Source organism: Lutra lutra, chromosome 16 (assembly GCF_902655055.1).
Source record: "Lutra lutra chromosome 16, mLutLut1.2, whole genome shotgun sequence".
Taxonomy (NCBI): Eukaryota; Metazoa; Chordata; class Mammalia; order Carnivora; family Mustelidae; genus Lutra; species Lutra lutra.
Window position 1 is genome coordinate 3,152,186 of NC_062293.1, and position 101,035 is coordinate 3,253,220.

General features: G+C 56.9%; 3 protein-coding genes and 1 long non-coding RNA gene across 9 annotated transcripts; 3 read left to right on the top strand and 1 right to left on the bottom strand.

Annotated features, from left to right (window-relative positions):
- The first annotated feature begins 519 nt into the window (after positions 1 to 519).
- On the top strand, positions 520 to 46,288 carry TIMP2 (TIMP metallopeptidase inhibitor 2). The gene is made up of 5 exons (XM_047707204.1): positions 520 to 946; positions 33,319 to 33,419; positions 35,260 to 35,368; positions 41,332 to 41,456; positions 43,380 to 46,288. The coding sequence occupies exons 1-5, from the start codon at positions 817 to 819 to the stop codon at positions 43,575 to 43,577; spliced, it is 663 nt and encodes a 220-aa protein (XP_047563160.1). The 5' UTR covers positions 520 to 816; the 3' UTR covers positions 43,578 to 46,288.
- Positions 11,593 to 33,294, top strand: CEP295NL (CEP295 N-terminal like). Of its 3 annotated transcripts, none has more exons than XM_047707200.1 (3): positions 11,593 to 12,674; positions 13,530 to 13,668; positions 21,009 to 33,294. In XM_047707200.1, exon 3 carries the CDS (start codon positions 21,176 to 21,178, stop codon positions 22,826 to 22,828), a length of 1,653 nt encoding a protein of 550 aa, XP_047563156.1. In that variant the 5' UTR covers positions 11,593 to 12,674; positions 13,530 to 13,668; positions 21,009 to 21,175; the 3' UTR covers positions 22,829 to 33,294. The 3 variants fall into 3 exon arrangements, with proteins under 3 accessions (XP_047563156.1, XP_047563159.1, XP_047563158.1); XM_047707203.1 differs by having other exon boundaries at positions 11,593 to 12,645; XM_047707202.1 differs by lacking the exon at positions 11,593 to 12,674 and adding an exon at positions 12,681 to 13,066.
- Positions 46,289 to 47,197: 909 nt separating the features above from the next.
- LOC125086897 (uncharacterized) lies at positions 47,198 to 55,366 on the bottom strand. The gene is made up of 3 exons (XR_007123292.1): positions 55,320 to 55,366; positions 48,263 to 48,427; positions 47,198 to 47,625 (listed from the first exon to the last, which is right to left on the bottom strand). It is a non-coding gene; the product is annotated as an uncharacterized LOC125086897 (long non-coding RNA).
- USP36 (ubiquitin specific peptidase 36) lies at positions 54,209 to 92,441 on the top strand. Of its 4 annotated transcripts, none has more exons than XM_047706490.1 (21): positions 54,209 to 54,471; positions 56,718 to 56,879; positions 59,361 to 59,622; positions 60,164 to 60,385; positions 66,833 to 66,943; positions 67,618 to 67,720; positions 72,811 to 72,878; positions 73,373 to 73,443; positions 73,895 to 73,977; positions 74,831 to 74,942; positions 77,955 to 78,095; positions 78,576 to 78,676; positions 79,387 to 79,525; positions 82,225 to 82,887; positions 83,541 to 83,668; positions 85,538 to 86,113; positions 86,503 to 86,714; positions 88,784 to 88,885; positions 89,503 to 89,618; positions 90,021 to 90,172; positions 90,504 to 92,441. In XM_047706490.1, the coding sequence occupies exons 3-20, from the start codon at positions 59,370 to 59,372 to the stop codon at positions 90,150 to 90,152; spliced, it is 3,333 nt and encodes a 1,110-aa protein (XP_047562446.1). In that variant the 5' UTR covers positions 54,209 to 54,471; positions 56,718 to 56,879; positions 59,361 to 59,369; the 3' UTR covers positions 90,153 to 90,172; positions 90,504 to 92,441. The 4 variants fall into 4 exon arrangements, with proteins under 4 accessions (XP_047562446.1, XP_047562448.1, XP_047562447.1 ...); XM_047706492.1 differs by having other exon boundaries at positions 90,021 to 90,168; XM_047706491.1 differs by having other exon boundaries at positions 54,209 to 54,376.
- The last annotated feature ends 8,594 nt before the right edge of the window (positions 92,442 to 101,035 follow it).

Genomic DNA, 101,035 nt, shown 5'->3' on the forward strand with positions numbered 1-101,035 from the left:
CCTACCACGGGGGTGGCGGGGGATGACCCCTGCCCCGCAGCGCGCCTCCCTTTTGCTCAATCCCTAGCTCAGGGACCCCAGGGGTGGACGGGAGTCGGGCAGTGTACACCTCCCGTGCCAAGCTGGAGAGGAAGGGGCGGGGGTGGGCGCATGGTGCCCTTGAGGGGTGGGCTTCGGGTCCCAAGTGCTGAGTCAGCCGACCCACCCCACCCCCGCTCCGCCGCGAGAGCCGCCCGCCCCGCAGCGGCCACCCCGACCTCCGCAGATCTCGGGTGGGGGGCGGGGCTGGGGAGCTGCGGGGCCTGAGGGGCGCGGCCCGGGGCCAGGTGCGCAGCTGCGGGCCCCAGACGTGCCTGCGGGTCCGGGCACAACAAAGCCGGGTTCGGGGGAGGGCGGGAGGCGCGGGAGGCGCGCGGGGAGGGGGCGGCCGGGAGCTCCCGGCGCCGCATTGGCCGCCCGCCACCGGGGGGCGGAGCCGGCACGCCTCGGAGCGCAATAAAAGGCCGGCTCGGCCCGCGCCCGCAGCGCACGCATCCACAGAAGGCCGTGGCAGCCGCCGGCGGCCGGTCGCGCGCTCCCTCGCTCCCTCGCCGCCCCCGCCCGCCGCCGCCGCGTCCCGCGCCCCCCTCTCCCGCCCGCGACCAAAGACCCGGGAAAGTTTGCGCGGGCGAGCGCGGGCCAGGTGCGGAGGGCGCGCCCGCGGAGCGCAGCGAGCCCCGCGCGGCCCCGGCGCGCCCCGAGGCCAGCGCCCGCACAGCCGAGGCGGCGGTGGAGCCCCGCGCCCTGCGCCCCCGCGTCCCCGCGCCCCCGCCCGCCATGGGCGCCGCGGCCCGCAGCCTGCGGCTGGCGCTCGGCCTCCTGCTGCTGGGGACGCTGCTGCGCCCGGCCGACGCCTGCAGCTGCTCCCCGGTGCACCCGCAACAGGCGTTTTGCAATGCGGACGTAGGTAAGCCGGCGACCCCGCCCCGGCCCGGTGCCCGCCTCCCCGAGGGTCCCCGGGCGCCCCGCCCGCCCCGCCCGCCCGCATCTTGACGAGGGGCCCACGCCCGGACGCCGGCCCTCGGGCCTGCTGGAATCCTGCAAGTGGACGCCGAAATCGCACTTTCTTTTTCCCCTTACGTCTCCCTTTCTCTGCCTCTCGGCCGAGATGCTTCTCAACCTCAAAATTCCGCCGAAATTCCTCCGCAGCTCCAGCCCCAGAAAAGGGAGCCAGGGAGCGGATGGGGTTTGGCAGGCGGAGGGCCCTGGGATGCCAGCGCGGGGGGCGGGGAGAGTGGGGGACACAGCGTGGGGTGGGGAGAGTTCCGGCCCCGGGGCTGGAGGGCTGGGGACCCCGGGAGAAACTTTCCCAGACAGACGAGATGGAGCTGGGCTTCTCAGGCCCGAGGCCGGGTGGGCAAGGGCTTCTCTGCCTGGCCCTCTCGCGCCAGCCGGGTTTGGGGGCTTACCGGATGAAGCGCAGAATGGAAGCTTCCCTCCTCGGGCCAGTTCCCCGGGCCCAGAGGGGCGGCCGGGAAAGGCAGGTAGAGCCCAAGGGGCCGCCCCTTGCTCTGTTCTGGGAGGCGTCGCACACAGGGCTGGACAGGGAGGACGGTCCTTGAATGCTTGGCCCCGGTTGCCTGCAGGACATCCACAAAGACTGGAGACTTTGGGGCAAGTGGGGTTGTGTGGCTGCTTAGAATTCTCAGAAAATATCTTTTCCCCTGCGCACTCCTTTCCCCTCAAAGGTGGGAGCGAGCAAAGGAGGGGGAGCAGCTCGGTATTTGTTCTGATCTACACAGGGTCGGAGACAAGCAGGGAGAACGCAGCAGAAACGGGAGGAACCAGCGGGGCCCCAGAGGTTTCCGTCAGGGCCTCCAGTTGCCCTGGTGAGGGTCACCCAGATTTCCTGGGCGGAGTTCTGTTTAGCCAGAAGGACCCATGTGTAGCAGGTGCAGGCCCCTGTCCTCCTCCCCTCCCCCCTTGGCTTCTCAACAGGTTCAGGTTCAGCTTCTAAGTCGCAGCCGGTGGAGCATCTGCTTGCCAGGCGAGGTGTGGTGAGGCTGGCTGCCCTCACCTGTGCACACCCGGGGCTGGGGTGTCTGGGTTTCTCCTGTTGCTAGCCTTGGCCTCCGATCTCCCCCACACCCCCAGGGCTCCTGGCTGCTCCCGGGTTGGGCCTGGGACCTGCCGCCTAGCCCGAGGGGTCCGCAGGCGCCCACCTGCAGGTATCACGTGGCTCGGCCACCTTGGTGTGGAGCGTGGTGTGTGCGCGCTTGCAATGTCATTTTACGTAAAGCCTGAGCCGGGGGGCGTAAGGCTGACCCCTGATTTGGCTTTGGTGCCCAGCGGGATCTGAGAGCAAGGCACGCTGGCCTTCCTCTGGGGAGTCCGCTGGGCTCCCAGGCCCCTTTGCTAAGAGTAAGGCCATGCTTCTGACCATCAGGCTGGCGGGCAGGATGGTCCCAAGGCCCAGAGGAACTGAGTCTTGTAAGGGCTTGGGCTTGGGCTTGGTTCACAGGAGCCGAGCAGGCAAGGGCTGGGCCTGGGGACCACCTCACTCTTCAGCTGCATGGGAAGAATTTCCAGCCACGTCCTGGCCTGCCCAGGAAGCCACGGCAGCAAAGGTTCAGGGTCAAGGAGCTTCAGCAAACCTCGAGGTTCTTTCTTGCTTTGTGTGCTCCTCCCTCCTCCACCTGGATCTCCTGGCATGTGTGTCCCGTTTCCTTGCATCAGAACCGTTCAAGGGCCTAAACTTCAACCCCGTCCCAGCCTGGAGGCCCTGCGGGGCTGCCGACAACTTGCACGGTAAAGCCCAGTCCGTGAGGTTCCTGGGGCCGCTGTGGAGAATCCTCCAGCTGGGAGGCTCCAAACAGCCTGAGTTGCTTCTGTCACAGTTTGGGAGCCTGAAGTCCAAAATCAAGGTGTGGCAGGGTTGGCTCCTCCTGGAGGGTCCAAGGGAGCATCTGCTCCGGGTCTCCTCTCCCAGCTGCTGCTGGCTGCCAGCGCTCCTTGGCGCCCCTGGGCTTGTGAACACATTGCTCTAGCTGCTGCTCTGTTTGTTTTTTTTTTTTTTTAGATTTTATTTATTTATTTGACAGAGATCACAAGTAGGCAGAGAGGCAGACAGAGAGAGAGGAGGAAGCAGGCTCCCCGCTGAGCAGAGAGCCCGATGCGGGGCTCGATCCCAGGACCCTGGGATCATGACCCGAGACGAAGGCAGAGGCTTTAACCCACTGAGCCACCCAGGCGCCCCTGCTGCTCTGTTTTTAAGCGGGTTTCTCTGTGCACGTCTGTCCAAATCCCTCTCTTGTTAGAAGGACCCTGGTCCCTGGGTTTAGGGCCCACCCTCATCTGGCATGACCTCATCGTCCCTTGATCACGTCTACAAAGACCCTCTTTCCAGGTACGGTTCCAGACGCAGGTTCTGGGTGGACATGATTTTCGGGGAGAGGTCTTCGAGCCGGGCCGCTGCTGCTGGCCCTTCTGTGCTTAGCCACCGTGGGATACAGAGCCGAGACACCCTCGGGGAGGCCCTGGCTGGCTGTGGAGTCCACCTCCCAGGGAAGACCGGGGCTTTTCTGTGTCTGCTTCTCCTTTAAGGGTGCTTATTCATGACTTTCTTGCAATGATCCCAGGCTCTGGCTGAGAACAGAATTGCCTGGGGCGCTGGTAACGATCACTCTAGTCTGGGTCGCTTTGCAAATACAGGGAGTCTGGCCCGGACCTCTGGGCCTCCGCTCCACCGGTGACCTTGGGCCCCCTGGGGCTGTGACTCAGGGGCCCGTGAAGGGTGACAGCTGCGAGCACGTTGGGAGCCTACAAGCTGCCCTTCACTGTGGTGTCCTGGCGCCTTTAATTGTTGGCCTGGTGCGGGCTTGTTACCTGGCCTAGTGTCTACAAGAGGCCGTTGACTTAAGAAACAGTTGGATTGGGCACCTCAGTGGCTCAGTGGGTTAAAGCCTCTGCCTTCGGCCCGGGTCATGATCCCAGGGTCCTGGGATCGAGCCCCACATCGGGCTGTCTGCTCCGCAGGGAGCCTGCTTCATCTTCTCTCTCTCTCTCTGCCTGCCTCTCTGCCTACTTGTGATCTCTGTCTGTCAAATAAATAAATAAAATTTAAAAAAAAAGAAAAAAGAAACAGTCGGATTTCTGTCTGCCTGTGTGGGGACTTCTGGGAGCCGGTAGGACTGGAAGTGTGGTAGGCAAAAGGAGTTCATGATGAGGTCACGAAATTTGGGATGAAGGGAGCGGTAGGTAGGTGAGAGGTGATTGGGTCTCTCCTGGAAGGCCCTGTTCCCCTGTTTTTCCAGGAAAGCAAGGACCGGCGGGACGTGTTTCCCGTCTCCGAGCGCTGTTCCCATGTGCTGCTGGCCTGACTCCGACTACCTCATGGAGTCCGTGGCCGTGGATGGCAGGCGTGGACGGCGCCCGGAACCCGGCCAGAGACCAGCTTTGGGTTCGCTCTTCAGGCGGTGCTGTCGTGGAGGCAGCCTGGAGGCAGTTAACCCCGCTGAGCGGCTTGGCAGATCTGGGCCGTATGGGCTAGTTTCTGGAGTCGGGTAAATCCAGGAGCTCTGTGGATGGGGGTGGGGGGGTGATAAGATCTCACTTCTGGGGGCGGAGCCCAGTTCTACTCCAAAGGAGTGCCCACTGTGGCATCTTTCTCTGGGGTTGGCGTCTCTGGACACGGCTGTCTGCAAACCCCCTGGTGATCTCCGACACCAGGTGGAGAAGGGCCCGCAGCCAAGGCCATGTGCTGGTTGCCAAGGCAAGGGGACCAGCCCCGTGCGTGCACTGATGGGGGTCCGACCGCGGGCACCAAGCATTCGGAAATTGTGTGTCTTCTGCAGACACGCGTGCTGGGGAGGAGCAGGGCGGTGAGGTTCCTGTGAGCTAAATGAGGCGTTGGGCGCTCGCAGGCCAGGTAGGGGTGGCGGTCGTTCCGCAGAGTGCCTGAGTGATCTGTGTTCCGACCGTCCTTGCTTTCCTCTCCGGCTGGGTTTCCGTAAATGGCTACGGAGTGGCCAGCTCTGCCCCATGGATTTTGAGGCCTGATCTCGTCTTCACAAGACACCAGTGCCAGGCTGTGTGGACGTGGGTTTAGAACTGTGTGTGGCAGGTGGGCACAGCCCTGCAGACCCCTTCCCCAACGGCCAGGCTGTGGTGTAAAGCCAGACAGGCACAAGTAATAAATGAAGTCACCATGTGAAAAGGGGGAATGCATTTTTGGGTCTGGAGGAAGAGGGTTTTGAAGGGAGGGAGCTGTGGGGGGAGTGCCTCGGACCTGGATTCGGACAGCGGCCCTGGAAGGCTGTGTTACTCCTGGGGGAGTGACTAGAAGGCTGCATTCTCCCAGGGGAGTGACTAGAACTGGAGTTGCTGGCAGTTCCTGGGGTTGGGAGACCGAGGGGGAGAGATGTGTCCCAGACTCGGGTGTGGACGCCGTGCTGGGGCGTGGCTGGTGGCTGGTGGGAGCTCTCCCCACACCGTGGTACCTGCCTGGGATCTGAGAGCAGGCTGCCAGCCTCCAGCGAGGACACACTCGGCCCTCGGGAACTGGCAGTTGTGGCCTGGGTTCCGTGAGCTACTGACGAGCGTGGCTACCTGCCTGTCCTCCCTGCTGCCTCAGGCGGTCGCCAGGCAGACACCCGCGCAGGCCGCATGGTCCAAATCGGTCAGCAGTATTTGAACCTGTTGAGAACGAGGATGTGGACAGCCCCCAGGCTTACGGGGTCGGGAGGGACATGCAGCTACCCCCTTCCAGGTGCAGAGCCACTGATCAGACACCCGAGGGGCTGCAGGTGTGGGCGAACCCCTTAGAGTCCATAATGGCTAAGAGATGTGTTTGGAAGAGCCTGGAAGAATGGAAAACACAGCAGGAGAAAGAAAACACCTGCAGGAGACAGGAGAAGGGAGGAGAGCGTACTGGGCAGCACTTCTCCCCTGCCTCGGATGCTCCCTGTCCCCTCGGCACACACGCACAAGGGATCCAGGTCAGCTGGACCTGTAGCTAGGGTGGTCTTCCTGGGAGGAGAAGAGCAGAGCTGGGACATCAGGGTTGGAGAGTGTGAACCCTCACTCCGAGGAGAGATTGGGGAACACACACCCGGGCACAGTTAAGTGCCTTGTCAGTGGTAGCCACGTGGGGATGTGCCCAGCAAAGGGACCATCTGTCCAGCCAAGTCCAGAGAGTGTTCTGGGCACAGATGAGGCCAGAGAGGAGGGCGAGGGGCCAAAGGACACCACTCTGACTTATCACATGCAGTCTTTGTCCCCACCTAAGGCCCCAAGGCGAGCCATCAAGAGTGTGCACCTGCGGATGATGGCAGGCGTGGCCCGGGGAGTTGGCTAAAAGGCAGGTGTCTGAATTGGCGTCCGGAGTTCCAGCCTCAGGGTCCAGGTCATGGGCACTGGTGTTTCTAAGACTGTCCAGGTGATTCTGATGCCCGCCAAGGTTTGTCTCCAACGCAGGCTACCCCGGACACTTTAGGTTCGAGAAAAGAATGTTCTAGGTTTTTAGCATAGACATCGATACCTGCACTTGTACAAAATTTTTTCTTTTTTTAATATTTTTATTTATTTATTTGAATCACAGAGATCACAAGTAGGCAGAGAGGCAGGCAGGGAGAGAGGAGGAAGCAGGCTCCCTGCTGAGCAGAGAGCCTGATGCGGGGCTCGATCCCAGGACCCTGAGATCATGACCTGAGCCGAAGGCAGAGGCTTAACCCACTGAGCCACCCAGGTGCCCCATGTACAAAATTTTAAATGGGCAAGTAAGTGTTGAGGCTGCTGGGCTAGGTTTCTGTCTTGGTGCTGGAGGGTCTGAGCACGTGTGGAGAGTAAGGACCAGGGGTAAGAGGGTCGACGAGATACCCCAGAATTTGGGAGGAGAGGTGGCTGAGGGCCGTGGTGGAGGAAATCTTCCAGACTAAGGGATGGTCAGGGTCAGTGTCTCAGAGGGCAAATGGGATGAAGCTGGCTCCCCCATTTGGAGCTGGGAGCTCCGGGGAGCCACTCCCCTGGGCCCCTGGGGCCCGAACTGGCTGGAAGGCTGGGATCTTTCCGTGACTCCATCATTGAGCTGGTCTGTGACTCCAGGGGGAGAATGCGCAGAGACCCAAGGAATCCTACTTTGTAGCTGACGAAACTGTACTGCCCCCTGGTCCGCTGAGTCAGAATACCTGGGTCAGGCTTCCCGGGGCCCCGGCGAGGCAGGCTGGACAGCTGTTCAGTCTAAAAAGCCAACAGGTGGGGTCTCTGGAAGGAAGAAACCCGAGTGGGGGTAGATAGAATCTGCCCAAAGCCACCCGGGGCGGGGGGGTGGGGAGGTGGGGGGTTGGGGGGTGGGGTGGCAGGGAGGCTCCATGGGCGGGCTGGTAGGTGTGGACGTGGGGCAGTGGACGTGAAGCTGCGGACAGGAGAGTGATTTTAAGGAGCTTGTGGTCCTCTGGGAGCCGGTGCGTGCATTGGGGGAAGGACTTGAGACATAAGGCAGATCTGGCAGCCGGGGGGTGGTGTGGGGGTGAAGGGCTCGTGGTGGGCTTGCCTCTGGGGTTTGGCCTCGGTGCCTGAGGCTCCATTCCCTGCTTATTTCTGCTGGGGTACAGTGACCCTGGGGTACGGCGACCCTGGGGTACAGTGACCCTGGGGTCTGCACGAGAAAGGCTCAGGCTGTGGCTCAGCAGACCGTGGAAAATGTGTGCAGGGACCCGGAGGGAAGGGGAAGTGGAACGTGGTGGGGAAGAAGGGTCAGCAGGAAGCGAGGAGACTGGCCTTTTCGAGCAAGGCCATGAGGGAGGCCGCTGTGGCGACCCCCAGCGGCGTCCAGGGGAGAGGTCCAGGCGAGTGCCCTCTGCCTCGTCTCTCCAGCTCCAAACAGGAGACGGTAATTTGCCCACCTCCGAGGGGTGCAGGCCGAGATCACAAGAACGAGTGGAGTCAGATGCTCAGGACAGTGCCCCCGGGGGGCTGTGGTGTGTGTGTGTGTGTGTGTGTGTGTGTGTGTGTGGAGGGTGGGGACGTGAGCTGTCTCTGTGCGCAAGACCCTGCACTGTGCTCGCCATCCTCACCGACCTGGAGGGCGGGCCATGCTGATTGACCACACAGGTTGGGGAGCTCAGGGAGACACGGGCCGGGTTTTGGTACCACCTGGAGGCAGCCAGGGAGCTGGGAGGAAAAGCATCCTCGTTTTGTGAAGGGAGGGTGATGGGGGCCTGTTAACATTGTCCTTAAGAAATGCTAAGGTTCCCAACGTTAGTTGGATTCCCAACGTTCCTTATGTCAGCCCGGCAGGTTCAGTCGTTATACCCATCTTATAGAAGATCAAACTGAGGCTCGGCGGAGGAAGTCCTTCAGCTAGCAAGCAGCTGAGACGGGGGCCGGGGGTGGGGGTGTTAATAGAGGAGACTGACCTTGGTGATCCTGAGCCTCCTGGGCTTGGCGGGGTGGGGCTGGCTGCTCCAGGCGGCGGGGGACGGTGGGGGTGTGGGGAGAGGAACCCCTTGCTCAGAGGTTAGCCTGTAGACTGCAGATGCGCCAAAGCAATAAAGCTGTATCCTGATGGCAGGGTTCCTTACGGATCTGCGTTTCTGACCTTGAAGGACGTTTGGAGGGTATTAATTTGACGAGCCCAGCTCACGTTTGGAACACGCGCTCTCCGGCTGGGGCAGAGTCTGGGGCCCACACACACATGTTTTGTTAAAACGCACACCCAAGCGCTCTCCATTTCTCAAGTTTCCAAGTGAGCATCCAGGTCAGGAAACAGAACATTGCTGGCCCCCCCCCGCCCCCCTCCCCACCCCAAACCCTCTGGTGATCCCTCCTGCCCCAAACTTCCCTTTTCCTTCGGGTCACCCCTGGCCTGGTTTTTGGTGGCAATTCCCTGGCTTTTTTTTATGCGGGTTTATTACTTTTCTGTGTATCTTTACGTCATGAAGAAGCATGTACACATTTAAATGCTCACGGAAAAGTCTGGAAGGGTGTCAGAATTCTAGGCGGCGGTGAGGTCCAGGGCGGGTTCTATTTCCTTTAGTTTATCTGCATTTTCTAAATTGTGTTTGATTAACGTGTCTTGGGTGGGTAATTTCTTCAAAGCCGAAAGGCATCAGGGATGGATGAGAAGGGCAGGGAGGTGAGGGTTTCCTCAGGAGGGGGCAGGCGGCCGGGAGGCCCCCCTGTGATTGGGTGAGGGCACTGAGCCTGGGGGGGCACACGGCACCCCAGGGCCGCCTGACGCTCCCTCCGGTCCCCTGAGAAGCAGTCGCGTGGAGGGTTTGTTGCTCTATGAGAAGCCTGTGGTCCTTCCTGGAACTCGGAGACTGGCCGCTCTGTGTCGGCTTCCCGGGGGTGTCATTTGCGTCCTACACACCTGTTCAAGGTGCACAATCTGGAGTCTTGAACTCATTCACGGGGCCTGGCTGAGGCTGAGGCTTTATCAGTCCCTTTCTGATCTGTTGTCTGGAGGCCTGAGCTGGGGGCACCATCACAGGCCCGGCGAGGCACGGGGTCCTGCCGCAGGCTCTGCTGACAGCCCCCACTTGTACTCGAGGGCCCCGGGTACGGACCCCCGGCCGCCGCTTTACCGACGGCAGAATGAGAAAATGGACTGGCATTTTAGCGGAAAAAGACAAACTGCAAAGCTTTGGGAGAAGAGCCAGAACTGGTTCTGAACCCCAACTCCGTGCTCGAGGCTCCTTTCCTTGTTCCAGGATGAAAGTCCTCGGGATCCTGGCCCAGCAGAGGCTGGGAAGTCTCTTCGGGGTGAGCCTAGTGCAGACGCCGGGGAGGGCCCACCGCCGTCAGCCTGGGATGCTTGGCGCCCCGCGCCGCAGCTCTGTGAGAGGAAAGCCGCAGGTGGCACGGGAGTGTACCGCCTCCCGCCCCAATTCCTGGCCAGCTCTCAGCACGAGCCCAGCCTGCCTGTCATGTCCCCATTGATCGTGTCACCTCCTTGCCCCCGGCTAGTGAGGAGTTCAGAGCACAGCGTTGGAGGAGGGCCATGGACTTCCTCACGACCACACGGGCTCATGGCCCCCCAGAAAGAAATGATATCCTTGGGGGTCTGTGGCCCCACCTCTGCCGCATCCCTCTGCCTGGTCACTCCGGCTGACCCTCCGCAGGCTACCATGTCCTCTCCTAGGTCCCATGACGTGCGAGAGGGTGGAAAACAAGGGCAGGAGGCTGAAGAGAGCCAGGAATGTGTTGGAGGCAGAGACGTGGAGCGATGAGCCTATTGGGCTGCGTGTCCCGTGTGCTCGCACGTACCCGGCGAGGTCTGCGCTCACGGTGACCTCACCAGCAGCGGCTCCAACACCAGGGGAGATTACCCGAGCCTTTGCCTGTGGTCCCAAGCCTACTGGGCATCCCTGCTGGAACCCGAGCTGGTCACCAGAACTTTAGGAGACAGCGTTCTTTCCATCACGAGTCGCGGGGAGAGGACGCCGGCCACCTGTGGGCTTCAGGTCCATGGGGGACCGTACTGTTCAGAGGACAGAACCCATTTCTGTGACAGTGGGGGCTGAGGGGGGCCCACACAAGGCACCCTGCTTTTTGGGCAAAGGGTTGTTGGTTGGACGTGTGCACATAGTTCTCTCCTGGGGCCTCTCGTCTAGCGTTGAACCTTCCATCCCTCGATGTCTGGGAGAGAAGGACCAGCCTGGCATTTCGGGAGGGAGCAGCCGTAGCACTGGGATGTGTGTCCCCCGTCCCGGGTTCTCGGTCACCACATCCTGTCCCTTCAGCCCAGGTGGCTCTAGGACGGAGAACGAAGGGACAAATCTGAGGTGGTCTTTGTCCTGCATGCGCGGTTCCGGGAGGCGGGGACTGAAAGCAGGAGACACATCCTCCCCTATCGGACATCTCTTAGAACAAGACCTCGCCTGTCTCCGCCTTTCCAGCGCAGAAGCCCTCGCCATCTCTCCCCTGACTTGCAGGCCTCGTTAAGGCAGGTGAGGCCTGTGTCCCCTCCCGTGTGGATGGGGAGTGGTTGGATGACTCGCACAAGGTCATGCAGCCAAGGGCTCCTGCCAGGAGTCGAAGGAGCCTGGTCCTGGCACGAGTGTCTGGAAGCGGGATTGGATGTCACAGCGCTGGACTTCCCATTGCTTGGTTCATCTGGCTCCGGGGCTTGTCCTTGGAAGGGCTTGAGGAGAGGGGTGTGCTGTCTCAGCCTGAGCGCTGGAGAGGGCTGGAGGGCTTTCAGCAAAGTCCCCCTCCGATCAGGCGGCTCTATATCCAGGCAGTCATTGAGGACACATGCTAGCATTTAGGCGAAAGGATATTCATCTCCGTCCTGTTTGTCTTTGGAAAACGTTGGAAACACCTACATGCACGGCAGCAGGGGGGGGCGGTTAAATCAATCACAGCTTTGGACGCTCCTTGGGACCAAATGGTGTTCGGGTTTTTTTACTGGAACGCGTTCGGATGGGGGGAGGGGGAGTCAGATGTCCTCTCCCGAGCGTGTGTTTTCTCAGGTTCCCACGGGGAGCGTGAGTGATACGTGTCACTGGGAAAGTTACAGCTCACCCAAGTGAGGGTCTAGTTGTGGAGCGCCGTCCAGGGTTGGGGGAGAGGGATGGGAGCTGAGGGAGTGTTAGGTGGGTGGGTGGGCGATATCCTCACTCCGGAAGCAGCATGGAGAGGATGGCCGTGGTGGCCATGCTGGAGCGTTCTGGAAGGCCGGCAGAGGCCCTCCGAGCTGGAACGTGTGGATGCCATGTCTGTCCACCACTCCACCCCGCCCCGATCTTGTCCCTTAAGGGAGTGGGTATACCAGCCACATGCAGAGCCCGAGGGCTTGACGGTGCTTGCTGTGGGGGAAAGTCTCCATCTACAGACTCAGAAGAGGGACCCCAACGAAAGTGGGTGGCGGGGGTGGGCTGCGGTTGAGCATTCCCTGCGGGAAGAAGGCTTCCCAGGGCCCTTCAGCCCCAGACAAAGGCTTTTGTCCCCGAGACTCCCACACTTCAGCCAAGTTCCCGTTAATAACTGTCTCCTCTCGAGAAACCAAACCCCGAGATCACTTGCTTTGACTTCTTAGGGCCAGAGTCCTGTTCCCCAAACTGAATTGGTGAGATTCATGGAGGGTGCCCCAGCCCTAGAAACGAGGTCAGATATGTCCGATTTCGTGCTTTGGGGGCGTGGGTGGCCCAAGGGTGCCTGGGCTGGGAGCCCTTCTTCCCCGGCCCCTGGCGAGTCCTGCACAGCAGTGACCCCCTGGAGCAGCAGGTGTCCCGCACCCAAGGGGAAGCAGATGCCCCCCCTGCGGGGGGAGGGGCGGCAGGCATCGCTCGGGGATCCTGGGACAGCTGGGAGAAGCCCCGCAGGGAGCACTGGCATGTGCTCCCAGGCTGGGGAGGAAAGGATCTTCTCGCTCAGAGCCCCTCCTTAAACACCGAAAGGGCACACGTGCCAGACCTTCGTGATGCCCCTGCGTCCGGGCCGTCCCCCTACTCGTCACCCCAGCTGTTTGGAGCCAAATCTTTGTGTTTGCTAGACCCACAGCAGGTGTCCTGCCAGGCGCTTGCCCTCCGCCCGGCTTGTCGGCTTGTCGCTATCCCTGACTTCACCCCTGCTCTGATGTCATAGGCCAGCAGCTCTGTCGTTCCCGTGGCAGCAGCCTGCCACAGTTCACCAGCTGGGGCAGACGCCGGGCCGCTGGTGGAGGTGGGGAGCTGCGATTCCAGCCTGCTTTGGTCAGTGGGCCCCGGAGACCCCAGCGCGGGCCGTCCGAAGTCCCGCGGTGCCCGCCCCTCATCTGTGGTGGGGTGGGTCTTGTGTGTGCCCCGTGTTTGGGGCCTTGGGAAGTGGACTGGTCGGGTGGCCAGGCCGCATGCCCAGAAGGCTAATTTGAAAGTCCTGTGCTGTGGGACTCTCCTTGTAGAGTTGTGGGGGGATGGGGGGCAGGACGGGGTTGGGGAGGAACTTGGTGGTTTGGGGGAGTGGGGAGAGGTTATCGTGTAGCAGGAACAGCTATTGGTCATGGCGACCCCTGACCTGCACTGTGTCCCTGGAGTCCGAGGTGGGGGGGGAACCCCATGACTGGCCTTGTCAGGGGACATCGAGTGAGCCACCGGCCAGGTCCGCGGTGAGTCTGGCCCTGTTCTGAGTCCGAAACTGGCCGAGGCAATAACGGAGACGTGGTGAGCCTGAGCTGCTCCCTCAGCGCCCGGCCGCCCGGCCATCTTGGCCTTCTAGAACCGTCCCGGGCAGGCTGGACGTCAGGGTGATTGACAGTTAAACGTACAGATCTAAAGCCCCCACTGCAGGATTCCGGTGCCAGAATCTGCTGTGGGGCCTGGCCAGGATTCCTGCCTACTGTGACCCCCCCCGTGCCCCCAGGGATTTTGATACAGGCGGTCCAAAACCCAGCTGGCTTTAGGAACCACTACTCTGGGACTTGGCTGAGTCAGGAAGTGGGCAAACCTCGAGGCTCTGGGTGACACAGACTGTGTCAGCGAGTGTATTTTTAGAGGCTGGAACTCAGAGAAATGGGAATTAAAAATGTTTCTGCCGTTTGTTTTATCCGGGCTTGGCTTGGATGCCTTCAGTGATGGGTGTCTCACTACCTACCAAGTCAGCCCAATGATTTCAAGACAATCCTGTAGGAAGTGCTTCTTTCCACCTGGCCGGTTTCTACCTCCCTGTAATGTGTTCTCGGTCTAGCTCTGTCATCTGGAGACGTGCACAGTAAGTACCATCCTCTTCCCCGAACAGCGTACTGAGCGTTTGGGTGTTCCTAATGGCGATCGGTGCCCTTATTACCGCCATTTCACAGAGGAGCAAACTGAGGCACCTGGAGTTAGGAAGCTTGCACCGGATCACACAGTTAATACTCTGCAGCAACACACTGTGCTGCTCTAGACTTTTCTGTCACCTGCGAGCTCCCCTGCAAACACGCTTGGTTCCTTAGGACTTTTCCTCGGACGGGTTTTTCACTCTCCTCCTGACCTCAGGCTACGGCCTCTTCCCCCCTCATTGAAGACTCTCTAGTTGTTCTGAATTCTTTCTGGGAAGTCCAGTCCTTCCGTTGTTCAGATTTTGTCTTTATTTAGTGAAGTTGTGCACTTGTCCCTGTCTGTTTCTTGTTTAGGTGAATTCCTGAGCATTTCAGTAGTACACTTCGATCATGAAACTGTCCCCCGACATTGGCAAAGTAGACGTTGTGAGCTCTCAACACCTCTTTATGGCTATTCAGACCCACGTCTGTGTGCTGCGTGCCTGGGGGTGCTGCATCCCCCGTCTTTACAGCTCTGTGGTGCTCAGACGTTCACGGAGCCTTCCTGTAAGCCGTGGGCTGTTTGCAGAGCCTCACGGGCCTCCCTGCTTGATCAGGACAGCCTGTGGTAGGGGAGCAGAACGGGCTTCTCCTGTGTCGGCCGGCGTCTGCCACGTGCCCTCTAGCTTGGCTCGCCAGGGCCCGGAATGCCCAACCAACTAGGATCTGAGCCGGGCATCACTGGGCTGGACCATTGCCCCGCTTGTTCTAGGTCCCTCTAGCCTCACAGGGAAAGGTCACACCGCCTCTCTTGGCCGTGCATCTCTGCTGACCTGTCCCCGCTCTACACTTGTGCGGTCAGATTTGGGGCCGATGTGTGAGTTATAAATATCTTCCTAGTACTTGGTTCCTCGTTGTGTAGGACCAGGCATTCAAGACCATTAACAATACTCTGGGCAGGGGCGCCTGGGTGGCTCAGTCAGTTAAGTGTCTGCCTTCAGCTCAGGTCATGATCCCAAGGGCCTGGGATCGAGCCCAATCCCTGTATCAGGCTCTGCTCAGCGGGGAGCCTGCTTCTATCTCTCCCTCTGCCTGCCGCTCTGCCTACTTGTGCTCTTTCTCTTTATTGAATAAATAAATAAAATCTTAAAAAAAAAAAAATCTTCTGAGCCAGAGGGGTCCCTGGCCAGTTTCTGCCTCCCTGAAGCATCTGACTCTTGATTTCAGCTCAGATCAGGATCTCAGGGTCGTGAGATCGAGCCCCTTGTCAGGCTCCACACTCAGCGTGGAGTCTGCTTGGGATTCTCTCTCTCTCTCCCTCTGCCCCTCCCCTGCTCTCTTGCTCCCTCTAAATAAATAAATAAAATCTTAAAAAAAAATCTTTTGAGCTTGAGGAGCGCCTTCCAACACCACAGCTGGTTCTCTGTGTCCCCGCGGGTCCTTGGGGGCTGGCTGTCCCCCGCTAGACTTGGTAGGTTTGGAGTCATACACCCGTGTACTTGACTCACAGAAGAGCCCATCCATGCCCCGTGCTGCTGACTCCGTTGATGCTCTAGACGCGGTTTTAGCAAGCTCCCTGCGTGCGTGCCAGGCTGTTGGGGGAAAGGAGGCTAGGGTGCTGTCCGTCTGTCTGTGCCTCACAGCCAGAGACGAGGACAGAGGAAGCTATGAAGAGTCGACCTGTAGAGCCCAGATTATATGCTGGGGTCATTTCGTGTAGAGGCACTGTGTCCTACATATGTATTTTTTTTCTTTCTTTTCTTTTTTTGGTCCTATGCATTTTAAAAGCCCTAAAGGGATTCCTTATGTTTTAGTCCAAAAGCTTATCTGCAGCCTGCCGGAAAAGGTCGCACTCGGTCTGTTCTGTGGCCTCTCAGAAGACAGAAATGATTAACTTGGCACATGAAAGAGTAAGCTTTCATTCTAGGGAAATGTTCTCTGGCCATGCCAGCTAATGGGGGCCTTTCTGTGTCTATTTTTATATGTTTCAAAGAAGTGCTAAAACGTGTCACCGAGGCGCCGAGCCTGTAGGCCTTTGGAGAAAGGCAGGAGCATTTCTCTCGTTGCTACAGAGGCCGGGAGACGTCCTTGGAGGAAGGAGGGACTGGACCAGGCGTGGGGAAACGTGTGTAGGGTGAGGAAGAGAAACCCACATGGGCAGCATTCTGGCCCTGGGCCTGGGTTGCAGGGGGAGAGGCATCAAGGAGCCCAGCTGGGGAGGGGAGCTGGGTCCTGAGCTCCAGCCCGTCCTGAGCTGCAGCCCGTCAAGGATCGTTGACCTTGTTAGGAATTGCCAGGGAGATGGTGAGCTGACCGGGGTCTGGGCCCCTCCCCGCAGACACAGAGCCTGGGAATCTGCATTTTAACTGGCGGCTCAGTGGACCGTGCTGCTGGTGGTCTGTGGACAGTGCTGGGACACCTGCTGGTGTGGGTGAAGATGCCATATGCTGAGTTAGGGCGGTGGCTACGGCCGAGCATAGAGGTGTTGGGGTAGGGCTCAGGGCAGGTGGGGAGGCAGAGAGGCTGGTCAGGAGTCTTGCAGGAGGGCTGCAGGTGGGGTAGGCGGCTGGGAGGAGGCCGCTACAGACATGGGTACCAGGTAGAGCCGTTTGCTAGGGCCGCCTTATTCAGAATGTGGTCCGTGGACCTGAGGATTGCATCCCCGGGGAGCGCCTCACAAGTCAGAATGTCAGCCTCACCACAGACCTGTCGGATCAAAATCCAGCTCCGAACAAGATTCGGGAGGCCCGGGGACGGCTCTGGCCTTTCCGTGTTTAAGGAAAATACCTGAATGGGAAAAGGGAGGGTGATGCGTTCGATGAACTGCGGTAAAAACACGCGGGAAACACTACGGCCCGGCCTGTCGCACCGAGGCCTCTCGCGATGGTGGGTGGTCAGGTGGTAGGTTCACCCCAGGACAGAGTCCTGGCTCCTAGCACTGAGGTTTCTCCACCGCAGGGAGGGCGACTCAGATCGGGGGTCAGCCTGCTCAGGCTTGAACCCTTGCTGTCCTGCTTTGAACTGTGTGGCCTTAGGCAAGTTACTTAACCTCTCTGAGTCTGTTTCCCCATCGGAAAGTGGGGATAGGGCTGGAGCTGCCCTGTCGTGGTGAGACCAGGCAAGAGCGATGGCCTGTGCCACGGAGGTCTGCCATCCATGAGGTTTACATGGTGGTCAGTGTCCTGTCCACACATCAAACTCCGTTTGACCGTTTTCTTTTTATTTTTTTTTAAAAGATTTTATTTATTTATTTGACAGATAGAGATCACAGGTAGGCAGAGAGGCAGGCAGAGAGAGAGAGGGGAGGAAGCAGGCTCCTCGCCGTGCAGAGAGCCCGACGTGGGGCTCAATCCCAGGACCCCGGGATCATGACCTGAGCCGAAGGCAGAGGCCTCAACCCACTGAGCCACCCAGGCGCCCCGTTTGACCGTTTTCTTCACACACGTGACCTCATTTGGTTAAATGTCTGTGAAATCGCGTGCAGTCCCGTGGGCCCAGGTGAGCCCTCAGATCATGTTGTGGGTTCCAGCCGAGAAGAAGGTGTGTGCAAGGTAGATGGATGCCCCACGTTCCCTGAGGGGTGCGATGTCCACATTCTGTCATTCTGATGACCACAGGCATCGTTCCAGGGGCCCGGGGCCCCGCTACCACCTACAGTGTCATCGCAACAGATGCCAGCACTTGGAGGGCTGCGGGGTCTGTCCTAGCCAACTGCCATGCATCAGCCACGTGACTGTCCACTGAGTGCAGGCTGGGCCCCCTGCAGGCTCTGAGGCCACCATGAGGACGGGTAGTGGGTGGGTCCTGGGCACATGCATGGCTTTGCCCGTGTCACCCCTCCATAGCCCTGTGCGGGCCGCCTTGTGCCTCTCGTATGCGGGAGGGAGGCACGGGACTGGAGACCCTGTGGTGGAATCTGTCCTGTCTGACGTTGGAGCCCCAGGTCTGTGTCCCCCCAGGCCTCTGATCGTGGCACTGTCGGCATTGCTGCTCATGGGCGTGAGGGGCCCTGGAGTCTGCTCTGGGCCTGGCGCCGGCCGGCCGCCCACAAGCAGGTCTCCGCAGAGGCCTGGCAAGGGCCCGTCTCTACTGGAGGGTGATTGGCGTGACTGGCTGGGGGTGGCCACCGCACCGGGGCCACGGGGTGTGAGAGAATGGGCCCAGTGTCTGCTTGGCACAGGAGGCCAGACGGTGTCCACCTCGCCGTCCGCCTGCTGCTCTGAGTGGGGCTGGTGTCGGGACGGGGCTGCGGTTTCCCCAAGGGGATGAAGGTAGCCGGCCTGGGGCAGGCAGCCGTCCAACTCTGGGGGAGCAGGAGTACAAGACCGGAGGGAGAACCCCAGGACGCTCAGAACACTCCAGTCTCACGTTCGCCCGCAGGGCCGGGCTGGAAGGTGGCAGCTTGGAGGAGCTGGGGGCGTGGGCGGAGGGCAAGCTGGCGTCTTCTGGGCGTCACGGGGTTTTCACTTCTGAACTGGGAGCTGACTGTAATTTCTGCACTTTGTCCTCAAGAAGTCTGTCCAGACATTTTCAGTTTCCATCCGTTCGCCCGTCTCACGGAAAGCCAACTCCGTGGTATTGGTTGGGGGGGCCCTCTCCGGGGGCCTGGGTCAAGGTGACCAAGTGGGAGAGGCATGTCCGGGTGTTACTAACCATCACCTGTTAACAGAAGGTGAGCCAGGGCACCACTGGACCCGGGGGTGTGCTTTCCCTTCTTGCTCCAGGTGTCTTCCAGAGTGGCCGAGGGGACAGTCCCTGCTCTCCCCTCCTGTCCGGACCCCATGGTGGCCGCAGGGCGGAAGGAGCCCAGGCACATTTGCGACTCAGACCCAAACTCCCATCTTCCCCGTGAGCCGGGAAGGTCGGCCAGTCTCCCTGTGCTCCCACGGCTTCGGTCTGGGCCCGCACTTGCCTTTCTCTGGGGCGCAGCCTCCGGCGTGCGGTTGCTGGGACATGTGGCAAATCTGCGTTTACCTTTTCAGAATCACCCAAACTGTTTTCCAAAACGGCTGCACCGTTTTGCATTCCGCCAGTGGTGTGGGAGGAAGCCGGCGGCTCGAAGTCCTCACCAGCACTTGTTAGGGTCCGTCTGTCTCGTCATTGCCGTCCGGGTGGGCGCGAATGGTCCCCCGTCGCTTCCGCGTGCTCCCCCCTCCCGCTGACGGGCAATGCTGGAGCCTCACGCTTTATGAGCCGTGTGCCTTCTCTTTAATCAACTGACTGTTTTGCCTTTTTTTGGCCCGTTTAAAGATCGGATTGTCTTACTGCATCTCGAGTGGTTTTCAGAGTCTGGATTCAAGCCTTCTGTTGCACATGTGATTCTCGGGTCCTTCCTGCCAGCCTGTGCCTTTTGTTCTCGCTTATGAATGATGTCCCTCGGCCTGCAAACGTGTTTAGTTTCGATCCCGCCATCCTCTTGGTTTCGTCTGTTTGTTGTGCGTTGGGGGTCGTATCCGAGGAATCCTTGCCTGACCCAAGGTCGTGAAGACACGTGTGTCTCGCGCTGAAGCTATAGCTTGAGACCTTGCGTCAAGGTCCGTGCTCTGTTTTGACTTCGTTTTCATACGTGGTGTGGTTTTGTACGGGGCTACGATCTGTCTCAAAAACACCCAAACTGTTCCTTCCCCCGTCGAGTCCCGGGGGCTCCTCTGCCAAATCCCAGGCACTCACGGCCCACACCCCTGCTCCCCACCCCCCGGCTCATCGCGGTGGTTGGCAGAGTAGCTGCGTGGAGTGCTAACCGCTGTTCTGAGGGTCTAACCGGATCAGATTTACCGAAAGCCGGTGGCCGTGTGAGCGGCCTCGGTTGGTCAAAGGCACCGGGGTGCACGAGAGCGGCACAGACCTGTCTCTGTCACTCGCCAGCTGTGTGATCCGGTGAAGTTTCTTAATCGGGCCCTGCCTCAGTTTCCCCACCTGTGAACCAGGGGTGCTGGTGGCTCCTTGCCTCACGGGGTTATTGCACAGAAGATGAGCAGATAGCTGTAACTGTTCTATGTTCCATGGATGCGGGGTCGTCTTCCGACTCCTGCCATGCCTCTGGGCCAGCCTGGCTCAGCCCAGCTGCACACAGACTAACGTGGAAGCAGGGAGGGGTGGTGGAGGGGCCCTTGGCACGGCCGGCCCCTGCCCGGGAAGGGGCTCCTTTAGCCCATCGGTCTGGCTGGTCTTGACATCAGCAGGGGGCCACAGGTGTGAGTCCACGCTTTGTTGGTGTAAATGCCCCTCCTGGTCTAGGAGGGCCTACGGACCACGGGTCCCTTCCTGATGCCAAAGTGTCCCTCTCCGATAACCCCACAGGAGAAGAGCTCTGGGTTCTGAGAAAAGAAGCTTAAGCCCCCCTGATGGGCGGATTCTAGTACCATGCGAACACACATGCACACGTGCACACACACGCACACGCACACGTGCGCACACACACACGGACACCCCCCCACAACCCTCACATGTGCACACACCCGCACCCGTGCGCACACACACGTACACACGTGCACGTACACACACTAATCCACACCCGCACACATGCACACGTGCACACACACGCACACGCGCACACACACACACGGACCCCCCCCCACAACCCTCACATGTGCACACACCTGCACCCGTGCGCACACACACGTACACACGTGCACGTACACACACTAATCCACACATGCACACGTGCACACACACGCACACGCGCACACACACACGGACACCCCCCCACAACCCTCACATGTGCACACACCCGCACCCGTGCGCACACACACGTGCACGTACACACACTAATCCACACCCGCACACATGCACACGTGCACACACATGAGCACACGCACACACGTGCACACACTCACACCCTAACCTAGAGGCTTCTTCTCCATCTTTTCCTCCCTCCCTGTGTGAGCAGCCCCCCCGCAGAGCCCACTCGCACCCTTCTACCCCCACCAGCGTCCCAACACCCCTCCTAAGGTGGGAGATCAGCTGGGGGTCTCAGCCTTGGCACTGCTGACAAGGGGGGCTGAGCCGCCGTCCACTGTGGGGACCGTCCCGGACAGCGCAGGATGTTGAGCAGCGTCCCTGGCCCGCATACGCCAGGTGCATCTCCTCCCCCCAGTTCTGACAAGAAAAAATGTCCCCAGACATGGCCGATGTCCCCTGGAGATCGAAACCGCACCCCGCTGAAAACAGCTGACCCCCAGGGTCCCGTTAAAGGTGTGCCAGACGGGGACCCGAGCCCATGCCCTTGCGGGTGGGTCTTGGCCTAAGTGACCGGGAGGGACGCGTTTTAGTTCTCGTTCTGCATTCAGAGCTGCGTGTGCCTTGTCCCCAGGGGCTCGCTCTTCTCAGAACGCTCCGGGCAGCAGAGTGTGCTGTGGTCGTGCGGGCTTCGCGTGGGGCGGCCGTGGCAACTGTGGCTCCCCGGCCCCTCGCGCCTTGACTCCCGCTCTTGGTTCCTGCCACCGTCGCTCTGAAGCCGCGTCCGCACAGGTCACCGACATGAAAAGAAATGCAGACAGAGCCGCTCAGCTGAGTCCCAGCCCCGAGCAGCAGGCCCCGCGCTTATGGCAGAAGCACAGGTTGCTACAGGTCCGTGAGAAGGGACCCCTGGCCCTGCAGAGACAAGACCTCCTGCAGCAGAAGAGCCCGCAGCCCCCGCGCCTGGCCGAGGAGCTGGAGGCCCCCAGCCAGCCCCAGCACGTCCGGGGCCTGGAGCACCTGTACTCAGCCCATCGTTCAGGTGCTGGGGGAGTACAGGCCAGGGAGCACCGGCCTGACTCGGAGGGGCTGGCCCAGAGAGGAGCAGCCCGGCTGCCCAGGGCCCGGGAAAAGCACACTGCAGCCGTCCAAGAAGAGAAGAATCGCAAAGAAGGGCTGGCTGGACGGCAGACCCGGCTTACCCAGCCCCAGAGGAAAGCCGCGGGCCCGGAGAAGCTGGGGGCTCCCAGAGCCACAGGCCTCACCCGTCGCCCCCTCTGCCCCCGCGAGCAGAATAAGAGCAAGCGACCGCCTTTGATGAAGGCCCGCGGTAGCCACCGTCCCGCTGAGCCCTGGAGGAGCAGAGGGGTGGACAGAGAAGAGTTTTTGGCTGTCCCGGGGGCATTCGGGCATCTGCGGAGAAGGGAGAAAGAAGGAGCCCGGGATAGGAGGAGGCGACCGGGAAAGGGGGCAACTCCTCCTGGTCAGGGCCCGACAAATAGCTCTCTGGATCAGAGCCCCGAGGGAAACACAGAGAACCCAGAACAGCCGTGGTCCATCGGCTGGACCCACAGAGGGGGTGCTGCGCCCCAGGTGTCTCTGTGCAGGTACGGGGACAAGAGCAGGTGGCAGAGGGAGCTGGAGTTTGCCTTCCAGGAGCTGTTCAACACAAACAGGGAGCTGAAGAAGCACTTGACCTTGCACCTTGCCCTGGGGCCCGCGGCGGATCAGAGCGCCAGGGACGAGCTCAGCCCCCGCGACGTGCGAGAACCGAGGGGTGAGTCCCAGCGTGACAAGCCAGCGGTGGGCCCGGAAGCGGACGTGGAGCCCAGCGCAGAGCCCACGGGGCCAGCACAAGCAAAGGCCCTCCAGACCGAGTCCCGAACCAGCTTGGAGGAGTTCTTGAGCAACCTCAAGAACCAGAAATATCTCAGGCCGGCGACGTTCCCGTCTAAGACCATGAGTGAACCGTTGTCTCCCAAGGCGGGGGTGTTTATCGGCACAGAGAACCGGCTCCTGGGTGGCCTGGGCTCCAGGGAGGTGCTGGCCAGACCCGACCCGCTGGCGGAGGGCCCCCGGCGCCGGTGCCTACAAGAACAGGCAGACGGAACCAGCCTCATGGCCTTGCGGCGGAGACCAGATGGGCCGCGGGAGCCGGTGCCCCGGACGGGGCCCCTGGGCCTGAGCCGGGAACCCCGCTCCCAGGCTGGGCGGGAAGGGCAGAGAGAACAGAGAAGGGCAGGCCCGGCCCACCTGACGTCTTACTCCTCCCTAGACCCCGAGGAGGAAGGGGCCGACACCACTTCCCCCTGGGCCTCCGGCTTCATCATCGACGATGACAGGCACAGTCAGATGATCCATGACCTTCAGCAGCAAATTGAAGAGCAAAACAAATTGCACAAGCAGTTTCTCGCGGAAGCCAGGAAACGCTTGCATGAGTTTCAGAGGATATGATAAGAGCAAGCGAGCGTCCCACCCATGATAAAAATACATCGCTGATAACGGGCATGATGCCGGAAATGGTACCCGCGCCCAGAGAGTCTGTGTGTGTGTCCCCCTCCCCGTTCAGACCCCGTGGGCCCCCTCCCGGCGGGCCGCCTGTCCCCGCCGCCCCCCACCCCCACAGGCCTTCTACCCAAGTCCCATCCGGGAAGGCTCCCTGGCACGACCCTGGGAACCTGTTGGGTAGGGCGCGGAGCGGGTCCGGAGGCTGAGGCCTCTGGCGCAGGCCGGGAGCTCAGCCAAGGGATGCAGGTGAGGGAAGGAGTCCAGACGTTTTCAGCAGATAAGCGCTGGACTTCAGGGGCGTCCAAGGTCAAGCGGGCAGAGTTTCAAAAGATACATCATTTGTTGCTTGGCAGTTGGCTGGGACACGCATGGGGAGACCGCGCTAACGTCTCTTTCGTCTTGCAAGTCACCAAAGCCAACCTCATTTCATGGGACTTGGCTTACGATATTCTTGTCACTTTAATGTTGGGAAGGGAGACAGGGAGAGAGGCAGAGGAGAGGCAGGAGGAAGGGGACAAAGAGAAGACAGAGCCCCAGAGAAGAAAGGGGAGGGGTCCGCAGTAACGCAGCTTGCCAGCTGCCTCTGCCTGGGGCAGGCAGGGGTGGGGCGCCTGGCTGGCTGGTCATGTCCCACCCCCGCTGCACCCCTGACCCCGCAGCCCTGGGGACCCTGCCTGGGTGGGATGGGGTCTTCCGCCAGTGGCAGATACTTAGAGACAGGAATAGGGACGGATAAACTTTTTCTGCAGAGAACCAGATAATAAACGTTCTAGGTTTGCCAGCCCACCGGTCTCTGTGGCCACGACCCACCCCTGCCACAGCACCTTGAATGCAGCCCTAGACAGCACGTAAGTGGATGGGCAGGGCCAGGTTCCCAGTAAGACTCTATTTACAAAAATGGGGAGGGGGGTACCTGGGTGCAGACCTCAAGCCATAGTTAGGTGACCCCTGGACTGGCGTAGGGAGGACGTGGCTGCCTCCCTCCCTTTCTCCCTCCCCAGGACCACAGAAGATCGTCTGTCTTGGGTCGTGGTGCATTTCTATCATTGGTCCATGAACGGCATTCTGTCCCTTAGTGGATACTTCCTGGATAGCATGACGAAGGACGTGAGCCTGCCATCCAAACCCAGGACCTAGACTGTTTCTCAGAAACAGCTTCTGCCTGTGTGCTGCTTCCCTGTTCTGTTCCTCCTTAGCTGCGTGCCAGCCAGACTTGGGGCTCGTCCCTCCGTTTGCGGGCTGCACAGGGAGATGTAGGGTGACCAGGCCCGTTAGAAACCCAAATGCTTCCCTGGAGTGCATCAGGCTCACGGAACCCCCACACAGGCCACTCAGACGGGGCGGGGATGGCACCCTATAAGTTTTGGGGATACTTTTCAAATCCCCAGCAGCCGGGGTGAGGGAGCTTTTACGATCTCTCGTTTTTAATCTCATCGAAAGCATCTCCCTGAGCTCCGTTGTCTTATCTGGCTTTTCCAGGTTAGGTAGAGAAAATGTTTGGTCCCAGCCCGTTTCCATTCTGTCCTCTGCTGCTGGAATGTCACGGGTCTGGGGCTGCAAAGCCAACTTGACCGTCTGATCTGAGCCCAACATGAGTGAGCATGAAGCCCTGGGGCCAGGAGGGTCTGAGACTCCCAAGCCAGATGAGGATTAGCTGAGGGGAAGCTGGGCTGTGATTGCAGGTTATGGGGTCACCTGGGGCTCCTGCCTGCTGCTAAAGAGTTACTTTGGTCCCAGAGGGCGCCGTGGGATCACGAGGTTTAAAGCCATGGCCGTGATGGGATCCGAAGCCTGAGCGCCTGGAGGCTGCGGTCCGATGAGTGGAGGAGCCTGCCTGCCGGGGGGTTATTTTCGTTTCTACTTCCCAAGGTAGTATTTGTGGCCTGAGTGTCCTAGGCGAGGAAGTGCCCCTTCTCGGCCACACTTGAGCTAAAAGTAGACATAGGAGATGGACAGGGAGACGAGGTAGAGGGTGAGTCACCGGTGCCCGACAGTCTCGCCTACCCTGTCCCCCGGCTGCAGGATGAGACACCCTGCCCTTTCCCACCAGGGCTGCAGAGGGCTGGGGGCCACGGGTGCTGCTTTGCTCCCTGCAGATTGCTCAGACGCACCTGGACAACGGTGCTAGAGGCCCTGGGACCCTGGGACAATGCCACCAGGAAGAGTGGGGGCTCCTGGCAGGTTCCCATGGGGCACGGCCAGGTGGCAGCAAGGATTCCTGACACGATGACTGTGTGCACCTTTGTCGTCCTGGCCCACTTCTTGCGTCTTCCCCTGGGGGTCCACCCTCTCCGAACACTGTATCTTCTAGAACTTTCCATGGGTTTCATGCTGCTGCTCAAACATTCGGGGGCAGCTTCCCTGTTTCCATATCATTCTGAATTTCCTAGAACATTTACTGTCCGGTCCGAGGGTCCTCATGCCTTTCTCCTCCGCCACCCAGCCAGGTGAGTGGTTATGGGGTACATGATGATACCTAGACCCTCAGAGATGTAAAATAAAGGGGAAATGAAGGTTTTTAAAATTGGGGCACAGGGCCCCCTCTCGGACCTGCAGCGGTTCTTCTGGTGAGCAGAGGACGGCCCCGACATGTGGATGGCCTCCCGCCCCCGCGTCCTCCCTCTGTGGCATGATGGGGGGTTGATGTGGACGCGTCGCCTGCCTCTACAGTTGCTGGAAGAGCCCCGGCCGGGCTGCAGGCTGGGGAGGGAGTGCGGGGTTGACCACGCCTCTCTACACTGCCAGCTTTGGTGGGTAGGGGGGCAGCCTTGCTTGCTCGGCTGAATTCTAGGGTGTAGGAGGAGTGGCGGGCACACGAGCCTCCCAGGTTCTCCCCGCGCTGGAAGCTGGAGCGTGGACCCTGGGATCCCAGCCTTTACATCCCTGTCTCTGCCTGAGTGGCCACGGCTTGGGGTCAGCCCACAAGACTGCAGGTCTCAGTCCTACACAAGGGGGAGGGTGGCTGCCCAGTCTGAGCCGTGGGCCCGGCCCTCCCGCTCTCACCCCTGCATGTGGGGCAGCCCGGAGAGGGGCACAGACTTCCCCCAGGGTCACGGCCTGTTAGAGGCAGTGTGGGGGCAGGCCCAGCCAGCCTCTCCATGCCCCTCTGCCAGCCGGTAGGCAGGCGAGGATTGCAGCGGGGTGGCCGGATGGTCCCTCTGCCCCCCGCCCTGCGCCATCCAGCTGCTGCCCCCGCTGCGGGCTCCGGGCTTGCGGCTCTGCAGGGCCGAGCTTGGCCGCTCCTCGGGGTCTTGGCGGGGAAAGTGCAGAGCAGGCCTTCCTTCCACAAAGCCGCACTGTTCTCAGCAAATCCTCCCAGGATCAGGGTGCATTTTTTTCAAGTGATTCAGCAGCACGTGAATGGGAAGGGCCTGAGCCCAAGGCTTCGGGAACCGTGACCGAGCCTCTGGCATGAGATCCCGTTGGGCTCCCAGGGAGAGGAGGGGTGTTGGGGCATGAGTCGGGGGCTGAACAGCGAGCCCCCTCCCCAGCTTCTCTCTGCACAGCTGAGGAGCTCTTAGGGATGGTTTCCTCGTGCTCCCCAGGGGGCCTGAGCCAGCGGACAGGAAGTGGAGGTGGGAACGCTGGTCTCCATGGAGACGGGGCATCCAGTGGACAGCAGCTCATGGGAATGTGCTAGAATCTCAGAAGCCCCAGGGCTGGGGCCACACTGCTGTTTGCTGTCCAGTCACCCTCCCCGCCCCACCCTCGGCCCCCACAGACACACGTGCTTCGAGAGGCGGGTGAGCGCAGGCATTCCCGCCACGGCCCGAGTCACACCGGCCAACCTTGCCCTCAGCCTGGACAGGCGCAGCCCTGCCCCAGAGCTGGGGATGGTGGTCATCTCCCCAGGTTGAGGAGGCTTTCAGGGACCCAAAGGTGGCACCGGGTCTGTCGGGGGTGCGGCTCAGACGGAGGGAGCCCCTGGTTGCCTCCTACCACCACAGGAAGATTTTAATTATGAAATGGTGCCTCCCCCCTCCTTTTTCTCAGTTCCCTAAAAGAAGTGAATTGGCGGAAGTCGACCCCACTGCTGACTGAAAGCAGCCAGGCCCTGAAACCAGGGAAGGCAGGGCCAGGTGTCCTGGGAAAGCCCCCCCCCCACCACCGAGGGGCACCTGCAAAGGTGGGGTGTGGCCAGACAGCGGGGGCAGGTGGGGCTGGACGCTCCCATGGACATCTGGGTGCCCAGCCAGCGCTGACGCCACGCATTCCTTGAGACATCTCCCAGGCTGTTGGACCGCACCCCGTTTCCATGTGCGGTTCTGTGGGGAGGGGTGTGGCCTTGAGACCCAGAGGGTCTGAGCGGGCCTGTGGTCCACGTGAGCTCGCTTCTCTTTCTCAATCCCCATGTGCCCCGTTCCCTGCCCTCCAGCTCGGGAGGTCACCCACCCTACTCACGAAGCAGATGCAGTCCCGTTGGAGAGGTTCAAAACCGCCCTTACGATGCCCCCCGAAGCAGGGATCGCACAGTGGTGGGGGGCAGGGCGCTGAAAACGTGCTTGACTCCTTACAGCTCTTATAGGGCAAAGCTGCAGCTGTTACTGATGGGTGTGTCTGGGTGTGGACGGGGCCGTGGGGCACCCCTCGCTTTCCCAAGTCTGGCCCCGAGGGCTAGCGTTTGGGTGGGATGGGGGCGCCCACGCTGCCCTCAGCCGGGCTTTGGACAAGCTCATCAAAACTCCCAGGGACCTCAGCCAGCTCGACCAGCCGTGCAGCGTCACTTGTCTGCCCAAAAGGGACAAGAAAATCCCATCCCAGATGCCAGCTGCCAGGTGCTTACAGTGTTACGGGGACGGTGGCTGCTCTGTGATTGGAGGGTGTAATGTCCAGATCCGGAGCGCCCTGTTCTCTGGAGAGTGTGGACAAAAGCAGGGAACCCTGCAGCTGTCCCCAAGCCCCCCAGCGGAGTGGAGACCCCTGGAGTAAGGGGCACCTGGGCTTCCTCTGAAGAGGCCGGCAGGAAGACAAGTGGACCGAGGGACCCACGGAAGGTGTTTGCAGCCCGGGCAGCGCAGTGGCCCCGTTTCCACCTAAGACGTGCCCTTCTGCACACTCACCACCCTGATGGCTCTCAGACCCCGGTGCCCATGGTGGGCTTGGCTCAGCTACATTCCCGTCACTGTGCAGGGTGACTCCCTCCCGATTGGGGACAGGACAGGAGGGTCTTTGGCAGATGTGCCGGGCCCCATCTCTCCCTCCCCCTACACGAGTGGCACGGGGAACGGGCCCCCAGCGGAGGGACCCCAGGGCCAGGGCGAGGACGGAAGAGCAGATCAGTGCTGTCCCCACAGGCAACGGTCTCGCTGTCGACCGTCCCGGGTTCCCGCTGGTGGCTGCGGTCCGCGGGCTGGGCTGAGAGGGGACGTGGCCTCCACGGACGTGAGCTAGCCCTGCCACTCTGAGTCAGGATGCTGGTGAGACTCAGATGATTTGGGCGGGATTTTGACCTTGTATTTAGAGACGAATGTTTTTTCCGAACCCCAGAGATTCCCACATCTCCTCTGGGCAAGGGCGTGATTTTTCCTGAAGCCAGAAGCTCGGCGTTGGCCAGCACCCCGGCCTGGGAACTTAGCGTTAGCCAAGTGCATCCAAACAAGCCCATGAAGGTCTAAAAGTCATGTTTTAACAGCCACAGCTTTACCTGGCTCTGGAATTGGGAGCGGCTGCCCAGCAGAGTGGCCCCTTAGGGAAGTGTCCCATTAGGAGATATTCGTGTATGTAGCTCTCACGTGGGAGAGCTGCCCGGCTCACGGCAAGATAGTGAAAACAACTCAGTGGGTGTGAAGTCAATGAACTCGTTAGAGAAGTTTCTTTTTCTGAGTCTGGCTGCCCACAGGTTATGGGGACGCCTCGTTCTTCTCCATTGCTTCCTCAGGAATGTCCATGGACACAGTAGGACTCAGAAGGTGTCGGTGAGGTGCCAGCTGTGAGTGGGCAGGGGGTGATTTGAATCTCTGCCCAGGCTGGTCAAGCGTGCACCGCCCCCCCCACCGCCCCCGTCCCGGGCCGGCCCAGGCCACGTTGTATGCTGAGGACACCCTAGGTTTCCCGAAAGCCCCTGCTGTTCTCACCCCACCCCCGCCCCAGGCAGCAAGAGGGACAGTCTGGCCTCCCGGGCCTTCCCTGAGCGGGCGTCCTCTCTCACAGTCTGAACGTAGCCTGTGTTCTTTGGATCATTGTCCCCGACCTTGACTCTCCACCCACCCAGCTCTTTTCCATCCCAAATCTGGCTGGCTGGACTAGGGATTGTTTTGTAGGCTGCTAACGGGGGAAGTGACATCATGTGATGTCCGTGGCCCAAGGGCTGGGGGCAGGGGCTCTGCGGTTGCGTGTGCTTTGAATTAAGTCGACGGTTGTGCATTCCAGTAGCCAACATCTGGTGGTGAATTCATCAGCCAGTGTATCACCCTTGATCTCAAACCCAGATGTTGTGTTAACGGCAGAAGGGGAAGAAAAAAAAATCAGAGCAGCTCGGGGAGAAGCCATCATTTTTTAGCACAAAGCAGTTAAAACAGGATCTTTATAAAGCCTCTTGCTCCTGCCACTGCCTCTGGTTCCTACAGCCAGGGGCAGGCCCATGGAGCAGAGCTGCTCACTGCTGGGGAGTGGACAGTTTGAGGGCTGGTCGCCCACCCGGGGCCAGGCACCCGGCCCAGCACATAGTAGGTGTTCGGCAAACGTGTGTCCTTGCCTGGATTTTAATTTCCTCTCAGACTCTTGGTGTCTCTTTGCCTTTCCCCAGTCCTGGCCTTTAAGTGGCCCGGGGCCGAGACGGGCCCATCTTTGACTTAGAGTGGCCTCCATCCCAGAGCTCTGGGATGCCTGTCCCCTGAGGTGTTGGAAATGCCTTTCTGGAGAGCTCTCTGACTCCTCCCTGCCCACTGCTTGGTTGGAAATGGCATGCTTCTCTATCCCCCCGTCCGCTGGTCTGACTTCCTATCTGGGTTGGATGCTCCTTGAAGGTCATCTCTGTTACCAAAGACCCTCCCTCACCTTACCCCTTTCTCCCATGGGCAGAAGGAGGCCCACGCTTTTAGGATTTTACCTGAAAGGCAACTCAACCCCGAGCTCTGAGTCTGGCTGCTAAGAAATCCCCACTCTGGCTTCATGCTGGGGGCAGAAGGCTAAGGGTCAGAATGTCCACAGCCAGAGCTGGCTGGGGTCCCCCATGCGGCGGCTCCAGCCCTCCGACCCTGTGGGGCCCCTCTGCCTGTTTCCCCCAGGTCTCCTGCCTTCAGCTTGCCGGTGGGTCCTCCGGCTTTGATGAATTCATTTGCAATACCTTTGCTTATACCCTTCCCCGCCCAGAGTGCTGAACCCGCAGCGTACCTGCTTCCCTGCACGGGCTGCGGCATCTCCGTTGACAGGTGTACCCCTGGCACCTCTCCTTCGCATCTGACGGTGTTGATGTTTTCAGAAGATTGCCATAGAGCTGGTCTTTCTTTGCCCCTCTTGATTCTCTTTCTTTCCTTCACGTTACCTCCCATTTCGCAAGGTGGAGAGGAGGTTCCCACGCCGCATTCAAAGACCCCGAGGAATCTTGAGTTCTTATTTGCGTGGACCAGCCCCGCTGCGGTTCCTCCTGGCCCCCACCCCCACGTCCCTGTAAGCCACAGGCAGCCTGGGAGCCGGTTCACAAGCTGGCCTTGACCCGCGAGTCTGCTCTGGATCCTGGATTCAACCAGTCCCTTCTTTCTGATAATTTAAAAAAGGAAAGCGTGTCATCTGTAGCCCTAAAGCGAAACCAGCAAGTTAGGAAGCGGTGTCCGACCTAGAGCCTGGGATTTGTGCTGACCTAGGAGTGCCATCCGGACCCGAGCGGCCGGCGCGATGTAGCTCTCCCAGCCTCCCACCTGCAGGAGTAGGAGAATGTGTGCCAGGCACGGTGTGTCCCACGATCCGGGTCCTCTACTCCCGGGGTAGCACAGGGGGCTGATGGTGGCGGTGGCTCGGTGTCCGCTGTGAGTGGCTGTGCTTCCGGGGGGAGCATCCATGACCCTACACGGCGGGCAGGGGCCGAGAGAAGGGTCTAGCCCGGTGCCGCCCCACTTGACTAAGGATTCGGACTGCCTGCGACCTTAGAGGCTTTTCTAGGAGAAAATGCCTGGACCTGAATGCGTGGAACAGGATGGAACCTGCTCACTGGGGTTTTCTCATTGCCGCGGGGGAGTTGATGCAAGACCGGTTATTCGTGGATGAGGTGTCATGTGGGGTAGCGGACCTCGGAAAAGTAGTTTGAAAAGGTGCGCCGAATTGGGTGTGTCCTAGTAAAACCCAGCAGCCGTGCTGCTCCCAGAACCGCTGTCTCCCTTGGATGTTCTGGTTCATCTGCTACCACCAGCCCGTGACAACGCTCACAGCCCAGAGATACCTGGGGCATTGATCTGGGGCATTCATCTGGGATCGTTCGTGATTTGCATCAAGGTTTTCCCGTGTGGCAGTGCATTATGGTGTGGGTGAGGCAGGCAGTGAGAGAGACCACAGACGGACTCACCTGGGCTGCCTGGATGTCTCCGGGACAGCCCGGTTCCATCTGACCTAGTGGGCCCCGACTATGGTGAGAACGTAGCCTCTGCCCGGTAGAAGCCCCCTGAGCCCACATTTACAGGTGCAGGCATTTATAGCAGGATGGAAGAGAGATGTGGACCGTGCCAAGGGCTGCAGGAGGACAGGATCTCCCAGAGCAAGACAGGAAAGGGTAATTTTATCTGGGTTTTGAAGGATGCATAGAAGTTCTCCTGGCAGGGAGGGCTAGATGGTCTTCAGGGCAGAAGAGACTTGTCTGTCCAGAGGTGGGGACACCCCTCGGCGTTTTTGGGTTCAAGGGACCCTTATGGACGGGCAGAACAGCAGGACGGGAGCAGCTGGGGTCATGGAGAGACCTGCTGGCTGGCACCAGGTTGTGGAGGGTGTCCTGTTTTAGATGAGGGCAGTGGGCGGCTGAGGAAGATGTTTGAGCCTGGAGGGATGCAGCTATAAAAAGTCTGCTGGCACTTGGGGTGGAGAAGGAGGAGCCACTGGACACAGGCTGACCCACTCCCAAGGGCAGAGCCTTCTGTTGAATGTGGCCCACTGGATGGCAATTCCTAGATGTGGCTTTGCAGGTTGGGGCCTGGCTTAGCCTGAGAAACAGGAACCTGCGCTTCGTGACTCAGCTCCAACAGAAGAAGTAATAAGAATGGGGTTTGGGTCTGGGTGGGATCGGAGAGGGATGGCGTGGGCTGACCTTTGGTGACAGGCTGGGGCCCAAGGGAGGGGCACAGACAGGATGCACGTGCCTCGGCTTCCCTGCTCCGTGGGCAAGACAGCCCTGGCCAGGGGGTTCCAAGACGCGAGCTGCCTGCCTGGGGCTGGAGGACGGAGGCGCCTCTGTGCCTGGCTCTGTCTCTTCCTTACTGCTCTGCTCTGCTTTTGTCCACATTAACCTAACTCTCTCCCAAGTGACCCTGCACAGCTGAGCTGTGGAGGGCAAAGCTTTTAAAGCCATTAAAGCAGGCGGTGTCACCAGCCGATAAGCTTCCAGATGAAACAGAGGAGGGCTGGGCCCCAGGGACACGTGAGCAGCCGACCCTCCCTGCCTCAGGGTGCAGGCTGGGGCCAGGTCCTGGCGTAATTGCTGGGAGGACGCCCTGTGGTGCATGGCCCACGAGCAGCCTCAAGGTCTGGCCAACATTCCAGAACCTTCCCAGCCGACCTCTTCCCCTGTCCTGCATCTTGTCATGGTCTGGGATCATTTTCTTTCCGTTTGGCCTCCCTCCCTGGCACCTGCCCCGTGGGTCTGCCGGTGGGGCCTGGGAATGTTTCCTTTGGGGAGAGGGGCGGCCAGAGCGCTCTGACCCTTCCTCTGTTGTGCCCTTGATAGGATGTGTTGTTGTTTTTATAAAGAATCACCCACAGGACATTCTTCAGGGTCACTTTAAGGACAGATGAGGCATAGCAGGCCAGAACCTTCAGATGTAAGACCCCCAAACCCAGATGCGATGGGGCCTCCCGTTAGCCCTCCACCCTCAGCCTGGAAAAGCCTTCGTGGAGCTGGCAGTGGCTGGAGGCTGGGCGGTGTCAGGACTCTCACCATCCTCCATTGCAGGGTGACAATCGTGCCCAGTTAATTCGCTTAACTGCTTCCCCAGCCGTCCAAGAATATTCACCGGAGAGAATTTTAAAAAGCCCCCAAGCCCTTGAGCGTAGCATCAAGGAAGAGTTTTATCAGCGACCGCCTCAGGAAGCCGGCTCGCCCTGCGAGACCAGGCTCCTGCTGCCCCTGACAGCGTCCTTGTCGAAGAATCCTGGGACCGGAGGGGTCTCAGAGCCCCACCTCTTGCCCCCGCCCCGCTCCACGGTGTGGGGAGCGACTCGCTTGCTCCTCCCACCCCTCCTTGGCCCCAGGACGGTGTTGCGGGGGCTCTGCTGACCTCTGTGTCTTTGTCTCACAGTGATCAGGGCGAAAGCGGTCAGTGCGAAGGAGGTGGATTCCGGGAATGACATCTACGGTAACCCCATCAAACGGATTCAGTACGAGATCAAGCAGATCAAGGTAACGGGGGCCGTTGTGGGGCTGTCCCGCTGGGCAGAGCTGTGAGAGGGTCGGGAGCCGGGGCGGGGGGGTCCCCTGGAGGCGGAGACCCTGGGGAGGTAGCCTGCCTTCTCCGGGGCAGATGCAAGTCACTTGGATTTTCCTTAATCTGTAAACGCCTGCAGAGTCGTGTGGACGCGCTTTGACTGCGCTGTGTCAGAAATGCGTCCTCTTCACTTTGGTGGACAGTAAGCGTGTGGCAGAGGCTCAGCGTCCTTGCGGAGCTGGCCAGGGCTGCTATGGAACGTTCCACGGGTGCCCGTCCATAGCGCGAGGTTCGCGAAGGCAAGAGAGCTTGGCCACTGCGTCTGCGACCCCTCACACCCCCAGACAGTGCTGGAGGCTTGAGTCTTACGTGGTCAGCTTCAGATCTTGAGAGGAAGGAGTCCTGTGGGCGGGTGTGGTGGGGGCCAGCTTCTCGAAAGAGGATGTGGGGGAAGACTTGGAGACCACAGCCTGGCCAGAGGTGGAGAGGGGGGGTCCAGCAGGTGAGAGAGGGACAGGAGGCGTGGAGGCTGCCGACTGAGGGGCAGGTGGTGGGTCCATTTTCTCAGAATGTTGTTCGTGTCAGGGCGTATGGCAAGGAGCCTGTGTTTGCGCGGAGATGGGATGGGAGAGGCCGGAAGGACGGGACCGGCCCTGGAGGAAAGTGATCGTTGTCAACAGTCACTAACTTGGTCTGAGGCAGAGAGGGAAGTTCTGGGTTCTGACTGGAGAGACAGCTCTGTCAACAGGAGTTGTCACTGTTTGTTTTTAATTTTGTCACAAAAGAAGCATCCGTGGGCAGTGAATGTCACCAGGTCAATGAGACACTTACTTGTTGGCGTCCGTGCCTTTAGAAGGGGTGACCTGCTCTCTCGGGGCCTGAGTCTCTGTGAAAGGGAGAGAGAGCATCTCTGTCCTCGTGACGTCATTTAGCAGAGCCCGTTGTCGTCACCAGCGGCCTCACCTTTCCTGGGGCGGGGTGGGTGGACTGAGCTCTTGCAAGGCTGCTTTATTGTGCCATTGAGATGACCCCGTTGCGTTGGGGTCTGCTTATTAACCCTTCCCCTCCAAAGCCCACGCTAGTGACCTTGGCTTAGGCGCGGCAAGGTTCCAGCGGACGAGTGAAGCCCGAGGGCACATGTGCCCTGCGTCCTCTGTTGTGTGGTCCCGGAGCATGTGTGTGCTTTCCCCTTTCCACCACCTCCCACCCCCGGCACCCCATAGCCGGGGTGGAGGGCCAGCCTCCGTGCACACTCACATCCCCCACCTGTCACTGTCCCCACCCGGTGGGGCAGCAGGAACCCCTGGCTGTGGTGGTCTCACTTCCTGCCAGGCTCTTGGAACAGTGCACCCACCTCCACAAGGCAGCAGGCTTGTCCCCAGTAGATCAGCAGCCAGGACATTAGGCCCCGTTGGCCCGCAGAGTCCTGTCCAAGGCCATGGAGGCGAGGGTGCCTCTCCCGTCAAGTAGCCAATGCTCGGTCAGAGTTGTGGGACTCCACAGAGGCGGTGGTCCTCCACGATGGGTCAGAGTCACCTGGACATACACCCTCGACCTCATCGGGGGTAGGGAGAGCCCATGTGTTGTCGGAGATGGGATCCTCCAGGAGACCCTGTTGTGCCCAGCCTGGTGACAGCTGCCACACTACGTGACAGGCGTCTCCAGAGCATCACTCTGCAGTGGGAGTGGCCGCCTTCTCGTCCAGCTCCTGCATTCCTTCTGTCCCCCTTTCCCACCCCGGGGGCCCCACAGGGGCAGGTCGGCGCGTCCGCGGTGCAGGCAGGCTCTGCTCACGTCTCACCTCGGTCCTCACAGATGTTCAAAGGCCCCGACAAGGACATCGAGTTCATCTACACGGCCCCTTCCTCCGCCGTGTGCGGGGTTTCGCTGGACGTCGGGGGGAAGAAGGAATATCTCATTGCAGGTGGGTATGTGGCGAGGCGTGGGGCACGTTCGCGGGGACGGCCCCCAGGGCTGCGGCGCGGGGGGGGGGCCCTGACCCCGTAAGGCTGTTCAGAAGCCTCCGGGCTCCCCTGCCTCTTCCCATCCGAGACGTCCTGGTACGTTCTCACCTGCCCGGGCCCCAACAGTGGGACTCGTGCGACTTGATGGGGAAACACAGTAAACCAGTATCCACGGGAGATAGGCGGCCGGGTGGACACCAAGAGGTGAGAATTTTCGCGTTTTATTCCTGGAAGGGAGTCCCGAGCCAGATGTGGAGATGCTCCCTAGGGAAGCAGGCTCCGGCTGACAACCTGTGTGGAGACAGGGGTGTGGAGGGGCAGCGCCCAGCATCTATCATTTTATTTTGTTATACAGTCCGAGTTTAATCATAAAAATACATTCTGAATCCGAGTCTCTGTGATTCGGGGGGTTTCTTCTGTTTGGATGATTTGTACTTCTCCCCCCATCCACTGAAAATACTTAAAAAATCAACACACAGGTCCCTGGGTGGCTTAGTTGGCTAAGCGGGGTCCTGGGATAGAGCCTACTTCAGGCTCCCTGCTTAGCAGAGAGCCTGCTTCTCCCTCTCCCTCTGCCTGCTGCTCTGCCTACTTGTGCTCTCTCTCTCTGTCAAATAAATAAATAAAGTCTTTAAAAATGGGGCGCCTGGGTGGCTCAGTGGGTTAAGCCTCTGCCTTCAGCTGAGGTCATGATCTCAGGTTCCTGGGATCGAGCCCCACATCGGGCTCTCTGCTCAGCAGGAAGCCTGCTTCTTCCTCTCTCTCTGCCTGCCTCTCTGCCTGCTTGTGATCTCTGTCTGTCAAATAAATAAGATCTTTTTAAAAATCTTAGAAAAAAAAAAACAAACACATTAGGCAGGTGCCTACTCGCCCTATGCCCTGTGTGACGGGAGTTCAGGAGGGGCTCTTCTGGAGGGAGGGAAGTGCACACAGGCTCCCACTGCGGGGGCAGGAGAAGAAACGAGAGAAAATAAGGCAGGGTTTTTGGGGGGAGGGGGTGCTGCGAGCAGTGAGCAAATGCTCAGGAGGAGGAGACCGTCTCGGGCAGCAGGTGCAAAGATCCAAGGATCCGGAGGATTTGGCACTGACCCCGGCTAGCTATGCTGCACGTGTGGGGGTCCCTGCCAGGGGGAGATGCAGTGGGGAGTGAGTGGGGCAGAGGACACGGCTGTCATCCCTCCTTGGGTAACACCCCCTCCCTCCCTTAAAATGCTCATGCCTGTCATCTGGGTGTCTGGTTCGTTGCTCCACTGAGACATCTGTCCCTCTCCTTGGGGAGGGTGGGAGATTCTTTTTTTCTTCTTTTATGAGCACTGTTGACTTTTCTAAATGTTTTCTTACGAGATTTTATTAACTGTAACTCACACAGTGTACCATTCGCCCCTTTAAAGGGCGTCTTTCAGTGGTTTGGGTAATCCGTGCAGCTTGCGACCATGGCCACCATTGGAGAACCCCGACTCTTCTGCTGTTCTGCCTCCCCAGCCCCCACTCCCCACCCACCAGCCCCCATTCCCCGCCCCCCAGCCCCAGCATGCTCCAGTCTCTTTCTTTTTTGGTTCCATGGGATTCCCTGTTTCAGAGTCCTGTGAATGGAAGCGTGGACTCTGTGGTCCTGTGTCTGGCGCCCCTCACTCAGCACTGTGTTCAGCGTGACATTATTTAAAGTTCATCCACGTTGTAACGTGAATCAGAACTTCTCTCCCTTTTATGCTCGAATACTATGTCTTTGAGCAGACCACAGTGTGTCCCCCTGTCTGTCATCTGATGGACACTGGGGTTGTTTCCGCCCTTGGGCTCACATGCACACCGCAGCTGTCAGCGCCCATCACCAAGTGTTCGCGTGGCTGTGTTTTCATCCCTCTCGGGCCGATGCGTAGGAGTAGAATTTCAGGGCATATGGTGACTATGTTTAATCATTTGAGGAGCTGCCAGACTGTTTTCCAAAGCAGCTGCACCATTTTACATGTGCGGTGTCTACTATTTTTACAGAAAGAAAAACAAAGTTGACCAGAGAGGCAGGTATGGGGACAGAATCACGAAGCAGGGACCTTCCTGACGGTGCTGTCACCGTGACACCGGGGAAGAGCGAGGCAGGCAGGTGCAGGGAACATGGGGCGCGCGGTGCAGGTGCCCGGGGAGGGCTATGAGAGGACCAGGTCCGCATGTGCCAGGAATGGGGGCTGCATCAGTTTTATCTCCTCTTGATACGTCCCTGTATTTGCAAAATCTTACAAATGACATCCGTTGCTTTTATGGTCAGAAAGATAAGCTGTGGAGAGAAAGGAAAGGAGACGAGACTTCCCATGGTTTGGGGAACTTGTTGCCTTCAGAAATCAAACGGCTTCCGGTTTTTAGCTCCAGGTTTTGTGCTGGTCTCTGGGGAATAACCCTTCAAAAGCGGCAGCTCGCGGGCCTTCTCCAGCTCCTCACACCGCCCTCTAGAGGCAGCCGAGCAGACTGCAGAGCTGTAGAAGCACGTGCCCAAGGCAGGCGGGCCGGCTGGGTCTTCTGGGTGGGCTCCTGGGAAGGGAAGGTGACCCAGGTCTGGGTTCATGCCACAGGCTTTGCCGTCTCCCTGTTAATAGAACTAGGATCGCCCTCTCCCTGGTCCTGATGGCCTCTGAAAGTTTCTCGTGTGGATTCCCTTTGATCCTTACGATCTCTTACAACCAAGGTAATGTTATGTGGTCCCCATTTTATAGATAAGGAAAACAGAGGAGTAGAGAGATGGACAATGTGCCCCAGGTCTGGTGGTGTGTGTCTGAACCCACTTTCTCACGCCAATTGTTAAAAATTCTGGTTGATGTCTCGTTGGTACTTTGAAATCAGGGTGCGAGCATCTGCCACACAGACTCTGGCAGGTGCTGGGCGCTGGAGCTCTTTCTCCTGGGAGGAGCCAGTGGCTAGGCATTTCTTGGCACTCTTGTGCCTGGGCCACACTGCCAGACGTGTCTTCCTGACTCCCAGGTTTGTGACATTCTGCTTCCCTGCTCATGAGATCTAGGTTTTAGCCGTCTTGCCTCCCCAGCATCTGAGCCAGCAGCCCTCTGCCTTCACGGCCTGTTGGAATTTCTCGGGGAGTCTGTTAGAAGTCCTAAACCTCAGGTGGCACCGTAGAGCAGTTCCAAGCAGGCCCTTCGGGGGGCGGCTTGGGCATCAGTGTTTCTGAAGCTGCCCAGGAGAGGCCGGGGGAAAGCCAGTGCTGGGAGCTGACATCCAACGAGAACCTTCCCTGCCCTGGGTCGGAGGCAGACCTTTCATCACAGAGGCGCCGAGTGGTGGGTCGGCACACACAAAGGAGGGCTGAGCCCCAGCAGGTGAGGTCAGTCCCCTTCCTTACGGAGGTACCTCTGGACATCGTGGTCATCTCCTGGGGCGTTTTCGTGGTCAGTCAGTCCTGCCTCTTGCCCAGAGATTCTGAGGACCTTGGCGTCGCCCTTTATTCCACGAGTTGGACCGTCTGGACTGCAGGGGGGGATGGCCAGGAAGCTGGGTTATGTCCAGCAGCCAGAAGCCCTGGCGTGCAGTCTGCTGTGTATGTGGCTCACGTCCGTCCCTGTCCCACTGACCACGAGGCACGTGAGGAAGCCGCGTGGCTGCTTAGAAAGTGTGGGTCCGGAACGAGAGCCGAGGGCAGAGGCTGCACATGGCAGCCTGGCAGCGACTCTCTTGCAAGGTTGCTTTGTGTTATTTCGGGGGACGTGGTAGGAGAGTCTTTTTATCTATTTTGCTCAGCCTCTTTTCTGGAAGGAAGAGGTTTCTGTGTCCAAATGAGGCGTCATGAGTCGAAAGCAGAGAACCTGATCATCTCAGTTACTCAGTTACTCTGCGAACGTCGACATTCTCATGTGGAATTTCACTCATTTATATCTGCCATCAGAGGTATGGCAGCGTCGCGTGACATGTACGTGTCCTGGGCTGTTCCTTCACACGGGTCCATTAAATTGTCCCCAGTCTGAACAAGAAGACAGTTCCAGTAACTGGAGCCCACCTCCCCTAGGCTTGCTACAACTGAAACCATCCAAACTGTGGCTCCACTTATAATAAAAATGAAAAAGATACATTTTATTTGAAGATACACCTGCTTATAACTGTGTGTCTCTCCACTTCTACTGTTTCACTTTTAATGCCGGGAGCAAGCAAGTGACCTGGGGCACATCTGGGTTTCCTAACTGGCCGTGGAACCTAAGATCCATAAAAGGCAAATCCAGCAGGGGCCAGCGTACCCGCTACAGGGGGACCTCGCTGAGCTGACTATTTTCCCCAGCTTGGTTGGATGGCTCTGGGTCAAATCTGGTGTTTACTTTCTGAGCACACGCTCTCCATCTTGTTGTCCTGGAGTCGGTATGGGCCACCCAGAAATCACGGGGCACAGTAAACCACTCAGCCCCGCTGGCAGCGGCCCCAGGAGTGACCGCATGGCCCGAGGCAGCCCACCTCTTCTTGGGCTGATGACTCAAGTTCACATGTTGAGCTGGGCACCAGGAGACGCTCTTGTTCAGGAACTGTAATTTTCTTCTGCAGTCCTCTTCTCCAAAGGAAAAAGAAACCTACAACCCTCAGTTACAAATTTTAATTAATTCCTGTTTTTCTCTCCAAGAAAGACTGTGTGTTTTTCCAAGGCAGACGTACGAGGATGTTGTAACAGATTTTCACATCGTGCATGCCCAACCAAGTCCTAATAACTGTACCTGTACGGAAAGGGTGTCCTTTGAGTATTCTGAGAGGCTCTGTCATTTATACGCGACATCCAGGGTCAGCAGGAGCCCTGCAGCCAGGCCCGTGGAAGATACCAGTTTGCACCGCATCTCCGTGTCCTTCCATGTTCTGCTCTCGGCGGGAGCTTGGACCGGTGGCAAAAAGGTCCACGGGGATTGGAATCAGGAGCCTGAGGTCAAAAAGACAAATGGTGCCACCTCCCCCTCCACCCCCCTACCATGAAGGGAATTCGGGGCCGATTTCTAATTTTATAGAATTCCATGTTTTTGCTTGGTGGAAAAACCCAGACAAGGTCAATGTCAAATGGAGGACATGTGAGTGAGAAATAAGACAGGAAACAGTGTGATCTACACGCAGTGTGATCTCTTTCGTGGGAACACACGCGTGTGAAAGAGTGTGGGAAGGAAACGCGTCTGAGTGTTCGCTGTAATGAAAACGGGAGGTTTTTTTCCTTTGTCCTTTCTTGGGTCTGCCGAGGGCTCTGGGTGTTAGTTTTGCTCCACACAGATGGTCCACAGTGTATCCATCAGCTCGCACCACGGGCTGGGGATCGATTCCCCCCAGCAGGCCCCGGGGCTGGGGGTCTGGCATCCGGCATGGGCAGTGCTGGTTCTCCCGAAGCCTTGCTTCTGGGCTCACAGACGGCCGTCTCCTCCCCGTGGCTGCAGGGCTTGTCCTTCTGTGCCTCTCTGGGTCCTGATCTCGTCTTATGAGGAGCCTTTTCTTTTTTTTTTTTTCTTTTTTTTTTTTTTAAAGATTTTATTTATTTATTTGACAGAGAGAGATCACAAGCAGGCAGAGAGGCAGGTAGAGAGAGAGGAGGAAGCAGGCTCCCTGCTGAGCAGAGAGCCCGATGTGGGACTCGATCCCAGGACCCTGAGATCATGACCTGAGCCGAAGGCAGCGGCTTAACCCACTGAGCCACCCAGGCGCCCCTGAGGAGCCTTTTCTTATCGGATGTGGTTCCCCCCCATGTGATCTCACTGAACTCACGAAAGACCCAGCTCCAAACACAGGCACGTCTCTGAGGTGCTGGGAGTTGGGCTCTCACACAGGGCTTTTGGGGCGGCTGCAGCTCAGCCCACAACACTCGGGACTGTGAGCAGCAAGGCTGCACGTGCCCAAGCCACACGTGGGTGCGAGGGGCGGCGGGAGGAGGGGGACTGGTAACCTGCCCTGACCTCGAGGACCTCTGTCTCCTCAGGAAAGGCCGAGGGGAACGGCAAGATGCATATCACCCTGTGTGACTTCATCGTGCCCTGGGACACCCTGAGCACCACCCAGAAGAAGAGCCTGAACCACAGGTACCAGATGGGCTGTGAGTGCAAGGTAAGCCGCTGCCGCCTCCTTCTGGGATTTCCGTCATCACCTCCATCTCCAGGGAGACCTCCAGGCTTTGATCCCTGGCTTGCCAGACCCTCTCCATCCATGGGGTCCTTAGAACAGGGCTCTGGGGAGGTGCGGCCTCTCCACCAGTGAGGCTGTCTGGCCAGGGACAGAGCCCCGAGGCATGCCCCCTGCAGAGGGATATCTGAAGTCCCTGCAATCTTGCCACGTGGCCTGTAGCTTCTGGGAAGGAGAAGCTCCCAGGGGGAGGAATTTTGTGGGGAGAACAGGATGCCATGAGTGCTTTCTGGGGACGTACCAGTGCAGAGGCTGGAGTGCCCTGGGAAAGAACATCCCAGCCGTTTCCATGCACTGGGGCCATGGAGAACCCTGACACCCAGTCCCCTTCTTAAAAGCAGCCCAGGGGGCGCCTGGGTATTTCAGTCGCTTGAGCATCTACCTTCAGCTCAGGTCATGATCTTGGGGTCCTGGGATCAAGGCCTTCATGGGGCTCCCTGCTTAGGAGGGAGTCTGTTTGTCCCTCTGCCCCCTGCCCGCCCCAAATAAATAAGTAAAATCTTAGAAAAAAGAAAAAGAAAAAAGACAGCCCAGAGTTGGGGCTAGACACAGCCGGAGCAGGGCTCACGTTAAGTGCTAAGTGCTGCTGTAGACCGTGCGATCTCCCCGGCCCCCGGCTTGGGTTCTCTCCCGCCCGCTGCCCTCCAGCCCCCTGCCTCTGCCTTCAGCCCCAGCACAGGAAGCCCCGCCAGGTGCCAGGGCCCCTCTGCCACCGGACGTGGGTCGGGCTGGAAGGCTGCCGGCCTTGCCTCTTGCCGGGAACGCTGTTGCTTGTGCTGCTGTGTTGTTGCCAGCCGGTGCCTTGGCTCCTCTGGAGTGGGACTTTGGACCTACAGCTTCGTGTCCAGGGGGCACACGGCTCCGTGGCCAGGGGGAACTCAACACTGAGTCCTTTAGCATCAAAACAAACGCAGCCTTGCCACTTGCTATGACGTGGATGGAACGCGAGGGTGTCCCGCCGAGCGAAGTAAGTCAGAGAAAGACAGTTTTCGATGATCTCACTCGTCTGTGGAACTTAGCAAACAAAACAGAGGAGCGTAGGAGAAGGGAGGGAAAAACAGAGCAAGATGAACCCGGAGAGGGAGACAAACCATCAGAGACTCCTAACCACAGGAAAGAGCCTGAGGGTAGCTAGAGGGGAGGGGTGCAGGGGAGGGGGCGAGTGGGTGCCAGGCCCTAAGGAGGGCCCGTGATGTAATGAGCACTGGGTGTTACATAAGACTGATGAATCACTGACCTCTGCCTCTGAGACTAAAAATATGCTATATGTTAATTAGTTTAATTTAAATTTAAAAATACGAAACAAAACTGAGTTCTTCCCTTTCCCTCTTGCGGACTGACGTTCCTCCACCACAGTCCTACTTGCCGATCCTCTCAAGGCCCATGCATGCTTCAGAGCAAGACGCTGTCCTTTTTATTTGACTGGAGCCTAGCTCCGGGAAATTTGGGACCCTCTGTGGTTGTCTTCTCCTCCCAGGAGGGTGGCGCTCCGCTGAGGCCTTTGTGGCATGCCCAGATTTGGTAGACAAGATGGCCCAAGGCAGAGGGGGCACCTACAGCTGCTGGGGGGTGTGGGGGCAGTGCCTGAGGGTTACCCCAGGCCCCTTCCCCCCGCCCAGGTGGGCTGCCTGCTGCTGTTTGGAGACTAGGGGAAGTCAGGAGAGGCTGCTGATGGAGCAGGTTCAACTAGAGCCCCCATTTCCTCCCCCGCCGCTGGGCTCATGTGGTCATTCATTCTTGACAAACTGCCCTTGAATGTCATTGCTGGGCTCGTGGCTGGGTTCTGGAGATGCTCCCTTGCGTGGCCTCGGTCCCTGACTGGATCTGCCTCCGTGTCCCTCTTCCTAGATCACGCGCTGCCCCATGATCCCGTGCTACATCTCGTCTCCGGACGAGTGCCTCTGGATGGACTGGGTCACGGAGAAGAACATCAACGGGCATCAGGCCAAGTTCTTCGCCTGCATCAAGAGAAGTGACGGCTCCTGTGCGTGGTACCGCGGGGCAGCGCCCCCCAAGCAGGAGTTTCTCGATATTGAGGACCCGTAAGCAGGCCGACAGCACCCCTCTGGCCAACGGAAAAGCCTCCAAGAGTTTAGACTGGTCCAGCTCTGACATCCCTTCCCGGAAACAGCATGAATAAAACAGTCATCCAAGTGGGTCTAAATTAGTGTGAGTCTCCTCCCACCCCATTTCCCTTTTAAAAGTGGTCGTGGTCCCACACCCCGTCCGCCAGCCTGGGCATCCTTGGGAGCAGGCAGGGCAGGACACACGGGCCCAGCCCCAGCCCTGGCACCGTCACAAACACTGAGTGGGGGTGTCCCGTACATAGGAGTCCCCCAGGCCTGGTCAGGGCAGAGCCTGGAAATGTGCATTTTGCAGAAACTTTTCGAGGGTCGTTGCGAGACTGTGTAGCAGGCCTACCAGGTCCCTTTCATCTCGAGAGGGGCATGTCCCTCGTTTCCTGCAGCTTCCACACCTCTGGCCCTAAGGCAGCAGTCCCCGCCCCTTGCAAGTGCCCCTGTCTCCTCTGTGCCCAATACGGGCTCCCAGTACCTGTGACTCCCGTAAATACAGAAGCCCTGGACCAGTGGCTCACTCCTGAAGAAGCCCCAGTTAACTCCATGAATCCACGGTGGAAGCCAGGCTCCAGGGCCTTGTACGATGCGGGCGACAAGCTTCCCCATCATCCAAGTCCTTTTCATTCCCCCCACCACACACCCCGACGCTGGGGGAGTCCATGGCATTCTGCCCTGAGGGCAGACGTTTGGGGCGGACACTTGGCTCCCCTTGCCATTTACTCCCGGGCTTCTGAAGTCAGTCTGGCTCCCTCCTCCTCCTCCTCCTGGCATCGGGCACCCAGCTGAGTCGCACACATTGGTTTTGCACAGGGTTGTGTGTAGCAGTAGCATGGGCTGGCTGTGCTCTGTTTGCACATCCTGAAGACATCGAAAACTGGGCTGTGCGGTGTCCCCCAACGCACCTGGTGCCACAGCCTTACCGTGACCACCCCCCCCCCCCCAAAGACGGATAGTCACTGTGCTGGGCGTGATTTCTGGGAGCTAAGGTCGCTGGGCATGTTGTGAAGTCTTACCCAGGAAGGGAGAAATTGGGGAGGTAGGGGGGTTCGGTGAATCTCTTTCCAGGCGTCTGGGATACTGTGGCCAACATCTCACTTTTCTAAAGATGACTTCTCAGATAATCTGTGAACCCAAATCCCAGCCGTACCAGCCTCCACTTAGGTTTTTGATATTCCATCTCTCGGTCCAAAAAAAAAAAAAGAAGCGTCCTAGGGGACTGGAGAAGCTGTTCCCCAAGCACAGCTTTCTGCTGCCGGTAAATTGGGGGTTAATGCAGGCAGAAATCGCTCAGCAAAAAGTCCTCTTTTCTTCCGACTTGTGTACGGTATAAACTGTTCTGAGTTTCTCATGCAAATTAGGCAAACACACGGACGCGAGCACGTGTGCGAGCACACGCACACGCGGAGACCCACGTGTGTCCGCCTGCGCACCCTCCTCCTGCAGAACACTTCGAGTCACCACGTTCTAAACATTGCTCTACTCTGCGGTGACCCCAAACCACCCGTAAGACCCCTGACCCCCACGTGGCGTGTAGCCCCCCATGCCTGCCGGGACCCGGTCAGCACAGATTTTTGATGACTTCCTTTCTAGGGCAGACTAGGGGGATAGCCAGGGATCAGCCCCTGAATCGAGGGTACTTTCATGCTGTACAGTGATAGAAAGTTTGTAAGATGTCATAATGGACCAGTCCATGTGATTTCAGTATATACAAGAACACCAGACCCCTCCAATCAATATAACACCCCCCGTTTGCTTCCTGTATGGTGTTATCATATGTAACATTTACTCCTGTTTCTGCTGATTTTTTAAATGTTTCGGTTTGTTTCTGACATCAGTTGTAATCATTCCTGTGCTGTGTCTTTTATTACCCTTGGTAGGTGTTAGCCTTGCACTTTTTTTTTTTAAGGTTTCTGCATCGTGGAAGCTTTTGACCCAGAATGGAAAGCATGGCGTGCTAGCTAGCCTATGGTGGTGGATGCCTTCGGCTCTTTTCTTTCCTTCTTTGAGTGTGGTTGCTTTCTTCCAGCCGCTGTCTTTTGTTCTCTGGTTCAAATTATTACAGAGTAAAGCATCTTTGAGTTGGTTGGTTCTAAAAGATGGCCGTTATACTCAGTCCACACACATTGGTCTTCTAGCCACGCTGAGCAGAAAACAAAAACAGAAACAAAAAATGCAAGAGGAAGCGCCCAGTGGCAGTTGAGAGACAAAGCCACTCAGATACCATCAGAGTCAACAATTACAGCGTGCGTGTAGTTGAAGAAGGCTCTCCATTCGGCATCCTATAATTTATGTTCTGTTCTCTGCACTCCTCGTTCCTCCTTCCATTCTTGTCTCCATGCAAGCAACTCAAAATATTGAAAGTGAAGTTTACATTGTAGTTATTTTCAAACCTTTGCTTGATAAGTATTAAGAAATACCGGACTTGCTGCCATAATTTAAAGCTTTGTTTGTGTTTGTTTTTGCTTGGGTTTGGTTTTGTTTCGTTTCGTTTTGGTTTTTTTTTTTTTTTTTAACTTTTGGGCAATGCGTTTTTGCTGGAATATGAAGTCTGAGACCTTCCTGTGCTGGGAACACGTGAGAGCTGTTGAACGTTGACAAGCAGACTGTGCATGTCTCTGATACTTTGTATCATTCTTGAGTGATCGCTCTGTCAATGGACAATAAACAGTATTATCAAGATCGTTGGCTCTGTCTCTGTAGCTCTGTCTGATGCTCGGAGCCGCTGCTTCCTAGCCTAGCAACCAAACACCTCTGAAGGAGCCTGTCCCGTGGAGGTGGACATGTGTCCCCAGGAGAAAGAGAGGCCCGTTGGTATCTAGTCAGTGTTCAGACATCTCCCATGGTCTCTTCAGTGCTTTTTTACTGGCTTGCATCAGGTCCACTGGCTTGCATCAGGATCCTAATGAGGGCCATGCATGGCAGTGACTCTGAAGGCTCTTTTTTCTGCAGTGTTTTCCTCCCCTCCCCATCTGCCTCTTAAGCTGGGAAAGATGGCCCCATCATAATTCAAACTTGAACGTGTCGTGCAAATGACCTTCCCCAACATTCGTGCCCCTCCGGACCTGCAGGTTCCTTGGGGTCCTAGCAGACAACCCACCAGACGGCGGCCACCCATGTACTTTCTTTTTCATATTTACAGATATATTTTGGGTACATATTTTTATATATTTACATATATAATTTAGGTCAAATGTGACTTCTGCGAAACACTTCTCATTATGGAAATTTTCAAACAAACCAAAAAAATGCAGAGAATGATCTGACAAACTCCACGCTCCCATGACCTGGTTATTATCTGCACTTTCTCCATCTTTGCAAACAATTTGAATCGGTTTGAGGACCCACATGCTGGGTGAGCAGACTGTTAGGGGGTCTCCAGACGCCATTCTAATCCCCCTCAGCCTCGCTCATCCTGTGGAAAGGAACGTGCATGAGGACTCGGGTCTGAACCTCCAACAGACACTCTAGGATCCAAAGTGGAGGGTCCCGGGGCCAGCCACCAGGCCTCGTTAAAACCTCTAGAAGTTTGAGCACCGCTAGCTTTCCCCTCATCCAACTCAACGACCAAACTGTGGGGCTACAGATGTTTTAGCAGGGTCAGTTTTTTTTGTGGACAGCCTGCTGTTACCACAGATTTGAAACTTTATGAACAGGTTCTATCTTTAGCCTCGGGTTCGAGCTCAGAACTGACCCACAGCTCGCCTTGCCCCGCTCGGTTGCTGTGAGTCCTTCGCCGTGAAAGGCAAGCCCTTTGATTTGGGGAAACCATCAGCTCTGCAGATCTTCTCCTTTGGGAAACAAACTGGGAGAGAAAAAAGACCTTCAGAAACACGACTGTATCCGTTTTTCATTCCATAATGATGGAGAGGAATATTCCTCTCTGATGAAGTGAAACAAAAAAGGGAGGCAAATCCCAATCTGAGTCAGCTAAATGGCGGGGTGCCCGGTGGGGGGCAATGCGGAGAATGATCGAGTGGGTTTGAGGATGGGATCCAAGATGGGATGCAGAGGCAATGCTGCATACGGGACCCAGAAGGAAAGCCAAAAGCTTGATGTTTATTTTTGTCCCACTCGGGATGTTTGGTTTTACCCCTTCAAGCGAAGTCTGTAGGGGGGCTGGGGGAAGGGAGCTCCAGGTGTAAGATTCCAGCCAGGGAGTCTCAACAGAGCCCTAGCCCCGGGGGTGTTTACTGGGTGCTGGTCATACGGGGATCCTCTGCCCAGTGTGTAGCAGAATTCCAGCCTCCCAGAAGGAAAGCAGGTGTTCACCATAAACGAACATTTGAGACACAGAATCCTTTTTTTGTTGTCTTGGTTTCTTAAGAAGGCTCCACACCCACCATGGGGTTCAAAATCACAACCCCGAGAACAAAAGTCACACGCTCCACCGACTGAACAGGGCAGGTTCCCCTGGATCCATTCTTACCAGAGAATGGGGGATCCCTCCCGACATCCGAGTTCCCAGACACTGACCCCGGACGCAGGCCTTCTGCAGGAGAGCGGCCCCAGGCCCCCTGTGGGACTCTGGCATACACGCCCTGCCCCTTTCCTGTTCGCGACCTCTCCCCAGGCTCGGGAGACGCTGATGCTGAACCGCCAGGGACGACTGCTTAGCAAATCATTCTAATGACAGTAACCCCAGTCAAAGCTCACGTTTAGTCCATGCCAGGACTGCCATCAAGGGCTTCAAATCCATTATCCTGGGTGACACTTGCCAACTCTGCGAAGTCTGTGTCCTCATCTCTCTTCATTGGTCGATAAAGAGTCTGAGGCCTCGAGAGGTCAGTTTCCCGGGCACCTGGCCAGTAAGCACTGGGGCTGGGATCGAACAGGGACACTTTAGAGAGAGAAGGAGGGTGCTTTCCAAGAGGGGGTCAATGGGTGTAAACCAGGACTGCCCTGAGAAAACCAGGGTGGCCCCTCTCATTGTAGGACACCTTCCCCAGGTACACCAGGTGCACTGATTCCCCCCTGCCCCCAGCAGATGCTAGGGCTTGGCACTAGATGCAGCAGCCCACAACGCCCAGGGCCCAAAAAGACTTCTGACTTCCTATGATCTGGGAGCAAAAGTATACCAGCCACAGAGATGCTGGGTGCCATAGCAAACCCAGCATCCCAGGGCATTTCTTGCCAAGACCAGTGGGGATGTCTTCTGGGTGACCTTCCACGGCCGATTCAGGGACCTGGGCTCTTGCCCTCTTGTCCCCACCACCTTCTGAAGCCTCAGGGTCCTTCCTTTTCAGCCAGAAAGAGGAGGGAGGGATGCCTGGCAGATTCTCAGCCTCTGGCTTAGGAGTGACACCGGGCACCTCCTCTTCCAGACTCTGGAGAGAATTAGTCACTATTGAACTCACTAAAGGCAGCTTCTGGCCTGGGTCCCCTGGGCCTGTACCCACCTCGTTCCCAGGCAGGCCCAGACACGGCAAGGGACAATCTAACAGAACCTGCTCTCTGAGCAACCCTGGGCGGCGGTGGAGATCAGAGGGTCCAAGGCGAGGTGGTACCGGGATTTAAAAGAGATCTTGTACACTCTTTTTTTTTTTTTTTTTAAGATTTTATTTATTTATTTGACACAGAGAGATCACAAGTAGGCAGAGAGGCAGGCAGAGAGAGAGGAAGGGAAGCAGGCTTCCCGCTGAGCAGTGAGCCCGACTCGGGACTTGATCCCAGGACCCCGGGATCATGACCCAAGCCGAAGGCAGCGGCTTAACCCACTGAGCCACCCAGGCGCCCCGGTCTTGTACACTCTTGAAAAATGTATAGAATCAGTCCAGAGCCAAACATGGATACATGCCTTGCTTCAAAAGAACAGTTACGGCGCTGTGCAAAGTAACATTGTGTTACAGAGAACAACGCCAGGGTCCTAAGGAAAGGAATGAAACAGGAAAGAATGAAGGGAGAGGCTGCGGGGTAGCGGGGAGAGCGGGTGAATTTTGGGGGAGGGAGGTAGGTTTGTGGTAAGGAGGGGGAGGCATCCTGAGGGCAGTTGGATACGAATGGGGACAGTGAAGATTCAAGCAGGGTTTCGGTGTCAGCAGTTGGGGACAGCTACTTCTATGCACACAGAAAATGCACACCTGTGTGTCCATGCTGACTTCATTTGTTTGTTTGTTTGTTTGTTTGTTTTTAAGAGAAAACTGCCTTGGGAGGGAAGGAGGAGGCAGGCCAGTGACCAGCACAGGAATTTAAGGTCTGTTGGCTACTTTTTGGCCAAACCACCAAACATATTCACGAAAAAGTAAGATCTTTATGGGCCAAATTCAACAGCAGGCCACCCATAGTCCAAGGAGAGAAGGTCTAAAAGGGCTCTGGGGATCTGCCGTGTGGCTTTTCCTTGGTGAATGCAGCCAGAGAAGGGTTTGGATCTTAATTTGGCAGTGTTTAGAAACAGGGAAATTGTTAGGGTTGTGTAGGCCCAGCCAGAACAACTCCTAGGAACCTGAACTCAACAACTGATGTAAAAGTCAGAATTATTAATTTACGGTGAGAGATGCGAGTTAGATCTCTCCAGAAATTAGCACATATCTTTGGCCAGCCACAAGTGAGTTCCGGATACTGTTAATCTGTTAATGTACATTATTTCTGTGGTTTTTTTTTTTTTAACTTAATTTAATTTTTTCAGTGTTCCAAGATTCATTGTTTAATTGTACATTATTTCTTTTTTTAAAATTTTTAAGTTTTTTTATTTGAGAGAGGGAGAGAGAGCCTGAGAGGGGAGAAGGTCAGAGGGAGAGGCAGACTCCCCACGGAGCTGGGAGCCCAGTGTGGGACTCGATCCCGGACCTCCAGGATCATGACCTGAGCTGAAGTCAGTGACTTAACTGACTGAGCCACCCTGGCGCCTAATTGTACATCATTTCTTTTCTTTCTTTTTTTTTTTTTTTTAAAGATTTTTTTTAAATTTATTTGACAGAGAGATCACACATAGGCAGAGAGGCAGGCAGAGAGAAAGGAGGAAGCAGGCTCCCCGCTGAGCAGAGAGCCCGATATGGGGCTTGATGTGGGGCTCGATCCCAGGACCCCAGGATCATGACCTGAGCCAAAGGCAGAGGCCTTAACCCACTGAGCCACCCAGGCGCCCCACATTATTTCTTAAAATAAATTCTCATTTGATTCATTTTGGTTATAGCTTTTTTGGTTTTGTTTTGTTTTGTTTTGAGTCTACTTTATCCTTTTACCTTCAGTGTTTCTCTACTTTTCTTCTTCTGGATTTAGAGATTATTCATTGTCTCATCTTGGGCATTTCGTTCTCTGTTTGGTTGGGTTTCACAGACATTTATGCACCGTGTACCTGCAAAACACTCAGATGAGGGAGACATCGTGAGAGCTTTACCAATCATCAATGGGAGGGAGAAGTCGAGAGAACATTCCAACTGAATCTGTAAATGGGATGTACAGCAGGACCCAGGGCAACACCTGCCCCCAATGGCAGGGATGGAGGAAATCCAGGAAGACTTCCTGGAAGAGGTAGTGCCTGAGGAGGCTGTAAAGGGCACAAGTGGGAAAGGGAATTTAGGCCAAAGATCAGCATGAGCCTGGAGCAGAGATAACCTGATTAGGGCCTAGGGGGCATTTGGATTTAGCTCTGCTAAAGGATCCGGGAGTGGTGGGGCTGTGGGGGGGATGAGGAAGAAAAAGCAGGCAAGGAGCCAGCCTCCAGGGGCTATTAGAGACCGGGTTAAGGAGAGCTTCACTTTCCCATCAGCTTCAGGGGATGGGGAAGGGTTCAGACAGGCGCACAGTGTTTTTGGGTAGGCCTTTTGAACATACATATATATATTTTTATTTTATTTATTTGACAGAGAGAGACATAGCAAGAGAGGGAACACAGGCAGGGGGAGGGGGAGAGGGAGAAGCAGGCTTCCTGCTGAGCAGCAAGGCTGATGTGGAGCTCGATCCCAGGACTCTGGGATCATGACCTGAGCCAAAGGCAGATGCTTAACCGACTGAGCCACCCAGGTGCCCCTGAACATGTTCTTCTATTGAGCAGTTCAAGTGATGGACTCGGCCATTCCAGTAATGCAGCTGAAGATGGAGAGGCGCTCTATCTGGGCAATTAGGTGGAGGGAAAAGAGTGGTTTGAGGACTATTTGAGAAGTAAAATTAGCACAATTTGTTGCTGGATGATTTACATGGGGTGAGGGAAAGAGAGGAGACCAGGATGCTCTTGGGTGGAAGGTGGGTGTTAGGGTCTGTATCAACCGGGGTCCAATCAGAACACCGAAACCACTCTGTACAGCCTTTAAAACAGAGGGAATTAATGCCAGGCTTGGTTACATGGTGATGGCAGCCCAACCAGAGGACAACCAGCAGCTGTTAGCACTTCCCGACCAGAGTCCAGGGAGGGGAGGGTTTGGAGAGGGCGGGAGGCTGGAACCACTGTGCACCTCTCTGGTTGGAGCAGAGAAGGAGGGAGAGGAAGGTCCTGCCTCTCTCGTCCTTTGCCCTCCAGTCTCCCAGTGACCCCCAGTGGCCAGATACTCCTGGACACCCGGGAGCCTGGAAAGCAGGAAAGGGCAAGGATCTGGTCTGAACTCTAGCACAGCAGCCCAAGGGGGCACAGGGCAGAAAAAGAGGGACAGCTTAGGGGAGGTGGGGGGATGGCCCCGTTTCTGGGCATGGTGAGTTTGAAACGCCTGTGAATCCTGCAGGGAGACGACCAGCAGGCCCTTCCTGGGCCCACCTTTCCAAAGATCGGTGGGGAGGCGAGGTCTGTATGTGCACATTCGGCATTTACTGGACTACAGGCCTAGTTAGAGTGGTGAGAGCCATAGCCATGGATGGGCTCGGGGGTGTTTGTTCCTTCCAGGAAACCTCTTACTTTTCCTTCCAAAATGCTTGCACCATTTATACTCCCAGCCGTCTTACAGAGTCTACTTTGCTTCACGTTCTCTCCAACATGTAGTCTTTTTAATTTTAGCTCTTCTAGTGGGTGTGAAATGGCCCTCGGTATGGTTTTAATTTGCATTTCTCTGGTAGCATTTGAGACTGAGCACTTTAGGAAAGGCCCACATGAACTGTACCTCAAGGAGGTAGAGATCTGAGGCTTCTTTGAGAGAATCCGAAGGGGGAGTTAGGGTGGGAATGTGGCTGGTCAAAGGCTCCTCCCAACATCTAGGTCTCAGGTTACACTCCCAGGCAGGTTGGAGGCCCATCTGTCATCTCATCAGAATTTGGGGGCTCCTCTGAGGGCTCAGCTACAGGTGTGAACTTGGACCCTGACAAACCCGGGTTGAAATCCTCACATCACTGCTTGGTGCACAGCGATGGTGCACACTCAGTTTTTTCATCTGTAAAATGGGAACAGTATCTTTCCGTAGGCTTGCCATGGGAATTGAAGCATATAACGTTGCCAAAGCAGCCAACTAGGTATGGGAGACGTAGTATCAGCTCAGCAACGGAAGCAATTGTCTTCAGTTTTCTCAAGACCTGCTGGGGATCGCCTTTACTCCACAGACGAGGAAAGGGAGGCCTAGGTTAGTTACCTCCAAAGCAACCTGCTCATCAGGGCAGCTTTGGGATAAACCCTGTCTCCTCAGCCCCTTCCAACTGCCCTCACACTATGTATCACTCACTGATACAGTGTCAGACGTGAGACCTGTCTTTGTTTGAATCATTGTTTCAACGATTTCAACGATTCACTGATTCAGTGATGGGGCACAGAACTCATCACCAGGAACACATCTCCATCTTAAACTTTTAAGGGTTCTCACAAGGCTCGGGCTCAGGCCCCTACAGCGTTGTTCCTGTTCGTTTGCTTTTGCAAGACACCAGCACCCGTGTCGTAAGTGCAGGCCGAATCCTGTCCCGGTTACACCTCGTGTCACCGTCCATCCCTAGCCCCAACTGCAGGGACTGGGGCGCGGGCTCCCCCAGCAACTCACTCCAGACCTCCCCGCCAGGAAAGACCGGGCTGACCACGTCGTGTGCAGGAGGTCGTCGTCTGGGGGTAGGGGGGTCGTTTATGCCCACCCTCGCCCCCGTGAGAGTGCCAGGGCCTGGGTCGGGCTCGGAGCGCGCCCCTCCCCCCACCCCAGCCCAGGAGGTCGGGAAGGAACGGTTTGGGTGAAAAGGAGCCTTAAAAACACTGCAGGAGCAGTGAGCATTTTCCAGCACTCCACCGGAAGCCTCAGGTAATCGTCACGGGGTCAGCAAGGGGGCTGGGCACTGCAAGCGCCCGCGCAGCCCGGACACTTCCGAAGTCAAAGGCCACACTCCCCCTACGCCCCCAACCTTCCAACAGCTCCTCTCGGCCTCCCCTGCTGCCCTCATCGCTCCGCGTCCGCGTCTAGGTCACTAAAGGGCTCCGGAGAGGGAGACCGAGGCCCCGGGACACCTGCTGAACGCGGCACGCGCAAGGAGCCCGCGCTCTGAGCCTGCGCCCGCCGCACACCCGCGGCACACCCGGAAGCGGCCGCCTCACGTGCTCTCCGGGAACGCGCGGGGCTCCGGCCCAGGGGGCGGGGTGACTCCGGCTCTGCGTGTTTGCGTCATCGCGTAGGCTGGAGGGGCCGCGGGGGGCAGGGTGACGTATAGGCCACGTAGAACGGCTGTGGGCGGGCCCAGGGAGCGGGGACGCAGCTAGCCCCGTCTCTTAAAGCCGCCACGACCTTCCGAGTCCCGCAGCGCGGGCCGCCAGTCGCGGCGCCTTTAAGCGTCGCCGTGACACGTGTGTGAGGCGCCCGAGGCCCGGATGGTGCGTGTGCGGGGCCCGGGCCGAGAAGACGCCAGCGCCGCGGGCCTGCAGCCGGGCCCGCCGAGGGCCGGGTAGGCTGTGGCCGGATCTCGGCGGCGCGCAGGCCGACGGGAGGCCGCGCGTCTGGCCGGGTGGAGGGCTTCGGCTGGGCCGGGGGCGCGGGAAGGTGCGGCCTGCAGGGGGGCGCACCGGGGCAGACACGGCCGCGCGGCCGCGAGGGGTTCGGGGGCCCGTGGGGAGGGCCCAGGGCTACTTCGTCAGCGAGCGGTTCGGGGCCGTGCTGTCCGGGAGAGGCTTAGGGGTCCGCGGGGAGGTCAGGGGCGCGCGGTCTGCGAAGGCTCCAGGGTCCGCGGGGAGGTCGGGGGCTTACGGTCCGTCCCGTGAGCGGTTCGGCGGTCCACGGGGAGGTCAGGGGCGCGCGGTCCGCAAGGACTCAGGATCCGCAGGGAAGGCCTAGGGCTGTGCGCCCGCGAGGGGCTGGGGGGTCCGCAGAGAGGGTCGGGGAGGCGCGCGCTTTGCTGTTCCCGGGGAACCCCGACCGGTGGTGGGGGAGAGAGCTGCCCCAGCCAGGAGCCCCGGGGAGTCGGGGAAGGCAGTGGTCTCTGTCGGTTTTGGGCACAGCCGTTTCCCAGGGAAGCATCACCAGGGCAGGACCCAGACTTCCCCTGGAATGCCTTAAGTCAAAATCTGGAGGAGCCTGTTCTGCTGGACAGCACGGCTGAAATTTCATTTCCCCCCCCTTTTAGTAAGAAATGTGGGAAAGACTTATCCCTGGAGACGGTAACCTTCTTCAGGGTCATGGTTATGGTGAATGTGGGTGGGTGGGACAAGCTGTGGGGTTGTAAAATACCCCGTGTTTTATTCGGGAGAGTTGAGCCTCCCCTGGGGTTCTAGGGGCGAGGCAGAGGAGCTTCTGAAACGGAGACAGATGAGAGAGGAAAGCATGGTGGCCAGCCTGGTTTCTGTAAGAGACGCCTAGAACCAGGCCTCCAAGGAGAGGTAGGCTCTGCTTACCCTTTCCCGGCTGGAGACCGGTGTTCTGCAGGCTCTGCGGGGACCGGAGGCCCCTGTGAAAGTGCCCCTGGGAGGCCCCAGGCTCTGTCCATCTGGGCTCCTCCCCCACCAGCACGTGGTTGACCCTGTGAGTCTTGGTTGCATTTCATCCCGGAAAAGTGCATTTAGAGGGAGGAGGGGGAGAGAATATGCTTGAAGGGTGTTCTGCGGATGCTGTTTTCCTTCTCCTGGACATAGAAAGGGGCCTGGAGGAGCCTGAGCGGTTCCTAGACGGTGGAGCGGAGGGAGCACCCTTGCGGGGTTTTGAAGCGCGTCCTGTCAAACGTGTACATCAGAGGGCCTGCTGATTACAAGGACATTTTTCTCTGGGTTCCTACACCTCAGAGAGAGCACATTTTTTGGGTTATTGTTGATGTTTTGGGTGGAACTGGTGACATAGAGGTCGATCTTTGTCAGAAATTGAAAATTGTTCAAAATCTCTGACTTCCACCGTGAGGAGTAGGCTGTAGGATAGATGTCCTTTAAATCTCTTCTCTTGAAATAAATTGGGTTATTATCTGCCGAGTTCTGTTTGTCGTCTTGCTGTTTGATTCCCGAACATTTGCCCTTGGGCCCATGTCCGTCTGTCCACGTGGAGGTACGAGTTTGGACTAAGACAGGGATATTATAAGGAGATTTTTGTGAGACTGGAAGCTTCACCTTAGCGATTAGCTTTTATTCTGAGATCATGTTCATCATGTCCCCATTTATTTTGGTGTTGGTATACTTTTATTTATGGCTGTGAGGCATGATGTATCTGAAATTTGCTGTCAGTAATGTGGGGACAGGAGAGGAATCCGGAGTGGCTTGCGCAGCAATGACTGGTGCTGAGTAAGGGAACGCGGTGGTCCCTGTGTTGTTCCCACCACCTTGTACATATGCTTGCACAGAAATACATTGTTAAGTATTTTAATTTAATGTAGTTACAGTGATTGTGGATGGTAGTTAAAGGAAAAATATCTGCCCTTAGCAAAGTGAAAATATGGTAATTCTTACTGTTCCTTCGATTCTTTTCCTTTCTTTTTTTTGGAAATTCTGGTTTATGAAATCTGGAAGTCGGACCTTTCACTCTTTGGAAAGTGATTTAGACTGGAGTTCACTGAAGATTTTTGTTCACTGGGCTTGTCACGGGCCTGAAGGTTAAGATACCAAGCCAAGGGCAGTGTTTTCCTATCACACACATTGTAGTAACTTGTAGCGAGTCTGTTCAGTTCTTCCCCAGACTCCCGAATCCTCCGTCCATACTCCTTCAAACAGACTCTTCCAGACAGATAGCCTGCCTTCCCGCCCTGGGTCGGTGCCGTGAGGCTGAGATGGTGGAAGAGAGCGGCCTCACGTGGTGCCCTGTTCACCCCACAGATTCTGACGCCCCTTTGGGACAACAGACTTGCAGCTTTGGTGATTTCATGGGGCGCAGCCAAGGAGCTCATGAACCGGAGGGTCCTGCCCTGCGCCTGCCCAGTCTGGCCGGAACCTGACCCCATGCTACAGCCCCAACACGCCCGAGGTCAGCCGTCCCAGGTGAGCCAGCACAGACTTCGGATTCCTTTTTCATTTCCCTACGTCGCTGGCTTGTAGCCCAGGAGCAGTGCTTCAGTGGGGGGAATACTTCGATAATTCCCCTTGGGAAAGGTTCTTTTATTTCCTCAAATCAAAGAACTTGTGCTTGCTTTTTTTTTTTTTTTAAGATTTTATTTATTTGACACAGACACACACAGAGAGAAAGGGCACACAAGTAGGGGGAGTGGGAGAGGGAGTACAGGGCTCCCACCGAGCAGGGAGCGGATGTGGGGCTCGATCCCAGAACTCTGGATCACGACCTGAGCCACAGGCAGACCCTTAACGACTGAGCCACCCAGGCGCCCCTTGTGCTTGCTTTTTTTGGGGGGGGGGGGAAAGAAGTCTCTTACATTTTTACTCATTGCAGATTTTTTTTATTTTTTTATTTATTTATTTTTTTAAAGATTTTATTTACTTATTTGACAGAGAGAGATCACAAGTAGACGGAGAGGCAGGCAGAGAGAGAGGGAGGGAAGCAGGCTCCCTGCTGAGCAGAGAGCCCGATGCGGGGCTCGATCCCAGGACCCTGAGATCATGACCTGAGCCGAAGGCAGCAGCTCAACCCACTGAGCCACCCAGGCGCCCCAACAGATTTTTTTTAAAAGGTTTTATTTTTAACTAATCTCTCCACCCAACATGGGGCTCAAACCTTCAGCCCCAAGATGAAGAGGCGCTCACTGTACAGACTCAGCCAGCCAGATGCCCCTGCAGAAATTTTTTTTTTTAAGATTTTATTTATTTATTTCGTAGAGACAGAGAGTATGCGCACAAACAGGGGGAGCCACAGGCAGAGGGAGAAGCAGGCTTCCTAACGAGCAGCAGCCTGATGTGGGACTCAATCCCAGGACCCTGGGATCACGACCTGAGCCAAAGGCAGACGCCCAACCAACTGAACCCCCAAACGTGCCTCCCCCTGCCCCCACAAGTTTTTTGTTTTTTTTTTTTAAAGAATTTATTTATTTATTTGACAGAAATCACAAGTAAGCAGAGGCAGGCAGAGAGAGGAGGGAAGCAGGCTCCCCACTGAGCAGAGAGCCCAATGTGGGGCTCCATCCCAGGACCCTGTGATCATGACCTGAGCTGAAGGCAGAGGCTTTAACCCACTGAGCCACCCAGGCGCCCCCACACAAGTTTTTATAGATAAAGAAATTTGGCCCGTGTGGGTGAGATGCTCCATAAGGATACGGCTTAGTAAGAGATGCTGTCACTAAGTTTCAGGCTCCTCCTGCCACGGTGGTCCCCTGTGGCTGGCTGGATGCCAGATACCTAACGGAGTCCTCCTTTTTCTGATGACAGTGAGCAGTTAACCAACTTATTTTTCTAACTGTGACTCAGATTGCCTTTGAGCTCTGGCTGGGATGGTTGAGTTGAAAGGTAGTGACCTGCAGTCAGAGGTGATTGTGGGGGGATTCCTGGTCAGTCGTGTTTCCAGCGCTGCAGCACGCTCTCACCGCGGTAACCTCAAATCCACCTTTGGTGCTGCTTTCAGCCCCCTGTTTTACACAGAATAGGGGAGCTGGGAGGTCACAGTGGTTGTCCCTGGAATTTAGGGCCGATAGGTGCGGGAATAAGCCAGGCCTGCCGCTCTCCACCCGGAGCCGTCATTTCCCTCTTGAGATTTGGGTGTCTTGTGTGTACTGTGCCGGTCTCACCACCGTCCCGTCTCCCCTCCCTCACTTTCAGAACAATCATCTGTACAAGTGCTGTCTGCTAACACAGGCCACACGTATAATTTAAAATTTTCCGGTAGCCACGTTAAATAATAAAAAGCAAGTGAAAGTGATTTTCATGTTCCTTAACCCAGTGTGTGTAAAATATTATCATTTCAGCCTGTAACCAGGCTCAGAATTACTGAGATGTTTTACATTCTTACACCAAGTCTTTGAGATCTGTTGCGTGTGTTGCACTTACAGTGTGTGTCGGTGTGGACGCGCAGCGTTTCGGTGATGACCCGTGCCCTCCGGCCTTCATTTGGAAGAGCTCGAGCCAGAGCACAGAGGCGTGCACCGCAACTCACCGCGCTTGTTCTGGAAGCGCGTGGGTCTGTGTGTGCAGCCGGAGCGTCCTCCGAGCACCAGGGTCCCCGTTGTTGAGCAGAGGTTAGGGCCACGTGGTCACCCCCAGAGGAGATTGCACCAGGCCGAGGCCGTAGTCGCTCAACAAGGACACGCCGCGGGCCCCTCCGGCTTCCCGGCGCCGCCCTCATCTCTTTAGTGCTGTTTGTGGAAGTGCCTTCCCTTCCTGACGGAGGCGTGGGCTCTGTCCCGGCGGTCGGTAGTGTGTCTCCGTGTCTCACGCCTCCTTCGTGGGGCTGGCAGCCAAGCCAGAGTAACCTTGGTGGTGCTCAGCGTCCGGAAAGACCAGAGGGGACTTTCAGAGAAGTGATGCTTTGTTCCTGGGACTTAGTTACTCGTCACTCTGTGCTTCTTCTTGTCCCTACAGTGATGCACCATGCCCATAGTCGATAAGCTGAAGGAAGCTCTGAAACCCGGCCGCAAGGACTCGGCCGACGATGGGGAGCTGGGGAAGCTTCTGGCCTCCTCTGCCAAGAAGGTCCTTTTACAGAAGATCGAGTTCGAGCCAGCCAGCAAGAGTTTCTCCTATCAGCTGGAGTCCTTAAAGAGCAAATATGTCTTGCTGAACCCTAAAACGGAGGGAGCGAGTCGCCACAGGAGTGCAGACGAGCCACAGGCCAGGAGACAGGGTACAGACGCCCCGGGGGTGGGCAGAAGGGGCCCCACCCTTGTGTGTTGGCTGTGCGGTGGACGGAGTGTTGACAGCTTAGGGGGGACAAGAGCAGAATGTGGTCGGAGTGGGGACACTTCTCTGGGGTCGGTGCTCGATAGTTAACAGAAGTAGTGACGCGGGGTTGCCTCACGATGGCATCTGTATCTTTAGGAACCCTTGGGACTGTGTGTGTTTGATAAGATCAAAAGCGGGGCTAGGAAGCGAGCGGGAGAAACGGGCTTCGGAGTGCCGAGGCCTGGCTCTAGCTCTTCGTTCCCTGGGTGTCGTCTCCTCCTCCACGGAGGGCTCCTGGAATTCCAGACCTGAGCAGTCCGCGGGAGCCACGGGATGACTGGGTTTTCGCCGGGGCTTTCTAATAACTTCCAGTGGATACCGGTTACCCTTCGACACCACGTCTTGTCAAGTGCACGCGGAGTGTGCCTGTCGGCGATTTCTTTTTCATGACTCCCCTGGGCGCAGACTTAAGCCCTGCTTTCCTCCCTGTCCCTTTCTCGCAGGCAGCGAGCACGCCTACGAGAGCAGCGGTGATGGCGTCCCCGCCCCGCAGAAAGTGCTCTTCCCCACGGAGCGGCTGTCGCTGAAGTGGGAGCGGGTTTACCGCGTGGGAGCGGGACTTCACAACCTCGGCAACACCTGCTTCCTGAACTCGACCCTCCAGTGCTTGACCTACACCCCGCCTCTGGCCAGCTACCTGCTCTCCAAGGAGCATACTCGCAACTGTGAGTGCCGCTGGTGGCTGCGGGTGGGCTGGGAGGCGGGGGACCGGCTGGTCTCCTGGGGAGACGGACCCATGCGGCCGTGGTGCTAGCAGCCCTTGGCCCGGGGCAGATTCAGGAGCGGAGCCGGCGACATAGTGGCTGACGAAAGCTCCATCTGCCGTGTGCCCGCTGTGGGCCAGGCCATGGGAGCCGGGCACTGGGGTAGAGTGTTGGTCCCAGCCTGTTCTGGGAATGAGTATCCAAGGGGAGAAAGGCTGTTTTTAAAAAACACGTACAAAACATGGACCTTCGATGACCCCACGTCCACGGGGGTACCCGTCTGTGCTGCGTCCCTTATGTGGTGCACCCCAGAGGAGAGACGTGAGAGGACAAAGCTGGGATAAAATGTCACAGAGCAAAACCGGAGCAAGCAGAAAGCCTGCTGACTATGCAAGAAATTGGGTTGGTGGTTAAAAATCTTCCCATGAAGAGAATACCAGGCTGAGATCGTTTCTGGGCGAGCTTTATGAAAACGTAGAGAAACAGATTCTGCCAGAGAATAGAGAGCCCTCAGCTCACTTTATTAGATTCTTGGGTAACAGAATTAAGCAGGTACAGGAGGAGAAAGCAACAGTACGGTCCCATTTACGAGTGAAGTTACAGAACTTCTAGACTGAATACTGCCGCAGGCAGTCATCTCTGCCACACCGCGAGCAGCTTGTGTTCGTCCTGGTGATGCAGGGCTGTCCTCAGAGTGTGACCATGGAGCACACACAGCACGGCAGGTGAACCCACTCCTCTGGAGGTGGGCCTGCTGGGCCCTGTCCTGGCTCTGCCCCCGAAGTGCTGTGATCCCTGGAATGTTACCTAACCTTCTAGAATCTCCCTGTTCCTCATCGGCCAAGTAAGAGTATCATCTCCCCAATAGAGCTCTTGGGAAGCTTGAACAACTGACGTAAAGTGCTCAGAATAGTACTTGGCGCACAGTAAGTGCTACCGAAGAGACTGCTAAGTTTGCTTCCTTAATTACTGTATCAACAGATTGAAAGAGAGAGAGGTTGCCTGAAAGTAGTGCCCCCAGAAGAAGTTTATGGTAAACTATTGAAGGAGCAACAAGGAGTTCCCTTACCTTGATAAAGGGCATCTACTAAGCATTACAAAAAAGCGTTCTAGATAGGAAAATATTGGAAGCACACCCTTCAAAATGCAGAGGGAAGCAAGAGCCTCTCGCCACTTGTGCCGAAGATGTGTCGGTGCTACCCCAGCCGTGACCTAGGAGGCAAAAGGAGGGAGCGCGCTTTTGTTCCCTGAAAATGACATTCCTGCATCGAAAAGCAAGAGAATCTAAGTAGAAATTTGGCAGTGTGACGAGATATGACATTAGTATAAAAAAAAAGTTAGTTGAATTTCTCTACACCAAATAAAGTTTTTAAAAAAATTTTGCCACCATAGGGGCGCCTGGGTGGTTCAGTGGGTTAAGCCTCTGCCTTCGGCTCAGGCCATGGTCTCAGGGTCCTGGGTTGGAGCCCCACGTCGGGCTCTCTGCTCAGCGGGGAGCCTGCCTCCCCCTCTCTCTGCCTGCCTCTCTGCCTACTTGTCTCTGTCAAATAAAATGTTAAAAAAAATTTTTTTTACCACTGTAAAATTTAGAATCACAACAAAAGTGATAGAGCATCTAGGTTTAAATTTACCAAGAAATCCTTCACTGGAAGACATGACACAGTCGTCTACATACCTGAAGAGAGCTGCCTTCAGAGGGAAGCCTCACTGTCACAAAATGTTGATTCTCCCTCAATTAACGTGACTCTACCTGATTCTAACATTTATATGGAAAAGCAGGGCAAAGGACCCCAAATCACCAAGACACCTCTGAAGGAGACTATGAGAAGAGAGGCACCTTAGCAACTATGAAGTCTTGTCAAGTTAGATTAAGACATCATAGTTTTGGGTCAGGGAGGGGACCTGCTCACCGAAGGAATGGAATAGAGCCCAGGGACCTGCGTACACCTGGAGGTGTTGGTTCTTCACGTGTCTCCCATTTGAAATAAATGGAACTTTACAGGAACTCGGGCTTACATATGGAAGAAGCGACTAGGATCCCCATTTCACGGCATACCTGTGCACAGAGAATGCGTTAAAAATTTAATATCAAAAGTAAATGTTAGGTTCTTACAGCAAACATTGGTAAGTCTCCTTCTGACCTCGGGACGGGAGATTTCTTAAGGCCCAGAAGGCACCAACTATAAAAGAAAAATGACACATTCAGCTGCATTGAAGTTAACATTTGTTCCCAGAAAACACTTAAAAGGCAAACGGAGCTACGAACTGGAGGCAAGACCCAGGACACACAACCCACAAAGGATCGCTACCAAGAATGTGGAAATAGTTCAGACCAACAAGGGAAAGAGCACTCATAAAAAAGCAACAGAAAATTATGAACCGGCATTTTACAGAAGAAGAAACTCGTGGTTTGAGTGTAGGGAGAGACAGGAACCAGGGACATGCTCTCGAAGTGACAGGTGCAGTGACACCTTTGCGATGGGTGTGCCGGCAGAGGCCGAGCGGTACTAAGTGTCAGCATGAGGATGAGGGAGAACCTTCTATGCTGGTCTGAACTGGCCTCAGCTTCCAGGCAACCTACCAGCCAGCGGGTCTCCACCTGCAGAAGAGCTCTGGCCTGTGCCTGCCAGGACACCTGTGTAAAATCGTCTGCAGGCAGCAAACTAAGCCGCTCAGGTGCCCGTCAGCAGGATGGATGCTTGAAACGTGGCGCGGGCCCCTGCGGGAGTAGCATCGAGGTGGGGGAAGGAGGACTGCTCCGTGCGCGCAGCCACCTAATACCCAGAAAAACCCCAAATGTTGCGTCCAGCCTGAATGGTTATTTATGGAGTTGGAAAGCAAGATGATGCAGTGTTTAGGTATCCACGTAGGGGATGAGACTTAAAAAATGATTTTTTTAAATTGGTGAACAGTGGGGCGCCTGGGTGGCTCAGTGGGTTAAGCCGCTGCCTTCGGCTCAGGTCATGATCCCAGGTCCTGGGATCGAGTCCCACATCGGGCTCTCTGCTCAGCAGGGAGCCTGCTTCCCTCTCTCTCTCTGCCTGCCTCTCTGTCTACTTGTGATCTCTGTCTGTCAAATAGATAAATAAAATCTTTAAAAAAAAAAATAAATAAATTGGTGAACAATGAAAATAAGTCAGGAAATCAGGATAGAGCCAGAGGCAGGGAGATGGGAGCAAGAGAGGGGCAGCGTTCAGATACGTGCTTGTGTGATGTGTTCCGGGAGGTTCATTATGTTGCTTCTTTTTAAACGAGTGAAAGGTGACATGCACTGGAAATGGCATTTTAAGCATCTTGTGATGGTGATGGCTCTGCGGTGGCTGGAGTTGACATACCGAGGCACCGGGCCCTGGCAGGTGAAGTCGGTCATAAATTTGTTTCGGTAGTGACCTTGGTGATGTCGTGGGCGTTCTGGGTAGACTTTTAGCAAGACTTGACTGGGCTGTCATTGTGGGGGTTTTTTGTTTTTTTGTCTTTTTAAGCCTTTTTTTTTTTTTTTTTTTAGAGGGAGGGAGTGCCCACTTGGTGGGGGGAGGGACAGAGTGGGGGAGAGAGAGAGACTCTCAAGCTGACTCAGAGGCCCAGTGCAGAGCCTGAGGTGGGGCTCCATCCCGTGACCTTGAGGTCATGACCTGAGCTCAGATCAAGAGTCAGACACTCAGCTGACTGAGCCCCCCAGCACCGTTCTTCTCTCGTGACTGTGGTGAGGAGACCCTGCTCTCCGGACTTGGGTCGCTCCATCCTTCTCTTGTTCACCCAGCTTCCTCGGCAGGACCTTCGTCAGCTCGGTTAGGGTTGGTGTAGCCAAAGTCGGTGACCCCGGAAATCCCCGTAACCCGCCACACATGCTCTGCAGCCAATGGGAGTGAGGGCGTGAGTGGAAGCAGCCGGGATTGGCCCCTCCTCGTGGTGGGCTCTCTCACCCTCCCTCAGGATGCCTGTGCTGTGAAGGCTCCAGGGTCCCAGGGTCCCCCTGCATCACTCTGAAACTCAGCAATTGTGAATGCTTGTGTTTAAGTTCTTTTAATAACATGTTTTAGTTTTTTGCCTAAATTTGAGCCCCTCAGGCATTATTATCATTTTAAAAATAATTAATGGTTAGAGTTAGAAGAATCCAAAAGCTCTGGAATGAGAAGTGAAAGTCTCCCCTTTTTGTAAAGGTGCTCATATAAACTTTTCTAAGAATCCTCCAGAGGAGTGTGTATATAGTAGCATTTTTAAAAAATTTTTTTAATTTGGGGGGGGGGTTAGCATTTTTTAAATTTTTATTTCATTTATTTTTTAAAAGATTTTATCTATTTATTTGACAGAGAGAGATAGATCACAAGTAGGCAGAGAGAGAGAGGAAAGCAGGCTCCCCACTGAGCAGAGAGCCTTACGTGGGGCTCGATCCCAGGACCCTGGGACCATGACCTGAGCTGAAGACAGAGGCTTAACCCACTGAGCCACCCAAGTGCCCCTAGCATTTTTTTTTAGATAAAACTTTGGTACTGCAGTAAATGCATATAATGTAAAATTTACCATTTTAAAAGTTTTTCTTTTAATTTTTTTCCCCCAAGTACTCTCTATGCCCAGCGTGGGGCTCAAACTCATGACCGTTGGGTTGAGTCGAATGCTCTACTGACCGAGCCAGCCGGGTGCCCCAGAATCGACCACTTCTGGGTGGTACAGTTCAGAGGCATTAAAAACATTTACGTTATGATGAAGCTATCCATCTCCAGAGCTCCTTCCTCTTCCCACACAGCAGCTCTACCCCTTCAACCCTGACTGCCCGTCCCCCTCCCCTAGACCCTGGCGCCCACCCTCCTCCCTTCTGTCTGTGAGCTGGGCGACTCCAGCCACTAGCGGAACCGGAACCCTACAGTATTGATCTTCCGGTACGTGGCCGGCTTCACGCGGCATCACGTCCTCAAGGTTCATCTGTGGTGGTGTGGCAAGTGTCAGATCTGCTTTTAAGGCTGAGTAATAGCCTGTTGTGCGCACATCCTGCATTTCTTACCCATTCATTTGTTGGTGGACACTTGGCTTCTGTTACGTCTTGCGAATAATGCTGGGAAGGCTGGTACACAGAACCTGTTCAAGCCCTGCTTTCATTTCTTTTGCGTGTAAACCCACAAGTGGGATTGCTGTTTGGGAATTCTGTTTTTAATTGTTTGAGGGAGTGCCCTCCTCTTTTCCACAGTTGCTGGAGCAGTGTGCATCCCCAGCAACAGTGCACAGCAAGTGGTCCCCATCCCTCCACATCTTTGCCAGCCTGAGCTGTGTTCTGTTTCTAAAGACCACAGGCTGCAGGCTGCTTTGTTACTGACTTGGAGTGGGTCGACGTACCTGGGTGAGGAGAGCTGTTGCACGGGGAGGACAGCTGGTTTGTGGTGCATTTTGTGTTACGACCGGGTCTGCTTGGGCGGTACTGGAGTGTATTTGAGACAGCACTGAACGTGGGTTTGCCCTTGGACCCAGAAGCCTGTGGTGAGTTTATGCCTTCGAGAAGGTTGGACACAGAGACAGGTGCAGGATTGTCTGTGATAGCAGGAAGGATCCGTGTGTGTCAGCAGGAACACGTACGTGAACTGTGGTCTCTCCGTTGGGTGAGAAGCTCTAGTCTATGTGGAGGACCCAGAGCTTCATCAGGACCGCTGACCAGTACATACCACGTGGTGTAGTTTGTGCAAAGCAAGGTTAACCACACCTGTTGCGTGTGGGTCTACACGAGTGTTGGCGCAGGAACTACATTAACGGGAGCAGTCGGGACCCACTGAGGTTAGTGGTTCCTCCAGTAAGAGACTCTGGGCAGTGCGACGGAGGGGACGTCACTGTGACAGTGGCATTTTACTTTGAAGATACCTCGACTGGAGCTGAGTGGCACAGGCTTTGTGCTTTGTGTGTAAAAGATCTCTTAATTTGCAGTAAACGTTAGAGGGCACTGCTCTCCAGCCTGCTGCCCTAGCAGCAACAGCGTTTCGGATGTGGCACGGACTGGCGGGCCGCGGCCTGTGGTCTCAGTTGGGCCCCCTTTGTAAGTCAAGCTCTGCCTGCACCTGTTTCTGTACAGTCTGTGGCCGCGTGCTCTGGCCGCCTGGGCTCTCCGCAGGCAGAGCCGTGTCAGCATGGACAGGGGATTCCACGTTTGAGGAGCAGACTCAGGGTTGTCGGGAATCCCTGGAACATTCTCACTTACCACGTGGCACGTTAGAAGGTAGACGACATGTTGTTGTAAGCTTCCTTTTGAGAATCAGACTTCCTCTTCTTATCAGGAACTAGCACCAAGGGCAGGTGGAGAGGGCTCGCACGGGTCAGGAGCATGAGCCTGGGGGGGCGGGGGGGTGCGTGTGGGGCCCGCAGTCTGGATGGGGGCGTCGGGAGCAAGTGGGGAGCTCTGACCAACCAGGACCGTCTCGTGCCGCGCAGGTCGCCAAGGCGGCTTCTGTATGCTGTGCCTCATGCAGAACCACACGGTCCAGGCCTTCGCCAACAGCGGCAACGCCATCAAGCCCGTCTCCTTCATCCGAGATCTGAAAAGTAAGAGTCCCCTGGCCCCGACCGGAGGGCAGCTCAGCCCGAGTCTGTGGTGGCGCTGGGGGCGCAGGGCACTGGGGATGTGGGGAGGAGTCAGCAGCGAGCCCCAGGAGTCCTGTGACCTCCCGTCACAGACTTCGGAGCACATGGTAGTACCGGCTGAGGGGCTGGTGTGGGTCGGGAGGCGGGGGGCGCTGACCTCTTAATGGACAGAGGCTCGGGCTAGCTGGGGGCTGTGTCTCAGGGAGGAGGGGGAGGCTGGGGCTTTTCCGAATGTCCCAGGACCAGTTAGCACAGATCACCTGTTGGCTCAGTAGAAGACACAGGTCAGTTGGTTTCTGAAACCTTGTACGGCGTCCTTGTGACCTGCCTGTGCTCTGTGCCGGCTCCTGGAAAACGGGCTCACCAGTGGCTTTCCCACCCTTAGTGCCCGCTGATGTGCGGCATCTGTGCCTTCCTGTGGAGTATGGACAGTGTGGGCCCTCCGGTCGCCTAAGAAAACCCCTGCCTCGAGCTCTTGGGGTTGGGACACACGGTTCCTGCTGAGCTCTTGGTTCCCTCACTTGCTGCTGGCCCCCGGGGACGGCGGGGGGTCGCCGATGAGCACACAGCGGTGGGAGACGGGGGAGAAGGCGTGAGCTCGTCCCTGCCAGTCTGATGCTTCTCTCTCTCTTTAGAAATTGCTCGGCACTTCCGCTTTGGGAACCAAGAGGACGCACACGAGTTTCTCCGGTATATCGTGGACGCCATGCAGAAGGCCTGTTTGAATGGCTGTGCCAAGTATGTGCCTCCTCTGTCCTGAGGGGCTTCAGATCCCGCTGCCATAGAGGCAGCCGAAGCCCGTTCTGGGGGAGGCAGGCGCACTCCACAGACACCTGGGTCAGGTCCCGCGCCTGCTGAAGCTCTGGTGCAGGACCGTTCCCGCAGCCCGTGCAGCTCTGCACTGGGATGGGGGGGCGGTGGCGGGCACCGAGGGGGAACCCCGTCCCCGCAGCTCGCTACAGGGAAAACGTTTTGGCAGGTCCTTCTGAGGGCCTTCAGCTATTGTCCTGGACTCTTCCCATCTCTTAAAAACCACCTCGTGCTTGTGAGGCAGGGTGGGTGGTAGGGATGCCAGTGTCTTCATGACAGCACGGGGACATCTGAGGGTGGGAGGTGTATGACTGAGGCTTCATTCTGCCTGGTTCTGATGTCTTCATTTCGGACTGGAAAGCAGAGACAAACACATGTGACAGATCGCTGACTTCCTGCCACGTCTTCCCTTTTGTGAAACAGTTATGGTCAGGGATGTTTTCGTAGCTCCTGGCGCCTGGGTTCAGACAAAAGGAAATAGGCTGAAAATGCTCCCTGTTCCAGGGCTGTTGCTTGGGTTTGGGGTAGAACTGAGTCCTGGAATCTGGAAATGTTCCTTAAACAGCTTAAGCATCCGGAATGTCCTTCAACAAAGTCAAGTAGTAGCTGTGATCGTGGGAAACCTCTGGTCTCAGTGATGCGGTTCTTTTTAAACCCTGAGAAAACGTCCCATGGGTTCCTCTGGCATCTGTCCCTCGCTGTACTGAGATGTGTATCGAGATCACATGCTCTTCGGCTTCAGTCCCTACAGGCAGATGGACGCTGGGGCTGCCCTTCCGTGCCTCTCCCCGCCCTGGGCTCTAGCTAACGATTTGAGCTCTTTGCCGATGTTCCCTGTGTGCCAGGCACTGGGTTCGCACTGAGTACTTCCAGGTGAAAGACTGGGTTCTTGGGTGGGAGGAGCTCAGAGAGTGAGGGATAAGCCAGATATTGGCCAGTGTCTACAAGGTCATGTGGTAAGTGGTGTAGCGGAGCAGCCCTGGGAGCTGTTCCCAGGAGAATTCTGCTGCCCTCTTACCTGCGGGAGGCCTGCTAGGAGTCCCTGCAGGGCTGAGATGGGGGAGGGAGGAGGTAAGGAGTGTGGCTGGTCCTGGGGGAAGCCTGTAGGTGGGGAGGGCGTGGCCTCCCTGCCACGCAGGTAGGTACAGAACGTCCCCAGAAGGAGTTTCCAGCCCTGGTCATACAGCAGAATCACCTGGGAGGTTGAGGACGGCAGCTGACCGTGCCACCGTGCCAGCCTCATTACCCAGATGCTCCATGGATGGGAGAATCTGGGAGGGATGGGCCGGGTTGGTAGGTAGGATGGATAGGTTAAGGGTTTGGGCCTGTGGGCGGTAGGGTGGAGCACACGTGTGTCGTCTGGGCAGCAGGGTGGGTGGCTGTGAGCCTCCCGTGGTCCGGGGCACAGTAGTGGCCGGGCGTTGGTGGAAGGATGTACGTGGCTGACGTCCGGTGAGCCAGGCACGGCCAGGCCCCCGTGCAGGGGATTGTGGGACGCTTTCCGCATACCCGTCCGCGAGAAAGGCGTTGCTGCTCTTCGTGAAATGAGAAAAAGTAAGTCGTGTCAGCTGAACGAGCCAGGTTGATGTGCGGGTGGAAGTGACTTTCTTTCCTTTCGGTTCTGAGACTAGATGGACGTGTGGGCAGAGCGCATTCATGCTATTTCTGCTTCGCGGGCCTCGCTCGTGCTGGCCCTGTGACTGGTGTGCACGGGACCTGACCCGGCGTGCTCTTCATCGGCGGGTGGTCAGGTGCCCGGATGCCTGCCCTGCCGTGCTCGCTTCCTCTGCCTCGGTCTCTGCGCCGGGCCAGAGTGTTTGGTCTCCTCTCCCTGGCAGGTGCCCGCCTCCTTGGGCCTCCTGGAGCTTTTTCTCTGTAGACGCGGCTGTGGCCACATACCCACACGGTCCCATCTTTGTTGAAAGCCTGTTTCGTTCGTAGGCGAGTTCAGCCCTTTGCATCTGTTATGACGACTGGAGTTGGGTCCTGACCCGGCCGTGATGCTGAGGCTTACGATGATGCCACGGCACGTTGGCCGTGTTTCTCCCTCTCTGGTTTCCCTTTGCGCGGTCATGTCTTAACTGCTGTGTGGTGCTCAGAAGACCTGGATCTCTGATCCGGTCATGGCCTCGCTCTTCTCTGGACCGTGGCTCTGTGTGTCAGTGTTTAGGGGCCCGGCACCTCCATCCTTCCGTCTCCGCCTGCCTCGTAGGTGCTTTACCGCTTACCTTACTGTGTTCTCCTCCCGCGTTCGTCCCCAGCTTTGCTTCAGTCTTTCCCCCACTCAGTAAGCCCGCGGTGGGTGGACCTGTCCTCCTGCCAGGGCTTCCCAGGCAGCCGGGGCTGGGGGATGCGGGGTTCCGGAAGCCCGAGGCCAGTCCCTCTCTTGGCCTTGCAAGGACCTCACCAAGATGATTCAGGATCTTTTTTCACCGTTTAAAGCCCGAGGATTTCACTAGGAGCGTCTTCAGAGTGGACCGTCGTCAGTCGGTGTGGTAGACACCTGACCAGGGACGTCACGAGGCTGCACCTGTGGCCCCGTCTACTCGGGCTTCGTGGGTGCAGATACCGTTTCTACCAGCCCGGGCACGTCACTACCCAACGCCGTCGCTTGGTTCAGATCACTTTGAGTGCTGTGGCTCGAGAGCGCAGGACAGTAAATGGGGCAGATGTTGTGCATCCGTGTGTCGTGCCCCCAGGTGCGGTTTCCCTGGTGGGGTGTGTGCCCTGCCTCTATGTCCTCAGCGGAGACACTCGCAGTCGTCAGAGCCCTGTCACCTCCAGAGCACGTGACGGTATCGGCTCGGTGTTGGAGGCCTGCGTCAGGGCTCCAGTCAGGGGGGTCTCCTACAGGACCACCTTCTCTCTGGCGGCCTTGTTTTCCTCGACCTCCCCTCTGGCTGCTTTCCGCCTTGTCGCGCCCTCCCCCGCGCCCACTTGAATCTCTTCTCGCCTGGGCCCCTTGCCTTCCCACTTCGTTCCCAGCGTGATTTCGTCACTGCCCCACATTAGTTCACTTTCTCCATCCGCGAAACTTGTCACGCCGGTCTTTTTCCCCCCGGACACCTGTTTGAGGGTTTTAGGTGAGCTGGGGTCGCGTCTGGTGCTTGCTTCCGGGGGCCGGTCCTCACAGACGAGGTCTGTGACTCTTGCTCGTGTCTTCCTCTGCCGGTGCCCGGGGTGGGACTGAGGCCGCTTCAGCACCACCCCTGGGTCCGGTGGTTTGCATGGGTCTCGATCCAGGGTGCCTCGTGTCCCGGAGGCTAAGCACTGGACGGCCCTTGGCGTGGCCTGTGTCTTAGGACCTGGCGGGCTCCTCCTTCTGCCGGGCTTTCCGGGTGACTCCGGGGCTGCCTTTAGTCCCTGGTCTCTCCCTCGGTGTTCCCGAGACCAGCCTATATCTCCAGCGGGGCTCCTGCAGGACTGCTGAAGGCAGCTTGCTGGAATCCGGCTTTTTCCCTCCTGACGGCTGGTTTGAGCTTGGAGCTCGGTCTGCCTCGGGGTCCCGAGAGCGGGTTCTGTGCGATGGTTTGCTCCTCCTGTTCTAACGGCCGGGCCAGGCCTGCTCGGGGCCGCCTGGATTTCAGCAGCCGCCATCACATGTGCGGGGCCACAAGCTTTCGGTTTGTGCTGAGGTCATGCCCTTGATGGTTTGGGGAGTGAAAACGGTCCTCTTCTTGGGACACCGAGGTGGCTCAGTCCGTTAAGCTTCTGCCTTCAGTTCAGGTCATGCTCCCGGGGTCCTGGGATCAAGTCCTGCATCGGGCTCCTTGCTCAGCAGGGAGCCTGCTTCTCCCTCTGCTTGTGCGCTCGCTCTCTCACTCTCAAATAAATAAATAAAATCTCAAAAAAAAAAAAATTCTCCTCTTGGCAAACGGCAGTAAAAATACGTGGTGGCAGTTAGTTTTTTATTTTCTAATTTTGCAAAATGAAAGTACGTTCTCGTGTGGGTCCCCCACAATGTGCAGCCCCGCTCATCCGTGAGCTCCTGGAATCTGGGCCGCACTGTCATGCCTGGTCCCGTGGCCAGTCCCACACACTGCAGGGGGAGCCCAGCGCAGGGCACCATGTGGTTTACGCACGGGGTGGGGAGGAGAGCGGTGGGAGGTAGCACTGCTGAGTGCCTGGCCAGGCCCGGGAGTCAGCAGTCAGGAGCGGCATCTGCAAAGCTGGGTGCTCAGCGGGCCCTGGCAGAGAGGGGAGCGTGCCCGTGAGGGACCAGCTGCTCTGTCCAGGGCTGTCGTGTTCCAGCACAAAGACTACAGTCTACTGGATTTGTGTCCCAGAGGAGACTCTGAGGGGGACCGTTTCCGAGGAGTGAGTCCAAGCTGGATTCCGTGGGTCGCAGGCGGATACCAGGAGCAGAGGCTAGAGACAGGATGGTGTTTGCAGAACCTTCATCACACGAAGAGCTGTGCGGTGCGGGTGCTTGGTTTCGTGGGTCTGTGGGGCAACTGAGCAGTAGCCGAGGCCTAAGGCGGCCTCAGATCCTGGCTGGTAAATGGGGCTGGGGATTTGAGTATAGGCCGGCCTGACCCTGGAGCCCTCGCCGTGACCACTCCTGTCCTGCCAAAAGATACAGAGGTGGGGGTTTTGTCCCCGCTCGCTCCTCTCTTCAGATAAGAGGCTTGGGCGTGTGACGGCAGCCAGGAGTGGGGCTGACTGCAGGACTGAGGTGGGGGGCGCTGGGGGGCAGGGGTGGGTTCCAGGTGAGGGGGACGCCGTGTCATTGAGACTTGGTGCACTAGGTGCATTTCTCCGACCCCTCGTTCCCATGCAGTGGGGGGCGAGGAGCCTGCGGAGAGGGTGAGGATCTCGGACGTCTGAGGTGGTGTGTGGGGGGTGGGCCAGGCCCATCAGAGCAATGTGGCACAACGGAAGGCCTGCCCAGAGCCAGGGCGAGCGGATCAGACCCATGCTTGTGTGGTGGGATTCCCCAGGGGCGAGCTGGGCTGGGGACGAAAGGGGTGGGGGGCTGCCTTCTGTCTTTCTCTTGAAGGCTGTGGCCTCCTTTCCAGGTTGGATCGTCAAACACAGGCGACTACTTTGGTCCATCAAATTTTTGGAGGCTATCTCAGATCCCGTGGTAAGTGAAGGCTTTTCTCTACCCCTTGGTCTAAGATAAGAACATGAACCAGGGGAGACTAGGAGTCCGTGGCCAGGTGGAGCCCCTTCCTGGCGGGCAGACCTGGGGTAGCCACAGTGGCCCCAGCCTCCTCTAAAATGCACCCTTGCCCGTGGGTCGCTGTTCCCGGGAGGCGGTTTGGAGCAGAATGTCCCGCATTGGTAGAAGAGGGTGGCATTATTTTTCCTCTGAGTTCCTTAGTTCTTCGTGGATGGCCTTTACCCAGCTGGGGAGTCAGAGCTGCCAAGGCCACGGTCAGGTCGGTGACAGAGGTCCATCACGGCTGGGCAGTGAGGCGCTGGGTTTGACAGACGTTCCCTTGTGGACTCTGGTTGTCAGCGAGCCCGCTCTCCAGACACTGGGGTTCACGAGGGACTGGCTAAGTCTCGGGGACATGGCGGGTGGCGCGCTGGGGGCACCTGCAGCCGCCCCACCGCCTCCATGTGCTGTTGCAGTGAAGTGCTCGGTGTGCAAGAGTGTCTCGGACACGTACGACCCCTACCTGGATGTTGCGCTGGAGATCCGGGTATGGACCACGGCTCCGCCGTGTCGTGTTTGTCCTTGGCCGGGGAGGCTGGGGGGGCGCGGGGGAGCCAGTGAGGGCACGTTCACCGGGCAGATAAGGACATACTGCAAATCCTCCTGCCTTAAGGTAGGGGCCACCATTTTTGCACATGGATTTCTAACCTTTTCCCTGTGTGCATTCACACAGGAAGATAAAGTGCAGCTCCGTGTCCCGAGGCACGAGCACACCGTCGAGGCAGGACACAGAGCTGCACGCATGGGGGCTGTGGGGAGGCCAGTTCCTGTCCAGTTCCAGCCCTCTGTGGCTGCAGCCGGGGCGGGGGTCTTGGCGCCCGGGGTGCGGGCTGCTTGCTGGGATTTGCTGCCTCAGCCTGGAAAAGACCTTACACTTGGCTTGTTCGGAATCCGCCTCTTCCTCGGGTTGACGCGGCCCCCTGTGCCTGTCCTCCCAGCAAGCCGCTAACATCGTGCGCGCTCTGGAACTCTTCGTGAAGCCAGATGTCCTGAGTGGAGAGAACGCCTATATGTGCGCCAAGTAAGTCTCCTTTTGCCCCGGCAAAGCGAACCTGCCGTCGGGAGCACCGGAGCCTGCCTGACCCTCTTGTGGCCGCGCCCCCCCCTCTTGGGCTGCCGTCCTGTCCCCAGAGCGGAGTGTAGGTCCTGACGCAGAAGGCCTGGCGGGCACGGGGCTCGGGTAGCCGCGGCATTGCTCGAGGACGTCCGCGTATGTTGCCCGTGGGCTGCACCAGGAGCACCCTCGCGGGGACTTCGGGCCCAGCGTGGGAGGCGACCACGTGTGGCCGCGCGCTCCAGCCGCTCTGCCGTGCCGCGTTCCGGGGGAGCTGCCTCTGGGGCCCGGGTCTCCTGAGGGCCATGCAGGCTTCCCATGTGGGCGAACAGCTCATTTACAGCCGCTGGAGAATAGTTCCCTTAGTTACGCTCTTCAGGTTTATCATCCCGCGCCAAAACACTGCCTCCCCCCCACCCTGTAAATCGTCTCTTCTGCCCTAGAGGCTGTGTGCCCTCCTTCGTCCCGCGCCCCTCCCCCCCCGGGTCGCCCCGTCACTCTTGGTGCTTTCGCTCGGCCAGCCCCGCTCCGGGTGCCCCTGCGGTCTCCCAGGGCTGCTGCCCGTGTGTCAGACCGAGTGCGTTCTCTGGGGAAGAGCTTCCTTGTTGCTCTGCGCTGTCCTGCTCCCCCCAGGTCCTTGGGTCCCCGCGCCGGCAGTCCTTCGATTAAGTCGCAGGGGTTGTGTCTCGCTCGGGATGTACACGGCGCGCGCCTCAGCCGGGGAGCCCCTGTGCCGACAGCAGGTGTCGCCCCTGTGGGCCCGCGAGGACGGCGATCCTCGAGCACCGGCTGACGCCTTTCCCACGCGCCCTCCTCACAGGTGCAAGAAGAAGGTCCCAGCCAGCAAGCGCTTCACCATCCACAGGACATCCAACGTCTTAACCCTCTCGCTCAAGCGCTTTGCCAACTTCAGTGGGGGGAAGATCACGAAGGTGAGCCTTCGCCCTGGTGTCCAGTCGCCCCAGCACCGCCCCAGAGCCAGTGCCCAAAAATCTCTGAAGACAGGGCTCAGGAGTCTGTGTGTTCGCAGAGTCCCTAACTGGTTGTCACACAGAGTCAAGTTCAAGAACCACTGTCTTTTTTTTTTTTCTTTATTCTAGAGATTTTACTTATTTGACAGAGAGAGCACGCACACAAGCAGGGGGAGCAGCAGGCAGAAGGAGAGGCAGGCTCACCGAGCAGGGAGCCTGATGCGGGACTCAATCCCAGGACCCTGGGATCATGACCTGAGCCAAAAGCAGACACTTAACGATGGAGCCCCCCATGCTCCCCAAGAACCACTGTCTTGTTTATTTTTCCCAGCCTCTGCATATGTGCGGCATGTTCCCAACACACAAGCTCACAGTTTCCTTAAGAACGAACACGAACACTGCACTGTGGGGCTCTCCTCTACTGCGTGCTGTTATGTGGTGAACATAGATGCAGTTGTGCACTGTGGCTTTTTGTGGAAGGCGGAGCCAAAACTTACTTCAGTACAATGGCATTTTATTTATTTTACTTTATTCTTTTAAGTCATCACTCTACCCCCAACATGGGGCTTGAACTCACAACCCTGAGATCAAGAGTTGGACGCTGCCCCAACTGAGCTCACCAGGTGCCCTGCACAATGGTGTTTTGATAGAAGATGCCATATCATAAAAGTGGTTAGGACTGACTTAGATGGTTTGGGGCAGGGCACTTGTTAGAGCCTCCACTTCCTCACTGGCGGTGGCAGGGGCTTGCTTACATCAGCATTTCCCACGCTGGTTTCTGCAGAATGTGCTATATGTTTACAAGATACTGTGTTTTGTACTTAAACTGTGCTGTACTTTGAAAGCAGTCTGTGCTCACCAGAGTTTGGGAACTGCCAAGCTGAAGGGCCTTTTTTAATTGCAGGCCTTCTCAGAGCCTTTATTAATAATCTGTGTTGTATTTTGAATCTTCGGGAGGAGGGAGCTTTATTGTCAAGGTTTTGTTTTTGTTTTAAGATTTTATTTAAGAGAGAGAGAGAGCAAGTGGGCGCACACAAGTCGGGGGAGGGGAGGGTGACAGAGGAAGAAGCAGACTCTCGTCCAAGCAGGGAGCTCGACACAGGGGTCAATCCCAGGACCCCGGAATACCCCAGGATCATGACCTGAGCTGAAGTCAGATGCTCAACCGACTGAACCACCCAGGTGCTTCTTGTGAAGAATTTTCTGAAGTTAATTGTGTGGGGTCCATTCATGCATTCGTTTCACTAACAGTGAACGAGCTTACATCCTACCATGTGTGCAGTGCATCAGGGAGTGGGATGCCGTCAGTGGTCAATGAGATCGTTGTGGTTTCACCTTGACATCCCCTGGAACTAGTTTTCCGTGGGAACAGTTTGAGAAGCTGATTTTTGGTGTCCTGTATGTGGCGAGATCACACTGGGGTTCATGATCTTGTATATATTGGCTTTTGAGACTTCGAATTTGTCACTGGAAGGAGGAAGGTACGTAGGGTCAATACCACAGGTGCTATCTGGGCCTAAAGAAGCTAGACAGCACAGTACATACTCTGTGTGTCCGGGTGTGAAGCTGAGAACAGGCAGAGCTGATCAGTGACGACAGAAATCACAGCCGTGGGTATCTGAGACGGGGCCATTCTGCAGCACGTGAGGGAGTTTTCTGGGTTGATGTCTGTGTCTTGATGGGATATGGGTTCATTCATGGTTCATTCATGGGTTCATTCATGGTTCATTCATTCATGGGTTCATTCATGCGGTACTCTTCCAGCTGCACGCCTAAGAGCTCTGCAGTTTATGTAAATTATACTATTTATTTATTTATTTACTTTAAAGATTTTGTTTGATGGGGAGCACAAGCAGGGGAGCAGCTGGTGGGGCAGAGGGAGAAGCAGACTCCCCACTGAGCAGGGAACTTGATGTGGGGCTCCATCCCAGGACCCTGAGATCATGACCTGAGGCAGACGCTTCACTGAGCCACTCAGGCACCCCTAGACTTCATTTCTACAAAGTAAAAATGTGTAGGGTGCCTGGGTGGCTCAGTGAAGCATCAGACTCTTGTTTTCAGTTCAGGTTGTGATCTGAGGGTCTTGAGATCAAGCTCTGCATTGGGCTCTGAGCTCAGCAAGGAATGTGCTGAAATTTCTCTCTCCCTTTCCCTTTGTCACTCTTTGCTTGCTTTCTCTCTCAAAAGAATCTTTTTCTTTAAGGCGCGTATAGACAGAAACGAAGGTAGATCTCTTACCATTCAAAAATAATATTTGAATATATTTCCCTTTGAAAATTGTCACTTTTTTTTTTTTTTTAGATTTTATTTATTTATTTATTTATTTATTTATCTATTGAGCATGAGAGCATGCAGGGGAGAGACTCAGAGGGAGAAGCAGCCTTCCCACTGAGTGGGGAGCCCGATGCGGAACTTGGTCCTAGAACTTTGGGATCATCACCTGAGCTGAAGGTAGACACTTAATTGAGCCACTCAGGGGCCGGAAAAATTGCCAAATTTAGAAGTAAACTCTGGCATGACCTTTGTCCCGACCCACGCAGCTATAGTTCTGACTTACCGTGATCGTTGGCTCCGTGGACTGAACGCCTTTTTCTCTGAAGACCCAGACCTGGGCGTCGCCTCCCTGTTCCTCAAGTGGTGGGGAGGGCCTGAGCTGTTCCTCTCACCTTACCCGTGGGGCCTGCACGGGGCTACAGTGGCCATGGGTGCGGAGCAGGGAAAGGAGTAGGTCGTGCAGCTCTTCATGGGATGATAAGATAGGGTTTCATGTCAGTTGGTTGGCTGGTTGGTTGCCTCCTGTTCTTTAACCTTTGACCAGGGGGCTTCTTGGTATAGCGTTGCCACAGGCCCGGTTGCCCCCAGATGATCCAAGACCAGCCAAGGAGTCGTGCATTTTATGTGGCTGGAGCGGGTTAATTGACCCTTTCCCCCACGGATGAATTTTCATTGCCTTATCCTTGGCTTTCCCTACAGGATGTGGGCTATCCGGAGTTCCTGAACATCCGTCCGTATATGTCCCAGAGCAGTGGAGAGCCTGTCATGTACGGGCTGTACGCGGTCCTGGTCCACTCAGGCTACAGCTGCCACGCCGGCCACTACTACTGCTATGTGAAGGTCAGCGGCCCCACGTGTGGGTGGTTCCTATTGGTCCAGTTCCAGATGTGGCCTCCATGTCGTGTGCAGGGGCCCGTTGTTGCATCAGGGAATGGAGGGCAAGGATGTCTTCAAAGCCCATCCCACCAGGAGCTGTAGTGTCCCTGTCCTCGGATGGGACGCTGGAGAGGGCTGCTTCTGGGGCCCGATGCTGGAGCCCGGGGATATTGGTGGGAGATGCTGAGCCATGCAGACCAGAAATACCCTTCAAGGGGAAAGCTCACAGCTGTTGGGGCACCAGGAAGGAACAGGGGTTCAAAGCGCACTTCGTGGTCCCATTCAGAGCCGGGTGAGCATAAGAAGTTCTGCTGCTCACTCATGAGCACGTGGAGAGATGCGGCATTTCTCCGCAGATTTTTTAGTTCTTTCTTTAAAAACTAAGGATTATGGGGTGCATGCTGATCGTCCCGTTTTGTCCTCCCATGCCCTGTGCTGCTGCAGGCAAGCAGTGGACAGTGGTACCAGATGAACGATTCCTTGGTGCATTCCAGCAACATCAAGGTGGTTCTGAACCAGCAGGCCTACGTGCTCTTCTATCTGCGGTGAGTGACGCCTGCCCTCGGCCCGTGAGCGCTTGCCCTCTGCTTTCCCCGGCCTGCTGCTGTGTGGGCGCAGTGGAGACGCGGGAGGGGAATGGGCGGCTCTTGTCCTGGTCACGTCTGGGGGGTGTTGGGAGTGTCCCCGGGGAAGTGCTCTTCTCAACCATGCCAGCCCAGCTGAGCGACAGCCAGTGCCTCTGGGAAGGTCCCCAGGACTCCCTCCGCCTGCTCCACACGGAGCTGACGTGGAATAGAAACGGGAAGTTACCTCTTTCTGCTGTTGCCACAAACGAGATGCGTTGTGTGTGGATGGCACTGATGCAGTTTTCTCTGTGGCCGTAAGGGGCCCTGCCAGAGCCGGGAGGTTGCGGCCGGGTACCTTCCCTTGGGGCCGGTCGTCAGCGTCCTGGAGGTCAGAGGACATGGAGGCTGAAGGCCTTTTTACTGCTTCGTAGCTGTTCTGCTAAATTTGGGTGCAGCGACTCAGGGGTCCCTGGCTTTCTGGTAAAGCGAGAATCTCATCTCAGAGGACCTTCAGCTGCGTGGGGCTCTCTGTTTGCACTGAGCCCATCTCCGGGGCTCCGTGGCACGCCCGCGCTGTTGCCAGGGCAGCGTGGGAATTCAGAGAAGCTCGCCCGGGGAGTCGGGGTTCTCTGGGGACACCTCTGTGGCTTCGGTAAGAGATCTCCGACTCCGATTTCTTCCTTTGACAGAATTCCAGGCTCGAAGAAGAGTCCTGATGGCTCCCTCCCCAGGACTGTCTCCTCCCTTCCCGGCCGTCCAGGTGTGGTTCCCGACCACCTGAAGAAGAACGTTGGCAATGGGAGCGTTGGTTCCCCGCTGACTGGAAAGGTACGTATTTCAAAAGATCCGTGTTTATGCAGTGGACCTTCTTGTCTGTGCCTATCAGGGGACTGTGGGGGCCCCAGACCTCTTCATGCTCGGGTACTCAGCCTGACGGAAGGAAAGCTCAGTGTGTCCTGTTTTATTCCATGTTCTCTCTCAAATTGGTCAGGAGCTGACATCAGGGATGGAGAGGGCGGTGGGAGGAGACACAGTGATGAGAAAACCTGGCCAGTGAGCGGACCAGACGGTGGCTCAGCGTGCCCCTGTCCTGGGCCAGCTGCTATGCGCACTCGACCCGAAGCATCTGGGAAGAAGTGTTTTTTATCCTCAGAGTTCAGTATTGAAAATGTGGGAAGTCTCTAGCAGTGTTCATTTCCTGCTTTTGATGATTATGTTGCGGGTGTGTTAAGAAAACGTCCTTGTTCCTAGGAATGTACATGGGCATACGTAGGAGTAGGAGTAAAGAGACATCATGTCTAAAATACATTCAGATGGTTCGGAAGAGAAATGTCACACATACGTGTGTAGACACGTGGAGTGAGTGAGCAAGAAAGCTAGTGTGGTAAAAGGTTAACAGTTGGGAAATATCCTCATTTTCAAGTTATTTTTGTTGGAAGTTGTTTTTGTGTGTATTTGAATTTTTCTACTACAAATCAGTTTTATTAGCAAAGTAGTGAGTGGTTTCCTTACTACAACACAGTTTTTATAACTCAGAAACAGATTGGTCCTTTCCGCCGTCTGGTCTGTGTCTGATTCTTTCCTTTCAGTCTGAAGGTCAGATCCTAATGCCGGCCACAGGGCCTTCACGGTCCGCAGGGCATTAGTCCTTATGCAAATCCCACATTTCCCTTCCAGTGCATGAGAAATAGAGGCGTTGGGATTGAGTGTGGCGAGGAAAAGCCATGGCCTGATGGCCAAGGGGGTTGTCACTGTGTTCCAGACGGGGAGTCAGTACCACGGGGCCACGCCACTGGCCACGCACGTTTGCATTGCAAAGATAATGTGTCACACACACTGTATTTGTACAAAAGCCATTTTAGTTTTTTTTTTTTTTTTAAGATTTTATTTATTTATTTGACAGAGATCACAAGTAGGCAGAGAGAGAGGAGGAAGCAGGGTCCCTGCTGAACAGAGAGCCCGATGCTGGGCTTGATCCCAGAACCCTGGGATCCTGACCTGAGCCGAAGACAGAGGCTTTAACCCACTGAGCCACCCAGGCGCCCCAAAAGCCATTTTACTTTAAATGACATAGTGTAAGTTCCATAAAGTTAAATGTTTGCGTGACAAGAAGTTTTACAGTACAGCAGGAAGACGTGGTCTTTTTTTTTTTTTTCTTTTGGTTAAGTTTTTATTTATTTATTTGAGAAAGAGAGCACGGGCAGAGGGAGAGAGAGAAGCAGGCTCCCAGCCAAGCAGGGAGCCTGACATGGGGCTGGGTCCCAGGACACTGGGATCATGACCTGAGCCAAAGGCAGACGCTTAACTGACTGAGCCACCCAGGCATCCCAAGATGTGTTCTCTTGAGAAAGAGTGTAGTAAAAGATAAGTTATTTTTAAAAATAGAGGGAAAAAAAAAGAGGAGAAACTTGGAGGAAAGTAGAAGTGAATTCTCAGTAAGCCTCCAGAACAGAGAAAACTGTAAGAAAGTATAGAAAAACAAGAAAGGAACTGGATAAATGAAAATTTGAATTTTTGTACATGATATATTAGAAATAAAAAAAAAACTTCTAAAAATATTTGCAGCAAGTACAACAAAAGGTTCCTGTACCTAGCACGTAAAGGACTAGTTCGGATGAACTCAGATGACAGGGTGCGAGGGTTGGTGCACCGAGAGCCAGCTGTGCCGCTGACTTAGCAGAGATTTTGGAGGAGAGTCCCTCCCCGTCTGCAGGGAGAGGACAGCAGGTGCCCTGCGCGGGGAGTGCTGGTGCCCCGTGCTGTAGCCTAGTGGCCACTCCCAGGAAACGAACAGGGAATTTCCTAAGTAGAGGAAAAGCATTAGTCTCTCGGTGGTCGGTTCAACCAGATGTTCAGCAATCAAATGGTTCTTAAGCTCTGATTCTGGGAGACCCTGCACTAGGCGGGAGGCGGGGGTGGGGAGCAACACAGACCCGGGCCGTGGGGAGCGTTTCAGCAGAGCCAGGACTCAGAGCTGGGTGAGTGGAGGACAGGGCGCCATTCGCTCCCGCGGCAGCTGGAGACAGGCCAGGTCAGGGAGACGTCATGCGGCAAGGTGGGTATCGGTCAGACATTAATGACCTTCACCGGGAGCACGTGGGAAGCTGCTCTGAGGAGCCGTGGGTGGAACTGGGCGCAGCCGTGCGGGCCAGAGCCGCTGCGGAGAGCAGGGCCCCTCCAGAGCAGATGGTGCGGGCGGGCCCGTCAGTGCTCATGTTGGGCAGTAGGTGCCACTCTGGTGCTTTTTTTTCCTTTATACTTTTTTGTGTTTTTTTGCTCCTGATAAAAAACATCCTGCTGTCAGTAAAGGGGCCTGTACAGATGCACGCCCTGCGCGCACAGCTCACAGGGTACCATAGGCGCCCAACACGGCCGCAGAGCCTTTCCTGGGTGTCCGTGTAGATGACCTGTCTCGGGCTCTTGGCGGGGCCCGCGCCCGCCGCACAGGCTGCTCCGACCTCGTGGGGAGCCGCCGGCCCACGCTCCCTCCAGGACGTGATCATGTCCTCTGTTCTGCTCTCCTCCAGCGACCGGACTCGCTGCTAACGAAGAAGCCACCGGCCACCGAGGAGGTTGGTGTGCCCGTTTCCAGAAACGGCTCCGTGTCGAGTCTGAAGTCTCAGAATGGATATGTTCCTCTGAAGCCGTCCGTGGGGGCCCCTTCCCCCCGACTCTCCAAAACACTCCCCCCAACACCAACCTCTCCGGATGAGGCTGGAAAGAAAGTCAAGAAACCGACTCCCCTGCGGCCCCTCTCCCCATCATGCAAAGCTTCTCAGGGGTTCCACGGGACCAGCAGCGGGAACGGCAGCAGGAGCCAGAGCCCCAGGCAGGGCTCCTGGGACGGCAGGGCTGCCGCCCTCTCTACCTCACCGAGGCTCCCGGCCGGAGTGACTGCCAACGGGCACGGGCCCAGGGCGGGCGGCGAGAGCCGCGAGCTCCACGGGAGGGGCTCCTGCAGCTCCAGCCCGGGCCGCTGTGCCAACAGCGACCCCACCAAGGGCCCCCAAGCACCCGAGAGCGGAGCTACTCGCTTGGGGGATTCTCAGGGAACACACAGAGCACTGCCGGACGGAGACAGCTCCAGAGTGGCGAAGCCCAAGGCCCCCGTCCTGAGCAGCACCACCGCCGAGGCCGCAAACAGCATGTCTCCTCCACCCGCCAAAAAACTGGCCCTTTCTGCCAAGAAGGTGGGTGTGTGGGAGCCTGCCTGCCGGAAGTGTGTCTTTAGGGCCCACAGAGCAGGTTTGGTTTCAGTCTGGGGAGGGGGGTGAATCGTGTCCGGGCCCTTGGCCACCCCCGATCGGAGGAATGGGGGTGGTGTAGGCATTTGCAGATGACACAGGGCTGTCCGGGGGCCAAGGTGGGACTTTGGGGGGACCCTGATGTGATCCACATGCCGGGCGGCTGCTGGGGGTTGGGGAGAGGTGGCAGGTCCCCGTGTTTGTCCGTAGACAGAATCTCCTAGAGGAGCCTCAAGGGGGAGATGGGGCAGGTGCAGTGGGCTTGGCAGGGAACCTGAGCTCGGGGGCGTGAGGGCCACGGGCTGGCTGGCACCTGTGTGTGCAGCGTGAAGCTCGGTGATGTAATTGTGCTGAGATTTTTGTTTAAATTTCCTTCCTTTTTTCCTTTTTGTTTCTAACCAAAAACACTTCTGATTCTTCTTCTACCATTCCCCTCCCCCACCTCCCCCCTTTTTTCCTCCTTCTGTCCCTCCTCATCCTTTCTGGGCTCTTTCATTTTTGTTTTTTGTTTTTATTTATTTGTTTATTTTTATTTTCCCTCTTCACTCACGGCGACCTCTTTTAGACCACCAAGTTTTTATTTATGTCGATAACTGCAGGCCAGCACCCTGCGGAGGGCAGCCGGCAATGACCTCCGTCCGCCCCTCTCTCCACTGTCCGACCTCACCTACCCCAGGAAAACCACTCACCCCGTCGTCGCCGCCTCCTGGCCCGTCTGTGCAATCAGGTGAGCCGTGGGCGCAGGCCCCGGGCCGGCCGCTCCCCCCTGTGCTTAGCGTGCGCTTGGCTGGTGAGGACACATGGTCTCCAGCCTGGCAGGACGGACAGTGGTGCGCCGGTGGACAGGTACAGGCCGGGTCCTGCACCGACTCCTTCCTGATTTCTCTCTCTCTGTCGGGCAGAGAAGCTCCGGCCGGTCGGAGGCAGCCTGCTGTCTGCGGTCCTGATCTTTTCACTTTTGTCTTCATTTTCCATCCACCTGCTGGGTCCTTGTGGGGATGCCGTTGTGCCCTGGAGTCTCTCCCCGCCTCGAGATGGGACTCCGGAGTATGAGGGGAGGGCAGGAGTCCCAGGAGGACCCTGCGCGAACCCAGAGTCCTGTGCCCCGCTGAGGGTTGTCTTCTTACTGCTGGTATCACTGTGTCTCTCCCACCGGCACTCCCCGGGCTCCCCTCTGCCTCTCTGCGGGGGCTCCCCCAACTGTCCCCTCACACTGGCTTGCAGAGCGTTGGGCGAGCATCCAGAGCGGGGAGCAGTGGCTCTCTGGGACCCGTGTTCAGACTCCGACAGACGCACCTCCCGTCCTGTCACACGGGGGCGGGGGTGGGATGCTCCTATCCCTCAGGGTGTCGAAGAGCGACAGCTGAGTTACTGAGTTACTGACACCTGCTTGCCCAGGGCCGCCGCCGGAGGCTCTGGAGGCTCTGGAGGCTCTGGCAGCTGCGGAGGGAGGGAGGGAGGAAGTTGGGCGAGGCTGGGAGGTGGTTTGGGTGGTTTGCTGTTTGCCTTGGGCGCTGATTTGTCTCCCCACCATCCGGCCACCATGGTCCGCCCCCATCACCGGCCTCTCTCGCCCGCATACTCGGCCCGGACCCAGCACGGTATTTTTACACGTGGTAGGTCCTTAAGTGTGTGAGATATTTACTGTGGTTTTTTTTTTTTTTTTCCTTTTTCAACGTACAGTCTTTTTTTTTTTTCAAGCTTCCCAGAAAACAGTATATGGAATAGTGCAGTTTGGGCGTCTGTCCTAGCTGAGGTCATGACAGTCCTGTTTGATTCCATAACCCTTTGAGGTCAGCGTTACTGTCACTCGGTTACGTATGAGAAGCATGAGGCCTAGAGCAGAAGGTTAACTCTTGCAAGGTCACATCTGCTGAGAGGCGGGTCAAAGAGCCTAACCCGACAGTGCGCCCGTCCCGCCCCACCTCGTCTCACGGTGTGATGGGCTGTAGAGTCCGTTTCCCTGATTTACCGGAGCCCCTGAATTAGAGGGGAGTCCGAGTGCACAGTATATAGGCCCGTGCTGGCCCCTCTTACGAGGCTGGTATCATGGGCGTGAACACTTTGAGGCTTGTGGGTGAACTTACAGAAGTTTCTTCTAACCCTTGTGCCGGAAATAAAAAACATGAGTTAGGGGCGCCTGGGTGGCACGGTTCAGTGGCTGACTCTTGATTTCAGCTTAGATCGTGATCTCAGGGTTGTGAGATGGAGTCCTGCCTCGGGCTCCGAGCTCAACAGGGACTAGGGGATTCTCTCTGCTTCTCCCTGTGCCCCACCCCCGCTCTCATGCTTGCTCTCTCCCTCGCTCTCTCTAAAATAAATAAATCTTTTAAAAAAGAAACTCAGTAACACAGTTTTGGAAAAATACTTTGAACTACTTGGTGACAGGAAACTAAAAGGTTCTGATTTTTGTTAACTTTGATTTTCAGTAAAGTAGAATTTAACTTTTCTCTCTTTTCTAAGTTGGTGTAATTTACGTGTTTCTGAGATTCCTGCGGTGAGGAGGGACCGTTGGAAATCCTTGGCTGGACTGGCAGGGGCTGCGGGTGGGCAGGAGGGGCCTGCCTGTGCGTCAGAGCAGTGTGTCCCCCCACAGGGCGCTTTCACCTGCTCCCAGACCATCCAGCCACCTGAAGCTCCCCGTCAGTCCCCACTCCGTGTCACTGTCCAGTAGCCCCCAACCTCTCGGGACGTCAGACCCACAGAGCTGCTCCTCCGCCTCTGCTCCCCCATCTCAGGCCAATGGGGGCTTCCAGGCCCCTCCACACCAGCTGCCAGAGGCCAGCAAGTCCCCCCAGGGCCTCTGTAAGAAGAGGAAGAGGAACCGCAGGGGAGAGAGACAGGGGCAGGGCTCAGAGATGTGCACAGCAACGACAGCCTCTCCGGGGAAGAGGAGAAGGAGGAAGAGGAAGCGCACGGAGGCCCTGGACGCCTCCCCCCTGCAGGAGGGGCAGATGCAGAGGCAGCCCCAGAGTGTTGAGCGCGGGAAGGAGGCCCGGGCAGAGGTACCCACTGACAGACTAGAGGACGAGGGCGGACGGCTGCAGGAGAATGGCCGGCAAGTGGGAAGCGTGACTGACGGCCACCCCGTGAGCAGCAAGAAGAGGAGACGGAAGGGCACGGAGGGCCTCGGTGCGGGAGACGGCCAACAGCGGGACCCGCCGTGGCACAGGTGAGCTCGGGAGCCAGGTGGCCCCGTGTCTGTCCCAGGTGGGCGGTCTGGAGACCCAGCGAGCTGGCCAGGCTTCCTGGACGGGCACGTGAGCGTGGTGCAGTGGTTCACGTGCCCCCGGATCGGCAGGCGTTATGGCCGTGTCCTCTGGCCTGGAGCACTCGCCTGGGTTTGGTGCAGTTGTGGGGTTCTCTCTCTGACATCTCTCAGGCTTGACTGTGGCTCCCGGACCACGGGCGTGCTTTTTCCTGCTCGGGTCTGTGGGGTGCGCTCGGGGTGGCTCTTCTGTGCGGTTGAGGCCCGTGCCAGTTGGGAGTTCCAAGGTAGCGACCTGAACCCCGACTCACCCTCAGTTTGCCCGGAACTGACTGTTGACTCTGACCTCCCAGGAGCTGCTCTCCCTCGGACGTCATTGAGCTGGAGGCCACTGTAGCGTCTCCAAGGAAAAAGAAAAAGAAAAAAAGACAGCAGGAGTCATGGCAGGAAGTACAAGAGAATGAGCATCCAGAAGCCTGCAGGGGCGAGAGGCAGAGGGACTCTGCTCTCCCTGGTAGCCCGCCCTCCCCTCCTCTGAACGGCAGGCGTCCCGGGAACGGAGCCGGTATGCACCTGTGAGGAGCAGGGGTGGGGGGCCAGGGCGGGGGGGGGCACCCCGGGGGACATCTGTGCCCGGCCCTGCCATAAGGCTATAGTAGGTGTAGTGCAGGGGAAGGGCTGGAAAGACCTCTTACCTCTTCCCTGCGTCCGTCCCCTTAGGCTGTGTGCCCTGTGGGTCACAGCTTCCCCATCTGGCGAGGCAGTCAGCTGAGACCACTCTGAGAGAAAACCTAGGAGACGCTTGAACTCCAGATGTTCTGAGAACATAGTGTTTCTTCTGATTCAACATGCTTCTGCCTAAACTTTCCTATTTGGAGGAGTCCTGGGCCATCCAGCCTGGAGTTTTTCCTGTGATTTTTGAACTTGAAAGGTTGGGTTCAGAAGTTAACCTTCCACTGCCCGTTTTAATAGATAAGCCTTTTTTTTTTTTTTAAAGATTGTATTTATTTGATTTTGGCTAAGATCAAGTGTATGATTGTATTTATTTGCGAGAGCACAGCAGAGGGAGAGGGCCCCACTGAGCAGGGAGCCCGATGCGGGGCTCCATCCCAGGACCCTGAGATCACGACCTGAGCTGGCTGAGCCACCCCAGTGCCGCAAGTTGGGCCTTTCTGAAGACAGTGTGGCCCTCTTGCTGTTGGCGGTTTGCAGTGCTTGGGCTGTTCCCCAGGCCTTGGCTGCCCGTGGCCGAGTGACTCCTCCTAGTTGTTTCCTCCAGGGCTGACCAGGCTCAGCTGGGCTTTCCTGATACAGTGTCCGTTGAGCAAAGGGGAGAGATGCTCGCCCCTGCTTGGGCAGGGACCCGGCGTGGCCACGCTGCTGCAAGGTCTGCTGCACAGCCTGGGGGCCAGCTGTGTCAGCATATGTGCGGGCGACAGGCTGCTGGGGATGGTGTGTGTTTGTTGGACTCCTGATAGATGAGCCTGTGACTAAACATTAATCCCAAGACAAGGGGCGCCCCAGGAGGTGCAGTCAGTTACGCGTCCAGCTCTTGGTTCTGGCTCAGGCCATGATCTCAGGGTCCTGGGATCAAGCCCCACGTCGGGCTCCAGGCTCGGCATGGAGTCTGCCTGGGACTCTCTCTCTCCCTCTCCCTCCACCTGTCCTGCTGGTGCTGTCCCTCTCTCTCTCTCAAGTAAATCTTAAAAAAAAAAAAAAAAAAAAAAAAATCCCATGACAAAACGCTACCACTGGGCAATGAGGAACGCGGCCAGTCTTGGAAGAGAGGCTGCTCAGAGGTCGCGCCAGAGCAGGCCGGCGGTGGGCATGGGCCCCCGGCGCCCACTTCGTTAGCCACCGACCACGTGGGGGTGCTGCCCGGGCTTCAGGGCCCGCTGCCTGGTGCAGGTGCTGGGGCTGCAGGGGCCCAGCCCCTCCTCTGTTTGCTCTCCGTCCTGACTAGTGGAAGAGTTGGCTCCACGGGGAAGGGCATTCCCAGCCCAGACACGGAGAGAGCGTCGTGGGCGGCCCCGCGTTACCACCGGGCTGTGCTGTGCTATGGAGCGCAGGACGAGGGGCTGGAGAGGGCAGCAGGGACCGGCGGTGGGCCATCGCACTAGACACTGGGCATGAAGGTCATGGGGTCATTGATACATTGGAGGCATGGAGAGCAAGGTCAGGTTCCTGCTGAGGGAGGGGAGCCCGTTCTAGCAGCTGTAGGTGGTTAGCAGGGACCAGGCAGGGCCCAGGACCAGGCAGACAGTCATTTCTGGAAATTGAGGCAGGTGGTCTCTGCTGTCAGCATCCAGCCGTCCGTGGTGGCCAGGCTCTTCCAGGACATGGCTGGAAGACAGCCTCCCCGGAAGCTGTGGTGACAACAGCGCTTTGTCATTTCCTCCAGTTCCCGCCACTTTGTTCCTGGCCGCTTCCCTGTGGGAGGGGTGGGATCCCCCTGGAGCTCATTCTCGCTCTTCCTGCACCAGATCGAGGGCTCACACTGCTGGTTGCTGGTTTTCAGTCTTGGGGGGGGGTGGTTTAGGCTCTTCCGAGAGCTGATTTGGATGGTAGCCCCCCTTGAGAAGTAATCGAGGGCCCTGTCAGAGGCGTGTGGACCTAAGTGTTCTCTGGTTGCAGGGCAGGCCCCGGCTCCCCTTGCGTCCTGGGACAGAGAGCGGGAGTCCGACGTGCTCCAGGAGCTGCTCAAGTATTCGTCCGATAAAGCTTACGGGAGGAAAGGTACTGCTTTTGAGAATGGACTTCTGTGCTACGGTTCACTCATGGAGCCACACAGAGGTTGAGAATGGACCCGTTGTGCCGTGGTCCTGGGGTGGGGGGGTCACCGGACTTTAGGGATGGGGAGAGGAATGTCAGCTGAGAACCTCCCTGAGCTGTGGCCGTTGCACAAAGTGCAGAACCAGGCCCTGCGGGTGGTTTTGCTGTGGAAGGTCCAGAATGCTGCCTCCTGGGGGTGTGGGCGGGGGTGTGGAGAGCAAGCCCAAGCCTCTGGGCAGTGAGGGCCCGCGTGGGAAGGGAGTGGATGGGAATCACCCTTCTCCAGTGCTGTATGTCCTTCGTCTTGGAGAGGGAACGTGAGACTTCTGTCTCCAACGAGAGCACGGGTTTGAAAGGAGCTTAACTGGGGGCCGGTGGTGCAGAGCGGACAGTGTGTGTGCTTAAGACCATTATCCTGCACGCGGAGACCGCCCTGCCCTCCCTCATCCTCCTCTGCGTGGCCCATTTCACTGAAAGGTGTCCCTCGACCAGGCCAAATGTATCAGGCGTAGGCCAGCCGGGTCGTAAATGTTCTGGAAGCAAGTTCATGAAGGTGCCAACACTTGGTGTCTGCTTTGCAGTGTTGACGTGGGGCGGCGAGGTGTCGGCTGTCAGTCAGGATGCCATTCAGGACAGCACATGGGCCCGCACAGCCACGGTCATCGATGACTGGGACGAAGAGTTCGATCGAGGGAAGGTACGGGCTGTGCTTGGATCTGGCCTGATGTGGCAGTCATGGTGGTCCCACTGAGGGCCGGGCCGGGCAGGGAGGACTTGACCCTTTGGGGCCGTTTGAAGTGGCAGCAACACTCTAAAGTGGTTAGGGACCACGGGAGGCAGGCTGCTGGCTCAGATGCCAGTCTGGCCATTGTGAACGTTGTGTGGCCGTGGACGAGGCATTTGTCCTGGTGGCTTGCTCCTTCGTCAGCAGAGTGGGGACAGCGGTGACACCTCCCTCGGGCTTACGAGAGTAAGCCGGTTGGTTCTGTAGCACATTGAGAATCGTGTCCCTCACCCAAGAAGACTTCACAAGGAGACACGGGGACCAGGGGAGAGCCCTCTTTGGGAATGATGATGCCTGGGTTTTTTTTTTATGTAGGAAAAGAAAGTGAAAAAGTTCAAAAGAGAGAAGAAAAGAACCTACAACGCCTTCCAGAAACTTCAGAGTAGACGGAACTTTTGGTCTGTGACTCATCCAGCCAAGGCTACCAGCCTCAGCTACCGCCGCTGATGTGGCTGTTGTCGAGGTGGGTTAGTGCGGGGGAGAGGCTGGGGGTGTTAGTGTGCGTGTGTGTATTGGTGGGGGGAGTCCAGAGAGTGTGTGTGTGTGTGTGTGTGTGGTGTGTTAGCATGTGGTATGTGTGCTGAGGTGTACGTTAGTGTGTGGCGCGCGTGTGGTGAGGTGTGCGTTGGCACGGGGCGCGAGCGTCTGGCGCGCGCAGGTGTGTGCGGTGTGTGGAGCAGGAGCGGGTGTGTTCCAAGCGCCATCTAATGCTGCGTGTTGTCCCGACGGGCGCTCAGGGGTGTTGGGGGGCTCCCGGGGTCTCGTCCCTCGTCAGGAGCAATGTCGTGTGCCCCACAGCCTCTGGAGATGCGGGGCGCATCCTGGGCGCCGCCCGTGTGAACCAAGGAGCGGCCTCGTTGAGGACCGAGCTGCCCCGTGGCTGCGGAGCCCGGCTTCGTCGGGTCGGGACCTCTGGCATCGCCGCGACGACCCCACGGTGATGTGTGGAGCGGGCGGCAGCCACTGGCCGGGAGCCTGGACCGCCTTGCGTGTGGTCTCCGGGCGGGAGCAGGGGGTGGCGGCCGCGCTCCTCCCCGCGTGTCGAGCGAGCAGGTGCCCGCGGGGTGACGGCGGCGTGCGCCGGGCTCCTCTCGGGGGCTGCCCGTGCCCCGCTGCCGGCGGCCAGCGCTGCCGTCTCTGCCTTAGCTGTGCCCTCAGCACGGAAGCCCCGGGGCGCCGGCGGCGCGTCCCTCCCTCGCAAGGACTGAGCCCGGCTCTGGAGAGCGAAGGCTCTCTCGGGGCGGGGGGCGACGACGGGCCGCTGCCTTTCCCGCGGCTGCCGATGCTGAGGCGGCTTCGCCATCCCTTCCCCTGCAGCTGCCGCGACCCACGGGGCTCTCAAGGTGGTGGTCTTGGGGTAGAATCCTTTTATTTTACTACTTAACAGAGACTTTCGTTGTGACGCGGTCTGTGGCTTCTGTCAGCAATACGTTCCCTTTCCCTGAGCTGCGACACCGGCTTGCTTTGCTCTGTTTTGTGAGCGCGCCCCAGTCTAGCTGATTGTACCCTCGCGGTCACTCTTTCTCTTGCTCAAGCTGTGCGTGCGAACTCGTAATTCAATAAATACGGAAACCCTCGGTGAAGGTGACATTTTCCAGAGAACTGACCCGCGACCCAGTCGCAGAGGGTGTAGCAATCAGTCCGAAAGCCACTCCGCGGACGGACGTCTCCGCGTCCTCTCATCCAGAACGTCGGAAGCGGACACAGACATCTGACGTGGACGTCCGTCCTCCACAGTGGTTCTTTGTGGCCTAAGGCCCCCGATGGCCTGGCCTGGCCCCCCTGTGTCACCCGAGCCTTGCCTCTTGCTCGGGGCCTGGGGGCGGGGGGGATCAGAGAAAAGTATCCTTCACAGGGCAGGGGTGAGGACATATGTCAACTTTCTCATGTAGGTTCTTTTAGATTTTTCTTCCTGTTCTTACATTTCTTTTCCCAAAGGTAGGGAAAGTAGTGATGCCTGTGGCCCGAGCGGGGGCCCAGCAGGAAGTGAGCAGGGCACTGGCTGCGGACGCCGGCCTGGGAGGACGGATTTCTCTGCATTGACCTCCCCTTGTTCAAAGATGAGGGTCTCCCCCCACCCCCCAGTGCCCTGTGGCTGTCTTATCTGCCACTTCCGAAGGGAAGGCAGGTGCCTTTGTGGGCAGGGCATTGGTTTTTTTCCCTCTTTCGGTGTTGACCCTCATCCGCATACAGCCCTGTTTCTTGGTGGTGTTCTCCAGTGGAAACGGAGGCCGGCGTCGGCCGCATAGAGCCCGTCTCTTTTCTCCCTCCCTCCTCTTCAGGCTCTTCCCTTCTCCACTGCGTGATTATGAAACCTTCTTCTGAGGAAAACATGCCCATTGCGTCTTGGGCGGTGCTGAGCACGGCCTGTCGGCAGCATTTGTCACTGTTCCGTCGGGGCGGGCCCTTCCCTCCCACGCACGGTCCTTAGCCAAACTGGGGAGGGAGAGGATGCGCCCAGAGAATCAGTCCAAACCCTAGGGCACGTGTAAATATAAAAGTGTATATAAATAACTAAAGCTTTTATAATAGCAGTCACGTGGGTGACTTAGAATGTGGGTTTAACTTAACTTTATGGGGGGGGTCGCCTCTCCTGGTGGTCCCGTGTGGCCTCACTCACCTGCCTTTTCCTGGTGGGCTCAGTCCGCCACATCCCCTGCGCCGTGCCTCTGCTCCAGGCACTGAGGCTTCCCCGATGTTGCCAAGATCCTGGTGCAATAAAAGGAGTTTTTGTGAGCCCTGCCTATCTTTGTGTTTTTTCCCTTTGATTTTTAAAAGTTAACGTCCCAGCTCCCAGTTCAGATGAAGGGTTCCCCGGGGTGCCCCTTCGGGTAGCCCTTCGTACGCGGGCAGGTTTGGAGCAGGTCTTCCTTAAGGATAAAGAGGAATAAAGCGATTTATTTAACCGTATTAAGTACATTCATTTGAATTTAAGAAGACAGAGGAACCCTTTGAAGGGCCACCACACTCGCTGGGGCTCGCAGTAAGTACTGCTTTGAGGAAACCGGGAAACCGTTTCCACTGAGGTTTGCTGCTGCTTGAGTTTTTTTACTGAATAACATTTGGATTTCCGCGGGGAGAGAGAGGGAGAGGACAGTTTTGCTAAACTGAGTTTTGCTCACGGTCGGCAAGAGCAGCACAGGCCGCCGGTTTGAGACCCTCCGTCTTGACAGCTGCGCCACCAGGAGCCTGCGTGGCCGCGTGCTGAGCGCCGCCCGCAGCCCCTCCGGACCCAGGCGGCCGAGCCCAGGTCGTCTCTGGGACACGCTGGAGGCCGTGCTGAGGAAGACGTGTTTGTGGGCTTCGGGGAAACGTTCCGGTCTTGTCAGGCCGGGCCATCTGCTGAGCGGGAGGGTCAGGGTCCGGCTGATAACGTGTCCTGGAAGTTGCGTGAGGCCAACGGGGCAGCAGGTACCTGCAGGGACGGCTGGGACCGGGAGGTTCCATTTGGCCAGAGCAGCACCCGGAAGTGGGAGACAGAAGCAAAAGCCACCCCGGGCAGCGGCAGCTTTCCAGTGGGTTCTGTTCCGGACACTCCATGGACACCACCGGGCAGGCCCATCCCCTGAGTCCCACTGCTCCTTCCTTTTTTCTTCCCTTCAGTGTCTCCGAGCTCCCACCCAGTCGTGCCCCTCAAACCCGGAGACTCTGCCCTGTCACTGTGGGAGCTTAGCCAGACAGCAAAGTAGGGACAGGGGAGATGCGGACACCCCTGGACCCAAACAAGCAGGTTCCTGGTCGGGCGGGAGAGTGCGGGCCGGCAAGCCAAGCTCATGTCCACAGTGCCTGAGTCAGGCTGGGCCGCGGGAGGTCGGGGGTCCCCTTCCGCCCTGGGGCACAGTGGTCACGGGGGCAGGACCACGGCTTTCTCGTCGTTACTTTTCCAGACGTTTCCACTCAAGCTGCGTACACGCGAAGATGGATGCGGCTCCATTTCTCAGGCAGCTGTGGTCTCCAGGGTGGGACCCGCGGCTCTGGGTGGCAACCGCAACGAGTGTGTGGCCGGCCCTGCCTCGAGCGCCACCGGCCAGGCAGGGCCCACTTGAGTGTCTGCTGACACAGTGACAGCGCACGCCATGTCGTGGTTGACAGTTTCCGTGTGCACCACAGTCTGCCGGCCTCGGTATGTCGAGAGCCCCACGACCTGCTGCGAGACTTCAGCCAGAGCTGACAAGGTCTTCGGGGGCTTCAGACTCTGGAGGCTGACGGCCGCGTGGAGGCCCAGGAGCTCGAGAGGAGGGAGAAGCACGGTGAGGATGACCAGCCCCCAGACCAGCCAACAAGGGCTCCGGCTGGAGTGGACGCTGGTGGAGCTGTCGGGAGGTGGGGTCCCCTGGGTCTTTGGAGACGGATCAAGAGGAGACGTAACAGAAATGGAAGGTCTGGGATGGGGGCAGGACAGCTCCTGGCTTGGGTGGGCAGGTGAGTGGCAGGGCCAAACAGTGCCAGAGAGGCAGGTGGGTGAGAGATCCCGCACCCCCGCCACGCAGCCAGGCCTGGGGAACTTGCATGTTCCCAGACGGAGGGAGAATCACAGCGGGGAGAGGTAGGGGAGCCGCCCCCCACCCCTCCCCAGGAGCTGGCTGGGGTCCCTATAGCAGCCAGTGTACCCTCCAGCCCAGAGAAAGGCCAGAGCACCAGTCCCTGCCCTGAGTCTGAGTAGCGCAGGCAGCCTCAGTGTAGACAGGACTTGGCGGCACTCTCTGGCAGGGTGGTTTCCGCCTGGCCCTTCCCTTCCCTTCAGTCACCCTTGTGCTGGGGCAGTGGCGGCCGCGCGGCACTCTCCTCGCAGACCCTGCCAGTCACAGCGTCCCGCTCCTCCCCGACCTGGGTCCGGACCAGCTGCCCATCTTCCTTGGCTCTGCTTGCCCCGGAGATCTGTTCCTCTCCCAGCCGCTTCAGCGCCCATTCCAAACACGCTGGCTCTCCTCCTTCCTGTGTGCCGCTAACTCTTGGCAAATGGTTTCTAATCCCACTCCAGGAATCCCCTCCCACTCCAAAGTAAAGCAAAACTCGAGGAACCACCTTCTCTCCACCGCCATCTGCTCCTTTCTCCCCCTAGCCCGATGCTTCCAGCACTCGGGGGGCAGCAGAATCAGCTGGGCAAGTTATTTAGGACTGGTATGAATGAACGGCAATCTGGGGGAGAGGCATGGGCCCCAGCATGTGAAACCTTTCTGTGTGACTCTCCCGGGCGGCCGGTGCGGAGAAGCGCTGTTCTGGTCCCGTGCCTCAAATAAGAGCGAGCATCAGACTCTCCAGGGGGTCGTCCCAACACCCACACCGCTGGGCCCCCTCCCCCGTGCAGTCTGATTCAGCCGGTGGGCTGGGGCCTGAGAGCGCGAGTCTCTCACATTCCTGGGGGGCAGGTTCTGATCTGACGGTTCTCGGGTGGAGTGGTCAGCAGGGCCGGGAGTCTAGGAAGGCAGGCAGAGGTATGGACGGGAGACTTACCCTCAGTCTTGTGGGGACGGACGCAGACTGTAGCCACAGGAAGGTGTCCCCCCTCGGTAGGGCTGGTGTCCCACCTGCACCCTCGAGATCAGCCTCTTCCCCTCTGGGGATCTGTCTGCCGCCTTCTCTCGTGACATGTTCACGTGTCTGCCGTCCTAAAAAAGCCCCTTGTCTCTGCGCTCTGGGCGTGCTTACTCTGAACATAGTCTCCTCCTGGCTGGCCTCCAGGATCAGCTGCTGTGTGTTGTTCCTGCTTTAAGAACTCAGAGAAGAGTCGGTCTGGGTCAGACTCACTGGTGGCTCACTGCGGAAGGGAGGCCAGCCCCATGCTCTGACTAACCGGTGCTCTGCCGCTAGCCAGCAGCGTGAGGCCAGTGACCTACACCACCGCTCTGCGGCTGAAGCCCTCGTGATTCTGGTCACCGTCACAACGCGTGCCTCCCGTGCTCGTTCTCCCTGGTGTTTCTCCTTGTCTGCTTCATGTCACAGACGTGCTGTCCCTCAGGCAGGCCCCGGGTATGTGGATGCCTCTGACCGTCACTGGGCCAGATTGGAAAGGACAGGGGGATAGGGAATTCAAGTGCTTTTACGTAAATGAGCGACTTTTTCCCGGCTATGTTGTTAAATGAAGGCACCCACCTTCACGTCTCCGTGCTAACAACTGGGACAGTTTAAATGTGGTCTTTTGCCCTTACATCCTAGAAGTGATCTGTGTTTAATGCACCTTTCCCTCCTCTTCCACGTGTGTGCCTCTGTTTCCTATCTCACGTGGCCACTGTTAGGTGCTTCCGGTCAGCAGGGAGCGGCGGTCACTGTCTTCAACAGGGCCCAGGAAATCCTCGCCAGGTCAGTGTCCCGGAAAGGTCACTCAAGAAAGTGTCCTGGATAACTGTGCGTCTGGCCTCTGCTGGGAAAACGGGCAGCCCACCCCCCGTGGACATCACCGGCTTGACATGTCGTAGGCATCGCTTCTTGGTGACGTGGTCTTCTCTGATCCCAAGCCCCTGTCCGACCCTGTTTGTCTCACAAGTGAAATCATGCGGACAGAGACCGGCGCGGGAACTGGAACATCAGCCCCCATTTGAAGCGAGAGCCTGAATTGCGTGGCACATGGCCAGCTGCCTTTTGGGCGGCGCGGGAGCCGTTGGTGACAGCTGGATACAATCAAGTTCCATTACAAACACATTTTAAGTGCCATTCACACAGAAGAAATTGCAAGCTTTAGCAAAATAAAATCTGGGGGTTTTCAAAGCAAGACAATGCCCCAATCTTGGCCTGCGTGAGCGATGTGGTTTGTGGTCTCCTCTGTGCGTGAGGCACCCTTTCTCCCCCGGCGCACTGCCTCCCCCGAGAGCAGACCTGGGGAGCCGGGCAAGGCTCCGAGGCCAGCCACCGGGCCCTCTGCCTTGTGTCGGTCGAGGACGCCGGCTCCAATGCCTGCCTGTATCAGCACAGTTCTGCCTGCTCACCTGGGTTGGCTTTTTAAGATTTCAGGCACCCGTTTAAAGAGAGACAGAGAGAGAGGAGTGTGAGAACAAGAGAGCACAAGAAACAGGGGGAGCGGCAGGCAGAGAGAGGAGGAAGGCTCCCCACTGAGCAAGGGAGCCCGATGTGGGGCTGGATCCCAGGACCCTGAGATCATGACCTGAGCCGAAGGCAGATGCTTAATGACTGAGCCACCCAGGTGCCCCTAAAATTTTTACCTTAAAAATTAATTTAGGAGCACCTGGGTGACTCAGTCGGTTAAGTGTCCGACTCAGTTTTGGCTCAGGTCATGATGTCAGAGTCCTACGAGAGAGTCCAAGCTCAGCCGGGAGTCTCTCTCCTTCTCCCTCCCCCACCCCCGCTCTCTCTAAAATAAGTAAATCTTTAAAAATAAAATACATACATATTTGGTATATGGTATATAATTGTAAAGCTGTATTTCCCAGGGCCAGAGTTTTACATGCTGGTGCCCAAGCCTCTCCCCCAGATTGCCGTTTCATTCGTATTAGTCCTAAATAACTTGCCATGCTCCCTCTGAAGGCTTGAGGACAGAATCCTCCCTTGCCTCTTCCAGCTCTCAGCGGGGGCTCCTCGGGGGCCCTTGGCTTGTGGTCACATCCCTCCAAGCTCTCCAACACCTTCTCACGACCTTCTCCTCTGCATGTGTCTGTGTCTCCTTTTCTGACAAAGTCATCCATCGTTGGATCTGGGTCACGCTAGTGACTTCATTTTAACTGGATCACATCTGTGAAGAACCGATTTCCAAATCAGATCACACAAGGTGCTGGGGGTTAGGGTTTTGGGGGGACACGATCCAACCCCTAGCAGTATGGAAGGGTATGTCCCTCCCAGTCCTGTTTCTCTGGCGGTCAGCTCTCCTCCAGCGGCAGGAACGGGCACCCTCTGAGTGACCATATGCGAGGTTGGACGCCCCGTGACGGCCGGGCTCTCCCAGCACCCTCTTCGTTACTGTGCTCCCAGTACCTCGATCGGTGCTTGGTACCGCGCAGGCTCCCCAACAAATATTTGTCGAATGGTGGAACACGCGAGTGCCTGTGTCTATTACGAGTGCACATATTTTTATTACAAATGGAAATATACACTGCAGTCCTATCCGTGCTTTGTTCACTTCATACAGCTTGCGAATCATCTCGTGTTGGTAAATACGGAAATCAGCCTCCGTCTCTTTAAAGCCTGTGAATGTCCCTTTGTAATGAAAACATTGTAGCACAGTAACCTGCCCCCTGTTGAACACACACTGTTTGTGAAGAAGTTTGAAACACCACAGTATAAGCACAAGAAAAAAAAATTCCTAATAATTGTAATTTTTGAGATTATTATGTAAGGAGGGATTGGTGAGAGAGAAGAACCAGCTTTTTTTTTTTTTTTCAAAGATTTTATTTATTATTAATTTTGACAGAGAGAGATCACAAGTAGACAGAGAGGCAGGCAGGCGGAGAGAGAGAGAGAGAGAGAGAAGCAGGCTCCCTGTCAAGCAGAGAGCCCGATGCGGGACTCGGATCATGACCTGAGCCGAAGGCAGCGGCTTAACCCACTGAGCCACCCGGGCGCCCCAGAAGAACCAGCTTTAAAAAGTTGTCAGTGGACCAGCTGCTGAGGATAGACCACAGGGAAACGGCAGATGTCCAAGGTTTTCTGGAGAAACAGCGACGTGGGGAGGACGTCCGGGTTAGAACCAGTGGACCAGAGGGAGTCCCAGCTGCTCCAGGGGGCCCGTTGCTCCCGGTTCTGCCTGGAGGCAGGCAGGGAGAGGACACGGGTAGCCAGCAAAGCTGGATCCCGTGACTCGACCCTGCACTGTGAGCCTCAGTTTCCAAATCTGTGGCACAGGGATGACGTCTAAGCCATCTCTCTGCGTCACCAATGTCATCTAATAGAGCGTCTTTGACCGTGACTCCAGGTCAGAAATCCCGTTACATCCTTAACCGTGTTTACGCACAACCCAAACAAAAGCTGTCCTTGTTCCATGGGATAGAGCGCTGACTTTTTAAAAATTGTACTCTGTCTTCATCTAACAAGGATTGGTTTCTCAGGCACTGGGAGTTGGGACCCGTAATAGATCCAGGTTAAGGCAAAGGAACTTGAGAACAGTTGAGTACTGTGCTAATCGCAGTGATTAGCTTTCACGGCAGGACGCCTCACTATCCCAAGGTGCTAGGTTTGGGAGTTCAGACAACAGTTTTGGTGTTGATAGTGAGAACCAACCTGTCACCCCATTGGCTTTGCTTCCCAAGGTTGGTCGCTGAGAAAGAGTTCAGGTGGCAGGGGACACCTCTACCATGCTGTTAGAAGAAGGCCAGCTGGAGTGCCTTGAGTCCCCTGGTGACTCCGGCCTAGAGAGTGGCACGGGTACAGCTGGGAGGGGGCAGGTGGCAGGGGGACTACACGCTGCACTAGGGCGAAGGGCGATCACTACGTCAAAGCCAGTGGACTCTGAGAGCATCGAAGTCCAGGCCAGCCCAAAGGAAGTGTAGCCAGATCACTGAACACGCACACACACACACACACACACAGGACGTGGGCACACTGGGGCCAGAACAGGACTCCCCACTGTCACGTCCCCTGTGAAACTAGACCATCTGGTGAAATCAGGGAGGCCAAACCTCACAAATCCACCAGAATCAAACTTGGAGAAAGATAACCTCTACAAGAGAAGCATCTCATTTCTGCAATTATTTGAAAGAAAGGCACGTGGGGGATGTGCCTAAGGAAATAGGGACCATCTTCTTAGATTTTAGGGTGACAACAAGGTTCTCCAACGAAGGCTGGGATGGTCAGTTTGTGAAATTAGAGATGGATGTTTGTGAATGAGTTTTCTTAGAAGACTGGGCCAGAGCTGTACCCCCAACAGGATGCAAAGATTAGGGCTCCTATGGCTGATATGTCGAAATCCATCCCATCCAACAGAAATTTCCGTCAGCCGTGTAGAAGTTGAGCGGAAGACCGGGACTGATCTAGCAACTTCAGAGATCACTTCTGGGCGGAAGCCTGGATTTTACGGGCAGAGGCTGCATTCTGTGGGCAGGAAAAGGTCAGGAGGGTTGAGCTCTTCGCCCGGGTCGGGAGGCTAATCAGAAGCAGATCTGAAATAAAAGCATGGAGTTTCCTCATGGAAATTACTTCTCTTTGTTGCCTAGAACAATCGAGAAGTACTGGGAGGCCTATCCTAGGGTTGGCCGATAATGAAACAGGCCGCCAAGGTGGGTCACACCTCCCCCGGTGGAGATACTTCCCGACAGGTCCTGTCGGCTTCCAGACTTTGCCAAGGCCTGGGCTGAGCTCTCCCCGAGCAGCCCCAGGTCCAGCACAATGGAATCGGAGTGTGGTGGTCTGCTCCACCAGGAGGGGCTTGGACCATCCTGTGAGATGAGTGATCCTGAAGTCCCTTTCATCTGAGGTTCTGGTAATTTTTTTTATGAAAAATTTTTAAAGATTTTATTTATTTATTTGAGAGATCATGAGCAGGGAGCCTGACGTTGGACTCCATCCCAGGACTCTGGCATCATGACCTAAAGGGAAGGCAGATGCTTTACGGACTGAGCACCAAACCAGGAAAGAGCTTATGCATCTGGGAGTAGCTAGAACAGTGACATTTTTCTTTCTTTTTCCAAATCAACAACAACAAAGATACATTCATGTGTTTTTTTTTAAAGATTTTATTTATTTATTTGACAGACAGATCACAAGCAGGCAGAGAGAGAGAGGAGGAAGCAGGCTCCCCGCTGAGCAGAGAGCCAGATGTGGGGCTCGATCCCAGGACCCTGAGATCCTGACCCGAGCCGAAGGCAGAGGCTTTAACCCACTGAGCCACCCAGGCACCCCACATTCATGTGTTTTAAAACAACCAGAAGGCACAGAAAGACCACGACAAAGTGAATACAGAATGAAAAGTAGGTCTCAACCTCACTTTCTCCCAGTTGATTCCCATTTTTTGTGTCTCCTTCCCGGGAAAAGTGGTTTTGCACACAGCAACACATGTAGCAGCGTTTGTATCCATCAGTGAATGTTTTAAAGTGGACAAGTGTGAGGCAGTGCGTTGGGGATTAGGAGACACTGAACTGTCCGTTACAGTTGTGAGCTATGTGGACAAGCCGGTGCTCTCAGGAAGGAACACTTCCAGCAGGGAGGTCAGCCCAGACAGGGCTGGACTGGGGACAGAAGGGCCCACAGGAAGGGCTCTTCGCCTTCACCTCCCTTCGCGGACGGATCTCAAGCTGCAGAGTCAGTGGATCAAAACGGAGTTTCTGAGGTCGTGCTCTGTGTCTGGCTGGGGAGTCACGAGTCCTTGGAAGGGGAGCTTGTGGGTTCTGGGGCTCTCATTCTGCCACACTGGGCTTTTCCTTTTTGTGACAGAGAAAACAGCCTCCAAA

What these genes read in the sequence shown, in the direction of transcription:
- TIMP2 (XM_047707204.1), top strand. Translation starts at nt 817, where the DNA reads ATGGGCGCCGCGGCCCGCAGCCTGCGGCTGGCGCTCGGCCTCCTGCTG. An exon ending in ACGAGATCAAGCAGATCAAG is followed by an intron (nt 33,420 to 35,259) that starts GTAACGGGGGCC and finishes CGGTCCTCACAG; the next exon opens with ATGTTCAAAGGCCCCGACAA. An exon ending in GAAGGAATATCTCATTGCAG is followed by an intron (nt 35,369 to 41,331) that starts GTGGGTATGTGG and finishes CTGTCTCCTCAG; the next exon opens with GAAAGGCCGAGGGGAACGGC.
- CEP295NL (XM_047707200.1), top strand. Translation starts at nt 21,176, where the DNA reads ATGAAAAGAAATGCAGACAGAGCCGCTCAGCTGAGTCCCAGCCCCGAG.
- USP36 (XM_047706490.1), top strand. Translation starts at nt 59,370, where the DNA reads ATGCCCATAGTCGATAAGCTGAAGGAAGCTCTGAAACCCGGCCGCAAG. An exon ending in CAAGGAGCATACTCGCAACT is followed by an intron (nt 60,386 to 66,832) that starts GTGAGTGCCGCT and finishes CGTGCCGCGCAG; the next exon opens with GTCGCCAAGGCGGCTTCTGT. An exon ending in TGGCCCTTTCTGCCAAGAAG is followed by an intron (nt 82,888 to 83,540) that starts GTGGGTGTGTGG and finishes CGATAACTGCAG; the next exon opens with GCCAGCACCCTGCGGAGGGC.